The following is a 144,179-nucleotide window of genomic DNA, read 5'->3' on the forward strand; positions in this document are numbered from 1 at the left end:
GAAGCCCAAAGAAAGTAAGTGACATAACTAAGTGACAAAGATCAAGTCTCCAGTCATAAATTCTAGTCACTGCTTTTGGTCCATTATAAAACTTTTTGTCAGTCACTGTTTGAGGTTATGACTTGATCAAATTGCAGGGGCTTCCCTGGTAGCTCAGACAGCAAAGCGTCTGCCTGCAATGTGGGAGACCTGGAAAATTCCATGGATGGAGGAGCCTGGTAGGCTATAGTCCGTGGGATCACAAAGAGTTGGACATGACTGAGCAACTTCACTGTGTTCACTGGTTCACTGTGGTTTAGATCCTTTTCATAGGTAAGGGTGAATGAGGTTGAGACTCTGCCAACCTGTTGACTCAGCGCGAGTCCTTTTATTACTGGACTTTTCTATCCATTCCATCAGGCAGATAAAAGTCCTAGAAATGTCTTACTGGGAGGCCCCAGGAGTGGCTCTCTTCAGTCCCAGGTTAGGAAACCTAACTTCCTAACGCTTTCCTCCTGTCTTGCAATAAAATCTTATAGTTTCTACGACTGGGCAGTGTGGAATCTAGAAGGCTTCCTGCAATTTACAAAAAGCTGTGAGATAATGAAGGTGTCCCTAAGATTGCCTAAAACCTGTCACAAGGATCCACTGTATTTCTAGGTAGTGACCACCCAGCCTACTGTGACAATGTGAGATGCTATCCTAGCTGTTTGGAGTCTTGGAAGCAGAAAGATAGCCCAGTCCCCTATTTTGGACTACACTGATGCAATTTTGTCTGGAAGAATAGGATTTTTAAAGTGACCACCCAGTTAACTAATATAAGGAGAGACATCACACCTTCTCCTTTGAAGTTTCTGTAGCTCCCTTTAGTAAGGGAAGGCTCCTGCCATAGCCTGTGTCAGGGCCATGATTGAGGCTTCTTCAATTTAATGAATTCCATAGTTTTGCAGAAAGGCAAGCGATAGAACTGGTGCCTCGGCCTAATTTCTTAGCTCTGTAAATATGCCTTTAATTCATTAAATTGATGTTTGTGAAAGTGACTGGCTCATAACATGAACTCAGTACATGTCAGCTCCCCTTTTCCAACCCCTCAGAACTATATAGTGAGTGATTCATGTCCACAATGTTAGTGTTTCTCTAAAATCTTCTGACTCTTTGTTAGCAATGAAATGCCATTAATATTTGCTTTCCTGACCTTATTAAGGCAGAGAAATCTTCTGGAACTCTTTGTATTAAGGTTCCCCAGAAACTAATAGAAAAAAATACAAATATATATATGTATAGAAAGTGAAAGTGGCTCAATAGTGTCTGACTCTTTGAGACCCTATGGACTGTAGCCTGCCAGGCTCCTCTGTCCATGGAATTCTCCAGGCAAGAATACTGGAGTGGGTAGCTGTTCCCTTCTCCAGGGGATCTTCCCAATCTAGGGATCGGACTCAGGTCTCCCGCACTGCAGGCAGATTCTTTACCATTTGAGCCACCAGGGAAGTCCATATATATGTATGGAAAGATAAATATACATATATGTGTGTGTATGTATATATATATATAGAGAGAGAGATTTATTATAAGGAATTAGTGATCACGGAGGCTGACAAGTCTCCAGGAGATTTGCAGTCACTCTCCATAAGATCTGCAGTCAACAAGCTGGAGACCCAAGAAAGCCAGTTTAGTTCCAATCTGAGTCCAAAAGTCTAAAAGCAGCAGAACCAATAGTGTAGTTCCAGGCTAAAAGCCAGCAGAGTTTCAACTCACGAAGAGCCAGTTTGAGTCCTAGGGAAGGAGAAAAACCAATATACCAGCTCAAGGTGATCAAGCAAGAGGAAACTCCCTCTCCTTTGAGGGAGGGTAAGCCTTTTTATTCTATTCAGGTCCTCAAATGATTGGATGAGGTTCACCCACAGTAAGGAGGACACTCTGCTTTACTCAGTCTGCCTATGCACATGTTAATCTCATCCAGAAAAACCCTCACTGACAGTGGTCATGTATGGATGTGAGAGTTGGACTGTGAAGAAAGCTGATCGCCGAAGGATTGATGCTTTTGAACTGTGGTGCTGGAGAAGACTCTTGAGAGTCCCTTGGACTGCAAGGAGATCCAACCAGTCCATTCTGAAGGAGATCAATCCTGGGTGTTCATTGGAAGGACTGATGCTAAAGCTGAAACTCCAATACTCTGGCCACCTCATGCAAAGAGTTGACTCACTGGAAAAGAGTCTGATGCTGGGAGGGATTGGGGGCAGGAGGAGAAGGGGACAACAGAGGATGAGATGGCTGGATGGCATTGCCGACTCACTGGACATGAGTTTGAGTGAACTCCGGAAGTTGGTGATGGACAGGGAGGCCTGGCATGCTGTGATTCATGGGGTCCCTATGAGTTGGACACAACTGAGCGACTGAACTGAACTGAACTGACACATCCAGAATGTCTGGCCCTCTGTGGTCCAGTACAGTTGATACACGAAATGAACCATCACATTCATCTTCCAATGAGTGGTAGCAAACTGAACTTCAGGGGAAATCAGTATAGTTGTAACAAAAAAGACTTTCTAGTTAAAATAGGTGTGTTACTGAGGATGTGTAATGCATCCAATCCTCTGTGCCGTGAGGCGTTTCTGTGTGCTCAGGACATTTCATTCCAGTGCCATGTGCTCAGTCGCTCAGTTGTGTCTGACTCTTTGCGACCCCATGGACTGTAGCCCGCCAGGCTCCTCTGTCCATGGGGATTCTCCAGGGAAGAATACTGGAGTGGGTTGCCATGCCCTTCTCCCAGGGATCTTCCCAACCCAGGGATTGAACCCAGGTCTCCCACATTGCAGGTGGATTCTTTACCATCTGAGCCACCAGGGAATCCCACAATAATTTTGTGGTTATGTAAGGAGAAAGTGAAAGTCACTCAGTCGTGTCCAACCCTTTGCGACTCAACCCCATGGACTGTAGCCTGAGCCAGAGAAGCCTGGCAGCCTACAGTCCATGGGGTTGCAAGAGTTGGATGCAACTTAGCGACTAAACCACCGCAGCAGCAAATTTGCAGCTTAGCGGCTGGGGGGTGTCGACTACAGTGGTTCAGAGCATGCAACTATTAGGGCTCCTACTGCTGCCAACACAGAAGCGGAAATGGGGAACCTTGTAGAGTTTCAGAGTAGAAAAAAGTTATAAAAACAATGGCTGGAGAAGCCTTGTGTTAGCTAGAATTTGTGCTTGTGTTAGCTAGAATCCACTATCTTTATAATGAATCGCTAAAGAGATTGTATCTGTATAATGTTATATACCCAGTGAACTGTCATTTTGCTCATGATGCAGTCTGAAAACAGAAACAGAGAACATAACGAACTTGTCCGCAGGTCACGAAGCAAGTAAGTACCAGAGCTCCCTGCAGGGGTTTGAAAAGAGAGAGTCTGGCTCCATGTCTAGTTGCCAAACTAGAAGTCCTATCTAGAGAAGTGGGTCCTCTCTCTGCAACTCAAAACCACAGTCTCCCCCAGTGACCCCACAGGATTGCTGCCTTGTCCTGCCAAGGCCCAGGGGGATTACTGAGCAAAGGTTCTCCTTTTGTGTTTTCAAGCTGTGCCATAGGTAGAAGTTTATACGGGTGAAATGAAGACCAGCCCTTGTGGAGTCACAGCCTCTCCTTGGACCCTTCACCTAACTGAGCCTTTTATGCCCTGCCCGCTCCATCCACCATCAACTACAAGCCCCTTAAAGTTTTTTTATTGCCCATTCCACTCAAGACTTGAATTTCCCTTTGAAGTTTTTGTTAGTTTTATAACAAAAATCTTGGCACTTAATTTTAATTTCCATAGCAGTAGAGCTGCCCTCAGGAAATATTTCCCTCTCCTCCTTTGGTCCTCACCACAAAGAAAGAGGGCCTCCTCTTCTTCCTTGGTGAGGAAAGCTGTGGACTAGAGATGCAGTGGTGAGCAAAGCAAACAGGGCCCCTGCTCACAGAGTGTATAGTTTAGTGGGGAACACAAAGGTGACTCAGAGACTTACACGTAAATATAAAGCTTACTGTGACAAGTGCTATAAAGGAAAGGTGCAGAGTTCAGTGGCCAGAATGGGGAGTTGACCTACTCAGGAAGGTCCAGGAAGTCTTCCCTAAGGAGGTGACACAGGGTGGAGATCTGGAGAGAAAGGAGAGTGTGCCACAGGAAAAAGCTTCTCAGAGGCTGTAGACCCAGGCAGGAAGGAGTATGGGGATTTTGAGGAACCAAGAGAAGACCAGCGTGGCTGGAGAACAGTGGATGGAATGTGGCAGATAATGAGGGAAGAGAACGAAGCAGAGGCAAGACCATATCCAGCCCGCATGAAGCGGGGCTTATATACCTAGAGCAGTTCTTGCCACTCTAACTTTTCATCAGAATCACCTAGGGAGTGTTTTAGAAATACTGGTCAGAAGTTCCCACTCCAGAACAATTCAATCCAAACTTCTGGAAGTGAGACCCAGGCCCAAGTTTTGTTTGTTTGTGTGTTGGCTTGTTTTAAGGCCTCCAGATGATTTTATTGTGAAGTTCAGAATGAGAATCATTGCCCTGCAGCAAAGAGGAAACGATATAACATTTAAAAGATGTATATTGTGTGTGTTTGGGGGGAGATGGACGTCATCATCAGATTTACACTTCAAAAAGCATCCTTTAGCTAGAACCATGGAGTAAGAAAAGGTAGGAATTAAAGGTTTCAGAAAGACCAATTGAGTCACAAGTAAATGATGCAACAATTTTGGATTAGGGTAGCAGCAATGGAGGGCTCCCAGGTAGTGCTCAGTTCAGTTCAGTTCAGTTCAGTCGCTCAGTCGTGTCTGACTCTTTGTGACCCCATGAATCACAGCACACCAGGCCTCCCTGTCCATCACCAAAAGACTCTATTTACCCCACACTATTTTAATTATTTTTTTTCAAATGTAACTTAAAATCCTTTTAATCGGCTTTAATATTTTAATGACATTTATCTTACTTTGAGTTCTAGAATTATCAATGAAATATCAAGTCCATTTTCTTTGTTGTCGGTTACCTAATTTCACCCCCATTATTGAATTAAAAACTGAGATCTTTAGAAAGCACTCTGAGTAGGCTTTATATCTACCAATCCCTTCTCACTCTCTTCCTAAAGTAGAGCATTTCTAATCAAGATCTGGTTTTAAGATCAGATGCATCTTGTCAACAAATTCTGTGCAGTGTGGGGTGTAACTTTAACCATTCCTAACCTTTCTCCACAGAATACCAAGATGATAATTCTGATATTGAAATGACACTTGGACACCTAGTAAAACACTAGGCATAATTCATGCTAATCCTCATAATTAGCCAATTTGATGGTAAAGAATCCAGTGGAAATAAAAAGAAATGGTCAAGATGAGAGATTTCTCTTTGATTGAACAACTGGGACTGGTGGAATGATGGACTTGGTACAGGAGAAAAGAGAGATGATGATGACTGGGGTCTGCTTATACAGCAGACTAGATCATTGTCCTCTTTATTGAGAGGGACAAAAGCTAGCCCCAGACATGGTTAGAGTGCGTGTGGGTCTTCAGTGTGGCCTGTGGAGTATGCTTTCATTGCGTGCTACTTCTCTTTTCTCCAGGTGATCACTATGTCACTGACCAGTCCTAGCTGTTTATTATCCATTAAAACAAAAAATAGCTACAACAACAAAATTATTGAGCACTTACTAAGTTCAAGTCACTGGCCTTATTAATCTGCTTTCAATTTACTTGAAGAAGCTTACTTACGAGTGAATAAGCTTTCTTAGTAAATATATGTATTTCCTTAGCACAGTTCTATTTCATCTTCTCCTTAAAATTTCTTAATACTGTGTATTTATTAAGACATTGAATGCTGAGTGACAGAAGCCCCACTCCAATAAGCTTAAGTAGAAAAAACATTTGTTGTAATGATATAAAGGTATCTCATGGATAAAAATTTGAATCTGCAGGAAAAGCTGAAATCAGGAACTCAGGACACCATGGTAGCTCTCCTCAGTTCCTCCTTTCTGCATAGCTGCTTTGTTCTCTCTCCTCACAAACCAGCTTCCATGACGTTTCTTGTCAGCATCAAAGAAAACAGGGTACCTGACAGTTTGGGGGCTTTAATGTTAGTGATCATACTGACTGACTCAGCACAAAATCCAAAATCCTGAGAAAGGAACTCATTGGCTCAGCTGAGCCACATGTCCTCCTTTGGACCAATCAGCTGTGGCCAGGAAGTATGAGCTGAGGAAAAGGGGATGGTCCTCTCACACTGATTCATAAACCCCACTGCACTCTGGCTGAAATGGATGCTCCTATGATAACCCGTGGGGATTGCATCAGTACCAGGCTTGCAAATCCTGGAGAAGCAGTGCAAGTTTTCCAATCCATCCCAACCGAGTAAATTCACATATGTGAGCCATCAGCTCCATCTGAAAACAGTTTCAAAAAGGTTGATAATTTACAAAATATTTTATTTCTCTGGACTGGTGCTATCATGACATCTGAAGTTTCCAGAATTTCTAGAATGTCATAGTAGATAGTGATTACGCCAGTGTATTTGCATTTGAATGTATATGACTTGGACTGGGCTTCTCTGGTGGCTCAGATGATAAAGAATCTGCCCACAATGCAGGAGACCTGGGTTCAATCCCTGGGTCAGGAAGATCCCCTGGAGAGGGAATGGCTACCCATTCCAGTATTCTTGCCTGGAGAACTCCATAGACAGTATAGCTTGGCAGGCTAAAGTCCATGGGGTTGCAAAGAGTAGGACATGACTGAGCAATTAACACTTTTCATGATCTGGACTACAAGGCTTTGAATGGATTCAACAAAGCAATGCACTAACTGTGAAATTATGCTGATTTGAAATATCATTTGCATTTCTGTAGATGGAAAATTATATAACAATTTCTAGCTCTTTTGATTCTCATTAATATTTGATTAACACTGACTCCCCAAAGCCCTAAAAGAAGGAGCAGGGGTTGCAATTTCAATTGCATTTGGGAAAATATGTACTTTATTCCCTTGGAAATGAAGGAGAACATATTAAATGACAAGTCATGAAGAAGCTGGTTTTGACAGTGTTTTCTTTTGAAGCTCTAAGATAAAACAAGGACTTTGCAAATGACGGGTGATGAAAATGATCAGAAATAAAGATTTTTGGCTGAGCTTTCTTATGGATGGGCCTTGAAAAATATTAGGAAATGATCAGGTCAATATTTCCATTCTAACTTCTCAGGGTGGGGCCCTCTTTGCAGACCGTGCTCTTGTATTCATGACTTTTAGAATGTCCCTCAAGGCATTTACCATCCAGTTAGAACTAAACGAATGCATAGTTAATAACATTTATAAAACTTCTACTTCTGAGAGTCCAGTTATATTCGTTTTAGAGAGAAGTCAAGGGATGGGAATCCAGGCAGGCATGAGTGGCCCTGTCCTGCTGGCCTGACAAAACTGTGAAATAACTGCCTCCAGACACTTTCATCGGGCTTCCCTGGTGGCTCAGTTGGTAAAGAATCCACGTGCAATGAGGGAGACCTGGGTTCGATCCCTGGGTTGGGAAGATCCCCTGGAGAAGGGAAAGGCTAGTGACTCCAGTATTCTGGCCTGGAGAATTCCATGGACTATACTCATGGGGTCACACATTTATCAGCACAGACTGGGTTTTCTCCCTGTTGGCCTCTCTGAACTTACCTTTAACTTCCTTCTCCATCTTCTGGAGGGTCGCTCTGATTCGTTTCAGTCTTGCTCTCAACTCATCTTTAACTCTTTCCTGCTAAGGTGCTAACTGAAAATTGAGGTGTTGCCTCAAACACAGCAGGGCAGCGGATTGAGGGTTTAGATTCTGGATCTGTGTCTGCTGTTATCAGTGTCATCTGGGGGTCAGTTTTTCTCATGTCCCCAGACCTCAGTTTCCTCACCTTTAAGACAAATGAGAAAGAATTAGATGTTAAACTCCCTCCCAGGTATTGCATGTTAGTCCATGTAATAACAGCTTTCAGATGTGTTTGTATTCTAAAAGGTATGAGGAGGACAGTCCCTCTTCCTCCCCAGAATAATTCAGAGGAAGGGTCAGCAAACTCTTGCTGTAAAGAGCTAGTAACAATTTTAGGCTTTTTGAGGCATACAGTCCCTGCTGCAACTACAAACTCTGCCAGGTGAGCATAAAAGCTGCACAGGAAAGGGGTTATTTATGAAAATAGGTGGTAGGCTGGAGTTAACCTGCAAGATAGAGTTTATAAACCCCTGGTTTAGAAGATGCTGTATGATACCAAGTCGCTTGAGTTGAGTTCAAAACTCAGCTCCACCAGTTCCCTGATCTTTTTGTGCTGGTTTCTTTATCTGCAAAGTGGGAGAGATGGCATAGTGGAGAAATGAATTCTTATGTGTACAGCTTGCAGACCAGTGCTTGATTCATAAGGAGTGTCAGTTCAGTTCAGTTCAGTCACTCAGTCGTGTCCGACTCTCTGCGACCCCATGAATCACAGCACGCCAGGCCTCCCTGTCCATCACCAACTCCCGGAGTTCACTCAAACTCATGTCCACAGAGTCGGTGATGCCATCCAGCCATCTCATTCTCCGTCGACCCCTTCTCCTCCCGCCCCCAACCTTTCCCAGCATCAGAGTCTTTTCCAGTGAGTCAACTCGTCGCATGAGGTGGCCAAAGTATTGCAGTTTCAGCTTTAGCATGGTGAGTGGTTATTCTCTTCCCTCTTTTCAAATTCATGTCATGTTTCTGCACACTGTCTTTCTGTTGATGAGTTTAGTCCAACAACCTATTCTGCAGGGAGGTGTTACTAAGGCAAGTGCCACTGGCCTGCTAGGTGAAGAAAGACCTATCCCTGGATGGAAACCTGTCTCTTCTGAGCTTTCTACTGGTGGACAGTCACAGCTCTCTCCAAAGCTTCTTACTAGAGAAAAAGCATATAACTTGGCCTGCCTCAGATGAATGGCTCTTATGCCCTCTTGTAGGATATCGCCTGAATCTAAGACGAATGGTCTTGTACCTTCTGCCTGTTGTTAAGCCAAGAAGTTTCTGAACCCCTTGCTAAGAGAGGATGAATAAGGAAAAGCTTGACAAAGCCACCTCTGTCAAAGTACTGAGCCTTCCTTGGTGGTCCAGCAGTTTAGACTGTGCGTCCAATGCAGGGGCTGCAGGTTCGATCCCTGGTCCGGGAACTGAGATCCCATGTGCCATGAACTATGGCCAGTAAGAAAAGGTACTGAGTCTCATGATGTGTAGAATAATAGATTTCTGGTATTATACCAAGGATTGGTGAGGGAATGTCTCCTGCATGAGAGGAACGTCAGGACACAGTTTTAATGTGGTCCAACATGGCCTGCCTGGAGAAGGCAATGGCACCCCACTCCAGTACTCTTGCCTGGAAAATTCCACGGACGGAGGAGCCTGGTAGGCTGCAGTCCATGGGGTCGTGAAGTCGGATATGACTGAGCAATTTCACTTTCACTTTTCACTTTCATGCATTGGAGAAGGAAATGGCAACCCACTCCAGTGTTCTTGCCTGGAGAATCCCAGGGACGGCGGAGCCTGGTGGGCTGCCATCTATTGGGTCGCACAGAGTCGGACACGACTGAAGCGACTTAGCAGCAGCAGCAGCAGTAACATGGCCTGCAGAAGGGACATGGTGGTGTTGCTGGGTGTGGAGAGGGTATGTGCCAACATTTTTGGCCAGGTAAATGGTTTGGGAAATGGGTACATATTCTTTTTTCCTTTTGAATTGAATGACTGAAAAAATAGCAGGAATTGCCATCTCTCTGCACAGAATTGTGTGGTAGAGTCTTTTATAGCATTTCACATTTAAAGAAGCTTTGTCCTTAGATTGCATCATCAGCCTGCATGGTTCCTTCTATTTTTTCATGTGGCTCAGTGCCTGAATTATGCACAAGATTATTAATCTTTTACAAGGCCATTGTTGACAGACCTGTAGTCATGTATACGAGTCATAAATCTTGTCTTCCATAAGTCAACAGTGCCTGTTATATTTGGCAAGTGCTTACCAGGCACCAGCTAAACCAGAAGCATACCGGTGAGGCCATGGGCCAGACCAGTAAGGTCCACACCTGGATTTAGGAGATGTAGGTTCTTGTCATGATTCTGTCACTAATTGGCTATGTGACTTGGAGCATCACCTAACTCAGTATCATGAAGACAGTTATCTACCCTCTCTGAGACTCAGTCTCCTTCTCTGAAATATAAGAGAGTTAAACTATTAGGTTGGTACAAAAGTAATTGTGGTTTTGAATTGTTGAAGTTTGTCATTTAATATTGGAATACATTCTTAAACGTGGTTATGTTATACATCATTTTAATGTGCGTTTCTCGCTTTATGTTTTTTGGTAATGACTTATTACTTGCTGTGTATTTTATATTTATTTTATACTAGGGAAATGATGTTAGACAAAAAGCAAATTCAAGCGATTTTTTTATTGGGTTGTAAAGCAGCAGAGACAACTTACAACATCAACAATCCATTTGACCCAGGAACTTCTAATGAACATACAGTGCAGTGGTGGTTCAAGAAGATTTGCAAAGGAGACAAGAGCTTTGAAGATGAGGAGCATAGTGGCCAACCATTGGAAGTTGACAGTGATCAACTAAGAGCATCATCGAAGTTGATCATCTTACAGCTAAACGAGAAGTTGCCCAAGAATTCAGCATTGACTATTCTATGGTCATTTGGCATTTGGAGCAAACTGGAAAGGTGAAAAAGCTCAATGAGTGGGTGCCTTGTGAGCTGACTGGAAATCAAAAAAATCATCGTATTCAAGTGTTATCTTCTTATTGTATGAAACAAAACAAACCATTTCTCAGTCAGATTGTAATGTGCAATGAAAATTGGATTTTAAATGACAACCGGTGATGACCAGTTCAGTGGTTGGACCAAGAAGAAGCCCCCAAGCACTGCCCAAAGCTAAACTTGCACCAAAAAAGGTCATGGTCACTGTTCAGTGGTCTGCTGCCCATCTGATCCACCTGATCCACTACAGCTTTTTCAATCCTGGCAAAACCATTATATCTGAACAGTATGCTCAGCAAGTCGATGAGATGCACCGAAAACTGCAGCAGGCATTGGTCAAAAGAATGAGCCAAATTCTCCATGACAACGCCTGACCACACGTCACACAACAATCACTTCAAAAGTTGAACAAACTGGGCTACAGAGTTTTGCCTTATCTGCCATATTCGCCTGACTTCTTGTCAGCCCAACCACCACTTCTTCAAGCATCTTGACAACATTTTGCCAGGAAAGTTCTTCCACAACCAGCAGGATGCAGAAAATGCTTTCCAAGAGTTTGTCAAATCCTGAAGCACGGATTTTTACAATATAGGCATAAACAAGTTTACTTCATATTGGCAAAAATGTGTTGATTGTAATGGTTCCTATTTTGGTTAATAAAGATGTGTTTGACCTAGTTATAATGATTTAAAATTCACAGTCCAAAGCCACAATTACGTTTGCACCAACCTAATAGAACTGAATAGATGCAGCAGGTACTTGCCAACTCTGTGATTCAGGATTACCCAAGGCGGGAGATGAGGTGTTCCCAGAGGTGTGAAGTTCTCTGATCAGCCTAGATCCTGAGGGAACTTCCCTGGTGGTCCTGTGGTTTAAACTTTGCCTTCCGAGGCTGTGAGTTCAGTCTCTTGTCAGGGAGCTAAGGTCCCTCAAGCCTCATGGCTAAAAGACATAAAACAGAAGCAAAGTTTCTCCTGGATTTGTAGTGATGAAGATTAGCTGATAATTGCAATGGTTAGATTGAAAGTTGCCTACACAGATTGAGGATAAGGAGCTCATTAACCGAAAGGGAGGTGTCACTGAACAACAAGGCAGAACATGCTGCAGTCCCAGAGTTAAGAAGCCCCAGTGGAGATTTTATTCTGCTGCTCTCCACCTATGAGACCTGGGTCAAATCACAAGTCGTCTTCTTCATCTGTAAAACGGAAATCATGATGCATGCTCTGCCTACAATGTAAAGCAGATTCATCAACTGAAAGAATTCATGACCAAGTCCTCTTGAATCATTACAACCCAGTACAAAAGCCATCATAAGCATGGCTCCCTTTTTACAACAGAAAGCATAGATGTATTTTTCAAACATATCCATGGATAAAGAAGCTCATGCCCTCCCAAACCATCCTAAATGAGGAATCGTCATTCCTTCACAATGCATTTTGCTCATAACTGAAGAGAGGAAATCCTTGTTAACATTGTGATACAGTCACCCAACAAAAGATCTCAACTACTTTTAGAAAATCGGTACTGTCAGAATATAGCCTTACCTGATCTAAAGCGTTTTCTTTGCACACCCAGCTTGGCAAGACCTAGAGGAAAGGCAGTGGGGTAGGGACTAGACTGGAGAGGCTGATGGTAACGGGTTTCCTTTATTCTGTGAGGCTGTCTGAATCCTTGGGGCTCGGACTGACAGTTCTGGATCCCCTCCAGTGGAGGGAACAAAGGCTGGGGTTTCTTTTGAAAAATTCTTTCTGAGCACTGAGATTGTCCAACACAGTTTCCTTGATAAAGGGCTCATTATCTATCAGTGTGACTTTGCCCTTAATTTTTATGCTGGCAGTGCCAACATGAGCACATTGAAGCCAATCCTTTTACCCAGACAGCTGTAACAGCACCCTAACAATTTGTGCCAGTGCTCAAAGCTTGGGTGTAGAATATAATCAACTATGGGTGAAATTTCCAATTAGTTGAATCACCAAGAAATATAATTTATCAGCTTGCTTTTCATCGTATTTACACTTCTTGTCATTTTTCAAATGCAAGCCCATTTTAAATCTAAAAAACATAGAACATTTCAGAATTGCTTCCTTAGCTCAACCGACTCATGTTTATAGATCTGAAGAGGTTGCTTTTCTTGGAGAAAGGTGGCTCCAAACTTCGGAAAAGGGGACCCTCTGAAAGAGAAATCCATATTAACATTGAACATGTGAGAAACCAGTCAGAGAGGGAGAGTCTATTGATGGTGATGGAGAAAATCTTATATATCACCCAAGTCTAAACAAGGTGACTACATTTTAGTCTCTAAAACTGGAAGGACTGGAATGTGATCTTAGCTCAGAAAGCTGAAAGCTAACTAAGCATACTGTAAGCTTTGTAAATGATTTTTAATCAAAATGACAAAGCTTCAAGGAGCCTACACAAAAGGGAGTCAAAGAGTACAAGTGAAATAGTACCAAGGGAACCCTTGTGAGGTGGGGTATATAAACACTGCTCACTCATGGGGGAGGGTGCTCCCCATCAGACACTTTGGTAAGGCTTTCCACAGGCAGGATGAAACATCCCTCAAGCTTCCCCACCACCATGTTGTATGGATGTTTGCAAGGTTTAGCCACGGGGAGCCTGGTGGGCTTCCGTCTATGGGGTCACACAGAGTCGGACACGACTGAAGTGAATTAGCAGCAGCAGCAGCAGCGTGTATCAGAACTCCATTCCCCTTTTTATTGCCAAATGATATTCCATTGCACATCAGTATACTTTGTTTAGCCTTTCTTATGTTCATGAACACGTGTGTAGTTTTCAGCTTTTGGTTACTATGAACAGCACTGTTATCAACACCGCAAAAAGTTATCTATTTGAATCCTTTCTTCAGTTCAGTTCCGTTCAGTCGCTCAGTTGTGTCCGACTCTTTGCGACCCCATGAATCGCAGCACGCCAGGCCTCCCTGTCCATCACCAACTCCCGGAGTTCACTCAAACTCATGTCCACAGAGTCGGTGATGCCATCCAGCCATCTCATTCTCTGTCGTCCCCTTCTCTTCCGCCCCCAATCCCTCCCAGCATCAGACTCTTTTCCAGTGAGTCAACTCGTCGCATGAGGTGGCCAAAGTATTGCAGTTTCAGCTTTAGCATCAGTCCATCCAATGAACACCCAGGATTGATCTCCCTTAGAATGGACTGGTTGGATCTCCTTGCAGTCCAAGGGACTCTCAAGAGTCTTCTCCAGCACCACAGTTCAAAAGCATCAATTCTTCGGTGCTCAGCTTTCTTCACAGTCCAACTCTCACATCCATACATGACCACGGGAAAAACCATAGCCTTGACTAGGCAGACCTTGGTTGGCAAAGTAATGTCTCTGCTTTTTAATGTGCTATCTAGGTTGGTCATAACTTTCCTTCCAAGGAGTAAGCATCTTTTAATTTCATGGCTGCAATCAGCATCTGCAGTGATTTTGGAGCCCAAAAAAATAAAGTCTGACACTGTTTCCACTGTTTTCCCCATCTATTTCCCATGAAGTGATGGAACCAGATGCCATGATCTTTGTTTTCTGAATGTTGAGCTTCAAGCCAACCTTTTCACTCTCCTCTTTCACTTTCATCAAGAGGGTTTTTAGTTCCTCTTCACTTTCTGCCATAAGGGTGTTGTCATCTGCATATCTGAGGTTATTGATATTTCTCCCGGCAATCTTGATTCCAGCTTGTGCTTCTTCCAGGCCAGCGTTCCTCATGATGTACTCTGCATATAAGTTAAATAAGCAGGGTGACAATATACAACCTTGACGTACTCCTTTTCCTATTTGGAACCAGTCTGTTGTTCCATGTCCAGTTCTAACTGTTGCTTCCTGACCTGCATACTGGTTTTAATTTTCATTTCCCTAATAATAAAGACACTGAGCTTCTGTACACTTTATTCTTGGGTAAAGTGTTCAAATCTTTTGTCCATTTTTAAAACCATTTTGTTTACTTTTAAAAAAATATGACTGTGTTGTGAGAGTTCCTGACCTATTCCAAACACAAGTCCTATGTTGGATATATGTTTTGCAAATATTTTCTCCAAGACGCGGCTCTTTATTTTCATGAGTGGTTTTTGAGGAACAAATGTTTCTGATTTTGATGAAATCCAGTTTATTGATTTTCTTCTCTTGATAGTTCATGCTTTTTGAGTCCTAATATTTAAGAACTCTTTCCTAAGCCTATGTTCTCTTTTAGAAGTTGTATGGTTCAATTTTTAGGTGTAGATCTATGATCCATTTTCACTCAATACCCCATATTCAGTGGGGTATTAACATCAAGGTTCATTTTTCCTTGCATGTAGCTTTCCAGTTGCTCCAGGCCTGGTGATGTTTTAGCACCACTCACTGACTAGTAGCATTAATGGCCCTGGTTGTTCTGTCCGTAAATCTGGTTCTGACTTACTCAGACCTTCAGAGGTTCTGTCTGAACAACCTTTGCATTCTATTGCTTTAACAGTAACACACATTAAGAATTTCCAGTTGTTTCATTTAAACTTCCAGACCTTTCTCCCTTACTGAGTGTCCATAGTGTACCAGGAAATCTATTATTTGCTGGAGTCATACAAAAATACAAGTGGTTCCTGGCATTCAAGAAAATAGCTACAAAATTTTGTTTGTATGTTTCATATTTTGTCAACTCAAGTTAGATTATCGTATTAATTTTTTTAATGCAGCTTCTTATTACAGGGGATTTTGAGAGCAGATACAGAATAGAATTAACTGAAAACTACTACTAAGGTGGCTTATTTACTTCCATTGCATACTGGCTAACTTATTTAGTTTCCTTCCCAAAGTGTGAGGACTAAAGAGCTGAAAGAGACAAGAAATGCCCAGACCACAGATTATGACCAAAGAACTCTGAGTACAGGTGATGATGATCTGACATGTTCACTGAGGGTACAGTCAGGAAGTTGCCTCTCCTGATCCTTCAGTATAGTTATCAGCATGTACAAGTTCAGAAACAGCAGAATGAGAATTCTCAATCTGTTGGCCTTCTGAATTCTCCCTTTGCTAGGAAGTACTATTCTAGCCAATAATTTTTTTTATGCTCCTCCGGAGAAGGCAATGGCAAGCCACTCCAGTACTCTTGCCGGGAAAATCCCATGGATGGAGGAGCCTGGTGGGCTGCAGTCCATGGGGTCGCTAGGGGTCAGACACAACTGAGCGACTTCACTTTCACTTTTCACTTTCACACATTGGAGAAGGAAATGGCAACCCACTCCAGTGTTCTTGCCTGGAGAATCCCAGGGACGGGGCAGCCTGGTGGGCTTCTGTCTAGGGGGTCACACAGAGTCGGACACGACTGAAGTGACTTAGCAGCAGCAGCAGCAATATGCGTTTAACCTGTTTAGCTCACAAAGAGTGGAAAATTTTAAGCTAAATAATACGAAGACTGATTTTTCTCCCATTTTAGTTATCAGGGCAGGAGATGGGGAAAATAAAAATATTGGGCAAAATGTCAGAGTATCTTGCCCCAGTTGCTAGCACTGGTATCTCACCCATTACCAATTCTCAGCCACTGAATTCCTGCAAATGTTTGGTGTTGTAGAGAACAGAAGATTTGAAATATATGAGCCTTGAGATTAACAGTTTGACCTCAAGTTCATTATCTTCTTGGGAGTCCTTTCTTTTTTTATTCTTTTTTTAGGCCCACTTAATTTTATGTCATAGAGCATCATAAAACTATAAACTAGTGGTCATAACTCTTATGTGGCCTAAACCCAGGGTTCAAAAAATGTTGAATGAATTGCCAGTATTTAATAATTGGGAAATCGCCCATTAAAAAAAAAAAAAATCTGGATTTCCAACTTCTCTCTGAAAGGCCTGGCAAATCTGGGCTCACATTCCTGCGTGGCCACAGTCAGCTAAACTCTAGTACCAGCTGCTTCCTTTAAGACCAGCCATTTAGGCTCCAGTCTCTCCCCAGTTGGCTTTCCTATGGCACCTTTCCCACCTAGGTCCTTTAGGACAGTGGTTCTTAAACCTGGCTTCAAATACTGGAATCACATGAAGAACGTTAAAAGCTACTGATGACTCTGTTCCAGCCCCCAAAGATTTCGATATAATCTGTCTGTTGTGTAATCCAGGCACTGGGATTTTTATAAACTCCCCAGGCAATTCCAAAATTGAGGACCCGTCTAAAAGCATCTCAGAATTTAACTTGCATACAAAACATCTGGGGACCTCGTTAAAATGCAGATTGTGATTCAGCAGGTCTGGGATTCTGCATATCTAGCAAGCTCCTCAGAGAAGGCAATGGCAAGCCACTCCAGTACTCTTGCCTAGAAAATCCCATGGATGGAGGAGACTGGTAGGCTGCAGTCCGTGGGGTCGCTATGGGTCGGACACGACTGAGTGACTTCACTTTCACTTTTCACTTTCATGCATTGGAGAAGGAAATGGCAACCCACTCCAGTGTTCTTGCCTGGAGAATCCCAGGGACGGGGGAGCCTGGTGGGCTTCCGTCTATGGGGTCACACAGAGTCGGACATGACTGAAGTGACTTAGCAGCAGCAGCAGCAAGCTCCTACATAGTGCCCGTGCTGTGAACTATAAGATGAAAAGCTTGAAGGCATTTGTTCTTATTTAATTTTGATTTTGACCCTGAATGACAGACTTAGGTTTCAAGTCTAATGGAAGTTTATTCTGTTTTAATTGTTTATTTATTTATTTATGGCTCTTCTGGGTCTTTACTGCTGCATGTGAGCTTTCTCTAGTTCAGCGAGTGGGGGCTACTTTCTAGCTGTGGTGCCCATGCTTCTCGTTGCACTGGCTTCTCTTGTTGCAGCTCACTAGTTGTGAGGCATGGGCTTACATGTGCAATCTTCCTGCACCAGGGATTGAATCAGTAATCCCTGTATTGGCAGAAAGACTCTCAACCACTGAACCACCAGGGAAGTCCTAATGGAAGCTTATTCTAGCACTCCTGTTATTGAAGTAGCTAGAGTGATGGTGGCAAACGAGAATATCCTACTGGTCCTCTTTGAGGAGGGTACTTCTCAGCTTGCTGTGGCCTCTGAAAGCCTTTCAGTGTTGGGGGTCCTTGACCCCTGCAGGTCTGCCTTCTGGGCCACCTTCGCTGTCACCAATCATAATATTGTGTCACCACACGATAAATCCTCGCTCCCTTTGGAAAACTGTACCTCCTTTGACATTTTGAGCTCTTTATGGTGGCACTGCTGCCAGCCACCAATTCGGCTGTTACTGATTGAACGGTAATGTTTGCGCATTTATTTGAGCATTTTATTGCAGTGGTTTCAGTTTGTGTTTCCAGATGCCTTAGGCCTGGAGCAATGGTTCTCACACCCTAGCATGCCACTTGGAAGGCATATTAAAACAGATTCACAGGCTCTACCCCCAGTATGTCTATTTCACTGAAGAGGGAATTTGTATTTCCAACAAATTCCCAAGAAGCAATGCCATGGCAGGTCCAGAGACCTAGAGATGCTCCTGGTCTCACCACATGGCTTCTTATAACAGTTACATTTTGGGAGTCCAGATAAGATTAAAGGAAAAGGTTATTTTTAAAAAATCTGAGTACCGCTGTTCTGGTGACTTTCGTTTTTATTATTCAACTTAGTAGAAAAAGAATAAATATTTGAATATTAGTGAAATGGTGAAGAGATCAATTTAACAGAGATGAAACAAAGACTAAAATTATTCAATTTATGGTAAGAGAGCCATACTGTCCTTCCATGCAACACTCTACAGACTTATGCTATGTGTTCAAATATGATAGAAAAAAATATAGATACTGGAAATTAGTGGCTGAACTCTATCTAGAAAAGGAAGCTTGATCAAGGATTTCATGCTGTTTTTAGTTTAGGGAGACTAGAACCCCACTAGAGCAGTATATAAGTGTCTCTCCAGGAACTCATTATATAGGAAAAGAGACAGCTGGTAAGGTTTCTTCAGGCCCATGCCTAACGGAAATACAGCAAATGTCATAGCAGTTATATCTCAGTTTATTGGATTGGATAAGTTATTCTGTCACAGGGTGAGGCCCTTCCTTTCATTTATAAAGCTCAATGTATGAAGGCCTTCATTTCAAGAATGCATGGAAATGATGTAGCTTGGTAAACTTCATATTTACTTTTAGATGAAGTGGATTCTTATACAAGTAGGTAGCTGTCTGCTTTTGTATCTCCACGTCAAGAAATACGTTGGAATAACAAAATTGCCAGGCCTGAAAACCCTAAAGTAGAACTAGGCTGTCCATCAGAATGTGAGTCACCTTTAGGGATGATTGTATTTCCTAAGGACAGTCAATAAATTTCAGGATATTCCTCCTCTACTTCCATTGTCCATTAAAAAGAAAGAAAAGGAAAGGAAAAAAACCGAAAAAAAAATTTAAATACCTGAAAAAAAAAACCCTCCAAATTCAAAGTTTGACAAAATTAAGTTATTGGTTTAAAAAAAAAAAGTAACATTTCTTACAAGGAAACTGGGAACAGGGCTTTAGTCGGCTGGGCGGGTGCACGTCTGGAAACCGCAGAAAGAGGAATTTGGGAAGAGGTTTTAAAAGGCGGACTATTACATGTTTTCATGGGCCAAAGAGGAACAGAGCGGGTGGTGGCATCCCATCGTACCATCAGAGGAAGGTCTGTATCAACAGCAGATTTTTCTTGAGCAACTAAAATAATGAGGACTAGCTGGGAAAAAATGTGCATTAGAAAATTAATAAATTTAAGGAATTTACAATTCACGTGAGCTTCCTCCTACCGACCCCACGAGCAACTGCGGTCTGCCTGAGCGACCTACATTTGCTCCGTCATCTCAGGACTGGGAGGGATCAGTCAGCGTGCGCCCTCCACATAAAACTCTACCCTTCTGGCGGGCCCGCCTGGCTCCCGGGGGCGGCAGTGCCAGCCAGGCTCCTGGAGTTCGAGGCAGGCTGCGGGCGCCCGTCCCTCTGGTTCACCCTTTCACCCCTCCTTCACCTCCAGGCGCCACGCGGGGTGGCGCGGCTTTTCCGCCCACCCCCGCGGCCGCACCGGCCAAGCCGAGAACTGCAGGGCCTCCGGCTTTGGCAAGCCTGGACTCCGAGTCCTCCCCGCCCCAGCCCCTGCGCTGGGACGCTGGGGGCTCGAAAGAGGCTGGGGTGTGTTTCGAGGCACCGCGATTTGAGACGCAGCTTCTAAGTCTGAACTCGTCCTCGGTCTCTCCCAGCCCCGCTGCCTCCGGTCTCGAGGACGCCCGGCAGCCGGCTCAGCCCCAGGCGGGGAGCAACCTGGCTGGCCTGGCGGGCGAGAACCCAGAGCACTCGGCCGGGTCGCCCAGGGCATCCCCGCTGCCGGGGGCGGAAGGCGAGCCGGGCAGCAGGAAGGGTCGGCGGGACGCGAGCTCCGCCCAGCCGGCCGCCGGGCTCGCAGGCCGCGCGGTGAATGGCAGCGGCGGAGGGCGCGGTGCCAGCGGAGAGGGGCGGAGCCGCGGGCGCTGGTTGGCGGGGGCTCGGGGGCGGGGCGCGCGGGGCGGGCCGGGGGCGGGGCCGCCGCCGGGCGCCGAGCTGCGGGCGGATGGAGAGGAGTCGCGAGCAGCTGAAGCGGAGTTGGAGGAAGCGGCGGCCCCGGCTGGCGGCGGGTTGGAGACGGCGAGCTCGGGTCGGGAGCGGCGGGCGGGTCTGAGCTGGGTCAGGGGCTCATCGGAGCCGCGCGCGCCAGAGGCTGCCGGTGCAGCCTGGGCCCAGCAGAGGAAGGAAGCCGGCCGGCGGGGGAGGTAGGCGGCGGCAGCGGGTCCGGGTGTGTGCTCGGGAAGGGGAGGCGGTGCGTGCGCGCGCGGCCACAGCCGCTCTCTTCCTGTCACCAGCAGCCGCTTCTCCTTCTGCAGAACCGAGCCGGGGGGAGCGAGCCGGCCGCCGTCCTCGCTGCCGCTGGCATCTGCCGCCCTCCGGGTCCCCTTCGCGGCCAGCGTCCCCGCGTGCTCCCTCGCGGCTGCCGTTTCCCTGGTCCCCTTCCGAGCGGGTGTGCGCGCCGCCGGGAGCATTCGGCCCCGGAGTTGCAGGCGAACTCGGGCTTCCGCCACCTCTCCGTCACCGTACACTTTCCTGAGGGTTCCCCCAGTCGCCCGGCTGCAGTTTTCCGGAGCCCTTCCGTGGAGGCGAGCGCCCTGACCGCCGCCCTGGCGTTAGCGGGCCGGATCTCTGCTTTCCCCCGCGCTGTCCGGCGGCGCCCGGGTCGCTGCCCGGGCACTTGCCTGCGGCGGGTGGGGGTCCCGGGAGCTCGCCCGCGGCCCCCGCCCTTCGAAGCTTGCCTCCCTCCTCTTCCGGGGTGGGGGCAGTGTGCCTCGGGGCGGCCAGTCGCCGGGGCCCCAACTCGGCGTGTGCTGCCGGCCGGGCCTGTGGCAGGTTGTTGGAGGCAGATTTAATGGGGTCTTCGGACAGCCCGGAAATCTAGCTTTTTGTAACGTGGGGCGAGACCGGAGGGACCTGCCCCGCAGTATGGAGCCGGCTAGAGGGAGCGAGAGAGCGTGCAAGCCCGAGCTGAAAGATCGTGCGGAATTGTCTGGAATCCACAGCTCTCACGCTCACTTCCCAGAGGCAGAAACTGCCCGGCAGATCACAAGACAAAGAGAACAGGAAAGCTCAGGCCAACCGCTCCAGTGCAGAAATGTACTTTGGTAACCAGATTCGATCGTGTAATGAAAGGGTGTGAGCGGAATGGCTGTGCATGTTGAATAAAGAATGTGTGTGAACTGGATTTGGAGAAATTGTGCTTCTCTGGACGCAGTTAATTTCAGAAAACTCTCGCTTTTACCGTTCACCTCTGGTGTGGCTGCAGCACTGCTGGTATATAAGTGTGAGTTTACTGGGTTTGGGGGTTTTATGACTTCAGAAGCACTAGGTGTTTTTCCGGCCTTTTTTTTTTCCCTCTCCAGTTCTTTCCTCTTTGTCAGTCTGTGCGAAGTACGAATGGATAAAACAGTTCCGGGTTTTGAACGCAGCATTAGATTGTCATTTCAGTGTGGTGGGACTGAAGTTTTAGTTGTTAGGCGGGACATTCACAGTGTGAGTGACCCAGGCGTTATGTGAAGTGGGTTTTTTTGCATTTTTTTTTCATTAGCTTGTGTTGCGTTTTGGCAACTTTAAAGATGGTTAGGTGTTAGTTAGAAAAGGTCAGAATAGGTAGGTATCAGCTGGAAAAGGCCAGAGTAGGAAGACAGGTTTATCAGTCATCATCAGGAATTTTTGGTGATTTCTGCACAGAAGGCCACAAACATTGAAATCGTTGAAACACACAGATCATTGAAAAAGAGGGGGAAAAAAGCATTCCTAGCCATAATTTCTTGATAGAGTACACTGTCTTGAAATAAATAGTTTTTTAAAAGCAGTCGATGATAGTTTTCTTAGGAACAAGAGTTTCTTAAGCTTTGGGAAGCAAGTGTTTTGGTCATTCCAGAGAAAATACCCACAGTAATTTTTTTTTGAGGGATCCCTCTTCAATTTGGAAAGATATGTTTGGTTCAGGATCAGGTTTAAACTGGAAAGGCCTGTGGAGGAGGCTCTCTGCCTTGCAGAAATGCTGGGTTATGTCAACTACTGGCCTCTAGCTTTTATATGCCAGTTGCAACTAGAGAGTTGTACTTTTTTTCCATAGAAATATATACATTTTTGTGATTGGAAGAAAGTGTTGTATATCTGATACTGGCTTTCAAAGTGTGTTATGATGTAGCTTTTTAACTTTCATCTTGATTCGGGACCTGTTCTTGTCAGTTGCATAACAGATATTTGCATTGTACACATTACTATCTGCTGTTTTATCTGCTTTTGTAAAATGATGGTATCACTGTGTCTTTTCACCTCTGTGATGCTGAGAGCCAACATGAAAAAAGCATTTCATTTTCCATTGATTAATTGTATTGTTTTTCTTTATCTGTGTCTTTAAATTTGTTAAGAATGGTAAACCCCTAAAGTATTAAGTTGATTTGGGAAATAGAAGTGGTACAGTAAGTCATAGGTGATATGTATTTTGCTTATTTACAGTGGTGGTGGTAGCAAATTTATCTGCTGGAAATATTAAGTGCACCTAAGCTGGTTACAGAGGGTTTTGTATTTTCATACAAGCCTGCTCCACTTACTCAAATTTTGTGTTGCTAAAAGTTTTGCTCATATCTTTAAGTAAAATTTCATGAATGCCATGTAATTCTTAGGCTAGTATGTTGGTCAAAATCTTTCTTTCTTAGGTATTTTAAGGGAGTATTCTAAAAAGACATCTAATCTGAAAGATTGTCCACTTGCTCATTAAAACAGGAACAATTCTAGTTCAGCTCGCATTGTGTTTGCATTTTGTCATATGCAAAATCAGTTTTCGTGAAAAAGATTTCATGGTCAGGTAGAATATTGAAAGCTAAGATCATGTTTGCATTTGGTGTTTTGCTTTTAATCTTCCCACAACTGAGGCATACACAATGCAGAAGAAAAGGGGAAGTGCCTTTTTTTAGTATATTATACATTTAGACGGGCTCCCCACAGCTCTTCTGTATTTTGGAGGACATAGGAATTTGCCAATGAAGACAAGAGAATAGAGTGTCCTAATGAAGCCCTCAGAAGCCCTTACTTATCAATGGAAGGAAGGGGTCATCACCTTAGAAGGCAAGGCATAATATCAACTATATGACGGCTTTTAATAAAAAACTTAGCCTGTAATTCATTTTTGAAATATTCATCCTATTCCTTTTTCCACCTGCCCCTCTGCATCCCAGTCTCCTCCACCTACACCCTAATGTGATTACCTGCCATGATTCTACCAATGCTCTTATTGGAATTACTTGCTTAAGAAAGTGGCAATTAAAGGCCATTTCACATACATGATGCCAAAGCAGCTGAAAATAGACTGTAATTACTCCTAACCATGTCTGTTTGGGTGATGTTAGGGTTTTTGTGTATTTGAAAGGATAGAGTGAGTGTAATGTACCTTTTGCTTAAAAAAAAAAAAAATCCTAGTATAAAAACATCTTGGAGATTTTATCCTCCCAGCGTTGTTTTCCTTGAAGTGTATCTATCGATATGCGTTCCTCACCCCCACCCCCCGCACCTGTAGTCAAAATGGTGTTCATGTTAATGATCACCCCAGAGAGTATTGCAGTCATAGGAGTCTGGCAGAAGGGAGGAGAGAGTGAAGAAAGGGAGGTTCCTGGGCCAGGCTGGACCCCTCTCCGTCACTGGACTTCGGTGGTCCAGCGCTGGGCTCACTGTTAGGAGCTAGGGCTGCAACAGGAGCAGCTACTGCTTTCAGTCCCTGGAGAATTGTGTGAGTGGAATCACCTGTTTTCCTTTGAAGGCAGCTAGGAAGCAGCCACCACAGCTTCCTGGCGAGGAGTTTTGTCCCCTAACTCCACCCCCTGCCTCATACCACCCTCTCACACAACCCTGGCCCCTCCCAGGTCTCCTCAGCCCTGACCTCTATAGAGCCACCCTCTGCCCCAGGACTAGATGGACAAAGTCCACAAGCAACACTTATCTGTCTATCTGTTTACTCTGAAAAGGAGTTAAAGAAACAGAGTTTTATTTTGGCTAGCTTCAGGAATCTTTCTGTACAATTTGCAGAGTTTTAGAAGCAGTGCCAAAGAAAAATTCTTGGCAAATGTTTCCAGTTTTAAATAGGAATTGTATAAGTGGCAGTCAATGCTAATAATAATGATAGGATATACAATACTGCTGCTACAGCTGTGATTTACTAGCTGTCTGACCTGAGGCACATTATTTAACTTCTCTGTGCTGATTCTCCTATCTGTAAAATGTAGATGATAAACTGTACCCAGAATGCAAAGATTAAATGAGTTGATATATACAAAACTGGAAGGACAGTGTCTGGCCCCTAGTAAGCACTGTGTCGGTGTTAATTATATTAAGCTCTGATTATCAAGCCCAGAGCTCAGTCTCTGTATAAATAATTTTCTTCCATCTTCATAATAAACAGTGGCACAGAGAGGTTTCAGAGACTTAGTCAAGTTGGAAAATCTAGGCCCCAATGGGGACAAGCATCTTTGAGTGTGAAATCCAGTGCTTACACTCACCTGCTTGCTGAGAATTTTCCACAGTAACATCCTATTTTCGCAAGAGGAGAGAAGCTAGAGTGTCTTCTTCCGCCCTGCCATTCCAGGGCGGCCTCCTCTCAGGGCTTCCTTGCCCCGGGGTGATGCAGAGAACTGGAATGGTCCACCCCAGGGCCTTTTCTGGGTGATAGGATGTGTTTCTCAGGCTCTGGAAGCCGCAGCCTCCCTGTGATGACCACTGAGCCTGAGAAATGTGTTCAGCTGGGTCTGTGTTTCTGCGCCTCGGGCAGTGCTGGCGCCATCCCATCGCTTTGCTTTCTGGAGAGCCCGGTGTCCTGGTTGTTTGACCAGGGTTTGTCCTGTCCCCACACACCCTGCCCCCAGAGGGCCTGCGGGCAGGAGTCGTGGCTCAGATGCCCAGCTCCCCCAGAGCATGGCAGCCTGGCGCTTGTTCTGGTTGGTTTGAAAAATGAATGGAGATACTTGCGGACTCTGATCTGGGGCTTCATCCCAGCCCCTCATTTGATTTTAATTGAGGTGAAATTTGCACCCCATAAAATTTTACCCTGAGCCCAGCATTTTAGGTTGAAATTCATTATGTTTAATAGGAAAACTTGATTTTCATGATTTCCAGGACACCATATTTGAAAGGGGAAAAGATTTTTAGGTGAGGAATTGTGTTTTCTGTTTTTTAAAAAAGTGGTGTGAGTTAGTTAGGGAGCTTGCCCTACTCAGAGCTGCCACACTGAAGATGGAAGGATGAATTGTAGGGCTGGGGACCCAGGAATTGATCCGCAGCTTTGCAGCTGGATTGAAGATCTATCTTGTGCTGAGAACCAGGGCCAAACAGCTGATTTCATGGCAAGGTTGAATCACACGATCAGGATATATTCTTGGTTTATTTAAAGCGATTTGAAAATATTCTTTATTCCTGCCTCCCCACCAAGATTGCTAAATCTCTGTCCTTTGTAAATGGGAATGAGTAAGTCAAGAAAGTCAGAGAACTTTTCAAAGAGTTGTGTTTGGTTCTTTGCCCAAATGCCTGCGGGTTAGAGGGTTAAATTGAAAATTTACTTTCAAGCAGTTGTACATTAAGAAGTCATGGATTGCTTCTTGTGGGGCATCAGAAACAACTTTACTCTGAGGAACAGAATGAGAATTGGTCAGTATTTTAGCAGAGCGAGAAACTGCCTTCATTGCAGGCAGTCTGTAAAAGGTATGAAAGATAGAAGTAATTCCTGTGAAGGAACTTTTGAATTGTTTCTTATATGTTTCATGTAAGAGTATGTTTTATACTCTTAATTTCTATAAGAGTAAGTTAATTTGTTATTTGTTCCTAGGTTTTATTTATAGCTTTTGTTACAGTAACTCAGGTTATGCACTGGCTTAGAACCTATGTCATGAAACTGCCTCAGTTATTTGAAAACATTAAATTACGAATGGTGGATACTGTTGTTGTTTAGTCCCTAAGTTATGTCCGACTCTTTTTGTGACCCCATGGACTGTAGCCCATCAGGCTCCTCTGTCCATGGAATTTACCAGGCAAGAAGACTGGAGTCGGTTGCCCTTTCCTTCTCTAGGGGATCTTCCCGGCTCAGAGATTGAACCTGCATCTTCTGCATTGCAGGCGGATTCTTTCCCATCTGAATCGCAAGGGAAGCCCCATGGTGGATATTATCTGCATATAAAAGCCTAAACTATGGAAATAATTCCATTGGAACTGAGTGGGAATATTTCTATGGACAGGTCCATGTAGCCAAAGAGGTTAGAGATACAAGCTTGTGAATCCAGGGAACGTATAGTTTGGGCTCTACACTGACCACAGGCGAGTAATCTAGGCACTGCCAGTGTCCGAGGTTGCAGAGATGTCTGCTGTGCTGGGGCGAGCCTGAGGGTGAGAGAGAACTTGACAGTCCTCTAAACGTGATCTCCCCAGAGCCTGTGGATAATGATTTACATTCCCTCCCCCACCGCCCCGAGGGACTGAGTTGTCGTACACTGTGCAGTGAGAGGACTGGGGTAGCAGCAGGAGGCATTTAGGTGACAGAAGCTGAAGCTTGCAGAGCAGAAATGGACAGGATTCCAGGAGAGGGCAGCCTTCTAGAAGTTAGGTGCCCAATATTTGATTCACCCCTTTATGGACTTGTTTGGCAAGGATGTATCTCAGTGAAGTCTCTTTGGAAGGAAATCTGCATGGTCCAGGATGCTGAGTCTTGGACTTGAGGGCACTCCTGCTGAGTCATAAAGGCTTTTCTTTGTGCAGGTGTTTTTTTGTGAAAGAGCCACAGACTGGACTGCCAGTAAGGCCACTGTCACAGAGTAAAAAGCAGACCATCAAGATGAGTTTGAGAGGTCTGCGTATGCAGGCAAGGAATCCACATGGGTGACCTTACTGACGTATCTGGCCATCTGTGGGCATCCAGGGAAACTGACTTTGAGCAGCAGGTTTTAGAATGTTAAAAGTGAAGACTCTGGAGCCAGACTGCCTGGATCTGAATTCTAGTTTTACCTGTCACTTGCTGAGCATTGTCATGGCCAAGATACCACAGCCAAGACAAACTCTCTGGACCTCATTTCCTCTTGTGTAAAGTGAGAATGTTGGTGGTACCCACCTCATGGTTACTGACCCATGTTGATACACATACAGCTCCCAATAAATATTTGATGGTGATGGTTGAACGGGTTAATACATCTATAGCTCCCAGTATTAAGATGATGACCATGATGACAGTGACATCATTTAAATGGGCATGGCCATCAGGAGAAAATGTACTGTGTGCAGCAGGGAAGCCACATGCCTCCTCCCTCTAGCCAAGGCCTCTCTGTACCTCTCCATAGGATGTCCTTCACCCGCCCCCAGATGGCTAGGCAGCTCTCCCTCTTAATTGGCTCCTCTTAATTGCTCTCCACTCACTTAATTGCCACTGAATCATGGCTGACCTTGGGTTGTTTTGATTGGTCTTTCTGGCCTTGATGGTGGAGTCCCAGAAGGTAAGAGTAGTGTGTGTTACTTGCAGCCCTAGAGTCATAGAAGATCTGGGGATGTTTGTTGTTGTTGTTTTTTCCAGTTGAGGGCCCAGAATTCTGCAGAAGATTCTTTCACACAAAGTAAGGTGGTTCTTACAAATGGTGAGGAAGGGGGGCTTTGTAGAGACAAGTCTCTGACATCTAAGGCGAGGATTGTTATTGCTGCTCTAGAGTCTAGCAGTTGCTAGAGTCTTAGGGTTCCTCAGGGTTCTTTATCTCTTTGCAGGGATTTAGCTGCAGGCCAGTGTAAACATAGTTTTTAGGTTTATAAAACCTTGAGCAGACCTAGAGGCTTTTCGTACTACAGTGTCCCCTGGTGCAGGCCATGCATAGCTGCAGAGATAAGTCATGAGCAAGGCTTGGCGGTTTGCTGAGGCTTTTTAGAGGGGAGAGGAGGGATTGCAGGGGACAGGGAAGAAGGGAGAGAGGGATCATTATACTGCTCATTCTGTTAAGAATCTTACCAAACTGGCCTTCTGGGTTGTTGAAACAGGAAGCCATAGGCAGCAGCAGGCACAAAGATCTACCCAGCCTACTAGTTGAGGATTTCCCCCCCACCCCAAAAGACATAAATTGCCAGGAAAAGCTAACAAAAATTTCAAGGCAAATTTGGAGGAATTAAATTATTCTTAGGCATATTGCCTGGTTTCCAGGCATTTAGGGATATGTAAATTTCCGTGTTCTTTAGAGTTCTGTGTCTCATTTGTAACAGTACATTGGTACTAAAACTGGGATTTGCTAGTTCTACATTTTCATGTGAATTTATGCAGTGAATGTTTAATTTGATTCTGGATGGATCTGGCAAAAGGAGAGGCTGTCTTCAAACATAACATAGTTTATTTTTCTCATATGCTCTGCTAGCTGCTTTAATTTTTTTTCTCTGCCGACTGAAATGCAAAGTAGAATACTACCCCAAATTAATATTCTTGCTACACAAAGATCTCCAGTGTTTGTTTTTGCTTCTTTTAATATGTAACTCTCCTAAGAGCGTTATTGTATTACAGCTAAGAGGCTTTAGCCATGTAAAGTTGAATGCTTTACACTTCTGAATGCCAGCATAACAATTAATCTGTGATTAGATTTTGCTTCTTAAGATGCCTGCACCGCAGAGTGCGTATAATATTAAACTTCTAAAGGGTTCCACTCTTGAAAACTTACAAAAGCTCTCTTTGACATAGCACACCGACATTGTGAGGCTATTGTTTTTATTGCTTTATTGTTCAGCCAGCTTAACTGAAACCTTGAGTTTGCTTTTCCTCTTTATGACCAAGATAACGTGGAGAAATGAACGTGGAGCGCATAGTGTGTCCAAGTGCACGCTCTGTTGTTCTAGTGGCAATCCAAGCTGCTTACTGCCTATCTTAAGAGAGTCTCTTGACTCTCTATGCCCTCTGCCTCCACTAGTTAAAAAAAAAAAAAAGACACTTGCATTTCCTCCTCCACTGAACTGTCTTCATAGAGTGATCTGCAGCAGCTATCTGCTTTCTCTTTATTCCTTAACTCCTCAAAGGTGTGCTGCAGTCCGCAGGGTCGCAAAGAGTTGGACACAGTTTAGCAACTGAACAACAACAGATCCTCTATACCATTTGACTAGAGTGGCTTGCTCTGCTTTTCTGCCATGCGTCCACGATGGACGCAGCCTGGCGTGACCTAGCCCTGCCTATTTTACACTCCCAGAGGCCTCTGCAGGATTTAGTCTTAGAGATCACCCTTTTCTACCTGAACCCTCTTACCCCTTATTTCCAGGACATGACATTGTCTCCAGACCTTGACTTTCCCATTTCAGCAGCATTCAGTGAGCCTCAATGTTTCATCCTTGGATTTTTTTTTTAACTTTTAAAAAACAGAAAAACTTTTTATCTGAGTTCCTTCATTCCTTGAGTTTGCCCATGGCTTATTTGCAGCTGATTACCAAACTTCAGGTGTGTTCCCTGTCCTGAATCACAGACCAGGTTTTCAGCTACTCACACATGTGTTTGGATGCTCAGCATCACTTCTAGCCCACCAAGGCCTCCTAGCTTCCCTTTGCCTGATACTGGTATCTACAGTCTTCTCATGAACTCAAGAGTCAGGCACCCTTTTTGCCCTCTTTCTCTTTTTTTGAAAATAATATATCAGTTTTATTGCTTTTTAATATCATACTAATAACCTTTGGGAGAAAGGAGAAAGTGGGAAGGAGAGAGCATTTTTCCTTTTTATTTTGTACTTTTCTGTACAGTTTATACTTTCTACTTTGCTTTTTTTTTGCTTGGAAGGTACCAGCAAAATGACCTATGTTCTGGTATTATATGTTAAATTTTTGTGTCTTTATTTCTTTGTATTACCACATACTAATATGTTGCTAAGCAGACACACAGGTAAATATTTCTTGATTATCTGATGTCATGTAGAAATGAGTTCTAAAATAGTGGATGGAGTAGCTGATATCTAAGCTCCAGTAGTCGGATAGTGCCTTGAACCTTCACTCATCTCTCAAGGCTGGGAAGAGCCCTTCCTCTTGGCTTCTCTGAGGTCCTGTTCCTCCTCATGCTGTGGTCTGTCTTTCTCCGCCACTGAGATGCAGTATCCTAGTGTCCATCCATTTTTCAGCACTGCCATGCCCCCCACACAGCTCTTTGTCCCTGTCCAGTTCCCGCCTTTCCACGCCTTCTCCTGCCACTCTGGTTCATGCCCACTTGCCCAGATGGCTGCAGGACGCCTTGCCTGGCTGTCCTCTTCTGTCTCTATGACAGCCCCTCCCATGCATCAGGATTAGATTGAGAGTCATCGTGTGTAACCCTGGTCCTGTCCGTCCCCTTTCTCCAAGGCTTTTCCTGGCTCCCCATGGCAGACGGCATCACTCGTGAACTCACCACGGGCATGGGTGGTGTCATACAACCCCTGCTTATCTTTCTGACTCGGATCCGATGCCTCCTCTTTGGCTTCACACATACTGAACTGCCTATTCAGGCTCTTCCCAGAATATGACACGTGCCTCCTGAGGGCTTCACCTAAGTTCATGCCGCCTGTTCTTTCTGTCTTCAGATGCCTTCAGTGAGATGCGGGCTCTCCCCTGCTTGAACTCCCTAGCGTTCAGTCTTTGCTCTCTTAGGACATTTGCCTGTGTCATGTTTCCTTGTGTCACTTCCTGTCTCAGAAGTGTTGCCACGTGCCAGCACCCCTCTCAGCCCGCCGAGCCTTCTTAGAAAGCAGGGACCGCCTGCCCCTCTCATCTTTGTTGTGGATGCCGCGTGGAGCGCAAGCACGCTGGCCCGTGTCCGTCTGCCAGACTGGTTAAGTGCTTGTTGAGCGGCAGTCCAAGTCCAGAGTCACGCAGATGGCCCAAGCGTGCCGCTCATTCATAAGTCTTGTTTTCCCTCTGCTAGGTGCAGCTCGCATGTGGCGTGCCACAGTCAGCGACAGATGGGCAGTGTGACGGGAGTGTCAGAAAGGATCGGGCCTCGCCGGGGGAGTCAGCCTGGAGTCGGCGTGTTGACGAGTCACTGAAGAGGAAGCCGGTGGGGGGACCGCGGCCACAGAGGAGGAGGGCCTGGACTTCAGTCACACCCTTCATGGAGGACAGATAGACGGCCGGATGGCCAGGCACCTCTCCTCCTAAAGCTTTGGAGGTTGATGCTTTGTCCCCTGCTGGAGGTGTATCAGGAGCCTTCGCACACACTCTGAATTCACTCCCTGTGGAGACGTCGGGGTAGACTGCAGTGTGCAGCTAGCCTCAGCCATCGCATGGTCTCCGGCCTGCAGCCATGAGCGCCGAGGCGTACCAGTTCCGGGCCCTGTACGACTATAAAAAGGAGCGGGAGGAGGACATTGATTTGCACTTGGGGGACATATTGACTGTGAGCAAAGGGTCCTTGGTTGCTCTTGGGTTCAGTGATGGACAGGAAGCCAAGCCTGAAGAAATTGGCTGGTTAAATGGCTATAACGAGACGACAGGGGAGAGAGGAGACTTTCCAGGAACTTACGTAGAATATATTGGAAGGAAAAAGATCTCACCTCCCACACCAAAGCCCCGGCCACCTCGACCCCTTCCTGTTGCCCCAGGTCCTTCAAAAACTGAAGCAGACAGTGAGCAACAAGGTCAGTATTGCTGAGTGATTGCTTCATGACTTTCTCTTTTGTTTTTTAAAAGGAAAAGTCTCAGATTGGTTGGGCTGGGCTAAAGTGCTCTGGGCAGAAATTGTTTTAGCAGCTTTACTTGAATTTACATATGGTGCATATGTTATTACATGGCTAGAAATTTGTGTTCGTGGGGTAGAGAGTTGTTAGAACCTGTTTAGTGAATGTCTCTGAACACGATTATTAGAGTCACTGTGGAATCAAACACCTATTGCATTCTTATTCATGTAATTGGGGACTGTGGAATCAGACACCTATTGCATTCTTATTCATGTAATTGGTATTGCATATCCAAATAATCATTAGGGGAAAGTAGAGGGTAAGTTTAGTGTAAGCATATTTAATGGAGAATGCTCTTCATGGAAAATGGAGAGAGTAATAAAATGACCGCAGAACTCGACGGAGAAGAAACCAGTGTTTTTATAACCTGGTGTCTATCTCTTGGTTTCTTCTCCAGGAGTACTGGCTGAAGCTGAAACTCGATCCTGTAGTTAGTATAGACGCACAGGGAACCTCTTCCTGCCTGGGTCATGTTGTCTGTTCATGAGAAAAAAAGAAGCCACTGAATGTTTTTCTCAAATGGAAACCACCTTGATCCAAACCCACTCGTGGTTTTTTTTCCTTTATATGTATATAATTTTATTTATTTATTTTTGGCTGTACTGGGTCTTCGTTTTCCCTGCTGCTAAGTCGCTTCAGTCGTGTCTGAGTCTGTGCGACCTCATAGACGACAGCCCAGCAGGCTCCTCTGTCCCTGGGATTTTCCAGGCAAGAATACTGGAGTGGGTTGCCATTTCCTTCTCCAGTGCGTGCAGGCATGCTGAGTCGCTTCAGTCATGTCCGACTCTGTGCGACCCCATGGACAGCGGCCCATCAGGCTCCTCTGTCCACGGGACTCTCTAGGCAGGAGTACTGGAGTGGGTTGCCATTGCCTTCTCTCTCATTTTCCCTAGCTGTGGCCAAAGGGGGCTGCTCTCTAGTCGCAGTGCTCGACTTCCAGTTGTGGTGGCTTCTCATGTTGCAGAGCATGGGCTCTGGGGCACCTAGGCTTTAATAGCTGTGGTTCCCCAGCCTCTAGAGCGCAGGCTTAGTAGTTGAGGCTCATGGGCTTAGTTGCTCCGAGGCATGTGGGATCTTCCCAAATCAGGGATGGAACCCGTGTCTCCCGCATTGGCCGCTGGGTTCTTGACAACTGAGCCACCAGGGAAACCCCAAAACCTGCTCATTGTTGACTGGAGATGGTCCCCACTTCAGCTCTGAGCACAGCTGTTCCTCAAGGTTTTTCACAGGGACAAGCCTTTTGCTGCTTTGCTGTTAGCAGCCTTGTCACATCATTTCTTCACTAGTAAATCCCAGGCGTTATTCCCCCTGTATAATCTTTTGCCCACAGACAGAGAAAGGTATGGAAAGACGTGTTTCTAATGGGTGGACTCAACTGCAGTGGTTATTTGTCAAGTAAAACTGACTGTTTCTGGATAAGCTCCTGGTACCCTTGTGTCTTCTTTAACATTGACTTGTTCCAGCGCAAGTGAATGAAGTACCAAGAGTGAAGAAGCAGAACGCAAGGGTAAATAGAACTGGGAATATTCTATAAGAGTCAAGGAACTCACTGAAGATCCTTGAAGAGAAGAGCTTTTCCCTTCCATCCCAACCCAACAGGGATACTTGTTTTATAAACATTATACCATTTGTTCGAAGTAATGCCCAAATGATACATTTAACTTGACAGTTCAAAAGTTAGTTTTTCTTTCTAGATGACTCAAAAAAACTTGACACATATATATGTAATTTTGTCAACTATTGTGTTTCTTGCATAGTTTCACTTAGCTGGGAGGGGAGGTACGTGCATAATTGTTTCTTTTTTCCTACCAACTACATATTCTTCATTTGACTTTTGATATTTTAAGTTAGAGACACTTCCTTATATGGAGACTAATTCAAAAGGAAAAAAAACTATAATTTCTCTCAGCATACGAGAGATTCAGTCAGTTCAGTTCAGTCGCTCAGTCCTGTCTGACTCTTTGCAACCCCATGGACTGCAGCACATCAGGCTTCCCTGTCCATCACCAACTCCCAGAGCTTACTCAAACTCACATCCATCTAGTCAGTGATGCCGTCCAATCATCTCATCCTCTGTCGTCCCCTTCTCCTCCCACCCTCAATCTTTCCCAGTATCAGGGTCTTTTCCAATGAGTCAGGTCTTCACATCAGGTGGCCAGAGTGTTGGAGTTTCAGCTTCAGCATCAGTCCTTCCAAATGAATATTCAGGACTGATTTCCTTTAGGATGGACTGGTTGGATCTCCTTGCAGTTCAAGGGACTCTCAAAGTCTTCCCCAACACCACATTTCAGAAGCAGCAATTCTTTGGCGCTCAGGTTTCTTCACAGTCTAACTCTCACATCCATCCATGACCACTGGAAAAACCATAGCCTTGACTAGACGGACCTTTGTTGGCAGAGTAATATCTCTGCTTTTTAATATGTTGTCTAGGTTTAATATGTATGTCTAGGTCATAGTTTTTCTTCCAAGCATCTTTTAATTTCATGGCTGCAGTCAACCATCTGCAGTGATTTTGGAGCCCAAGAAAATAATGTCAGTCAGTCACTGTTTCCATTGTTTCCCCCATCTATTTGCCATGAAGTGATGGGATTGGATGCCATGATGTTAATTTTTTGAATGTTGAGTTTTAAGCCAGCTTTTTCACTTTCCTCTTTCACTTTCATCAAGAGGCTCTTTAGTTCCTCTTCACTTTCTGCCATAAGGGTGGTATCATCTGAATATCTGAGGTTATTGATATTTTTCCTGGCATATAAGTTAAAGAAACAGGGTGACAATATACAGCTTTTTTTTTTTTTGGTAACACTTATTTTCCTGTTTTTTTAATATAAATTTATTTATTTTAATTGGAGGCTAATTACAATATTGTATTGGTTTTGCCATACATTGACATGAATCCACCCCGAGTGTACATGTGTTCCCCTTCCTGAGCCCCCCTCCCACCTCAATCCCCATATCATCCCTCTGGGTCATCCCAGTGCACCAGCCCCAAGCGTCCTGTATCATGCCTCAAACCTAGACTGGCGGTCTGTTTCACATATGATAATATACACGTTTCAGTGCCCTTCTCCCAGATCATCCCACCCTCATCCTCTCCCACAGAGTCCAAAAGACTGTTCCATACATCTGTGTCTCTTTTGCTGTCTCGTATACAGGGTTATCATTACCATCTTTCTAAATTCCATATATATGCGTTAGTATACTGTATTGGTGTTTTTCTTTCTGGCTTACTTCACTCTGTATAATAGGCTCCAGTTTCATCCACCTCATTAGAACTGATTCAAATGTATTCTTTTTAATGGCTGAGTAATACTCCATTGTGTATATACCGCAGCTTTCTTATACATTCGTCTGCAGATGGACGTCTAGGTTGCTTCCTTGTCCCGGCTATTATAAACAGTGCTGCAATGAACATTTGCATACACGTGTCTCTTTCAGTTCTGGTTTCCTCGGTATGTATGCCCAGGAGTGGGATTGCTGGGTTGAATGGCAGTTCTATTTCCAGTTTTTTTAAGGAATCTCCACACTGTTCTCCATAGTGGCTGTACTAGTTTGCATTCCCACCAACAGTGTAAGAGGGTTCCCTTTTCTCCACACCCTCTCCAGCATTTATTGCTTGTAGACTTTGGATAGCAGCCATTCTGACTGGTGTGGAATGGTAGCTCATTGTGTTTTTGATTTGCATTTCTCTGATAATGAGTGATGTTGAGCATCTTTTCATGTGTTTGTTAGCCATCTTTATGTCTTCTTTGGAGAAATGTCTGTTTAGTTCTTTGGCCCATTTTTTGATTGGATTGTTTATTTTTCTGGAATTGATCTGCAGGAGTTGCTTGTATATTTTTGAGATTAATTCTTTATCAGTTGCTTCATTTGCTATTATTTTCTCCCATTCTGAAGGCTGTCTTCTCACCTTATAGTATCCTTTGTTGTGCAGAAGCTTTTAATTAGGTCCCATTTGTTTATTTTTGCTTTTATTTCCAATATTCTGGGAGGTGGGTCATAGAGGATCCTGCTGTGATTTATGTTGGAGAGTGTTTTACCTATGTTTTTCTCTAGGAGTTTTATAGTTTCTGGTCTTACATTTAGATCTTTAATCCATTTTGAGTTTATTTTTGTGTATGGTGTTAGGAAGTGTTCTAGTTTCATTCTTTTACAAGTGGTTGACCAGTTTTCACAGCACCACTTGTTTAAGAGATTGTCTTTTCTCCATTGTATATTCTTGTCTCCTTTGTCAAAGATAAGGTGTCCATAGGTGCATGGATTTATCTCTGGGCTTTCTGTTTTGTTCCATTGATCTATATTTCTGTCTTTGTGCAAGTACCATACTGTCTTCATGACTGTGGCTTTGTAGTAGAGCCTGAAGTCGGGCAGGTTGATTCCTCCAGTTCCATTCTTCTTTCTCAAGATTGCTTTGGCTATTCGAGGTTTTTTGTATTTCCATACAAATTGTGAGATTATTTGTTCCTAGCTCTGTGAATACCATTGGTAACTTGATACGGATTGCATTGAATCTATAGATTGCTTGGAGTATTACTCATTTTCACTATATTGATTCTTCCAATCCATGAACATGGTATAGTTCTCCATCTATTTGTGTCCTCTTTGATTTCTTTCACCAGTGTTTTATAGTTTTCTATATACAGGTCTTTTGTTTCTTTAGGTTAGATATATTCCTAAGTATTTTATTCTTTTCATTGCAATGGTGAATGGAATTGTTTCCTTAATTTCTCTATTTTCTCTTTATTAGTGTATAGGAATGCAAGGGATTTCTGTGTGTTGATTTTATATCCTGCAACTTTACTATATTCATTGATTAGCTCTAGTAATTTTCTGGTGGAGTCTTTAGGGTTTTCTATGTAGAGGATCATGTCATCTGCAAACAGTGAGAGTTTTACTTCTTCTTTTCCAATTTGGATTCCTTTTATGTCTTTTTCTGCTCTGATTGCTGTGGCCAAAACTTCCAAAACTATGTTGAATAGTAGTGGTGAGAGTGGGCACCCTTGTCTTGTTCTGATTTTAGGGGAAATTCTTTCAGTTTTTCACCATTGAGGATAATGTTTGCTGTGGGTTTGTCACATATAGCTTTTATTATGCTGAGGTGTGTTCCTTCTAGTCCTGCTTTCTGGAGGGTTTTTATCATAAATGGATGTTGAATTTTGTCAAAGACTTTCTCTACATCTATTGAGATAATCATATGATTTTTATTTTTCAGTTTGTTAATGTGGTGTATTACATTGATTGATTTGCGGATATTGAAGAATCCTTGCATCCCTGGGATAAAGCCCACTTGGTCATGATGTATGATCTTTTTAATGTGTTGTTGGATTCTGTTTGCTGGTATTTTGTTAAGGATCTTTGCATCTATGTTCATCAGTGATGTTGGCCTGTAGTTCTCTTTTTTTGTGGCATCTTTGTCAGGTTTTGGTATTAGGGTGATGGTGGCCTCATGGAATGAGTTAGGAAGTTTACCTTCCTCTGCAGTTTTCTGTAAGAGTTTGAGTAGAATAGGTGTTAGCTCTTCTCTAAATTTTTGGTAGAATTCAGCTGTGAAGCTGTCTGGTCCTGGGCTTTTGTTTGCTGGAAGATTTATGATTACAGTTTCAATTTCCGTGCTTGTGATGGGTCTGTTAAGATTTTCTGTTTCTTCCTGGTTCAGTTTTGGAAAGTTGTACTCATATCAGATAAAATAGACTTTAAAACAAAGGCTGTGAAAAGAGACAAAGAAGGACACTACATAATAATCAAAGGATCAATCCAAGAAGAAGATATAACAATTATAAATATATATGCACCCAACATAGGAGCACCACAGTATGTAAGACAAATGCTAACAACTATGAAAGGGGAAATTAACAATAACATAGTAATAGTGGGAGACTTTAATACCCAACTCACACCTGTGGCTAGATCAACTAAACAGAAAATTAACAAGGAAACACAAACTTTAAATGATACAATAGACCAGTTAGACCTAATTGATATCTATAGGACATTTCACCCCAAAACAATGAATTTCACCTTCTTCTTAAGAGCACAGGGAACCTTCTCCAGGATAGATCACATCCTGGGCCATAAATCTAGCCTTGGTAAATTCAAAGCAATTGAAATCATTCCAAGCATCTTTTCTGACCACAATGCAGTGAGATTACATCTCAATTACAGGAGGAAAACTATTACAAATTCCAGCATATGGAGGCTAAACAACACGCTGCTGAATAACCAACAAATCACAGAGGAAATCAAAAAAGAAATCAAAATATGCATAGAAACGAATGAAAATGAAAACACAACAACCCAAAACCTGTGGGACACTGTAAAAGCAGTACTAAGGGGAAGGTTCATAGCAATACAGGCATGCCTCAAGAAACAAGAAAGAAGTCAAATAAATAACCTAATTCTACACCTAAAGCAACTAGAAAAGGAAGAAATGAACAACCCCAGTGTTAGTAGAAGGAAAGAAATCTTAAAAATTAGGGCAGAAGAAACAAAAGAGACCATAGCAAAAATCAGCAAAGCCAAAAGCTGGTTCTTTGAGAAGATAAATAAAATTGACAAACCATTAGCCAGACTCCTCAAGAAACAAAGGGAGAAAAGTCAAATCAATAAAATTAGAAATGAAAATGGAGAGATCACAACAGACAACACAGAAATACAAAGGATCATAAGAACTGCTGTCAACAACTACATGCCAATAAAATGGACAACTTGGAAGAAATGGACAAATTCTTACACAATATACAGCTTTGACATACTCCTTTACCGATTTGGAACCAGTCTGTTGTTCCATGTCCAGTTCTAACTGTTGCTTCTTGACCTGCATACAGATTTCTCAGAAGGCAGGTAAGGTGGTCTGGTATTCCCATCTCTTTAAGAATTTTCCACAGTTTGTTGTGATCCACACAGTTAAAGGCTCTGGTGTAGTCAGTATAGCAGTAGATGGTTTTCTGGAACTCCTTGCTTTTTCTGTGATCCAGCGGTTGTTGGCAATTTGTGTTGGCTCAGATGGTAAAGAAACTGACTGCAGTGCTGAAGATCCAGTTTCGATCCCTGGGTCAGGAAGATCCCCTGGAGATGGGAATGGCTGCCCACTGGAGTATTCTTGCCTAGGGAATTCCATGGACGGAATTCTATGGGCTATAGTCCATGGGGGTCACAAAGAGTTGGACACAGCTGAGCGACTTTCACTTCATTTTCATTTGTCGCACTTTAGGACTTCCCTGGTTGCCCAGATGGTAAAGAATCTGCCTGCAATGCAGGAGATCCAGGTTCAGTCCCTGGGTTGGGAAGATCCTTTGGAGAAGAGAATGGCTACCCACTCCAGTATTCACGCCTGGAGAATTCCGTGGACAGAGGAGCCTGGTGGACTACAGTCCGTAGGGTCGCAGAGAGTCAAACACGCATGCACACAATATGAAAAACTACAAAATTATAAAAATATCTGAGTTGGAGTAGAAAAGATTATTTAAAGGGTGCCTTGCCAAGATTAGGGACAAAAATTTTGTAAAAATAACTGCTAAACAAAAATTGCATTTGATATCTGTTGTCAGGTGTAACTTCATTTAATTATAGTATAGGGAAAAGCCAGTTTTTCCTTAAAAATAATTTTCTCTTTGTAAGATATAAAATGTTTTATAATGTTTTCTTTCTCATGTACCATGGTAACAATTGAGATTTTTAACAGCTTTTTCTTTTTCTTTTTTAATGCATAGAAAATTAGAGTAAAATGAAAAATTTTAGCAGAGTTCAGTAAGAAAGAGACTCATAATGTACACTAAAGTAAAGAACAGGCCTGAATATAAATGAGAAATTAGGAACCATTGAAAGGTTGAAAAGGTAGTAAGGGGAGGTTGGGAAGGCAGTTGAGATGTTAAATATTAGATTTTCTGGAAATGTTAATCTTCTGAAGAGGATTCAGCAGCTCATGCTAGTTGCATGTCAGATTGATAGGGAAAACAGTTGTAAGGACAGGTTTGTTGGAACGTGTGGGACTCTTAATTTCGTTTTCCTGAGAGTGTGTTTATTTGAAAAGTGTTTGCAGGAACAAATTATGTGAAGGTGAGAAGGATGGTTCTTTTCTTAGTAATTGAATTCTTTGGCCTTTTTTCTGTTTTTACTCCTTCACCTGACTTAGCCTGTTTTTCAGGTTTGACGGTCTGTGTTTTATTGAGGAGTTAACCCCTGTGACATGCAGGTCTCTTTTGTGGAAGGAGTGTCCTGGGGATGGTGGGCACGGCACGCCCGCCCCGACAAGCTTGGAATAAAAGGAGGCTGCTGGGACGCGCCTTTAAGACCCCTCACTGCCTACCCTCTTTGTAAAAGGAAGTTAAACTCTGCCCACAAGTATAATCTGTATGAGAAGTTCCCCCTTAGATAACAGCATGCTTTCCCCAGTTTTCTCATATGTTCCTGGAAATAATGCTGTCACATTTCACTTTGGGGAGGAAAAGAGGGTCACAAACCTATTTGAAGATCTGGTGCCCAGTTGCTCTCGGGACAATGTACTATCCACCTATCTGGGTCGCGTGCAGTTTTCTTACAAAGCACTGGCCTATTGTTTGGATTGAGTGTGTGTACTGGATAATCTTGTGTTTCTTGGGGTTTAAATGATCTGAGCACCTATTCTGTGCTAGAAAGCAGGGATGAAAGATGCAGTCAGGACCTGAGAGAGATGGCATGCCCTCTGATGCGCTTTGCAGCCCCTCTCAAGCCCTTCCCACTTTGTGCCCTGCTTGGACACCCTCTTGGCTGACCTACTCTCTACTCTTTGCTTCAAGCTTTCTTCTCAAGGAGACTGGCTCTGCCCACCTCAGTCTCACGTAGCCGCCTGCCTCTCCACTTTGGCCAAGCATTTATCATCTAACTTACTGCAGAATTTACTTGCCGTGTCCTTTATTCTCTGCTCCCTCAGGCAGACTGTACGCCCCGTGAGGGCAGGGGACTCTCCATTATCCCAGCAGGGCTGTCGGCGCTCAGCAGGGGGACAGATGTTTGCTGGTGAAATGCATCATCTAACTGGTTCACAGCCCATTTCTGTTTTTAGACGTCATGGTTTATTATTCATTCACATCTGAGGAATCTTGCAGCCTTGGTGTTGACCAGTTGCCTGGTTGTCTTCAAAACTGTTATTTGTTTAATCCCATTTTCTAGGACGGGCGGTTCTGGCAGGAAAGTTCGTGGAGCTGAGAGTGGGCTCTGTCAGCCACTTAAGCAAAGTGAATGGAACTTGTGTCAAGATCAGCAAGTGTCCTCGGGCACAGATTTTATGCCCTCACTCCCCGTCTTTTATCTCCTCTTTGCATGGAAGCTAACATCGCAGCTACGAGCAGCACATTTCATTTCTGCAAACCCAGTCGAGCCCTGTTTTACCCTCTCTGGAGAGAACCTCTTCCCTGCCTGGTGCAGGCAATGGGTGTGCACAGTGGGTGGTGCGTGTGAGCTCTTGAAAAGCCATCCTTCCGCCCTCTCTGCATCAGGCTGCTTGCACGGGACATGGCATTCCCATACACGCAGCCCTCTTCAGCCGCGCTGCTGTATTTCCCCTGACACAAGGAAATGAGTTGATGGAAGTGGGGAGTTAGGAATAAGAGAATCAAGAGAATCAAAATGTGTTTCTTTCAGATAGCGTCCAGTGGGGCTATTTCTCGAGACAGTCTTCTGCAGTCCTTTAATTAAAGTCACACTAATGTGGAATATTTAGACTAGCGAGATTCTGTGACCACATCGGTTTATATAGGATGTTGAAATCCGCTAGCTTGAGTGATCGCTTAGGAATCTGAGTTCATCCCCACCTCCATCCCCCATCCACACACTCCTCCCCCAGCTCCTACTTTGGACTCTTGACAGTGGGTCCCAGCTGGTCCCACATGTAAAACATAAAGCACACATTTGGTGTGGCTTATTTTACACTTTGATCAGAATTCCTTCTAAATGGAAAAGGAGAAAAGCCTGCAGCTTGTGTTTGCTTTCACGGTCTCCCCAGGCACGTGATTTTTCCATTTTTCACACTCAGCATTTGTGTGTCCCTTCACGGTTGTCGTTCCCTGTCTGGGAAGCCAGCTGTAATAAATCACATAAATCAGCTACACTATACAGAGGTCACAGAGGACGGCGACCTGATCCCACGTTATATACCTCTGCTGAGCCCCATGGTGGAACGTATTGCTGTTAGCCACAGCAATGGTACCCGTGAAAATAGTTGCTTTGCCTTACGAGTTCCAGCCTTATGAATTCTGTTTTAGTTCAGAATCTGCTTTGTCACAACTCTCCTCACCTTTTCTCCTGCTTAAGTGAGACTTTGCTGTGACACGGGAGGACTGTGGTTAACCACCCCCAGTGACAAGGTGAGACCTTTCACTTTGGTGCTGACTCCCTGTTTTTCATCAGTCACTCTGCTTTGGGGAGCAAGCAGGCCTGGATATAAGATATTTGAAGATCAGGGCCTCGGTGTCCTGTCTTTAACTTCTGACCAACCAGAAAAAAATCAGAACAATAGAAAATTTTACCCAGATATTAATATAGAGGTGGTTTTTTTTTGGGGGGGGGCGGGTGGGAGCATGGAGATCTTAGTTCTCCGACCAGAGATTGAACCCTGGGCCCCAGCAGTGGGAACACCCAGTCCTAACCACTGGACTGCCAGGGAATTCCCGATATATATGTGTTTGCTGTTTGTGTTTTAGTAAGAATAGAAAAGTGCTGCTGAAAGATGTCAATGTAATTGATTAAAGAGCAGGCCTGGGGGGGAAGGTGATAATCATTTTTGATAAAATCAGGTGAGCCTAACCACTGCTCTCATGATAGAATATATCACTCAGTCATTTAGTTACATATTAGAACACAGTTCTCTCTCAGAAGCACCAACATTTCTATTCTTCTTAATGAATTCTCTAGTTTTAAAATGTTGTCCCTGTTAATTTTAAATTTATTTATTTAGTTTCCCCGGAGGAAGTAACCCTAATTAACAATTTCCATCTCCACAGTTATTTGAAAAGGAAATTGACAAGAAGAAAAAGGATTCTCACCTTTGCTGCTTTTTAGCAGGAAGGTTCCACCCTGAGCTGACCCAGCCGCGTTAGAAACTTACATGCCACCCAGAGGTGAGAAGGAGCCGGAAGCTCCCCTTTCCCGGGTGGGAATGAGCTGGACACTCTCCTCGTCTCCTAGAGAGTTTAGAACTCCTCCCTCCTTCTTCCAGACTGTTATTAGGAGAGAAGGTCTTGATACTCTTTCCTGGAGCTTTGGTGACAGCTAAGTTCAGGGTTACAGCTAAGACATTCGAGGAAAAGCTTTCCTACTAGGCTGCCATGGCCTGTGTCATTTGAATCTCAGCTGTAGTATGAAAATTATTATTATTTTTTACTTAAGTAAGTTACATTTCAGAGGCTTTTATTAAGGCTACCGGCTCTACAGGTTTCATTCTGTGTTCTTTTTTCCAAAATGGGTAGAGGGTCCAATGTGCAGCCTAGCAAAGCCCTCCCACTTCTGATTCAAATAGGAGCTGAATAAGTGGAGTGATCCTGTTTTGTTTACTAGCAACCTCGCTAATGTTAATGTTCTGATACAGTATTCTTTGTCATGAAAGTAGAATGCTGTATGTTAAAAGTGTTTCTATTTTAACTTTTTAGCTTAGTTGTCAATAGATACTTTGATAACTTTGATGCCAGTCTTCTCTGGTTTCTAAGTGAACTCATCTTTGTCTAAAACAGGCAAAACTCTGAATTCTGATTAATAAGCACTTTTTCAGTAATCAGAATTTGAGAAAATAGACATTCAAAATTCTGAAATTCAGCAACACATGACACCTTGTATGCTAAGTAGCTTCCCAAAAGGGGAGAATATGGTACCTCTGGCAAAAAAGAATACCAAGTATTAGATGCTATTTACATATCCATTTTTCTTAGTAAAACAAAACAGATGTTAGCAGTACAGCTGGCTGTTGCATATTTGTGTTTTTTTGTTGCTAACAAATTTTCATGAGGAAGAACATAAAATTGGTTTGAAGGCTAAAATGGGAGAAAATAAGTTGATATTTTAACTATAAATGAGAAGCATAATTACATAATGGATTATATCTTAATTTTTGAGATCTTGATTGAATTTATAGCATTCAGTATCAACAGTTTTCAGCTTTCAATGAAACTAATCTAAATAGAGAGGTCAGAGTGAACTAGAAATTGGCTTTATTTGAATTACGCGATACAGCTCCTTAAAATGTCAAGTTTAATGGAATATTAGACTACTTTATACAGTAAATGTGTTATTCCTAGTTACTAATTTATATAAAAGACTGTGATTTGCATCTGCTATGATAATTGCATGCAGTATGCATTTTTTAAATGTTTTGATAAGACATAAGTTTGCAGTTAAAAGCAAAACAGGCAAGCAGAAGATCTTTATGTTTAATTTTTATATGCAGAACTTTGTCCCACTGACTTTATGCCACCTGAAGTTTGGCTGTTGTTTTCCTGAATACCTTCCCTACTCTGTTTCTCGCTTGCGGGTGTTTGCGTTCGTCTATTTTGTCTGTTCTCGGTTGGCTGCTTGTATTATGCAGCACCTATAGATTCTCCTGTCCTGTCACAATCTGATGCATACTAGAGTTGGACTGTGAAGAGGGCTGAGCACGGAAGAATTGATGCTTTTGAACTGTGGTGCTGGAGAAGACTATGAGTCCCTTGGACTGCAAGGAGATCCACCCAGTCCATTCTGAAGGAGACCAGTCCTGGGTGTTCATTGGAAGGACTGATGCTGAGGCTGAAACTCCAATACTTTGGCCACCTCATGCGAAGAGTTGACTCACTGGAAAAGAGTCTGATGCTGGGAGGAATTGGGGGCAGGAGAACGGCACGACAGAGGATGAGACGGCTGGATGGCATTGCCGACTCGATGGACATGAGTTTGAGTGAACTCCAGGAGTTGGTGATGGACAGGGAGGCCTGGCGTGCTGTATTCATGGGGTCACAAAGAGTCGGACACGACTGAGCAACTGAACTGAACTGAAAGTTACCACTGTGAGTTCATTACACTCTATTGTAGGAGACTATTTGTAATTTGATGATCAAATCTGATACACAAGATGGTGAGGATGTAGGCATATGTGAAATAGAAATCCCTGTGATATATTATTTGAATCAGAAATTCCACTCAGCTTTGCCTTCTGTAAATTATGTAGCCTTTCTTATCTCAGTGGTCTTTACTTATAAAATAAGAAGTAGATGCTGGATCTTTTGAGTTCTGGCTATATTTTTTTTTAACCTCTTAGTGATACTTGACCAGTACAAGTTTCTCCATTCCTGTTTATAAGAATTGTTGGGCAACCAAAACCAGCAAATAAGTTCTCATTAGTAGTATTTCCCTAGTAATGCAACCCAGGACTTCCCTGGTCCTCCAGTGGTTAAGACTCCATCGCTTCCTGTGCATGGGGCACAGGTTCAGCCCTTGGTCAGGGAACTGGGATCCCACATGCTGAAGAGCACAGCCAAAAAATGTATGTGTGTGTTAGTTGCTCAGTTGTGGCTGACTCTTTACAACCCCATGCACTGTAGCCTGCCAGTTTCCTCTGTCCATGGAATTCTCCAGGCAAAAATACTGGAATGGTTTGCCATTCCCTTCTCTAGGGAATCTTCCTGAGCCAAGGATCAAATCTGGGTCTTTCCTGCATTGGAGGCAGATTCTTTACCATCTGAGCCACCAGGGAAGCCCTTGGCAAAAAGTAAAAATAATAATAATAGCAATAGTGTAACCCAGAAGCTAGAAGAGAAAATAAGGAAGGAACTCAGAGACAGTTGAGCAGATGTGCTCACATGACCTCACGCGAGATCTGATTGTAGGTCTGTACTTGGGATGATGTGGGATTGTTGCTAATGAAAGTGCCAAATTGATACCAAGTTTTTTCAGATCTATGTACTATATGATTTTAAGATCTATTTCACCACTGTGAGAATTTATGCTCTACCTTTATCGCTGGCATCAAAATTGGTTTGGGAGTCTTCCCATTTTACACATTGCAGCTAATCCCAGCGAGTTAAAAGACATTGATGGAATGCCTCCCTTGGACTGTGTCTGTGTGGCATAACTGAATTTGTTGACATGATATGTGCTCAGAGCTCCTAGGGATTTTTCTAGTGGGTTTTTTGTTAAATTTTCCAAGGCAGGAGGTGATGTTTATAACATTTGCCTATTCAAGTTTTAAAGATTTATTTAGACTTCTTCCAATTTATGAGATAGACATATTAAGACATCTACCCAAGAGAATAATACTCTAGTATAAGCATTAGGTGAGTGTGCATTGTAAAACTAGAGTGGTCAGTGTTATCTCCCGGACTTTACCCTAAGAAGGAAAACTGCACAGTGCCCTCAGACTCAGCACGTGGGACCACCGCCACCGCAAGAGAAAGGCAGCGTTGGGTCCCACTTGCTACAGTGTTTTGGAAAGTGCAGTTTTCAAAATGACCTGAGGTTGTTCATAGAATGCTGCTGCTAAGTCACTTCATTCGTGTCCGACTGTGTGTGACCCCATAGACGGCAGCCCACCAGGCTCCCCCGTCCCTGGAATTCTCCAGACAAGAACACTGGAGTGGGTTGCCATATCCTTCTCCAGTGTGTGAAAGTGGAAAGTGAAAGTGAAGTCGCTCAGTCGTGTCCGACCCTTGGCGACCCCACGGACCTCAGCCTACCAGGCTCCTCCGTCCATGGGATTTTCTAGGCAAGAGTACTGGAGTGGCTTGCCATTGCCTTCTCCGATCTATTGTAAATCTGCACTAAACACTAGTGGCTTTGTTTCTGTTCTTTTAAAAAGTTTTCTAATGTTTAAGAATGTTGCTTCTTTTGTCAGTAAATAACTCATTTGAAATTTCTTTCTATTCCTGTGTCTTAACTATGGAAATGTCATTGAATACTTGTATCATGGTTACTTTATAATTTCAGAGTATTTTACAGCATGGTTAACTTAGGTCTTGCCATGTTTCTCCCAGGAGCAAAAGTAAATTTTCCATTTTCAAAGGAGAGAGGTTCAAAGAAGTTAGAGCAAGATGTGATTTTGTTTGTAAATAATTGCTCAGTGATTATCTACAGGGTGCCAAGGAATGAGATGTAATGAATTTAGTTATCAAAGTATATATTAGAGTCATTGTCCCATGTTTCCCCATGTATTTATTTAAATACTGAAAATGGCTTTTTCAAAATACACCCTAAAAATTTGCTGACTTAACAGTTTACTAAGCATTCTGCTAGGCATTTTAAAGACATTTTTCCTTTGATCCTTATAGCCACCCTGCAAATACGGCATCATTATAACCATTTCCCAGATTAAGAAACTAAAGCTCAAATGATTGTGTAAATATTTGAAAGGGGGGCTCCCTAAAAGGAGCATTCAGAGGTTCAAGAACACTCCAGCAGACAGTTGGGTGGGTCTCGTGAAGCAGTCATTTGTGGAGTCACCAGTAACTGAAGAAATCAACTATTTTCTGCTTTTTGGTGGTCTGTAATTATGTGTATTTAATCTGTTAAGTTTAATTGGCTGTTACAATCATACAGTCACACAAATTATCTTATTTTACCTACAACTTATAGAGGTTTCTTATGTTGCTAAAAATATGAAAGAGTTAAGTCACAAAGAGACTGATAATGGATAAGGCCATGAACCTGAAACAAAGTTTGGGGTTACATGTGTGTATGTGCAGTTTTTCTCAGATACTTAAAAGCTATGTACTGTTGATAAGTGATTAGTGTTGAAGAAGTTAAATGTCTGCTTCAAATGTTTCCCTGAGCTCCACATTTTCTGACTTTTGATTCAAAATTGAGTCATTTTGGCTAAAATTGAGCATAGGCTGGTTATTATCTGCTTCTTAAAAGCCCAAAGCTGAGGATATACAGCATAAAAATTATGTGTTTTGGCATGTGGATAGCAGCTGCTTAAAATTCCTAATTATAAGAAATCTCAAATGAAATCACGTGAATATGAAGTCTCGTACCTGATTCTGTCAAAATTAGCAATAAATGCCATTTTTAGAGTTTGGCTAAATGACTAAATTCCTTTGAATGTCAAACTTTTATTTCTCAGGAACGTTAGTCACTGCCAAGTTTATAACATAAACATCGTGTTTTTGTTACCTGTATTCCTACGACAAGAGGGTAGATGAGGGCAAGTTAAAGGCTCAGGTGAATTTTATTTCTAGGTGTTTAATTTAAAAGAAAACTGTGACATTACACAGAAAGTCTCTCTAGGGATATGAATGCCAGTAAAAATTCTTGGATGCTTTTATTTTTGATTATTATTATTTTTTCAATTAAAAAGGAAACATTAAAATTTTTCTGATTTAAAAAGGTGTCTGGCTGGTAATCCTGACATACTTCTCACTAGAGTCTCTAAGAAGGTAGAGAAAAGCCCTTACATTCTAAACAGCTATAAAAACTAGAACTAGCTGGAGAAATGTCTACTGTAAACCAAATGGAACTGGGTTGAAAAATACAGGCAGAATAAATTTTGACACCTAAAAATAGGTAGGCAGAGTCATGTCCTTGCTGACTCTGCCTGTAATTCAGAAAGAGCCTCCTAGCAGCTGTCCCCAGAATGCGCTTCCCTTCCTCTTTCTGATCTCCTCCAACAATGCCTTTTTATTCAGTGGAAGATCATAACTCAGAAAATAACCAGGCAGAGCTGGGGGGGGGGCGGGTGGGTTGGGGCTGCATTACTGTTACATCCTGAGAATCTTACTCCATAAAAGTCAAGTGCTGGAGGTCGGGTAGATTTAGAGCTGTGTTTCCTGAGGGTTTGAGTATTGTTTGAGTCCACCATCATTTAGAACTTCAGAAAGCCTTGGCAGTAAAGGTCGGAGAAGGTTTGCCTTCAGCAAAACTATATTGCAATGAAAATCACATTGGAAAATGGCCTGGAAACTATTCAGCTCAACTTGCCCACCAGCTCTTGGTCTGAAGCCAGCAACCACGTGGATCAGCAGTAGCTCAGAGCAAACACCAGGGCTAGGCAGATATCTCCCTGTATAGTGACCAATAAACAGGAGGGGGAAAATAGCTGCAAAACATTGCTTTGTAAAGAAAGAAGAGATCATAGTGAAGATTTGAAGGAAGAGCAGACCGCCAAACAATGGCCCAAATGAAAGAGGAGTAGAAAGCAGTTAAATGATAATGAGCTAAAAAGAATTAGATAGGATGAAATGAGAGTGAAACCATTAAGAAAAAATTGTAAGGAAATTAAGAATAGCGCATTAAAATCCATAGGGGATGGCAATAAAGAATAGAATTAGCACTACTGAAAGTAAAATTAATGTCATGGAGGAGAAACTCAAAGCTCTTCCAGAGTCCAAAGAGGGCATAAAAACAAAGAAGATTGTAGATGCATTGTGGAAGGATACAACCTGGGGATTTTAAGTGTTGATAAATGAGAAAGAACTAAGTCATATCAAATGAAAAAAAAATAGCATAAGAATAAGCCTGTGTGCATTTTGTGCTGATTTGAAGGTGTTACTCACATTGTTCAGATAAGATCAATGAAAGTCCACCTCTAGATATGTTTTGACAATTTAAAAAAAAATTTTTTTAAAGAATACTATCAAACATCTTGCCAAAATATCTGCTTAACTATCACGAACCCAAGTTCGGGCTTCCTTCTCTTTTGTACCAGTAAAGTCAAGATGGTGGATGGAGTTTTGAGGAAGAAAAATGGTGATGCACGACCTCAGTATGTTGCTTCCTTATATATCATGTGGAAGGAATTGAGAGGCGTTCTCTGATAATCAAGAACTCAGGGAGATATGTTCAACTTCTCACGTCAGTAGGGTGAACTTCAAAATTGCCGTTTCATGAAGTTTTATAATTAGAAAAGCATAGATTGAAAAGGAATTCATTTTGATTATCTTAAAAAATAATTAACAGAAGAGTAAAACTGTAAGATATATTTTTTCCAAATACCTAGGCATATTTATTAAAAAAAAAAAAACAAGTAGGCAACAAAGGGCAAAACTATTATTGACATGGAGACATGACCTTATTTACTGTGTATGAAAATTTAAAGAAACACATATGTCAACATATATATACATGTATAAATATAAAGTTGAATTTGGACCTACCTGTATTTGTGTGTTCAACAAATACTTGTTTTGTGTCAGATGCTATTCTAACATTTTGCTACATTGACATGTTACTTTTCATTAGGTTTCATGACATTGGCCTTAATATTTTACCTGTTCTAAAGATAAATTATAAGCTTAGTTCATTCTTTCTTTGCTTATATCTGGCTGTACTGGGTCTTCGTTGCAGCATGCAGTCTTCCTCTAGTTGCTGTGAGTGGGGTCTTCTCGTTGCAGTGGCTTCTCTTATTGCAGAGCACAAGCTCTACGGTGTGCGGACCTCAGTAGTTGGAGCAATCGTTGGGGCTTGAGGGCTCCAGAGGGCGGGCTCAGTAGTTATCACTCACCAGCTTAGCTGCTGCGCAGCATATTGAATCTTCCTAGACCAGGGATTGAACGCGAGTCCCCTGCCTTGACAGGCAGATTAATGCTGAACCACCAGGGCAGTCCTGACCCAGCATTCTTGAGTGACGGTGTGATACAGTGGAAGGACCTTTGCGCAGTGTTGTTTGTGCTGTGTGACACTACTGTGTTTCTGGTGTGTCTCTCAGCCAGGAGGACAAATCATCTCCTGGTTTGCCAGTGACCTATGCTGTGGTCTGATATGGGGCGGCGGGGAGAGTTAACCAGGTTTCTCCATCCTCACGCAATAGACCCAAGAAAATCTAAAGAGAATGAAACAAATGCACGAGTTACTCTTGGGTCCAGCAAAGGAACCTCATCAGAACAGACTGTGAAGAGCTGGTAGTTTTAAGGGACAGTTCCTTCCCTTGGCAGTTGGAAGCTGTGGGGCTTATTAAATGGTTAAAATATTAACCTTTGCATCAGCCCTCACTTTGCTAGGATTTCTCAAAATGTTTTCTATATCTGTATACATAGATGTATTATATATACATAGATACATAAAACATAAACTTATAAAATGGTATGACTAATATATAATCATGTATGTTATATCAATGATTATATATTACATACATCGTTATATAAAGTTATATGATTTATGTGTTTAATAACATTTGTATAGACAACGCTTATGTAAACATCTGTCTGCTAGTGCAGTATATAAAGCAATATAGGAAAGTCATTGTTGGGTTGATTATGCAAATATAATTGATCTGCTGTTTCACTGAAACAGGCTTTAACTTGCTACTTTCCTGACCATCACTCTTTGCAGTTACATGCACAGTTATATTGTAACTGTCATTTGTGGTCTAATCTTCCCCTCAAGGGAAACTTGAGAAACCTGGTCAGCTTTAACATTTAGAGGAAGTTGAAACATACTGGATGCAGATGACACCACCCTTATGGCAGAAAGTGAAGAGGAACTCAAAGGCCTCTTGATGAAAGTGAAAGAGGAGAGTGAAAAGTTTGGCTTGAAGCTCAACATTCAGAAAACAAAGATCATGGCATCTGGTCCCATCACTTCATGGGAACTAGATGGGGAAACAGTGGAAACAGTGTGAGACTTTATTATTTTGGGCTCCAAAATCACTGCGGATGCTGATTGCAGCCATGAAATTAAAAGACGCTTACTCCTTGGAAGGAAAGTTATGACCAACCTAGATAGCATATTAAAAAGCAGAGACATTACTTTGCAAACAAAGGTCCGTCTAGTCAAGGCTATGGTTTTTCCCTGTGGTCATGTATGGATGTGAGAGTTGGACTGTGAAGAAAGCTGATCACCGAAGAATTGATGCTTTTGAACTGTGGTGCTGGAGAAGACTCTTTGAGCATCACTTGGACTGCAAGGAGATCCAACCAGTCCATTCTAAAGGAGATCAATCCTGGGTGTTCATTGGAAGGACTGATGCTAAAGCTGAAACTCCAATACTTTGGCCACCTCATGCAACGAGTTGACTCACTGGAAAAGAGTCTGATGCTAGGAAGGATTGGGAGGGGGGTGGGAGGAGACGGGGACGGCAGAGAATGAGATGGCTGGATGGCATCACCGACTCAATGGACATGAGTTTGAGTGAACTCCGGGAGTTGGTGATGGACAGGGAGGCCTGGCGTGCTGTGATTCATGGGGTCACAAAGAGTCGGACATGACTGAGCTGAACTGAACTGAAACATACTGGAACATAAAATGTACAGTTGTTTAGGTTAAAACTCCGTTTCTTGTCAGATCACATCTATCCAGCTCTTCTGTGATTAGAGTCATCTGACTTTGACCTGAATTAAGGAAGAGCCTCGCAAGACACACAAAATGTTTACTCTTGTTTTCTTTGCCAGCTTCCGGAGACTGTGCAGTAGGCTGAGACCTCTGCTTATCTGAAGACAGTGTGGCCACAGAAACCAGTTGTCACTGGTTAACTGTTTTCTTTCCCTGAGCTGCTTTTGGTGAATTTCAGCCTAGTAACTACATCCCTTTAATATTTTCAATAATTCATATTCTTTAAGAGTGAAGATATTTGTGGGATTTTATTTTTTTGAGGGGGAGTGGTTAGTTATAGTATAGCTATGAGGCTAGTACCTTTCATATACTCCAGAAGAGAAGGATAGGGTCAGTTTCACAATGATCTTTTTCCAAAATGCAAAACTACTGTCCTTCTCATCTCTTGGGCAACTCCTGCTTAGTCCATTTTCTAGAATAATTTAAAATGCAGCCAAGGCTTTTGCTTTAGAGTCTCTGGGTCCCTAAAGGACCATCTTTTGCATGTGTCAAATGTTGTGTTTAGTTTGCATTTTGAAATGTTCCAAATTTTATATGCTAGTAAATATAGTTAATAGTCTTCAGATTATGTTGTCTCACATTTGTGTATAATTTCCTAAGAAAGGGAAATGGAGAGGGTAGGGGTGAATAGAGTAATTAAACTTTCTTAAAATGAAGGGGGAAAGTCTCTTGTTTATACACGTTGAACAGACCACGACTGATTGATGTTAGTCTTTTCCCAGAAATCCATCTCACAGAGTTGATACTCAGTGTTTTAGACAGAGGTGGTATAGGCTTTGATAATTTTGTTACTTTATTCTAGACCTTTTATTTATGGTCATGTAGTTGAGTGATGAGGGCTGCCTTGTTGGCTCAGTGGTAACGAATCCGCCTGCCAATGCATGAACCCAAGTTTGATGCCTGGGTTGGGAAGGTCCCCTGGAGGGGAGGGCATGGCAACCCACTCCAGAATTCCATGGACAGAGAAGGCTGATGGAGTCGCAGAAGAGTTAGACATGACTTAGTGACTGAACAGCAAGTTGAATGATTACATGAATTTTTGATTTGCTGAAAAGGTTGTATATACAGTTTTTAAAATTTTAGTTTTCAGTTCATTGCATCTGAATGCTGCCTCTTGCCTTTCTTAAATATGTGTCAGATGAAATGTTTTACCTCTGAGGTGAAAAGTTCCAAGTTTATTCTTTATTGATATGTTTGCTAGCATGCGTGAGCATTTGCTCTGAGCTTTATCTCCATAATTTTATTTATTTAGTGCTATTTGTAGGTGGTGGCTTAAAAAAAAAACAACCTAGTAGATGGCATTAGATATCTGATGTGGTAGTTGGTAGACAGCTGAGACTTGGCATGCAGGCTCTGACCTGAGGATGTGTGCTTTCCAACCTGTGTCATCCTCAAAGGAAAATGGGGAAGGAAGGAACCTCTAGTAGAAGTAACTTCTCCAGAAATCATGTCATTAAAGCAGTCACCGGTTCTGAAAGCAAATACTAAAAGGCAGACATGTTAAAGACAGATACGAAAAATGCTTGATTGGCCGATGTTTTGTCTCTGTCAAGATCATGTGCTTGAACCATATGTCAAACCAGAGACTCTTTTGAGACAATTTGTATGAAAATGTCAACTTCTCTAACAGTTTTCTTGCAGTAAAAAGGGAAGAATATGAAATCTATAAGTTAAAACAGTGACCTCATTCTGTTCATGCAAAAGTGTTGTGCTCTCAGAACAGTATCAATGTTTAAACCTGGAGTTGAACTCCTTGGTAGCAGTGCCAGTCTAGAAGAGTATGTGTGTTTTAATGTCATTTAAATAAAAGGTTAGCTGTTACTCGGAAAAGAGAGCAGCTGTGAGAACAGTTGAAGCTAGAACACGGGTCAGGGGACTGACTAAATGTTCCCACGTGGCCTCTGGTTGGGTCTTCCTCAGGGAAAACAGCAGCCAAACTTCAGTTCAGGTCAGTCATGATGTCAGAAACCAAAGAGAAAGTCCTAGGTGCTAGGTGGTTTTGTTAAGTCATCAAGATGGATTTAATGTTTTTACTTGAAGCATCCCTGGTGGCTCAGAGGGTAAAGCGTCTGCCTACAATGCAGGAGACCTGGGTTCGATCCCTGGGTTGGGAAGATCCCCTGGAGAAGGAAATGGCAACCCACTCCAGTACTCTTGCCTGGAAAATCCCATGGACTGAGAAGCCTGGTAGGCTACAGTCCATGGGGTCACAAAGAGTCAGACACAACTGAGCGACTTCACTTCATACTTGAAGCATTACTTCCAGTGAACCACACAGCTTGGGGACTCAGAGAGTTCTTCCAAGGGTAGACAGGCCCTCAAATGCTTTTCCAGTGTCCATTACTGCAATATATTTTAACTCTAAGGCAGAAAACTCCTCCCCTCTTAGAAGTTAGGGTATCCTCTGTAGCTGGGATAGGGGAAGCTTCACTCCCATTAAATGGGAGGTATGCAGGCTTGACCAGTTAGCCCAGAGCTCAGTCATAGACAAGGATTTCTCAAATTCACAGGGCGTCTTTCTTAAGCTTGTCTTCTTTCAGACTTAACCCTCAGTTTCTGGGTAAGTTACTGTATATCTATAGGGAAAGCCCCTGGTTTGAGTTTAGTCAAGCTTGCCAGAGAATACTGGATCTAAGCGGGAATAAAATTTACTGACCCCTGTTCTCAGAGGTTAACATTTTCATTTATGTTTTACATGACTCATTTTAAATTACAGTGCTCTACAGATATAGAAAGAAGCCTTCCTCTTCCCACCCTCCCCCAGACACCACATAATGGAAAAAGCAAGAATTTTCTGCATAAGCAAGACTTTTTTCTTTTTTAAACAAAAAGCCAGTCTCTGATGGGACTTTTTTTCCTGCCAGAATTCCCACTGGTCCCCTGTTGCAATATTTACAAAAGGCCACGAAGAAAGAGGAAGGCCCATTTTTGAACACTTTGCCTCTGTGTTACGTGAAACTAACTTGGATTTCTGTTCTTGGTATCAGAAGAATTGTTCTTTTTTTCACTTCTCTGATAGGTTTATAAACCTACTAGGCCCTCTTAACTCTTAAGGTATCATTTTAAGAGAAGATTTGTTCCTCTACTCTAACTAGACACATAAAACTTTGAAGAGTTTTTATGTTCTATTTCCTGTGTTTGTTTTTTTTTTTTTTTTAAAGTGTCTTCTCTTGCAAACTCCAACTGGATGAGAGGATTTTCCTCAGAGAAAATTCAGCTCTGGGAAGAACCATCCATGGAGGTCGTAACCTAGAACGTTTTTGAAGGGAAGTTTCAGTGAATTAAAAGAGGGCAGGGTAAGGAAACAACATTCTGTCCTACCATAGCTGCAGCTAAATAAATCATTTCACTCTAGAGCCTGGGCAGTATCATAATTTGTAGCCAATTGTCCACAGAGGTCACTGATTACAGTTCATTATGGAGGGGAGAGGAGGCCTGGACCCCACTGAGAATTTATGTTAATAATTGTATCTTTCCCAGAGTGTTCTCTGGAGAGCATTCTCTTAACCACTGATCCTCAGTGACCTTTTATTCCTACATCAGTTCAGTTCAGTCGCTCAGTTCATGTCCGACTCTGTGCGACCCCATGGACTGCAGCAAGCCAGGCTTCCCTGTCCATCACCAACTCGCGGAGCTTGCTCAAACTCATGTCCATCGAGTCGGTGATGCCTTCCAACCATCTTATCCTCTGTTTCTACATAAAAACTTTTAAAAATGGAAATAATTTGACTTGATTTTTCTTTTTCTTTTTTTAGTTAGGTAAAAGATAAATGAATCTGCTCAAAGCACAATTAAAAGAAGTGTATTTGCTTGGGTACGGGACTGAGAGATGGAAAATTTCTGTTCTTTCACTCAATGGGACAGTGTAAGCAACTGTGGTAAACACATATATCCCATTGTGTAGCCTTTCTTCTACTTTAGAGACAGTCTGATATGGTGGCCAAAAAGAAGCTAAATCATGACAAGCTTCCAGCCCAGGGCTTTAGCATAAAGCAAGTGCTCAGTTCACTTTGGCGGCTCAGGAGGAAAAAGCAAGTTAGTTTTGGGATCCAGATTCTGAAGAGCCTACTGTTGAACAACAACATGGACCCGGTGACAGGAGACTGTTTAATTGAAGCTTCATAAAATGGTTCCTTAAGTTTCATGGACAATTAAGTAACTTCAGTTTCCTCTCTTTACTCTTGTTTACTTCCTGCTCTTCTAGAATCGAGCATTAGGTACCCTGGTCTCTTACAATGAGAAGATTAGACAGCTGTAGTTTAAATTAAAGCATTAATTTGGAGTGTTCTATAGCTGCATTAATTATATCTTTACTAAGATTGCATTCCTGTGGATTCGACAGATGCATATGAGCAGCAGTATGACTTATCTGGGGCAAACCCAGATTCTGTTAACCATTGAGCCTTGGTGATCTTTTATTTATACATAAAACCCTTTTAACAATGAAATAATTCACGTTGATTTTTTTTCTTCTTTTTTTAATACCAGTTAGGTAGCAAAACAAACTGGCATGGTGCATAGTTTTGAAGATTGTTGGCATGGATGTGGGACTGACGTATGTATGAATAAGTCTGTTCCTCAGTGAGAATTAGCAGGAACCATGTGTTGAAAGTTTCTCACCTAAACAGGTCATAATTACAGACTTTAGGATTTATTTCTTTTAATTAGAACATGCAGCTCACTTAGTGGTCCTTCTGAAAACTTTCCTTCTAATTGCACATTTTATATCGAATAGTAAGTTAAACTTCTCAGGTAGAAAGAAGAGTCTTTTGTTGTAACTGTAATTGTAGCTCGTGCTGAGAATATCAATGCTGCTTTTCCCTAAGTAGTTGACTAGTCAGCTTTTAAGTTTTCTTCCTTTGTTTTCTAAGACTAATCTTAAGACAGTGTATGTTTTTAGAAGAATGTACTTGTTTGGAATATCTCAGATCTACCATGACCATCAGTGGGACTAGAGGTGAGAAATTCTAGCTTTAACTGAACGTCATCTAGAATTATGTAACATTCCATTGCATGACACATTGCATATGTTTTACAGTTTCTAAGAAATTCAACATTGTGTGCAGTTTTATCAACCTCCCTGCATCCCTGGAGCACAAGGAATTATTTTTGTTATTGAGGGGACAAAACCGGGGTGAAGTGACTCACAGTTAATTGCCGGATTAAATCAGGCATCTAAGCCTCTCTGCTCTGGGTAGATTCTCAGACTCAGCTGCTATCTTCAAAAGGAAGAAATACATTGCAGCATTCGAAAAGAACATAGTGTGCAATATGTGATGGGTGTTGTTAACTATCACTTGTTTTCTAATCAAAATAGCCTCCAGGTTGGAGGAAAAGTTTGAACTTCTGTAGTAAATTAGCGTATCTCTTACTATGTTTCATCATTATTTATAGCATTGTGAATGAATATATTTAACAGTGGCAAGTTGTGGTACGTTGAGGAATTCTCTTTTTTTTTCTTCTTTTAAGATGGTTGAGTTTTACATAGGCTAAGTTTTGATCTCTGGGAGAGTGCGTTCGTTCCTGATGTTACAGGAGCAGCAAAGCAACCATCACACTTTTGTTCAGTGTCCTTTTGCATTGTTCTTGCTTTCATGGAGCCCTTTGCACCGGCTGAGCATCTCAGGGCTTCGAATAATGCCCTTTGCCAACCGTTAGTCCTAATTGCTGTGACTAATTTGCTGTGTGACCTGAAGACGGTAACATCCTTAACTTTGGTTTTTTCATCTGTAAAATATAATTAATGGCACTCTACAAGCCAGGGATTTCAGGGAGGCATCATAATTAGAGTATTAAAAACCAAGTATTTGGTGAAAGCCAGATATACTCATTGATGCCAGTCAAAACCATGAAAAACATATTTGCCACAGACAGCTACAAGCTATTTCATAGACTTAAGTGATATGTTTAGACCTGAAGGAAATGAATTGAAGTTGTTGAGCTACAGGAAATAAAGATCTGGGGCCGATTTAAACAGTTGAAAATTATTTGAAGAAGTGTTTTGTCTCCATAGTAATGAATTCTTTTTTAGCTTATTTTGAGCCTATCCAAAGAAGAAGTGAGATTCAGATACAGCAGAATTACATAAGTTAGACAGCAACGGTAGGGATACCAATTCTTTGTAAGATGCAAACTTGAGTATTCGCCTCAGTTTCAGTGAAAGGGTCAATGAATTTGCCAGTTGTGTACGGGTTGCAAAAGAAAATAAAAAAACCCCCACAAAAACACTGGGCTAGTGAAGATGTTTTCTAGCTAACCCCTGTGTTCTTTCTCTATTTGTATGGCTTCATTACCTGTACAATTTCATTGATAGACGTTCCAGAATCTTTATTATGCTATCTGGGTATATTGTGTGCTTTTTCTTTGCTGTACTTGGAGATAATACTGTCAAAACCTTGCTGGGTTTCCCTCCCCGCTCCCCGAAAAATATCTCCTGTTTTTGGTGTGTTTATTTTTGAGATTTCCAGGTTGTCTTTTTCTCTTCCAAGCCGAAATTACAGTAACTTAGTAAATTACAACTCTTTCATTTTTTTGTTTTTACCATTACCAATCATTTGTCAAATAGCTCATTTGTTTAAAAAACAAAAAATTTCTGAGCCTTGACAGGAGGGAGAAAACAATCTTACCCAACTGAATCTTTTGCCTGAATATTCTTGGCAATAAAGGTTGCCACCTATTGGTTAAAGAAAAGAACTAGAACTAAAAAAAGGTTTGCCAACCCCAAGTACTGAGTGTAACCAAAACAGAATTGTTTCGGTGTTGCTCTGGGTGGAGGCATTTGACAATGTGTGATCTGATGAGAATCTTTATTCTGTGCTTTGAACTTCGCACGGCCAGTATCATTAAAGTACAGCAGATATTTAAGGAGAGGACCCCTTAAATATCTGTTCTCAGGATCCCTTTTAAACATGTATTTTTGAGACTGTCAGAATTCCATTTTAATGGAATACTAAGTGGGTAAGTGCATTTTTAATTGGACACATGTTGGAAGCTTGATTTTGAAAACATTTTTCTAACTCTGCAGTTTGGGCTTCCCTTCAGACTTTGAAATCCAGCATTTCCTGTCCAACCAAAATGGGATGGGGTTGGTGACACTGGCTTTCCGTCCGCCTCGGTGCCAGAGTGTGTTTTCCCAGATCACAAACACTGCGTGAGCGCAGCCCTGGTGACGTCCTCTCTCCAGTGTCATCAGATGTCCTTTTAAGGTGCATTTGATGATTAAAAAAAGGTTCCTATTTTCTTGTTGAAAAGTCCCAAATGGTTGCATACTGGGAAAAATGTTCTTTCTAATTATTTTTTCCCAATATTATATATGTATTTATACATACATTTAAATTCAATTATTAGGAATCCTTCTACTTAATACGAAGCACCAGTATACCAGTTCTCTGTTAATACTATACCGTCTTAAGCCTGCCTCCCTCTGTTCCCTCAGCACATCTGCAGATAATGAAAGTCTTCACTGTGTTTTGTCAGTGACTGTGTGTTACATATAAATATGTGGGCATATATCCTAATAAATTTAGGATTAAGGCCATCACTGCTCCTGTGTTGTTTATTTTTTGTGTGTGTTTGCATTTAAACTGTTAAGCTTTTTCATCTTAGGTACTTCCCAAATAATTCGATGTCCTTCGTTGGCATCTTCTATTTGGTTAATAAATTTGACAAAGCCTGATTATCATCCTTCCTGGCTAGGGAACCAAGTACTCCTTAACAGCTACAGAAGAGGTGGTACAAGGGAAATGAGGAGAAGAGCCATATGTTATTTGACTTAATTTGTGCATAGCACACCTATATGTGTGTTAAAAATATACATAAACTGTTATGAAGCAACATATTGATGAATTTAAATGAGTAGGTACAATAAAAACAAAAATCAAGCAGAAGAGTGGTTGGAGTGAGGCCATAATAAATCAAGGAATGTTTTTCAGCAGATTTCTATGGATGTCAGGAGTAGGCTTATATACCTGCTGTATACTTTGAAAAGCTGAGATAGAGAAGAAAAGGTAGCTCTGTCAACATTGTCGAAGAATTTAAGATCTGAGCATTTTTATGTAGGAAAGTTGGAATGCATTGTTACAATCAGTCTGTGTAATTTCCTTCTGTAAAGGCCTGCCCATTTACCAGTAATGATACCTTCTTTCTCTTCTATTTTTGTCCCTTCCTTTAGGAAAAGGAATATATGCTTACTCATTATTTAAAATTTGGAGTCATTTTCCTGTTCCAGTTGGTGGGGTTCCTGCCATTACAGAAGAGTGGGATTAGGTGCATGTGAAACTTCAGCCTTCCTTAACGTGTACTCTCTCCATCTACCCAACCTTTTAGAATTCTGCTCTTCCAACTATCAAGTCCGTGTAGTGGTTATCTCACCTTGGTCTTTTTGTGCTTTGTTTCCATCAAAGCAGATGTACTGGGCTTTCTTAGTTGCTGAAACTATCTGCCTTGGGCACTAAGAGGTGCTGTCACAGAATCCAGCACTTAAACACACAGGATTGACCTGTTTAAATTCAGACTCATTTATAAAGAATACTGTATAGGGCAGTTGAACGTCTTAGCTAAGCAGTTTCTTTCCCCAAAGGACATGTTAGTCCAGCAGGCCATTCTAGGACTTCTACTATGCCAGTGGCTCCCATTACCGTGCTCCTACGTTAGTGGTTTAATCTCCCATAAAGCTGCATTTTAATAGGTGTTTATAGGCATCGCTTACCAAGCGTTTCAAGTACTCTTTGGATGGAAACTGCTGGGGAAAAATGTTAACACAGGTACTTTCTCAGTCAGGCCACCATTTGAACATTTTACACAGAAAGCAGTTGGTAGATGATTTCGTGAGTAAATGAATATAGTCGTTTACATTCAGATGGTATTTGTTTACCAGTTAATAATATTTATTATTCAGATGGGTAAATGCATACCCAGCTCAGGCCAGTGACCTTCAGTTGTTCCCATAGGGATGTGGAGGTGATTCCCTGGGCACCTCTGTTCACGTTTATTATGCACTTATTTTATGCCCCTTGCTGGGCTGGATGCTGAGGTCACCATAATGAATAAAGCATCTTCATTGCCTACAGGGAAGCTCCAAAAGTGCAGGCAAACAAAGAGCATGAGCAAAGTGCCACCCCCGCTGTGTGCACAGCGAACCTTGGAAATGGAAGGAGGTGCTTTCTTTTAGCCCTGCACCAAGCCCCTCTCCTGCATCACCACCCTTCTCCCTGATGTAGGTTGCTGGGGCTGCAGTGCCCTCTCCTCTGCTCGTCCCAGCAGGAGGAGGGAGCTGGTAGCCTTTCACAGGGTCTGGGGTGTCAGTGACAACCCTCAGCTGGATAGAACCCACATGTTGTTTCCTGGCATCGCTAGATCTCTTCTAACTCTTGCTTTCCACCCCTTGAAATTCCCCCTGCTCCGTCATTGCCTGTGCCTCTGACGTCATTGGCAAAGGGAGGGAGGTCTGGATTATTCCTGTTGGTCTTGAAATATTTACATAGAGAAATTCGTACAAGTGATTTCTGTGTTTATTTACTATATTACCCATGGTGCCATGAGATACACTAATTTGCAGTCATCACCCATGTAGTTACTGAAAATAGCAGTGGTCTAATCTGGGGAACCTAACCACCTTTTATAATGTTTCTAGGGAAAATGTGTTCCAAGTTTTGCACAACCAACTTACAAATGAGCTTGGGAAACACAGTTCATATGTAAGTCAGAGACTTCCTGTATTGACATTCGGCCACACTGGGAGAGTCTCATTTTGCTAGTGCTGGTGTGTCCCCAACCTTCTGCTCCCAAAAGTAATCTGAAAGCAGTGCTACTGGGGATTTCGAATTGACTCTGGGATTCTTGAAGTTAGGTATGCAATTTCGAAGTCTGCTTACCAGCACCACAGAGCTAAATGAAACCTAATTCACATCCAAAATGGTCCTTTCAGATCAGAAGTGTGTGTTTTTACCTTTTATCCATATACTGAAATTAACCTGGTGCTCCCAACAACTTTGTTGCCTTGGGATGCTCTGAGGCACTAGGGATGGGAGGGAAATGATTAATTTCCTGACGCAGTAATCACCTGTCCGTTATTAAAGATTTATCTTCAAAACCTCCCAGCATACAATGGGTTACCTTTGTAACCCATTTAAACTGCCTTAGGGTTTGTATTGTTTGTTTGGTTGAGGTTTTTTTTTTGGCCAGGAAGATTCTTGTAAAGTAGGTGATTCTTACTTAAAATTCCTGAATTCTAGATTTGATTTTAAAATAGCTATTTGGTAATGTGTAATGTATTCTTGATAAAGCCTTTCCAGGACATCTCTGGTGGCCCTCTGTACATGAGATGACCCAGAGTTTCTTGGTTCAGCAGATGCAAGGTGTAAACAGTGTTTCTGAGTTGGTTTTTCAGTGTACCCTATGTTTTTTTAAAAAAACTTTATAATGAATATATCTTTTTTGAGCCTTACTGGTCCTTGACGTTTTTACTTATTTGAACTAAGCAGGCTGATTGTTCCTGAGCCATTGACTAATACAGGAAGGGCATCAAAGTCAGTCTAGGTTAGAGCTGGGGTGAGTGGATCGGTGGGTTCCTGAAGCCCTGGATTCATCAGCCACTGATTTTGGATGGTAGACCCAGCTGCAGAAAGTAGGAGGCCTCCCTTATGGGCTCGAACAACTCCTGTTCTTTCTTGCAAAACTTCTAGCCGTTTCATTAGTCCATTTTTCCGATTGTGCAGGATTGAAAATCGAGTCTTTCTCTATCCAGAGGAAGACACAAAATTGACACCACTGGGAGACAGAGAGAGAGAGATTGGAGGGGACTCAGTGTCCTCCAAGGAGGGCCTCAGATCTGGAGGTCCGCAGGTCCCCCGCCCTGCTGGGGGGTGTTGGTGGAGCCTTGGCTCTGTGTGGAAGGAATGGCTGACCTGGGAGATGTTCCGGCTGAATCATGCATTTGGGCTTGGAAAGCCTTGCCTCAAGTTCACCGGCAAGAATGAGGCAGAATTCACAATGTGGTGTCTTAAGATCCTGATGTTTGCCAAGTGTTTGAGCAATCCTTGACATCTCCTGTGGAAGAGAAGAGCTGTGCCTTGTCCCACAGTAAGTCCAGCAGAGATGGAAAAGGTCAGTCCCTTGCATCTCTCTTGTGCTGTTTAGACTAAGACCTCGGCCTTGCTGGCCCACTCTTGACACACTGTCCCAAACCTGAGGACTAGCAGAATTACAGGCCCAATTTCAGGCTGACTTGAGGAGTTGGTGTCTGATGACAGGCAAGTACCTACATGTGTCTTTCATTATTCTGTTGCCTTAGGACATGCTGTTTAAGTTGGCAGATAGACTTATTGAAAGCAAAGCTTGTCACTGGTGAGATTACTGATTTCACCAAAAAAAAAAAAAAAGGCTCAAATGCCAAGGGAGAAGGAGGGGCGTGTGTAGCATTTAAAAGTGTGGTGAAGCCATCAAGTTAACAAGAAAAAGTAGAATAAAATGTGGTTTCAATTTGTTGTACTGGGCTTGGGATGATAATGTTTCACTAGTAAACTGTAGGGAGAGAGAGTTTTCTGAATTTCAGAGTCCTGGACGTTATTTAGGAGGTTTAAATTTGCTTCAGTTCCCAATTCTATACTACAGTAAATCAGTATTTTTGGCAGGACTTGTTGATCGTGAGAACAGAGATTGGCAATTCCTAGGCTGGAGGTCCTCAGCCTCTTTGTGGAGAGGAGCTACTTTTTATCTCCTGAAGCCTTGGACTGTGGGGCAGAGCATGTTGGGGATGTTGAACAACCCATCCTAAATCTTCACACTTCTCACCTACTTGACGCCCAGCTGCCATCCAGTGGCAGCTGCTGGACAGCACGGGAGCTTTAAAATCTGCCTCGTTTTGTACTCCCTTCCTGAGCGTCCACTTCTCTGCTGCTTCTGGTTTGGGGGTGTTTCCCCCTAGATAACACCTGGCCCAGTCTTTGATGGGAAGACTTACTGTATGTCTAGTTTCAGTCTTTCAGGGTGAATGTGCATTTCTTTACCTCGTCCCTTCTTCCTAGTGGTACCGATTATTATCCGTATTGATATTTTTCCTCCTCCAATTAGTGATAATGTGCATACTTTTCCCTTGAATGTTCTTGTTTCCTTGGCTAAAGAATTAGTGCCTGATGGTATTCCCCCTTGTTACAGTTTTAATTCAAAGTGAGTCTTCACTTAGATCTTCGTGTTTATGCTTCGAGCTGTGGTTTCCCAGTTCCCAAGTATGTTTCATGACACTTATCCTACATTTCAGACAAGGATTTGTGTGTCCCGTAGGATTCAAGCTGGATTTGGAGAAAGCGCCAACTAGCAAATGGAATTATTCTGTCTTGTGAAAGGTTCCAGCCCTTTTCAAACTCGACTCAGTGAGATAGAAAACAAATATTCTTGGGAAGAAACTGGGTTTGTTAGTGCTTGGCGAGAAACTTTCAGAAAGGAAAGAACATTTCCCGTGGCCTCAGGAGCACATTCAATGTGAAATACGACTGTTTTTAAAAGAGTTAAACTTAAATTTATCTTTGGGTCATTTATTTGACTTGAAAATAAATGGATCTAGTCCTTACTTTAAAAAGAAAAGATTCAGAATCCTATTTTAAATAGGATGATAGTTCAGTACATTAGGCAAGATGCTCCCAACATTAACTCTTCACTGAAAACAGCTGGGATTCCAGAGGTGTTTGCAGAAATCCTTACAAGCCGGGGGATGGGCGAAATGTGGCACAAGTTAGTTCCAGCTGCACACATTTGCCTTGTCTGAGCTCCTTGTGGTAAGTGAAGCACACGCTTCAGACTTACTGTGGTGGAGTCAGATTCTCTTAGCAGCGGACTGAGCAGGTGGAAAGTTTATTTAGTCAGAGGAATGACTGAGAACAGTGAGCTATAAATCCATCAGTAGCAATTCCAAGAAAGAGCTGTTAAACGTCTTCTCTTTATTTTCCCACAAATTCCCTTTTTGGGGGTTTGTTTTCATATTTTTATAACCTTTCCAGAATCTTGAGTGATTTTGAAACGCTTGCCATTTGGTCATAAATGTGACAAGTGAATAGGAACCTGCACACTTGGATGTGACTTAAAGCAGTTGACCCACCGGCACTGGGGATAACTTCTGGAGGTGGCTCTGTGAACACCCTTTCTCCTGGCACCAGCAGCAAACAGGAAGTGGACTGGGAGAGATTTGTTCTTGACAAAAGAATGATCTGTATCCTAACTCTACACTCACACGCTGTTTAGATGTTGCTGTGTTTGGCGTGGTCAGTTCCCTTCTCTTGTCCTCTCTTCTCTTTAATTAGGGTGGAAAATGGAAAGTTTACTGAACAGAAGTTTGAGTGGAATTTTAGATCGGAAAAGGACCATAGGGATCATCTAGTCCAAATTGAAAGGAAAAAAAAAGTCCAAAGAGGATGAATGATGTCGTGTTGGGATACTGGAATCTCTTCATAAAGCAGGAATCATCTTAAGGTGTCTTCATCAGAGACCTCTATCCAAAAGGGTAGCTTTACAAAGACTGAAGTCTTAAGTTTAAGAAAAAAAAATAGCTCTTTGTCAGGCATTCTAAGGACAGGATAATGGGTATGTTTCCTCAAACAGTAAAGAATCTGCAGTGCAGGAGACCCAGGTTCAATCTCTGGGTTGAGAAGATGCCCTGGAGAAGGGAATGGCAACCCACTACAATATTCTTGCCTGGAGAATTCCATGGACAGAGGAGTCTGGAGAGCTAAACACTATGGGGTCACAAAGAGTTGGACACGACTGGACAACTAACCCTTTCACTTCAACATTTCCTGAACACTGGTTTAATTAATATTGAAGTCATTCTTACCTTGGTGCTGGTAATTGAGTTAGTCACCATCTGTAACTTACTTTGTACAATTTTAATGTGATTTAAGGGAAGATACCCTTGGAAGTGCTTAGCTATGGTTCATACCCATAATCATATTTCTTTTCGCTCTTAAAACTTTATATAATACAGGGAAGTAGATTGCACAAGTACAGTCTTTTCTTTTTTCTTTTTTTTAAATGAAGCAGATGAAGCAGTATCTTAAATTAAATCAGGGTTTCCTAAGGATCTGGAATCTAATTCCTAAATTTTCCCCTGGGTAACCTCCAAATCCCTCTCTCGCCTTTGTCCCTAGTTGACACGAGTCAGGTCACGATTTACACGGTGAATGGAAACGATGCTGCTCTGAGGTGATACTTGCTAGGCAGGGAAAGATTTCTTCAAGGGAAATAAATCTAGACTGGAACGTGTGTTACTGGATGGCTCCAGAAGCATTTCATTAGAGCTTACCTTCTGAGATTTTTCAATAAGGGGAATGAAATTTAACAGTATATAATTTTCTAAAATTACTGAAAGAAAATGGTTTCAGCCCCTGATTTGCAAAGTACTCACATTATAGTACTCTTGAAATTTTTGTTGGATAAAGATTTTGCCATGCCACGGATGTGGAGGGAATGGCCCACTCATGCTGATAAAGGGAAGCTAGTGTTGGACAGGAACAAACAGTGAATTCAGGGTTTTCCGGAGTCTTTGGAGGTATTCATTCTTGACCAAGTTATATGCGAATAGCATCTTTATCCAAATCTGCTTCTGATTCAGCCTCACCATCTCCTTCAGCAATGGATTAAACAAATGTCACTTGTTAGCTACTTCTTCCTGACCCTAATGGACCAAGCATTAATTTGAAGCCATGTTCTGTGAAATAGTCCTTGGGGGAAATGGGTCAGTGACTTTATAATGATAGTGGGGGTTGGAGAACATGCTTAAGCTTGCTCATAATGATTGTATATATCTTCATTTTGATTCTCAGCTTCACTACTTTCATAGCATTCTTTTAGGATCCCAGCCTGACTTCATCCACACTGCACTGCTTCTTTTAACTCAGAAACTGAGGGCCACTGAGAAACATGCTGGCCGTCAGGGTGAAGCAACTCTTTAGCATTGGTGTCTGTGGTCTTCTATCCCTCTTGCAATGGAGAGATTATAATATATACATTCATCAGTGTTCTTAGGTTGGCTGGAATATTATTTATGCTTTGCAGAATTCCCAAGAATGGTGCTTGGAACTTTGGTCTGCAAGCCATTTCGCATTAAAATGCAGATAACATCTTTAAAAACCACGAAGTCATGGGCTTTGCAGCTTGGTAACCGAATACCTCTGTGGTGTGGTTTTACTCTTTTTTTCTGAAGTACTTGGTTGCAAGTAGCGGGACACTGAACTCATGGGGCATACACACTGAAACCTTTAAAAATAGTATCTATTTATTCCACACAGCACACCGTTCAAAACAACTTTGATGACCCCAACTGGATGTTTTTCTGGTCTTAAATGATAACATCCTGAACTTATTTATTAACTTGGTCTTTCTCCCCCTTGACCACTCCCCTCTGCTTTTTTTCTTTATCTAGTTTCTCTCTCGCAAAAACACACACATGAACTCATTTTGTAATCTTTTAAAGGGTCTAGAAATTGAAGGCATTCTTCCTGTCCTTCTTTCTTTTACTGTTGTGGTGTGAAGTAGGATTGTTGCTGAAGCCCTAACAACGAGGATGGTTGGGTATGTTCAGCAACCATCCCGTCTCAGCTTTGCACACCCACCAAGATCCTGAGCATTTTAATGATCTTAATTAGGCATGTTCTGATGATTCATTCATAGCAAAGTACTAAAGGACCGTATAAGTGGGTGTATGTTTTCAGAGAAGATTATGCTTGGAATTTCTGTAGAAGAATTTTGCTGCTGACCCTACTAAAATCAGCCCTGTCGCTCTGCTATGACACAGAAAGCTTTGCTAACTTCCATTTCAGTGTGATTATTTATCAGACCTTTCTTTCCTAAGAGACTGGTGTCTGAGTGGAGGCGGCGGGTGGAGGGGGTGGGTGATGCAAGAGACCGTGGAGCACTGAGTGGTCTCAGGGCTGTGGGAGGAGGGTTAGCAAGAGAGCGGGATGATGGAGGAAGAAACGTTTGCCAAGCAGGACCCAGGTTTAGGAGGAGAAGATGGAGATGCTCAGGACAAGCCCCCTGGTTTTCAGTTGTTTTAGGCCTTGCCCTGTTGAAGAAGACCAGTGCATCCTTGGCCAGGGGTGGCTCGCTGACTGGCTGGGTCGGGGTTACATCACTACTTGTCCTCCGCAGGGCGTGGCCACACCGGGGAGAGGCAGGCGTGCTTTATAGGGCCACCCTGGTCACTTCTGTGGTGGGTACCACAGGTACACGGGCCACTGCATGGTCTATGCTCTGAACTGGGAACCCCAGACAGGGGGCGTGCTGCAGGGCCCAGCCAGGCCCTGCTCACCTCCACATCCTGTCATTCCTCTCCTCGTCAGTATTTTGAATTACAGGAGCAAGTGTAGGGGCTCATAACTCAAAGAAATGTAGACAGACGGGGGAAGCTGCATCCTCGTCCGGAGAGGTCACAGAGTCCCTCCACACACAAGTTTCACCCGCTCTCATCTCCCAAGTAGCCTGCTGAAGTGCAGACTTTACCATGAGAGACCAACGCGTTAATACAGGCCTGGCCTTTATTAATTTTAAGTTGGTCCTAATGCCTTTGGCTTATTATCTGTGGAAGATCCTAAAAGGGAGTGATAGAGTTTGATAATCGGTAGTACAGGGAAAGGGGCTTTCACTACTCTGAAGTTATGATACTTTTACTTGCATCTTGCAGAGCAGTGTTCTCCATCTTTTGTTAGACAATTTTTGCAGAACACATTAATTGACATTTTCAAACACTTACTGTATATGGTTTTGCTTAGTTTTTGTTTCGTTTTTTTTTTTCTAACATCGTAACATCATTTTATTGTTCATCAGTAATCTCTGAGTTATTCATATACCATCTTCAAGTGCTGAGTAAGGAAAGATCTGTTACTTATGGTTGTTAAAATCTTGGTGATATGTTTGTTACATTAGGTATTTTAACATATTGTTAACAGAAATACACACAGTTGCTCAGTTATTTTCAAACAGCTAGTTCAGTTCTTAACCATTGTTCAGAGCACTTGAAAAGATCTTAAAAATAACCCACTCCTTATAGTTTTATGTCTAAGAAAACTGAGATCCAGAAAGAGTCAACTTAGAGGAGTCCAACATTCATTCATTAAAAGGCTTTTATGTATCAGGCGCTTCACAAAGTGCAGGGTCCAGTGATTATCATCCTTGCTCTAGTTCCCTGCCCTAGAGACCCCACCCGGTGGAAGAGAGGCAGAGGTGTCATTTGGACCCGGGTCAAACTAATTCTAAAGTGATTGCTCTTTCACTAAGTACCTAAGGTTTCTTAATTAAGCACCTCAGATGGATCGTAATCTGTCCAAAGTTTTATCTTCCAATGGTCCTTGTAGAACAAGAGTTCTTTAACATTTGGGGTGACAGGGACCCCTTTAGAAACGCATTTGGTCAGCTGATCATATCCTCTGTGTCCTTGTACAGTGAGTTTGGGACACATTCCAGGCGTGATCTCCCCACATCTATATTCTCTTTATGATCTTGAGCCCCTTTTTGGAAACACGAGTTTGCAGCTGAAAGGAACCTCCTGGCTCCTCAGTGTAGGTGGTGTGGACCTCAGACCATACTCTTCAGCCAGTTTTCCTGGGTGTTACCACCATAAACTAGCACATTATACCAGGGTTTCACCTGCAGAGTCAACCCTGAAACCATTCACACTGACACCCCAAAAGCCATGCTACCTTGAAGAACTCTGGTTCAGCTGCCTTTCAAGGAGCCAGCTCATGCAGACTTTTGCTTAGAAGTTCAGGCAGTTCGGAAATTCGAGCTGCCTTCAGACCTATAGACCTTATGCCAGCAAGAGCCCAGAGGGCTCAGAAGGACGCACTCACTGGAGATTTCTATTCTTTTCTCATGGCCTTTCCTGCATGAGGAATCTTGATTCGGTGCCTTTGAGCTCTTTCTCATGTTATCACATCATCTGAATTGGAGCTGCTTGCCTCTTTCAGCCTCTGCCACCCGTGAAACATTTCGCATTTGGAGAAAACAATAGCAGCTTGACTTTCTAAAGGAAACAGCTTCTCTTCTGGGATCAAACTGGAAACAGATATTTGAGCTGTGAAACTTTTTTTTTTAAGTGTCGGGAGCTGAATTGAAGCATCATGTTCCATGTACTAAGACAAAGTCAAGTTTTAGGGCTAGAAGCAGGTGGCGTGGACACCTGCTGCAGAAGAGACTGCCTCGGACAGTTCAGTCTGCCCCTTAAGTGTCTTCACCGTTGTAGACAGCCCCATGTTTTAGCCGAAGTTTGAAGCCCAGAAGGCAGTTACTATTGTAACCCATAGGGTTTAGTCTCCAAGGTTTTATAAGAATGCATACATTAAATTATACCTTCTGAAAAGAGTCAGTGTGTGAAGAAACTGAATATAAAGATGCTGGGTGACATGTTGGACCAGCTTATCAGAAGGAACGCTTTCTAAGGTACCTGCCTCTGCCCATCAGAGTAGGTAGACATTTCTACCTCCATCCTTTTGTTTTGACTTCTGTTTATTTATCCTGCAGCAAATATCAGACATGTTAACGAACCCTAATTTTATAAATGAAATTATCGCAGCTCACGCTGTCAAGATGTGAACCTAACCAGACCTCAGATTTTCTGACTTAATAGCTGGACTGGAACAGCCTTTCCCAGATAATGGAAGCTTCTGTCAGCTGCATTCAGCCACCTGTTTCTAACAGGAGGCACCCAGACACACAGAATGCAAATTCTAAGGGTAGCCAGTAGCAGATGGAGAGCCACCAGATGAAGCAATTTCACTAATCACAGGCATTTCTGAAGAACCAACTTACAGGTCTGGCCTCATGTCCTGACCCCAGGCCAGGCACTGTGATGGACACCAGGCATCTGCTGCCTCATACTCCAGAAGGTTCTTAGTGTATAATGAACGCTGCAGGTGCCCTAGCCTCCCAGTCAACCTGGACTCGATGCCTTCACAGTAGGGTTAAAGCTGGTTGTACTCATTATACACAGTAATGAGTAAAGAAGAGTAGAAAGCTTAGAACTCTTGTTTGATCTTTGGGGATCGAAGGAATATATTTCTTTTTTTGTCTGTTTTTTAGTTTTGATCCCACAGCTAACATCTTTTGCAGATTACCAAATTCACATGAAGACAAGCCAAAAGCTGTCCTTCTTTGGCTGTGGTTCCCGGTAAAGGGTCCACCAGCCACATGTTTCACAGTCACCCTGAGCCATGGAAATGTGGCTGTGAGTATGAAAAGAGAAATGAAAATTGTCAAATAGCTCATTAATAACTTTTATATCGATCATATGTTGAAATACTACTATTTTGGATATATAGTACTAAATAGAAGATTAAACTTTCACCTGTTTCTTTTTTGCTGGTAACGTGGCTAGTAGAAAATGTTAACCAACATGGCTTACATTTGGACCCCACCATTCAAGGTCCATGGAGTGGGAAATGGCAACCCACTCCAGTATTCTTGCCTGAAAAATTCCGTGGACAGAGGAGTTGTGTGGGCTACAGTCTCTGGGGTCACAGAGAGTCGGACATGACTGAGTTTCTATAAACTCAATGACTATTTTGCATATTCTGTTGGATTCCATTTCATGTATGCATATCTGTGTCTTTTTTTCCAAAATGAATCGTCACTTACTCCAAAGACAGGACTTTGCATACCATGATTTTCAGCAGTGGAGAGGATTGGTGGTCCCCATGCCTGGAGGGGGTTTCTTTCCTTTGTGAGTACAGAGAACCTATACTCAACATCCTATAGAATGTCTTAGAATTCAAAATACATGGTTAACAGGGACATGGGCCAGCAGAGGGTGCTATTCCTGAGCGCTCTGCTTTCCTGGTTTGTCCTTGGTAGAGCTCTAGACAGCTTTGTGTTTTTGTTTTTGATTTTCCTTTGTGGTTCTGACTCTTGGCTGTACCAGTTTCCAGAGTAGACAAGAAAAGGTGCAGTCTCTAAAGAAACCACATGCCCTGTGTCCTCAGGGGGAATGACAGTACAGAAGAACCCTTTGCAAGGGAACTGCTGGTTGGTTCTCCAAACCAGATAACCCCTCTCAATTAAGTACTGGCTCTGACTGGTACAGCCGTGTGAGCCTGGGCAAAGCACTTAACCTCTCTGAGCCTCAGTTGTCTTCTGTGTAAAATGAGAATACTGATAGAACATTCTTCATAATCAGATAATTTCAGTGAAATAACAGTGCAGTATCTGGCACATCATAAGTGTTATCCATTGTTATTATTACTATCGTGGTAATGAGAGGCTCAGCTACTAAGCAATCTTGAATGTTTTTTTCCTCATCTTGTGTGATTTGGGATTATTCCTACTGCCACATTTTTGAAAATGTATCGTTTTTCAAATGAGTGAATGGCAAGCCCCAAGTCCAAGGGGACTGGGTAAACTTAGAGACTTAGGATTTGGGGAACAGGGCAGTTTCCTCTGAGCATCTAAGTCTGTCCCTTTACCTGTTTTATCACTGACATTTGTATTCACTGACTGCACAGCATAGATCACAAGCTGATTTTGCATGGACTCCCATTTACTGGAGCCCAGTGTGCTTTGGTCAGAAATCTCAAGATGTTGAAAGGAACTGGGTTTACATGCAACTTAATTCAGAAACTCAGAAGAAGAGGGTGTGTGTGCGCGTGTGTGTGCGTGAGTGCGTGTGCTTTGTTACTCAGTCGTGTCCAACTCTTTCCAACCCAATGGTCTGTAGCCCGCCAGGCTCCTCTGTCTGTGGGATTTTTCTAGGCAAGAATACCGGAGTGGGTTGCCATTTCCTTCACCAGGGGATCTTCCAGACCCAGGGATTGAACCTGGGTCTCCTGCACTGTAGACACATTCGTTACCGGCTGAGCCACCGGGAAGACCCCAGAAGAGGGTGAACGGGAGAAAACTCCCTGGAGGAAACTCACAGGTGAAGTAGAGTGAGCAGGGCCCTTGGATTCAGACACGGGTTGTAGTATCTGCCCTGCCGAACACCAGTCAGTTGGTCCTGCTCTCGCCGTCCCACCTGTGTCTTTGCCACGCACACGGTGAGACAGATGGACTTCGCGAGGCTGTTACCATGACTAGGAAGTGGCCTAGATGACTAGAAGGGTCTAAGCCAGTGACTGCTCCTCCCCTCCCTTCCTCACTCGGCCTGACCCTCAGTCTTATTTTCACCATCTTTCCTCCCCAGCTCTGCACCCTTAAATCGTGGTATATAGCAGGGGTCCACAAGCTCTGGGATCTGATGCCTGATGATCTGAGGTGGAGCTGATGTGATAATAATAGAAATAAAATGCTCTTGAATCATCGCAAACACCCCCACCGCCCGTCCATGGAAAAACTGTCTTCCACAAAACCAGTCTCTGGTGCTGGAAAGGTTGGAGACTGCTGGGTAGAAACCAGTTAGTGTTACTTTCCCTGACTTGCAGCACCAGTGACTTTGGAGTATACTTAAGAACATGTGGTTAGTAGTCTTCCATTAGATCCACTTACAGAAATGGGAGAGAGATTTTAGTTCTTTTTGAATTTACTATTCATTCTGGAAAAGTGGAAGTTTATAACTCGCTTAAAAACACTTTCAAAAAAGTTTCCCCTCCTCTGTTAGAAATGATGGGTTAAAGTATAAGAATGAAATACAACGAAATGTTGCCATTTTCCTACTTACTTAATTTATCCCCACCCGGTTATTTGAAGTAAGTTTTTGCTCGGGGCCAACACCAGCCATTTCCCAGGTACCTGTGATTTTTGTCAGATTTACAACATGGTGGCTAACTGGAATATAGAGTTATTTTTACAGTAATTTATGACTAAATGCAATTTAGTATTTTATATTGGGCATATGATCTCCTTGATTTTTATCTTCAAATCATGGAATTTTAAGGACTAGTAGTTATTTTAGAATTTATCTAATCCTTACCACTTCATTGATAGAGAAGTGAAGACGCAGAGATATTAAATATCTCTTCCCAAAGTTCCCAATGTGTTGTTGACAGATATAGAACTCATGTCCTTACCTGTTCTCTTTTTTTTACCCCTACTATGACACAGTGGCTTCTCTGTTGTTTTTCATATGATAAAGTAACAATCTTACATAGCTATGGCATTTTAATAGTGTTTTGTTTTTAACAGAAGTCACAGAAAGTCTGGCAATGTATTTTAAGACCCTAATTTTTGGTTTCTTTAACAGATTACATTCAAGTAATACCCAGAAAGTCTTTTACAGGTTGAAATGAAAGCCTTTAGTCTTTAAAAGACTAGTGCAAAAAGTGACCAACAGGGGGAAACCTTCTACAGCCTTTTGGATTAATTCTCTTAGGTTTAGCCCCTTTTCAAAGCTCCTGTTGAAGTCAGCAAAAAACATCTGTTGACTTATTTATAGTCACGATTTCTAAGAAGCATATTCTATAGCAGATGAAAAAGTAGTTGACAGCTCATAATTCATAAAGTTACTGAGGCCTAATCTAATAGAACAAACTGTACAGAACTAGCTCCTGTGGTTCAGGCCCTATCACTTCCCTTTCAACTGAAGACAGAATGGTGTAACAGTGGAGCACAGGTTGTTCTGGTGGTTAAGAGAGAGGCAGCTGGGTCCTTTTTCATGAACAACGTCACAGGGGTTTCAGTTGTAGGAAACTAGCGTTTTTCTGACCAATCTCACTTTTCACTGGGACGCTTAAACACAGTGATATCTGCAAATTGTTGCCAGTGTATTTTCTGTTAAGAATCTAAGATGTTGATGAGAATGACTGATTGAATGCTTCTGTATCTGGGTTAAGCTTCACTTTTTACTTTTTACTTCACTCCTTTTCTTTGACCACGTATTGTATTATAATATTTGACAAAGCTACATTACCCTTGATGACTTTTAAGCAATTATAAAAATATACCTAAAAAATCTATATTTTTTAGCTCACTTCTGGTCATCTTTTTGGGAACATAGTCAAATTTCTTTCTAATTAATTTACTTTTTATTTTGCTTCTGTTCTATCTGTAGGACCTCCTGTATGTCACAGTTTATTTTTTTGTTTCTCGTTTTTCTGTTTTTTGTTTTTTTTTTCTTTTAGTCACAGTTTAGGGGAAAAGAAAATGGTAGATTGGTCTGGCACAATTAAGTCTCTGTAGCATAGTACTATTTATTATCCTGTGCTTTTTTGAGAATTTAATAATAGGATCCAACTGCTGCCAATACTGACCCATCTAAAATTGTTATCCTTAAAAAGAAAATTATATCCAGAACAAGTCCATGGACTTCTTTAGCTGAGGGGTGAATAGCCTTATGTTCATTTCACAAATGATTGTTGCACATTGTGAAAATGGAGAATTTATTAACCCAGCAGAATTACTCACACTTGTCTGAGGTAGTAAAAGTATCACTTTGTTTTTTAAAACTTCTTGTTTCCTCACACAATTGTTAATGGTTGTGTTTGCTTTTGTCTCATAGTTGCTATCCTTTACTGTATATATGAATTGCTTAGTTTTCTGTGACTTTTTTTAAAAACATTTAATCAAAAAGCATGATTAAGTTATCTCTTCCTTTCTTAGTTTTCTCTGTTAGCTGACAGGGTATTTCTATTCAGTTATTTTCAGGTCCCTTATCTTTCTCACCTTTTTCTTTCTAATCCTGTGGACACATCATCTTTTTCCTTTTCTCTGCCTGTTTGATCATGAGCATTTTAACTCCCTTCATATCCTTACTAAGCAGGCATATCACATTAATATTTCATTTTGGACTCTTTGAAATATAAGTTACCATGTAAATCTTTAATTTTTTTTTTTTTTTGGTAAATTATTTGCTGGGCCCTTTCCCTATCTGATGATTAACCAAAATAAGTCCATCTGTACCTTGCAGAAATTGATAAGTTAGTCAGCTATATTTAGCTAAATAAAACCCATTACATCCTTGGGTAAGAATGTGCTTAGTTTAGCCTTATGAGAAAACATTTAATAAATGCTGTCCTGAAAATATTTAGCCTGGCTGAGTAGACTGGCGAGGGTTCCGTCCTGATGAAGCTGAGGTGATGGTGAGAAGCTGACCCACTTTTAGTCCATGCTAGGTTGAGCAGTCGCACCCCTTGTCAGTAAAGGGTGTCGCTGTGGGTGTTGCCTGTTGCTCTACCATTGGCTTCCTGCAAGGATTTTCCACCCGCTTCTCGTGGCTCGTAACCTCCAGAAGGGCATGTGCAGCGTGTCTGCGGAAGGAGGAAATGAGGTTCATGGAGTGGTTTTATGGTCAGCGTGCTGAACTTGGCCTCAGTTTCCTCCTCTGTAAAATGGGGACAATCAATACCACACAAGGTTCTGTGCACTAAACGAGGTGAAGCACACCATGTGCTGAGCAGTTTCCAACACTGATTGTTCAGGACATGGAAACTACTGGTTGTAGTAGGAGTAACTTGTCAGGTCAGCTTTTCTAATGTTTCCTTACCTTCCTCCCTCCCACCCACCCTGCAGTTTAACAAGCTGAGTCCTGGGAATGTGGCAAGGTAGGGAAAGCTCTTGTGTGGGCATCAGACTGGGCTCTAGCCCGTGGCCTGAGCCTTGGGCACGTCGTGACCCACGTGATCTCTTCACACACGATGGCACACAGAGGCACAGAGCCACAGTAGGAAGATCACACCTTGGCCTCCATTCTGCTGGTGATGCTTAACCTTGGAAGAGAAAAAGAATGCTCATCTCTCTCTTTTGATATCTAATTGGGTATGATAGCAGATCTAATTAGAACTGAGAGCCAGACCCATCACCTGCCTGACACATATTTGGGCTGTGGGATTTGTTGTAAGATCAGCCTGTGAAGCCCAGGGCAATTTAAGCGACAAGTTGTCAGTGTGTGAAGGTTAATTGTTGGGAGTTTGTCTCCCACAGTGATCTGGATTTTCTCTGTCTGATTGGTGGGCCCAATCCTTGCTATTCAGAGTGGTCTGAGGACCAGCACCTGGGCATCACTTGGGAGCTTGCTGGAAATGCAGAATCCCAAACCTCACCCTGATCTACTGAATCAGGTTATTAATACACATTAACGTTCAGGAAGCACTGCCCCAAATGGCTGCCATGGGGAATATTCTATCTGACACAGACGATGTTTACTAAATAACTATAGAATTGGTATTTGGCATTGATTTCCCACCCCGCCCCGATTTATAGCTTCTTTTCTCTCTTTGGGTATAGTGTGTTGATGTGTTAGGTGGCTCAGTTTGTCATGACAAAATACTGTATCAAAGTGGCTTAAACAGCAACAGAGGCAGTAGTGTCTCAGTTCAGGTCATGTGGCCAAAAGTCTGAGATCAGGTGCAGTGTGGTTGGGTTCTGGATGGGCCCTTTCCTGGACTATGTACAGTAGCTTGCTTTGTGTACTCACCTATTGCAGGGCAGCGGCGGGGGGGCACTAGTGGTAAAAAAAAAAACCCCACCTGCCAATGCAGGAGACATAAGAGACGTGAGGGTTCAGAAAGATCCCCTGGAGAAGGAAATAGCCACCCACTCCAGTATTCTTGCCTGGAGAATCCCACAGACAGAGGAGCCTGGAGAGCTGTAGTCCATGGGGTCGCAAAGAGTTGGATATGACTGGGTGACTTTAGCACATATTGGGGCTCTGGTATCTCTTCTTACAAGGGCACTAATCCCATCGTGATGGCCCCCACCCTTATGATTTTATCTCAGTTTAATTACCTCCCAAAGATTGCATCTCCAAATATCACGTTGGGAGTAAGGCTTCAACATATTAATTTGGAGGGATTTCTGCAACTTATTTTGAGATTCATCCAAAAAAGTAAAATAGGCAGATGGAAAGATATGTAATTAAATACAGTAAAATGTTAATAATAAAATCTAGAATCAGGATATACATTTATGTCCACATTCACTGTACAGTTCTTTCTGGCATATAAAAGCCCTGCTGTCTTTAGTTACTGGAGTGAGTCTAGTGGTTCTTTTCTCTGATTTTCATCCAGGCTTTCTTAAAATGGCCTTGCTGGACAGCTTTGCCTCTTTGGCAGGAGCCCCCTCTGCATGCCCTCCTTGTTTGGGTAATGTCCTGCTTCTACACGGTTAGTTATAAGGTTCCAGCTTCCACTGAGATGCTTCATTCTGGCCTCCGGTTTCCCCAGTAGTATCTTACTGTTCAGTTTCTCATTTACCTTACCCTCTCCTGATAAGAGGATCCTTCGATTCTTATGAGGTTGGTGCCTCTCAAGTTTCATTGAAAGAGCCTGTGTTAAGCATTTCTAACTTTTTCTGCACTTGACTGTGAAATCTATTATCAGATGAAAGTGAGAGAGAAGGGTGTGTCTCCATGGCCGGCCCTGCCCCTGAGAGAGAGAGCGTGACTCACCTGGAGCCCCCACCTCCCTCGTGTTATTAACGGGACTCCCACTGTTTTCTTTTTAGGACCGTCAGGATCTGAAGTTCAGGGTATTTTCTAGTGAGGGGCAATGTACTGGCTTGTTTATTTGGTCAGTTCAGTTCAGTCGCTCAGTCATGTCCCACTCTTTGCAACCCCATGGACTGCAGCATGCCAGGCCTCCCTGTCCATCACCAACTCCCGGAGCTTGCTCAGACTCATGTCCATCGAGTCGGTGATGCCATCCAGCCATCTCATCCTCTGTCGTCCCCTTCTCCTCTTGCCTTCAGTCTTTGCCAGCATCAGGGTCTTCTCCAGTGAGTCAGTTCTTCGTGTCAGGTGGCCAAAGTATTGGAGCTTCAGCATCAGTCCTTCCAGTGAACATTCGGGACTGATTTCTTTTATGGATTGATTGACTGGTGGACTGGTTCAATCTCCTTACAGTCCAAGGGACTCTCAAGAGTCTTCTCCAACACCATAGTTCAAAAGCATCACTTCTTCAGCGCTCAGTTTTCTTTATAGTCCGACTGTATATTTCCCATACATGACAACTGGGAAAACCATAGCTTTGACTACACAGACCTTTGTTGTGTAGTAGTAATGTCTCTGCTTTTTAATATGCTATCTAGGTTGGTCATAGCTTATCTTCCAAGGAGCAAGCGTCTTTTAATTTCATGGCTGCAGTCACCGTCTGCAGTGACTTTGGAGTCCCCCGCAAAAAGTCTCACGGTTTCCATTGTTTCCCCATCTATTTGTCATGAAGTGATGGGACCAGATGCCATGATCTTAGTTTTCTGAATGTTGAGTTTTAAGCCAAGTTTTTCGCTCTCCTCTTTCACTTTTGTCAAGAGGCTCTTTAGTTCTTCTTTGCTTTTTGCCATAAGGGTGGTGACATCTGCATATCTGAGGTTATTGATATTTCTCCCAGCGCTTTTTGCATGATGTATTTTGCATATAAGTTAGATAAATAAGGTGGCAGTATACAGCCTTGACGTACTCCTTTTCCTATTTGGAACCAGTCTGTTGTTCCATATCCAGTTCTAACTGTTGCTTCTTGACCTGTATACAGATTTCTCAGAAAGTAGGTAAGGTGGTCTGGTATTCCCATCTCTTGAAGAATTTTCCACAGTTTGTGGTGATCCACACAGTCAAGGGCTTTGGCATAGTCAAAAAATCAGAAGTAGATGTTTTTCTGGAACTCTCTTGATTTTTTGATGATCCAGCGGATGTTGGCAATTTGATCTCTGGTTCTTCTGCCTTTTCTAAATCCAATTTGAACATCTGGAAGTTCACGGTTCATGTACTGTTGAAGCCTGGCTTGGAGAATTTTGAGCATTACTCTGCTAGTATGTGAGATGAGTGCAATCCAATCGCGTGGTAGCTTGAACATCCTTTATTTGATGGGGAGTGCAAAAACTGGAATTACTAGAGTCATTTTACTTGAAGTAAAATACACCAGAAAGTATCAATACTATAGCTGCCCACTTGGGGAGCATCCACTGTGTGTCACGTGAATCCCTTGCTGCAGTTACCCTTAAACTAGGGAGCCTTGGTGGGAAATTCAGGGAAACTTATCACAGGTTTCTGTCTTTGAAAAGAAGAAATAAGATTCTGGTGGAGAGAAACAGGTCCAAGCTGAACTCAGGGACATTATTCAGAAGGTTTGTGATTAAATGACTTCATTTCTCTCAATCTCCTCACTTTTAAATTGAGGGTGATAGGGAACTGCTATGAAAAATAAGTGAAAGCCTGTCTGTAAAATGCTTAGTGTGGAGGTGTGATTCCTGACTGAGGTTCAGTAATAGTCATTCACTCAATAAATGGTCAAGCGCCCGTTGGGTTTGAGTCCCACGGTTCTTCCTCTCTTTCCATCCCTTTTGGGGCCTCTCTGCACACTTTGTATGAAATCTTTCTAAGCCAACCAATCAAAGGATCCCAACTTTCGTTATAAACCATTAGGCTCCCAGATCCTAGGGACTCAACTACAAGTTATTTTCGTGTGGGGAGGGGGAAGTCTTTTTCTCTTCCCTGTTTATCTCTTGCCCAGCATCTTAATTTGCTATATGCTATAAATGGTAATCTTAAATCAGACTCCAATTTAGGTGATAAGAATCACAATTAATTAGGCTAGCCTGTCAAAGATTAAGTGTAATCTTGCATTTCAGTTCTCAATGCTGAGACTTCAGCCAAGGCCATCAGAAATGAAACTAATGTCTGCTTATGTTTAATAAAGTCTTTGCCTGCTGTTTGTTTCCTGGACTAGTCTCTTGTCTAGAAATAAATTAGATGGGCAGAGGATCTCAGATCCCTTTTTTCAACTGTGGAGCAGAAGAGATAAATGGGAGAAGATAAAACTTAAAGGTATTAAAGACTAATTAGTTTAGGGGATCTGGAAAGATTTGCAAACTTCTTGTTTAAATCTGTTGACAGCTCTTTAATTCCCTCCAGCTAGTTATGCCTAAAAATAGTACAGGTATGGCTGAAGATTTCCTTTGACATTTACTTTCTACTCCCAGTTTCAGTTGCTCATATTTTTTTTCTTCTTCTACTCCGAAAGAAAAATCCCAGTTTTCACCAAGTTCAGTATCATTCCAACCACATCTTTCCTTTACATTCAGAAAACTGAAACATAACTCAAACAGATAGTCCTTAACAGAGAAAAAGTGCACCGTAGTGAAAATCACGTGATAATTTGGATATGATTTCTGAAAAGATATTGAGTGTTTTTTTATATACAGAAAGGCAAAACGCAGATATCTACTCTAACTAAATGTTTCCTGTTTGCCACCTTTAAAAAACCTGTTGAGAATTCTGTTTTAATAATTTCTGGTGTTAAAACTTACCATGACTTTTGGGTATTTTAAAAATCTATGAATAATAATTAAAAAGATTAAATGGATAATTCAAAATTAATAATAGCTACCCATTAGCTTGTGCTTGCTACATTCTAGGCACTGTACTTACTCATGTTTGTTTATATATTATTCATTTAATCCTTGTTACACTTAAAATTATTCCCATTTTACAGGTGAAGAAACTGGGGTTCAAGTTAATTAACGTACCCAAGATTATACTCAGTAAGTGGCAAAACCAAGATTAAAACCCAGGTCTCTTTGGCTTTAAAGTTGTGCTTTCAGTAATTTCTCTACTGCTGATTAAACAGTTCCAAAGTTAAGGAACTCGTGATTATTTTTATGGGGTTTGTTTGTTTTATTTAGCTTTTTTCTGCATTGTCTTAGCCAGCATTTGTTATGGCTTTGCCCGTAGAACTTGAGAAGTTTAAACGTTCAGAGTACTAACAATTATAAGCATGTGCTTATAAGGTTTATTTAAGAAAAGTATTATTGGGATTTGTTAAATTTTAGCCTACCAGAATGTCCATTTTTCATTTGAAAGAATGAGAGAGATTGTTCCAGGTGGAAAAAAGTTTCGATTGAGCAACAGTTAATAGGTAAGCATCTTGATTTAGTATTGATCCACACTTTGCATATACTTTCTTTTCTGTTTATTTGTACTACATTTTAAAAGGTAAGTGGCAGCTTTTTATGTACTTCCAAGCTGCTTCCATCAGTAATGAAATACTTGGCTTGGGCCATTTCTGGAGTCCCAGAATTTCAGCTTAAATTTTCCAGTCGTCCCTGCCAGGCCCTAATTCTGAAATATCTTTTTTTATGGAGAAGGCCTCCAAAAGGTGCAGCTGTGAGCTGGTTTCATCTTGCACTTTGTAGCGGCGTTGGCACCGTTGAACGCAAGGAATGCCACTGTCTCCCACACACCACTGGCGCCCAAGGACTGTTCAGGCCTGTCCATGTTAGTGATTTGGGAAGGGCCTACGTCGGGAGGGAAGGCTCTCTTCTGTTCCATGCAATTGGTTGTCACCAGGGCAAAGGGGGAAAATAGAACTAGTGGAAAATGCAGCATCTGATGAGTCTGAGCAAGCCCTGGGAGTTGGTGATGGACAGGGAAGTCTGGTGTGCTGAAGTCTGTGGGGTTGCAAGGAGTCAGACACGACTGAACTGACTGATGTGTCCTCAAGAATTCTTTTCTACAGCCTGGGACACCTAGTTCATTAGTTTGCTTGTTCAGTTGCTCAGTAGCATCTGACTCTGCGATCCCATGGACTGCAGCATGCCAGGCTTCCCTGTCCTTCACCATCTCCTGGAGTTTGCTCAAATTCATGTCCATTGAGTCGGCGATGCCATCCAATCCTCTAATCCTTTACCTGCCCTCAATCTTTCCCAGCATCAAGGTCTTTTCCAATGAGTGGGCTCTTAAACAGTATGAATAGTTCATTGGTGTTCCTGTAAAAGGCTGATTCCTCTTTTTGTATGTGTGAAACAAGACACATCTTGGCTTCATCACTTTTAGAGCCTTCTGCTGTTCTTTCTTGTCTTCTTTCTCTTTAAGTAATACTGATTTCTTTTGATGAAAAGTGATTCAGCTAAGTGAAAAACTGGTGTTGGCTTATAGTGGAGGAATCTAAAATTCAATCAGCTTTAAGAGTAGACTTGGCTATCCACACTTTTACAGTGATTACAGCAGGATTCAAAACCCAAAAAACATTCCTCATTCAGGTATGGAAATCTGTCCATAAGGTGAACTCAAATGAGAATTTATATGTAAACTTGATGAGGATTACACTCTGCTACTTTGTGTTTGTTTTAATGGTCACCATATATGACCTCTATATTGTGTGTGTGTGTATATGAGTTCCATTATGTTTTAGTTTATTGACCTGTATGATGTGCTTTATCAAGGACTTTTCAAAGAACAACTTGACAAATTTGGTACTTCTTAGCAGTTGTCATTTCCTGCTGAAATTCTTTAAAATGGGATCTAACAGAAGTGTAAATATGGACCTTGAGTATTTAATAAAATATTTAATAAAATTAAAGGAATAGTTGATTTTAGGATTGCTGAAATAATTAATACTTTGCTTTAAAATGCTTTTTAGACTTTCACTGTTAATTGATCCTATTACTCAAAGTAGAAAATGTGAACTTCGAAAGTTTCTTGGGTAAAGCTTTCACATCCCCTGCATTTAAATATTTTAAAGGGAAATGGACTGAATCATAGATATTGTACTACAGAATAGGAAATCCTTGCATTGTTATTTTAAAAAACCTTGTGTCTTTGCAAAATTTACTTTTTAAAACTCCCATTGCAAAACTTTAATCAGTTGTAATGATTTATCAGTTCAGTTAAGTTCAGTCGCTCAGTCGACTCTTTGCGACCCCATGAATCACAGCACGCCAGGCCTCCCTGTCCATCACCAACTCCCGGAGTTCACTCAGACTCATGTCCACAGAGTCGGTGATGCCATCCAGCCATCTCATTCTCTGTCGTCCCCTTCTCCTCCCGCCCACAACCTTTCCTAGCATCAGAGTCTTTTCCAGTGAGTCAACTCGTCTCATGAGGTGGCCAAAGTATTGCAGTTTCAGCTTTAGCATCAGTCCTTCCAATGAACACCCAGGATCGATCTCCTTTAGAATGGACTGGTTGGATCTCCTTGCAGTCCAAGGGACTCTCAAGAGTCTTCTCCAACACCACAGTTCAAAAGCATCAATTCTTCAGCGATCAGCTTTCTTCACAGTCCAACTCTCACATCCATACATGACCACGGGATAAACCATAGCCTTGACTAGACGGACCTTTGTTTATACGTTTGAATAATAAGCTTTTTTCAATGTTATAAAAAGATACCATGATAAATTCACTCGATGAGTTACAAAGGAGTGCCTGTACTTCCTACTGCATACATCTAGTATTTTTCTTTTTAAAATATTCTGGGGTGTACTTTGAGAAAGGTGTTGTTACAGATACCTGATAGCCATCACAGTGCTTTTTAGAAACTTCCCGTTGCACTTGTATGAGTGAAACAAATGATACTTTGCATCTCAGGATATGGAAAGTGAACTACCATGTTTTGCCAAAGAAACATTGAAAGGACTTAGGAAAGATTTTTTTTTTCCCCTCCTTCAAACTGAAGTGAAGAAATAAGAGTGGTAGAAGCAATTTTATATGTAGTATTTGCCAGCCCAGTAATATAACAACTGTTGGGTGCACATTTCAGTCACAGTTAGGTGAAATCTTTAATTATCACTTAATTTAACTTTCATATTTGCTTGCAGAAATGATTGTGTTGATAAGATTCTGGGAGAAGATAAACTTTTATTAAGCAATTCCATCTGTGGTTGCCAACTTTTTAACTTTTTTTTTTTAATTAAAAAAAAAATTCCTGTGTAATTTATGAGGGAAGAGAAAGAGGAACTAGACATGTTTGTTGGATGAATGTTGTATGGATATGTGGGTTCGTGTATTTACTGTTTAATCTTTAGCTTTTTGCACTTTGGTGTATGCTGAGATCTGTAAGTTTTGAGAAGGTTAAAAGATGCTACAGTGAGTCCTAATTAATAATATTTCTCTACATCTGATCTTTACCTTTGTCTTTTTCTCCTGTTACATGTGCTGATAGGAAATTTCATTTTGCTCAGTGCAGAAGGCATCTGTAGGGGAGGATATTTTTGTGAGTTGATAATCTAAGGCACAAGGAAGTAGTATATAGTTTATCAGAGGAAATGAGATCTTTTATCAGTTCAGTTCAGTCTCTTAGTCATGTCCGACTCTTTGCGACCCCATGAATCACAGCACGCCAGGCCTCCCTGTCCATCACCAACTCCCGGAGTTCACTCAAACTCATGTCCATCGAATCGGTGATGCCATCCAGCCATCTCATTCTCTGTCGTCCCTGTCTCCTCCTACCCCCAATCCCTCCCAGCATCAGACTCTTTTCCAGTGAGTCAACCGTCGCATGAGGTGGCCAAAGTATTGGAGTTTCAGCTTTAGCATAATAGTATTTTTTTATTTACAGTGCTTTTAATTAAAAATATTCCGTTCCGTTCCGTTCCATCGCTCAGTCGTGTCCGACTCTTTGCGACCCCGTGGACTGTAGCCTACCAGGCTTCTCCGTCCATGGGATTCTCCAGGCAAGAATACTGGAGTGGGTTACCGTTTCCTTCTCCAGGGGATCTTCCCGACCCAGGGACCGAACCCGGGTCTCCCGCATTGGAGGCAGACGCTTTAACCTCTGAGCCACCAGGGAAGCCCAATTAAAAATATTACTTTAGTTAAAAAGAAAATTTCAAGATATTTGTATTTTTTTTACTAAAGAATAGTTGATTTACAGTATCATGTTAATTTCAGGTGTACAGCATATCAAGCAATTCAGTTTCATATATACATATATATATAGTCTTCAGATTTTCTTCTGTATAGGTTATTGCAAAATACTGAGTAGAGTTCCCTGTGCTATACAGCAGGTCCTTGATTATCGATTTTATATATAGTAGTGTGTATATGTTAATCCCAATCTCCTAATGTATCCCTCCCCCCACCCCAAGATACTTCTATTTTAAGGACTTTTCAGGTATACTCATATTTTTAACAGATTTGGGCAGTGTCATTGCTGGATTTTTTTTTAGGCAGTGGCTAGGGGGTCACTTGCATGGATTTGCTTCTCATAATAGCATGTCCTAAAACTTATTACTAACCTGAAACAAATGACTAGCTTCCTTCTTGGATATTCTGATTCTGGGAGTTTGTAGTTGTACCAGCAGTCTGTGTGCATAACGAGTTCTCCAGGTGATCCGTAGGCTCAGGTTGGTGGCGGAAACAGATGAGATGAAGTTCTCACTCAGCTTTCTGCACTGTGTCCGGCAAGTCAGTAGCGTGCCTGTCCTGCTTTTATGAAGTGCAAAGTATGCTCAAGTGCTGTTGCGGTGGGACAAAGTGGCCCAGGAAGCTCAGTGATGAACCGTGTGTGCCCTGTGTTCAGACGTTGTTGAGTCCCGTGTACCGATGCTGGGTGCTCAGGGCTGGCTTTATGGTGGGGTCTTAGTAGTACGAAGCCAACTCAGGAATCTTTCATGTGCTTTTGACGAAACTTGCCTTTGTTCTGGCTATGGGACTGTACTCTTCAGGACTGTGGTCAGTAGTGGTTTACAGCTACTTCATTTTAAATCCATAGATATTAAAAATTCTCTTCCTCTGTTGCAGGAGGTACATTCCAAGTGCTCAGAGTGCTTGCTGGGTAGCACCGCTAATAGAGCATTTCTGTCATCACAGCAAGTCCTTCTGGAGAGTGCTGCTGTGGGATTTTCTTCCGTAATGTAGCTCTTCTCCTGTATCCTCGGGAGTTGGTATGGCTAACAGTTAGGTGGCAAGATCATGTTACTGTCTCAGGGAATAGAAGGGTCTTACGCTACAGGCTCTAGGTTTCCAAAATCACATAAACAATACTTAAGTTTCTGAGGTCAAAGTTTAACATAATCTTACTTGATTGCTGTCTTGTGAATCTGTTGTTTTCCTGTGCTCACTATTAGAAAGGTGGGCTGCATTAGAAATTTGCTTAACATGATATATGGCTTAAAGAGTCACACCACTGAAATCTCATTGAAACAAAATTGTCAATATTTAGTCTTAGATTATATAAACTATGTATGTGAGAGTACATATACAGCCATGAACCTTAAGTGTCTAAAAGTGATTTATGGGTGGCTGATAAATACACTGCACAGAGAGGTATTTTCATAAAGAATGTCATTTACCTATATTTTGCATTTTGAGAAATTTGAGGTGCGTATATTTAGCTCCCTCTTCTGGTATCTTATGAGAAAGGTATTTATATATTTTTTTGGAGTACAAAATGCAGTTATCAAATGTTGAAGGACATTATGTGTGTCACCCAATTAGATTTTTTTTCTTTTGTTATCATTTGGTAAAACATGTAAATAGAAGCATGGAAAGAACACTTTGTGACAGTATCACATGTGTTAAGATATTAACTGACCAAAACATGTATAAGCCAATAAAGGCATTTCAATAGCAGGTCCATGGGGACTGGAGTGTTCATTGGCCAGTGATCATTTGTACCTGCTTTGTATTTGATAGTACACCCACCTTGGCATTTGTGGAGCTTGGGGCAAAACACAAAGGAGGCCCAAGCAACTTGCATCTGAATATTTGAAAGTTAAAATCTCATTAACAGACAGTTTGATAAAAGCGGTTCCATCCTCCTACGTTGACAGTTATATCTTCATGATGACCGGGAAGCTGGATTTGAATTTAGATTTCTTGGGTTCCAAGTTCGGCCTGAAAGCGTGGTGACATGTGGAGAGCTGGTCTACTCCTGGCTTGGCCCAGTGCCGCCGGAACCTTGCACGGCCAGACTCCATTCCATCCTGAGCCCACTCCCCTCTGCCCCAGCCCATGCCTCGGGCCAGTGGGACATGCTGGAGGCAGGGGATCTGGGCTTCTGGGGAGCCTTCTGATCATGTCCTAGGAAGGGAGCAGCAGGTGTGTCCTCCAGGCAGCTCACCCCGTGGGAAGAAGCAGCGCTGGAGGGTGGTGGCCTGAGAGGAGCCTTCTAAACACAGGGCCCTGCTCAGGTGCTTTCGTCCTGGCCTGAGTTTGCTGCTGTCCTGATTGGAGTCCGTGACCTCGTGTCAGGATCGTTTTTCACTGCTGTTGACTGCATTGGATTAGACTCGATCAAACTTAACCGCAGGATTGTTTTTGTTTGCAGCTTCCACTCTCCCGGACCTTGCAGAGCAGTTTGCACCCCCTGACGTCGCTCCACCGCTTCTTATCAAGCTCGTGGAAGCCATTGAAAAGAAAGGTAATCCAGCTGGTCAGGGAAATCAGCTCACATGTTATGGCCTGATCTCGTGGGTGTCATCATTTATATCTGTTGCGTGGACGTTCATTGAATCCACGTCCTGCCACCTGTGCTGGATACATAAGCTGTTTGTGGCCATGACCTGGGGAGATAGTCTTGCTCTGACTTCTCACTCCATACTGACGTGTAGTTACTATATGGAAACTTTTAAATTCTCCCTATCTTAATAAATGGAATTAACTTGTTCCTCAGTGGCCAGATGATTTTGCCAAAATTATTGATATGCCAAATAAGATGAATAGTGGGAGTTGACTTCCAAGAATGCTCGGTACACATCTCAAATAGACACTGGATGAAAACTGGAATGTCTCTCTGGCTGCGGGCTTGCAGGTTCCCCAGAGAGCTGTGTTTTGCATACTCGATCTGTTTTGTGTCCTAGGTCTGGAATGTTCAACTCTATACAGAACACAGAGCTCTAGCAACCCAGCTGAGTTACGACAGCTTCTTGATTGTGGTGAGTGTCAGAGAGCTGGAAATACACAGCGGGAAAGACGGTTCTTACCTTTGTGTTTCAGGTAAAGCACAAAACACTTGAGCTTAAGTGTGCAACGTTCTCGGTTTGGAGGGAGCTCAGAAATCATGCACACTTCCCTCTGTGCTCTTCCTGTAAGAGGGCAGGCCTTTGATGTTTGTCTCCTGAGCAGGGGTGTCTGTACCTGTCTGCCTGCAGGTACATTGGCTGGCATCACAGCCATGAGCCTCTTGGGCCTACAGAAATTGCACAGGAGAGAAACATCTTGGGATTTCTCTGATTCTGCTCATCTGTCATCTTACTCCGACCTTGCCATTGGCTACATCTAATTCATCTGGACTAGTTGAAAAAGTACTTATAAAAACCTGTCATTTAACAAAGGTCTCTTCTGACCTTTTCCCTTCTTTTCTGTCTTCATTCCTTTCTTACCTTTTCATGCCATATTTTTAATCAAGTAAAATGAAAGTGAAAGTCACTCAGTCATGTCTGACTCTTTGCAAACCTGTGGACTATATAGTCCATGGAATTCTCCAGGCCAGAATAGTGGATAGCCTTTCCCTTCTCCAGGGCATCTTCCCAACACAGGGATTGAACCCAGGTCTCCCACATTGCAGGTGGATTCTTTACCAGCTAAGCCACATAACCACACTGTAAAGAATCTGCCAGGTTTGATCCTTGGGTTGAGAGGATCCCCTGGAGAAGGAAATGGCAACCCACTCCAGTATTCTTACCTGGAGAATTCCATAGACAGTATAGTATAGTCCATGGGGTTGCAAAGAGTTGGACACAACTGAGTGACTAACATGCAACATCATGATATTGTTATATTTAGTAGTGTGCTGGTAAACCAAGTCTTGGAGAAGCGGGGGAAGCCCTGGTTTGTAGTGCAGTGTAAATATTCCTACGTGATTAATTTCTCATTACCAGTGTGTTACTACTTGGGAAGAATTGTGAGCCAACTCAAGTCAACTCTTAGCACACCATTGGTTAAATGGCATCCATTAATTGAATTTAACCAAATGGTACCTTAACTATTAGTTCCTTCTCTCTTTGCCATACAGAATACAACTATAAAAATATAAATTTACTTGCCATCATTCCAGCAAGTCATCTTCTACATCAGCTTCTGGAATCTCTTAGACCCTTTGTTCCCTCCCAGTTCTTTTCTTTTTACTGATAATTTTTTTGCCTTGCACTGTTTTAACTGAATTTTGGTGCTTGAACCAAAAGAAGTAAGATCTAGTTTTAGAGGAAGCATTTTCAGATACATAGTTATGCAAAGAATACCCACGTGATATTTAATAAATGAAAAAGTTTGAAGTGTGAGGCAGCTTCAAAACGAGGCAGCTTATGAAAATTTCTAGAAAAGATGTTTCTGGGAAAAAAAGGAGATTAGATCTTCATCAGTTGATAGTTTGACTTGAAACACACCACCCAAATGTTTGAAGCTTGAAAAAAAAATTTTTAACTTTCATTTTTCCTTTGTACATGGAAATCAGTCTTACACACAACACAGGGTACATCCTCCTACACATCCAGAGTAGGTCATTAGAAGTTGACTGGCAGAAAAAGCGAGGTGAAAAGCCGTGGTTTTTTTTTTTTTTTTCTAACAGCTTTACCAGGGTGTTAAGGAAACACTGAATTTTGTCCTAGCCAATTGAACTAGAGATATATGTTTTGGTCAGAAAATTGGTCAAATTGAGCATGTTAAAAGTCACAGGAAATGTTTAGACTTCAGAGACTGACGAAATGGGGGTTATTTGAAAAAGAGTAGTTATGTTTTCAAATGTGACCAGAAACAAAATGATCCAGTTGAGCTTTTAATAAAACTCTTCACACCACCTGTAAGATGGAATAAATAACCCAAATTCAAGTCAACAAGATATTTTGATAGACAGCTTTCTTCTCCATTTGAGATCAAAACACACATAGAAAACTGGTTCTTCTTGGGTTCTGTGCTATAAAAGTGAATTTTGTGGCAAAACAAAAAGAGTAAACATGATCTCAGTTTAGGAGTGAGGATCCTTCAGGACTATTTCCAGCTTAAGGATTTGTCTTATTTAAAAAAACCGTAATGTCCAAAGATTAAAAACTTATATCTGGAGGAAGCTCAGAGATAAGCCACTTTCAAAAACAAAAAGCATGGCTTTTAGCTAACCCCATGAATTACCAACGTCAGAAAAGGGTGGCTGTGGGTGGCGGACAGCAGCTACTTTTTCTCGCCTGCTAAGTTACTCTATTTCACCCACACAGCAGTCTTGTGTACAAAAGTTACTGCTGCTTATGAAGCTATGACTTGCATGCAGATCGTTCTCACCCTAAAAGTCCTTATTCTTTTTCCCCCCACTGTATTGCCCTAAAATACATTGTCTTTTTAAAAATTTTAATGGTGTGAATTATTCTCCTTCTCCCACTATTTTGGTTTCTCTTAACCTGATTCAGGTTTTTTCTTTAAAAGTTCTCATCACAAGAAAAAATGTCTATGTGTGACTCTCTGTGGATATCAGCCAGACTTACTGTGGTGATGCTTTAACAATGGTATATACAAATAAGAAATCATTATGTGGTAATCATATGTCAAGATGCCTCAATGTTAAAATTCAAACTTTTTCAGCCTCAGTGCGTGGACATTTTAGGATGGATAATTCTTTGTTGTCACGGAGCTGTTCTTAGCATTGTAGGATTTCAGCAGCACTCCTGGCCTCTGCCCACTAGATGCCAGTGAGATTGTACCCTGCTTGTGACAGTCAGAACTGTCTGCAGGTGTACTAACTGATGTCTCCTGAAGTCAGGAGTAGGGCAGCAAAATTGAGGACCCCAATAGACAACCCTTGACTCAGCTAGAGATCAGTCAGGGAGGGGACTCCATTCCAGTGGGAGAAGGGCTGAAATGTGGGAGAGGTTACTGGTTACCTGTCAGGCGCAGACTCAGTGAAAAGCAGGGTGGAAGAGAGTGTAAATGCCCCCAGCCCAGACCTGAAGACTCAGCCAACTTCCACAGTCCTCACATGACAGCTGTGTCCATCTCTTAGAAAAGCACGTTCAGTTCAGTTCAGTCGCTCAGTCGTGTCCGACTCTCTGCGACCTCATGAATCACAGCACGCCAGGCCTCCCTACCCAAACTCATGTCCATCGAGTCGGTGATGCCATCCAGCCATCTCATTCTCTGTCGTCCCTGTCTCTTCCCGCCCCAATCTCTCCCAGCATCAGAGTCTTTTCCAGTGAGTCAACTCGTCACATGAGGTGGCCAAAGTATTGGAGTTTCAGCTTTAGCATCAGTCCTTCCAATGAACACCCAGGATTGATTCCCTCTAGAATGGACTGGTTGGATCTCCTTGCAGTCCAAGGGACTCTCAACAGTCTTCTCCAGCACCACAGTTCAAAAGCATCATTAGGATAGCTTTAATACGGGAAAGGAGACTTCTAGAACAGAAGTCAGAAAATCCGAGGAGCTTTAGAAGTTATCTGTAAATAAATAGAACGTACTACATCAGTTCTGGTGGAATTTGACATAAGGTGAGCTTACCTAAAGACTCAAAGTAAGGTTATTTCATGCAAAAGCTATAAAGTCTCTTTGGAATAATACCTCATGTGTTGGAGAAGGGCTTCGGTGAGTTAACATCACTCTCAGGAAAGTCCTGAGCCCACAAAGTAGCTCAGCCCACAAACATTTTAACAAGCACATTCTGTGCTGAGCCCTGAGGGATCTGAGAAGAGCAGGTGACAGCCACAGTCTGTGCCCTCGAGGGACGTCAGCCTGGGAGTGCGCATCAGTCTCCGAGAGAGACCCACAATTACCATAGTGGGAAGTGTCCCAATAGAGGGATGGCTTATCAGCACTGCTCCTGCACAGAGAAGGCAGCAGATAGCCTGCCTGAGGGAAGGACGTGGGGAATATTTAGCATCTTAAAGTTTATACCTCATTGTGAAAATAGCTTATTACCCTTTTTAGGATGAGCAGATTAAGAAATATGAATTTTCTGGGCAAAGTGATAGTAAATGGAGTATACAGGTGATTTGGTGGGCGGTGGGGATGGGGGGTTCCTTGGTGGTTCAGAGGTTAAAGCGTCTGCCTCCAATGCGGGAGACCCTGGTTCGATCCCTGGGTCGGGAAGATCCCCTGGAGAAGGAAACGGTAACCCACTCCAGTATTCTTGCCTGGAGAATCCCATGGACGGAGAAGCCTGGTAGGCTACAGTCCACGGGGTCGCAAAGATTCGGACACGACTGAGCAACGGAACGGAACGGAACAGGGATGGGGGGGTGGCCAGTAGCTATGGAGTGCTCCAGCAGGGATGCACACACAATTTTGACAGTCACACTAGTAGTAGTTGTATTACTTTCCACATGGATACTTTATGCAGAGACCTAGTCTTGCCCTTCCCCACACTTACTAAAGATATGCTAGGTACCTGGTTTGTTCTTTGTGGGACATTTAAGTGGTTTAACCCCTTGCTTCTCCACCTTTTCATTATTTTCCTATCCATATTTGCTACCAGATGGATATCTCTGAACTTTATGATATTATATGATTATCTTTCATACGATCCACCTAGCTGGTGAGGCAGGTTTGGCTTATGATGACAGTGTGTTCAAGGAACTCTGGTAGCTTCCAGCTCAACCTCAGTGCTTTATAGTACCACACCTGGTTCATGGGCATCCAGGATGCTGCTTTTCCTTCTCAAGCTGAACATCTCCGAGTGAACTTTGCTTCTCTCTCATCCTCTCCTAGGCCAGCACCAGTCACATGAGTCTCCTAGTTAGGTCACTTCTCCTAGTTAGTTTCTAACTGTCTTGGAATCCAGATTACCAAAAGTGGTATCAGCACTTGCAGCAGTGTTCCTTTCTGACTTATCTGAACGCCCGGTTAATAAAGCTGTTTCCCAAATATCGTGTATTAATGAATATATATGGAATCCAGAAAAATGGTCCTGATGAATCTATTTGCAGGGCAGGAATAGAGACGCAGATGTAGAGAACTGACGTGTGGACCCATGGCAGCGGGGGAAGGAGCAGGGAGACAAGCAGAGAGTGGCGCTGACACGCACACTGCCGTGTATAAAGTAGCGGGTGGGAAGCTGCTGAATGGCACGGGGAGCTCAGTGGGGTGCTCTGTGTTGACCTGGAGAGTAGGATGGCGGTGGGAGGAAGGCGCTAAGTGTATCAAAGTGAAAGTCGCTCAGTCGTTTTCTGACTGCAACCACATGGACTATACAGTCCATGGAATTCTCCAGGCCAGAATACTGGAGTGGGTAGCCTATCCCTTCTCCAGGGGATCTTCCCGACCCAGAAATCAAACCAGGGTCTTCTGCAGATTCTTCACCAAATGAGCTATCATCACATGTACTTAATAGCTGATTCACGTTGCTGTAAGCAGAAACTAACACAGCATTGTAAAGCAGTTACCCTCTTAAAAAAAAATTTTTTTTTTAATGGAAAAAAAGCTGTTTAAAGATGTAGCATTTTGCTCCTCGGCTTCCCTGTTCTCCACTGAGTATACGAGTCCCCAGATCACTGCTCTTGGGTCGTCTTTCCCACCACTAGTGTGCATCCTTCAGCAGTGACTGTGGTCCTTCCAGCCCCCAGCAGCCCTTCTTCCCACTGGGCCGAATGCCTCATTACACCCCAGGTACTCACAGAGCACCTGTGATTCACATCACCCCAGGGTTGGATTGCCTGACCTCTTTCCAACTGAAGGATTTACTGGACAGATTGCACATCTTATGTTTCTTTCAAGATAGTTCGGTGCCCACAAGTTAAATTAGTAATACCTTAATCAGAATACTCTGTCAAGTACTAGGGAGAAACATTCTAAGGATGTTCACATTACTTTTATGGCTATTCTTGAGATTGCTAAACGCTTGCTGTTAAATCAATCAGTCTGTACTCTCTTGGGTTAAATTGATACTGATATTGAACAACTCAAATTTTAGGAAATCTGGGGATGGGATTACATTTCATGTTTCCTCATTTTGATTTTAGGGAGGTTTTACTATGTGATTCAGCATCCTTAGACAGAACTCTTCTGCACCAGGGCAGAACTCCCGTCTCCAGAATGTATTTGCAAATGAAGTGTGGGCTGCAGTAGTTTGCTGTGGCTACCATAACAAAATTCCATAGACTGGGTGGTTTAAAAAACCGAAGTCTGTTTTCTCACTGTTCTGGAGCCTCGAAGTCCCAGTTCGGCAGGCTTGGCTGCTTCTTGGCTTACAGGCGGCCGCTTCCTTGCTGCATCCTCACGTGGCGTGTCCTCTGTGCCTGCACTTTTGATGCGTCTCTGTCTAAATTCTCTCCTTTTATAATACCAGTCTAGTTGACTAGGGCTCACTCTAATGGCCCCTTTTATTTTAAACACCTCTTCAAAGGCGCTGTCTCCAAATACATTTGTATTTGGAGGTGCTTGGAGTTGGGGCTTCTACATAGGAGTTGTGGGAGACACAATTCAGCCCACAGCAGAGGCACTGTTTTCTGTTGCCACAAAGTCTGGGAATGTGTTCTGGCACCATGGGCAGGGGCAGGGGCCTTCATGCTGAATGCTTACAGTGTGGGCGACAGACCTGCACAAGGAAAAATGCTCTATTCGAAATGCCACGAGCAGCCCCTGAGAGAAACACTGCTAATAAACGCTCAAGCATCTTCTGTTTGTCCTCATCCTGCTTCCTTTCACGTGTCTCATTGACGTTGAACACTTAGAAAATCGCCCCAACAATGCATAACAGGTCTGATTTTTTTTTTTTTTTTGGCACATTTCTATCAATAGATGCCGCCTCCTTGGACTTGGAGATGTTCGATGTGCACGTTTTAGCTGACGCCTTCAAACGCTATCTCCTGGACTTACCGAACCCTGTCATTCCGGTAGCCGTTTCCAGTGAACTGATTTCTCTAGCCCCAGGTATGTTGTCTCTTCTGAGAGCCTTCTTGAACATGTGTTGAGGTGTGGATGGACTTGTAAACTCAAGTGCTGCATATAAAGACAGCTGGCTTAGAAAAATGTTAGTAGAACTCTGTCCCCCCACCCCATCCCATCAGCACAAACTCCCTCCCTACCAGGGTATCCAGTAGAAGACCCACGTTCTCATTTGCTTAGGAAGGCCATCCCCATGTTGAATGGCTGATCGTGAACCTTTTGTCGGTATTTTAAGGCTCACTACGTCAGAGAATGCCTCAGAGTGCCAAGCATCATCACTGGGCTCAGGGAACTGGACTAGGACTGAGGGACTGGGGTGTTCCCGTCACCTTCCTCCATTAGAGCATGAGTTCAGGGAAGGAGACTCTCTGTTTCAGCAGCTAATGCTCAGTTAAAGTGCTCTGGGGACAGGAAATTGTGGTTTGTAACCTTCAAAGTTAAAACCTGTGATACTTATCTGCTGCTCCTCCGAGTTAGCCAATCACACTCGAAGCTGGCCCACAGAAGGCAGCACACCCAGAACCTCCTGGGTTCTGCACACAGAGAGTTTCTTGCGTTTCCATTTGACATGAGATTTCGACTTTCTCATAATGCCTTTTCTAATGAGGAGAGCAAACGTACTCTCTGCTGATTCTGGTGCCTTCCTTTTAAACAACTCCTCTGTAGCTAGAACAGAAATCTAGGTGTTTAGTCACTGATAGGTACCAACAGTCTCTTAGTCTTTTTCTTGCTTTGTTTGTTTTCACTCACAGAAGTGCAGAGTTCCGAAGAATACATCCAACTGTTGAAGAAGCTCATTAGGTCGCCCAGCATACCTCATCAGTACTGGCTCACGCTACAGTATTTGCTAAAACATTTCTTCAAGCTCTCTCAAACGTCCAGCAAAAATCTTTTGAATGCAAGAGTACTTTCTGAACTCTTCAGCCCTCTGCTTTTCAGATTCCCAGCAGCAAGGTAAGTGATAGAAGAGAAACCTGAATCTGGGGATGATGAGGGTAGTGCTAAGGTGATGGGTCATTAGGCTTCTCAAGATACTAGTTCACAAATGCATTTGCATACTTCCATCAGACACAGTCAGCTGAAAGTGCAGAAATGAAAATGAGTTTGTTGTTTAGAGAACAAGGTTTCTAACAGACCCCCCCCTCTTTTTTTTCTGTAGTTCTGAGAATACTGAACACCTCATAAAAATTATAGAAATCTTAATCTCCACCGAATGGAATGAACGCCAGCCTGCACCAGGTAATGCCTTCTGAACTTTTAAAATTCCCTCATTGTTCATTTTTTAGAGCATGAAAAATGGTGGCTTTCAACCTTCTTTTAAGTAGCATAAGTTTCTTGTGAAATTGAGATCCATAATAACATGTTACTTTATGATTTAAAGAAAAAATATCTGGGTGCTGCATATATAATCAGTATTATCTGGCTTTTGAAATCTGTGGATTTTACATGATCTTGGTTTTAGGTGAGGGTTGTTGGGAGCGCTCCCCTGACCCCTTCAACTTGATGCTTCTGGTTGCTGCATAAATTATGGCGTTCATTTTACTTGTTGATATTTCTGTTTTTCTTTCTAATACTTATAAAGTAGGGAGTTTATAATTACTATATAATTTAAAGTATTTTGGAATGTGTTTTTTGGAAACAGGTAGTCTAAGAAATGTCTTGTCAAAATATTTTTAGTAATGCAAGCAGTATGAAACTAGGGGTCCACTGCAACAAGTCAGAGCAAGCCGTGCACTTCTGTGGAAGCAGTTGGGCATTCAGTTAGCCTTTGACAAAGTGGGACATGCACATGGAGCTAGCAGTGGAGTTTATCTAAACCGATGTATTTTTCTTCTACTGTGGAAAGTCTCAACAACCTTGTTTTGCTGTATACTGGTTAAAAGTGAACTAGTCATTTAGAAATTATGATGAGGGCTCTAGAAGTGAAGTGAGAGGTTTCAGGACCAGTAATATCGCTTGTAGTCTTGAGCTTATGTCTTGAATTTAATTAAAACATCATGAATTTATTGCTTATTACAAGTAACTCAGGCAGATTACCAAACTCATCTCTGCATGAGCAAGCAATGGGAACCCAGTTATCAGTCATACATTGGTACATTGTGTCGTGCTTGTGTGTGCGCGTGTGTGCACATGTGCACACAGACTTTTTTTTAAGGATGTTACATAGCCAGGCTTAGTTGTATCTGAACAGAGAGGGGAAGGCCTCAACTTAAAACCCACCTCAAGGATGGGATGGGTAACCAGTCATGACGCAGGTATTGGGCAGGACTTCTATGGACAGACCCAAAATATGGGATCCACAGGTGAAAGCTGTAGCAGAAACAGTCCATAAGGCAAGCCTGGTTCATTCCAAATGTTCCAGATCCCAGCAAGGAGGATATATAACAGGGATATCCTGGATTGTAGGTCCACTGCATCGGAGAATGTTAACAGGTATGGCCCAGGTGTGTAGTCCTGGGGGTTGGCCAAAAAGTTTCATCCGTGTGACTGCTCAGATCACGCGATCATGGTTAGGGAGCTCTGTGTTGGTGTTCAGGGACTGCCTTTGGGCTCAGTAGGAAATGGTGCAGTGACAGGTTAGAAGTACTCTGTGGGGCGGGGATGGGCACTGGGGCTGTTTATAGACCACCCCCTCTAGACTGATCACAAGGCTGGAGAGGAGGAGGGCCGGCAAGAACAGGACAGGACCCTGGGTCAGAGCATCGAGCTGCCCTCTTCCCTTCCTGCTGATTCACGTGGAGGTCCATCTCAGAGACAGGGAGAGCTGCGCCCAGCTGGCAAGGAAAGGGGGAGGTTCCTAGTCCTCTCGGCGCCCCACCCCTTTCCAGAGAAGAGGGAAAACGTGGAAGTGAAAAGCCAGACCGGGCTTGATGGAGACCCACAAGCGATTCCATTCCATGAGAGTTTTCAAGCATTGGTACTGCATGGGATATGCTAGAATCAGTGGTGGAGTTCGATGCTTCTGCTTCTGATGTAAACTGGATAAACGTCTTTCTCAGTTTCAGCCTGATTCCACCCAAGAAAAGCTTGCTCTGCAGCTGTTTTTCATCACGCACGCTCAAGACTGCTTGCTATGTCATGGACCCTACCTACATCTTTCTGCTAAGAATTTAGTGTGCCAATTTCAGGGGTGGATTTGTTCCATCAGCTCTGTTGAAAATGATCAATAAAGCCTTGAACATTTACTCAACCATCCCAGAACTCATGCAGCCTCCCCCCCCCCCCATATTGCATCCAGTTAATTTTTAAACCCGAGTTGGAGGCATTTCCCCATTTGTGTGGATTCTGGAAATCATATGGAACCTTCGGAATTAACTTGTTGCTTCAGTGCCTCTCACTGGCGAAAACAGACCACCCACCCCAGGACAACATCTCCTCATCCACACCTTTGTATTCAGGAATGGCTCCAGTGTAGATGATTGGCGGGACACCCCGGGTTAGGGAACTGACTTCTTTGGCCTGGTGGGAACCTGATGTTTTCCTGGAGTCTCTCATCATTACCCTGACACATGCTCGTCCCATGGGGCTGGGAAGAACAGCACTGGCGCACCTCCAGGGAACAGTCATAAATCATTCATTTGCAGTAACTTTATTATCATGAATAAAAATGAATGCCTGAATGATATTTGGCGGGTGGAGGACAAGCTAGACTATTATGGGGCAAACAGATACCTTTTCTAGTTGTTACCAGTTAGAACTGGAAATGAAAGGCAGAACTAATGATGTGTGAGGCGCCGTGTGAATTCAAATAAGACCCATCAGCACATAGCATCTCATTAAGTTCTAGGTGGGAGGGCGTGTACTGGAAGCATAAAAAGAATTCGAGAGATGTGATTGGTGACTTTTTAGGGTAATTGAATAGACAGAAAAAAACTCATAGGAAAAAACACGGAACTTAAAACGGGCTTTGAAGAATAGGTACAACTTGAAAGGGGGAAGAAGAAATGAGCATTTCATTGAAAGAGTTTCAAAGATTTATTCCAAATAAATTGTAAAGGATAAAAATAATGGCTCGATATTTTTACCAGGTTTGAAAAAGCAGTAAATACTTTAAGTGACAGCATCATCCAAAAGCATTGCTTCAGAGTTGAAAGTATTGTCCAGCTCTTCGCTTGTACCTGAAGGCCATAGAGTTTGATGGTTTCACCTGGGGCTCTGCCCCAACCAGTGTGAGCCAGGGCTGGGTCTGCAGGGGGAACCTGGCTCAGGACACCAGCCTATGGCTCTGTCTGCCGCCTAGACTTTGGGAATTTTCACTGGCAACAGGGCTGCTGTTAATGTCCAGTCAAAAAGTCCTCTGAAGTTTCCAGCAAGTAATACATTAAAAATAGGTGATGTTTGTGCCCATGGATCACATATAGGGGACAACCCCAATGCAGCTGTTACAGCGTTTGAGATCAGGCTCCAGGTTGCTCGGTTGTGCTTCATACTTCATGCAGTGGAGAGAAGAGGATGAATCAGATAGATCCGGGTGTTTGAATTCCAATTCTTGCTGGCTTCATTGCCAAGACCTTCATTCAGCCTTTCCAAACTGTTTTCCAGTCTGTGAAATGGGAATGAGGCCTCTCTCCTGGGATGGTTATGAGAATTAAATGAGGTGAGGAGGACTGAAGCTCGTGACGATATAGTATGTCTTTCGTGCCCTCATGTCAGCTCTAGCGTTTGAGACCCTGCCAGAGCTGGCCTCGTCCTCGGCTCCATCTCCTCAGGCCGCCTTCCTGGTCAGCGCTGTCCAAACCCTAGCAGGCAGTGCTCCCCACTGAAAAGCTGGAGGGGACTTAACACAGAGCTGGGCAGTCGCTGCCCCGTGGGCGCACTGCCTGGAGGTCTGATGCCCTCGGCTCTGTGTGCCGCCGGGTGAGTGGAGGCGCCTGGATCTCAGGGCCAGCCCTCCTCCCCACCTGGCCCTGTGCCCTTTGCTCACTGCGCACGATGGATCGCCGTACCCAGCCGCCGCTGACAGTGCCATCCTCTTCTTTGGCACCGAGGAAGCTTCTCCCCTGCGGGACGTGCAGGGTTTTGACCCATCCAGTACATTTATGTCCTTAAGCCCCTCGCCCTCTTATATTTAGCTTTTCAGTAGTGTTCTGTTCATTTCATCTGCTCGGCTACATTTCTCAAGGACAAAGCCTTCTTTTCGGCTCTTCCTAGCGTAGAACTGGGCATAGCATAATAATCCTCCAAATAAAATTTTTAAATATTCTTTGATGAAGTTCCCTACTGTCAAAGAACTCTTACACACCAACCCATTTAATGCAGCCAGCACACCTGTGAAGTAAGGCTTCTCTCCTTTAGGGAGGGAAACTAAGGTTTGGAAGACTAAGCACCCAGTATGTTCTTAGAACTTGGTTGACATTTTGCTGTTCTCTTTGTTACCAAAAGTCAAAAATGGTTAAAGCGGAGCAGCAGGTTTTCTTGAATCACTTTGTCTTATGTTTTCCCTACTTGATCCTTAGGTCGCTAAAGCAGATTTCTATAGGGCAACTAAGGTAAAACAGGGGCTATTTAACACAGGGTGCCTTTGAATGAAACCCATTATAAGTGTATTTACATATTTCCGTTTTCACGGATATATTCAGAAATATTAATGTAGCATAATTGAAGTCTAATATTGCACCCTCAAGCCCAGAGGAAAATAAATGACTTTTTTTCTCCCCCTTGCCCTTCTACACCTGTCAGAGTTAATTTTTAACTACTGGTGCATTGCAAAACATTTATCCTGAAGAGCCTGATTCATAAATCTTGTTTTAAATGCTCCGAGCTTGGTTTGCAACCAAGACTAAAGCAAGCACTAAGCCAGAGGCAAATGACTTTCAAAGAGTTTTACTTTTCTCTGATTTATTTTTTATTGGGTTTAAAATGTGGTCTGACATTAGAGGCTTGTTTCGAAGGTAAGAAATGAAACCTTGAAAAAACTGTGTGTGTTTAATAGATGGGTAGGAGTAAACAGGCCAGGCGTGCTAGGTTTTGACAAAAAATAGGAAGTTTATTTGTGCTCTGAACAGCAGGAGCATGTCTTGGGGGTTATGGTTCACTTTTACTTTTGTTTTCACAGTGCAGCCTTCTTTGTCTCAAGGGACAGCTGAGAGGGAAATAGTGAAGGGGCTCTTTTTTTTTTCCTGCTAAGCAATGGGCACACCTTTTCCGATAGTCTATAGAATGTATAACTTTGGTGCATCTGTAAACCTGAGTTTATGTATAAACTCAAATGGACATTTTTCTTAGTGTGGGGTCATTGAGAGCCTCATTGAGAGCCCCGCATGTGGACTGGAGAATTGGCATCACCCTGGGAGTAGAGGCCCTTCTACTCTAAGTTGTCTTAAGTTAAAATTAAGAAAAGAGGCATTAGTTTAACCCTTAACAGAAGATTTGGGTTCATTTATTTTTTTTCTCACTGCCTTTTTTTTTTTCCAAATGGGCTTTTGTTCATAAATTGTGGCCCACAAAACCATTTAAGAAGCTGTGCAGGTTGAAAGCTGCCTGTGGAGCACTGGCTCCTCAATGGTGATTGGCACGTATGAGATTCAGCGTTGTCTGGAACTTTCACACCATATTAACAATTAAGAAACCTTTTCCTGACTATCTCACACCTGCTGAGAAGTGCCACATGGCCTATTTTGCCTCTGAAATGAGTTTTACAAAACTTTGAGGAAGGGGAAAGTTGTAAGACTTAGTGTTTTGAAGAATCTAGAAGGTAAAGTTAGTTTTCAATTGAGTAAGTTTTCTATTGTGGAAAGCCAGATTTCTGAAATCTCTGGGTTTCAGAAATTAAAAGTTTTCTTACAAGAGTTTAGCAGGCATGTGTAAATATTTCCAAGGTTGTTATGACATCTGTGCATTTATTAGTTTTTTTCTTAGTAAATCATATAGATTAAATGACAGTTGGGCAGTTATTTTTTGTGTGTGAACTTTTGAACACAGTGGGAGATGAGTGAAATACATGGCAAGTTTTCTCTGGAGCCAAAGTTACTGATTCTGTTCTACCAGCAGAGGGCTCCCTTTTTAAACTAATAAAAAGCATGGGTTTGGCAGATTACTAAATGACTAAAATTGAATGGGAAGAGATTTTCTCATACTTCGAGTAATTAATAGAACTTCTATGGTAGATGATTGTGCATACTGTGAGAAATTTGAAGCAAAGTTTTCAAATCTTTTTTAAGATTTTCTATAAAGTAGTGTGCTATTTCCCCGTGGCTAATTTTCTTCTGACACGGGAAACAGACTGTTGGACTAGAGAACGTTTTAATCTTAAAAGGTTTTGATGTGACACATCCTGTGAATCCAGACAGGTATGCGTGAGTGACTGATGTTTCCAAGTAGAAAGACTTTTTTTTTTTTTTTTTAGGTAAGATTATGCAACTCAGGATGCAAGGGTATTCTCTGAACTAACCCTATGTCTGTAATCAGCCGGCAGGAGCTAGGAAATTCACTTATAGACTGACTGATTTTTCCCCCCACTGGTAAAGTAGTTGCTTCATATTCTATCAATTGCACCAAAGCAGAGCTTGTAAAATCACTCTCGTTGTGAGTTTGGCAGCATTTCCCAGATATTGCAATAATTCTGAAGCTTGTTCCTCCCTTTTGGACTCTGGGTCAGCACTTAGATCCTCCTTTATCATTGCATGTGACCTTTGACATTGCATGTCACCTTCTCATATAGAGTCTAAGGGTATCACAGAATGCATGTTTCTTTGAAGATAATTAGAAGGCAGCTTTTTAAAAAAAATTAAAAATAGGAAACAAAAAAAAGTTTTGTTCTAGGTGTGAAGTTTTTTGCATGTGGCTTAAAAGAAATTAACTTCAGTTTCACTTGTTAATTTTTACTTTCTCTGGCAGAGGGAAGTAAAGAGCAAGCCAGTGGGTGGAGAAAAAGGGAGTTTAGGACCAAAAAGAAGTTTCAGACTAGTGCTATAATCTTATGCAAACCTCTTCACTCTGGGTCTGAAGAGTGTGTGTGTGTTGTCCAAGGGAATTGCTTGAAGTGATCTCTGAATTTTGTTCAGGTTTTCAAGCGAGTCTTCTGGTTTTCAGGCTTGTGTGTGTGTGTGTGTAGTAGGAGGGAATTGCTTGAAGTGATCTCTAAATTTTGTTTTCGTCTTCTAGCAAGTGTTCTGGTTTACAAACGTGTGTGTGTTATAGTAGGGAATTCCTTGAAGTGATCTCTGAATTTTGCTCTGGTTTTCAAAGTACTGATTCTGTGATTTTACATTGGGTTCTTGAGATAACAGTAAAGCCATCTGTGCTGATGTGAGTGAAAATTTTGTTTGGCCAAATTTTAGTTGTTGTTTTTTTTTTTTTTTTAATAGAAGCCAAGGGTCCTAAGTTTGGTTCCTTGCAACTTTTATCAAGTAAAGAGAAAGGAATCCTCTATCATGGGGTGCCATCTCCTTGCCCTCCTACTCTTTGCTCCCTATAGAGTATGCATGAACGTAATGCATTTTTATGGCCATTTTAACTGGAGTTGAAATTGACTCCATACAAATAGCTGCAGAGTACAGTTCGGATCTGAGTGTATTTTTAATACTACGGCACTTACGGTAGCCATGCAGAGTCACCCTTCCCTAGGCGCCTCCTCCTGTGGACCAGTTTGTAACCCTGTTCCCTGCAGGGCGGCTCCCCTGGGGGCTCCCCCGTGACACCTGCAGGGCTGTCTGTGCTGGTGCGTGGGAGGAGGTGGACGCGAGCGAGGCACGGTGTTCTGGGCCCTTCTGAGAGAGGTTCAGGCCTTTACAAGCAAGGCTTTGATTCTATTTTTTGCTGAACTAGCTCAGCCACTTCCTGTGTTTGGCAGCGCCTAGTGCCTCGCTGCACTGTGGCCACTTGAGCCCCACGAGCCTGCGAGCCGTGCTGCCGCCGCAGCCGATGGAGAACCTATTTTCGGCCCCCTGACAATGGCCTTCTCACTTCCTCGGCGAGGAGGAGGAGGAGGAGGAGGACCCGGGCTGGCACTGGCCACTTGTTAGCCGATGATGACAACTTGGACTTGGGCTCCCCTCCCCCACCCGAAATCCCTAGCTCAGCAAATATTTGAACCTGCCCAAGTTAATCATGAAGCCGCGATCTTTATCTGAGAGGGACGTGCGAGCGCCCCGGCTGCTTCTCTCGCCGGCGCGGCCCCGGCCCCGGCCCCGGGCGGCCCGCTTGTGCTCGGGCTGCGGGCGCTGAGCGGCGCTGCCGCGGGATCCTGCGCCGCCTGGCTGGAGGAGGAATCGGTTTGGGGATTTTTTTTTTCCACTGTCGGATACAAGCATTTCCAAGGGAAACCGTTGAAATGCATAACCTGCAAAGTAAGTTGCCTTTCATTTGTGCACTGTTCTGCCCCTTGGCTTTTGCAGTTTTGGGGGGACTCTTCTGGAGGGCTCATTTCTACAGTTTGTGTGTGTGTGTCCCAGGGAGAGAGGGAGAGAGAGTCAGCACTGCATGAGGAGGGCAGATGAGAGATCAGGGGAACCACTCTCCCATTTCCTTGGGCACAGTGTGAAGGAAAGATGGGGCTCCGGTTGGAAATGGGGAGGGAAGGTAATTACCAAGTGCTGGTCTGGAAGTTGGGGTCTGGCCAGGCCTGGGAGGGAGGTGGAGAGTCACCTGTCTCCCTGCCCTCCCCCTGGGTCTGTTTGCCACCTGGGCTCCAGCGGCAGGACCGGTTTGCACCAAGTGCGTCCAAAGGCATGGGGTGGGGGAAGCCCGTGGGGCTGCCGTAGCTGCTGGGAGGACTTGGGTCAACATTTTTATTAAACTCAAAAATTTTTTTTTTCTGATTCTTTTCTGAGGGCTTATTCCACCCCCCCCCCACCATGACTTTTACCATTTTTACAATTTGTCTTTGCATTTCGGGTTACTTAAGCTTTAGGCAAAGAGAGCATGTGAGTGAGAGGGTGGGAGGGTTTAGGATGCATCTGCCTTCCTCCTTAGTGGGAAAATGAAATAAGCTGGAAGAGGGACACGTGAGCAGTGCTCAGAGACTGCCTTGCCTTTGCTATTTCTATATATTTTATGATTCCAAATTTGACAGAACTTCTAAGAATAAATTTCAAGGGCTTCTGTGTTCTTTAAATTGTCACAGAAATATGTGACAGGCACACGTACGCAGATCACACAGCCCACTGTAGTTTTTTTAAATTAGCTGCATTTACATGGGTGAGGGAAACCTTTTCTTCCTTCCTCCCTGCTCATTATAGAAGAACTAGCATTTAGATTTATAGGGGAGTTGGTTTCTTTACATTAAATACTGCAAAGAAGAAATAATAATATTTCTTCCCAAAGTGAGGCATTTGAGATGGAAGGGGGAAAAAAGTACCCCCCCCCACCAAGTGATTACATCACCCACCCCCTCAAGCAGTATTTAGCACAGTAAATCTGAAGATGGGCTCATCAGTGAGAAATACTTTGCAAAGATAACTCTGCCTGTACTCTGCATTCTGATATATGGCCTTTTTGGGGGGGGGTTGCATTCCATATTTATCTATAAAGTCTCGTTTCAGCCGCAGTGTTTAATAGAGATTTTTGCCTCTACATTTTCTTTTAATTGTGTTTTCTAACGTAGTACATTTGTGACAGTGTATAAGTTCTGAGTGCAGTGAATTATGGAGGGCTGAAATGAAATATCCAGGGAGTTCTTGATCCTTCTTGCTCTTAATATATATCGGAGGCATTTTAGGACTGTAAAACATATCTTAAGTATACCATTTGGATGCCTTTGTAAGATTTTTAAACCAAGAAATGATCAGGCTATCTATAAACCCAGATGCACTAGGGGGAGGTGAGGGGAAAGCTACGTGCTGCTGCATATCAGCTTTTGTCAGCCTGCCAACAGTGGAGCATACCATGCTGCAAGGAGCAATAAAAAAGGAATTAGAAAACTCACGGCTCGAGAAGAACAGTCAGATTAAACACCTTTTTGAAACGAAGAGCGTTTACACATTGCAGCTCTGTCAGATGTAGGATCTTCGTGAGGTCGGGGCTATGTTAAGGCTGGTAGGGAAGAGAAATGATGAAGCAGGAGTGGTCTGGTGACATTTTTGTGACTTGATTGGCTGGGGTGTGTGATGTCATAGGTTACAGTGCAGCCCCTTATAGGTTTTAAAATGAATTCCAAGACACCATTACAAAGAAAGCCGGACTCTTTTCTTACAACTGAGCTCAGCCAAGGAAACTCTCGCACAAATGTACAACACTGTTTGGAATATGGAAGACCTGGATTTAGAATATGCTAAGACAGATATAAATTGTGGCACAGACTTGATGTTTTATATAGAAATGGATCCACCAGGTAATACTGCAGTATTCTTTAGAGAACTGGTTAATGTTGTGGCATTTTTTTTGACAACTGCTAATAACAGCTCCTCTTTGGCTGTCTTTTATTAATTTGTTCTAATTTAATGAGTTTGCTCACAGTGTGAAAATGAAACAAATGGTTTGACTGCCTGTGGAAGCAAGCAGGTCAGGCTGTGTTGGGTAAATGCTTATTCTTAGTTGAATGGATATAAATTGGATTCCAGTTTTTCACCTGTGTCTTTCGTTACTCGAGCTTGTTTGCTGTTGGTTATATTGTTGTATATCGTTCCTTTAATTAAGAGGCTGCATCCTTGGTGCTTCTTTTCCGACAGTGGTTGAGAACAGTGTGGTACTTTGCAGTGATAACACTCGGTACTTTAGAAAGCATGTCAAATGTAGCAGTGATTGCAACTCAGTTCTTGGTGCCCTGAAACTATTCTGAATCTAATGTTGAGACTTTGTCTGCTCTGTCTTCTTTTAAGATACTGCAGTGAGAGAAGTTGGCTTTCCATTATTGAGTCTCAGGCATTATGAGATTATACCTGCTAGACTCCTGAAATAATTTTTGCTTAAAATGTAACAGTGGTGCTTTAAAACTTATGACTTAGAATTTAGCAAGATATCCTAGACCTCTTTGACTTTCTCAATTATTTCAGCCTTCCTCCCAATTAAATTCAGAAACTCTGCAGTCTTTATTTGTCACCAATTGGTATATGAATACTGATTTGACATTGAGGAAGAGGGGATATGGTTTTTAATCAGTCTTGGCATAATATAGAGCATAGTTATCCAATAGAATATTAACAGGAATACTAAAGAGATTGAGGTCACAGAGGAGTCTCTTCAAGTGGCATTTGGCAGAACAGTGCCTGAAATACTAAGATTAGAGAAACCCAATTCCTCCTCCTAAAACATATTGCTGTGTAGATGAGCTTTTTTATTACCGCAACGGCATTTTTGGAGGACAGAAAGGAAATTTGTCTTTTATAATTAAATAAGAGGAGGAAATTAAAACCAAGCCATGTGATTCCTCCTGCTGCTACTCTGTTCGTGGTTTCTTACTTTAGACAGATTTGACCAGATATGAAACTTTAACACAACTCAAACCTAAAAGTAGAAGATGTTGTGACTCTGGATTTACTTTGAAATTCATTTACATGGCCAGCCCATTTTATTTGCTAGTCTCAACTCTTTTTTTAAAATTTTAATCTGTAGTCAAAAATGTCTGATTTAAAAAAAAAAAGTTTCATGGACTTGTACATTACTGCTGTGTTTCATTGCTAATCTTTTCTACATGAAAATGTTATTTATCTCAGGGAATGTGGGTAGAATTTTAAATGTTTATTTGCAGTTGGGATTGCAAAAACTTTTTCTTTCTCCTCCATCTACAGCACTGCCTCCCAAACCACCAAAACCCACTACTACTGTAGCCAACAACGGTATGAATAACAATATGTCTCTACAAGATGCTGAATGGTACTGGGGAGATATCTCGAGGTAAGGCTATAGAGACTCTGAGTTTTTCAGCAGAGCTGGGGAGTTTAGATGAAGAGAAAGAAAAGCAAAAGCACCAGCTTGCTAAATTCCATTTTTAGGATATCATCCAACATAAGCATGAAGCATAGTTGGTTCCCTTCCAGAGACGACCATAGAAGTCACTGAGCTCTGGGGAGCTGTGGGTGCTGGATGCCGCAGGAAATTAAATACCCGAGAAGTTTCATTATTGACAGAGATGTCAGGGAGGCAGTAGGGTGAAGTGGCACTGCCTCAAGGCAGAGTATAAAGTCACTCTCTCTATTAGACAAAAACTCTCAGAATTAACGTTAAACGTAATGAAGTGGCATTTTTAGTCTAAGCTGTTTTTTTTTTTGAGGGGAGTGAAGAGGAAACCTTTTGGGGATCATGGTTTTCTATACTGATTTGTTCAGAGTGACTAGGGTGTTAATTTTGAAAATGCCTTTAAAAAATATAACTCGAGAACCATCAAATCTTCGAGGTGAGCATTGTCTCATGTTCTTTTCACTTCAGGGAAGAAGTGAATGAAAAACTTCGAGATACAGCTGACGGGACCTTTTTGGTACGAGATGCATCTACTAAAATGCATGGGGATTACACTCTTACACTAAGGTGAGTTAGGGTACATGGCCAAAATTGACATGTTCGAGGTGATAGTAGAACATACTGGGTTTTTTGCGGGTTTTTTTTTTTTTTAAAGAGAATTCTAATGCCATTATTTTTATATTGCATTTGCAGGAAAGGAGGAAATAACAAATTAATCAAAATATTTCACCGAGATGGGAAATATGGCTTCTCTGACCCATTAACCTTCAACTCTGTGGTTGAACTAATAAACCACTACCGGAATGAATCTCTAGCTCAGTATAATCCCAAACTGGATGTGAAATTACTTTATCCAGTATCCAAATACCAACAGGTAATCACATACCCATGTTATTATATTTGTAAAAGATTCTTTTAATGCTTAGAAAATATTTTGAGTCAGATGAATTCCATGTCATTAAACTCAAAAAACTTTCAAATTGTAATTTTGTGATCACAAGTTTGTAAAATACTTTAACAAAATATCTGATGTGGAAAAATCCTCCAACAATGGTCATTTAAAAGTACCTTATCAACTGAATTTATTTTTCTCTTTTTCTTCCAATCTCTATAATCCTTCCAGGATCAAGTTGTCAAAGAAGATAATATTGAAGCTGTAGGGAAAAAATTACATGAATATAACACTCAATTTCAAGAAAAAAGTCGGGAATATGATAGATTATATGAAGACTATACCCGAACTTCCCAGGTGAGTTTTCTGTGACAATCACATTAAAAGTGTAGAGTTCTTAATTCTTACAATCAAGTGCATGTTATATTCAGCTTCAAAACAAGACTGTAAAATGTTTTTCTGGTAATAGAGTGAGGAGAGAGATTTTATTTGTGAATCATTGTTGATTATTCTAGTACGTACTTACTATATCTCTAAACCTTTTAAATGAAGCCTGTGAGTATCAGAATAATAAATTAAGTTGATTTGACATAATTGCTGGGTGCAGAATTCTCTTTAGAGTAAAAGCTAATAATAACTGAAAGTTCTACAGACTTGTCTAATCTCTGAAATGGGGATTTAACCATGATAGGTAGGTCCTGCTGCAATGAAAGGTTGAGGCTGCCTTGTTTTCCTAGAGGCTTAATCTCCTCTAGGCCATCGCATATCTGGGACCGCCAGAGGGAGCAGAAGGATGCCAGAAACTGCTGATAAAAGTGGAATGGTTTTTAAAGATGAAAACTGTAGCAAAGTGTCAAGCAGTCATCTTCCATAGACTGGGAAAATTCTCCAAAGGAAATGTGTGCTTCTCTAATACTGTTTTAAGGAGTTTTATGAATTAGAGTCCTACCCTGCTAACAGAGGACTCACATGCCAGATAGTAGTGCCAATCAATTGTCTCTAGTAGTGTCTTGCCATAAGAAATTGTCTGTTTTGTGAAAAGAATGACCTTATCTTATTAAAATTGGTGTTGCAGGAAATCCAAATGAAAAGAACAGCTATTGAAGCATTTAATGAAACCATAAAAATATTTGAAGAACAGTGCCAAACCCAGGAGCGGTACAGCAAAGAATACATAGAAAAGTTTAAACGTGAAGGCAATGAGACAGAAATCCAAAGGTTGGTGACCTGAGAGGGTTTCACTGCCCTTGTGCTTTAGATCACCACAATTCTCTTATACTGTCTAAAGGTGACCTCTATTTCTGTGACATGACAGGGATAGAAAGCAACCTAAGGCAAACTGCTGGGGATCAATATTGAAACCTTGGGAGAACTTTCATGATTCTCCAGGTAATTACAGATGCATCTCTCTTGCCTACAGGATTATGCATAATTATGAAAAGTTAAAGTCTCGAATCAGTGAAATTGTCGACAGCAGAAGGAGATTGGAAGAGGACTTGAAGAAGCAGGCGGCTGAGTATCGTGAGATTGACAAACGCATGAACAGCATTAAACCAGACCTCATTCAGCTAAGAAAGACAAGAGACCAATACTTGATGTACGTACTGGAAGTGGAATCCTGCCAGTGCATGATAGGTAATTGCGAAAATAAAGGATAGGTTCTTAATCCATTTTCTTTTTAAAACTCTTTTCCAGGTGGTTGACTCAGAAAGGTGTTCGGCAGAAGAAATTGAACGAGTGGCTGGGCAATGAAAACACTGAAGAGTAAGTGGCTAGTACAGATGGGAGGGGGCAGGGGTGTTTTTTTCTTTTGAGGAAAATGCACCACTTGCTTTGCCTGCAGAGCAAGTGAGGAATGGACTATCTTGTAGGAGAAAATACATCAGTCACATTTCCCAGAATTTTAAAAAAGGAAAGTTTAGCAAAGGAGAATGTAGATTTATCCACACCACCTCCCCACGCCCACCATAGACTGGGGAATAAGTGACGCTGTGTCCATAATGAAGCCCCAGGACCATCTGGAAAATCCCAACATATTTTGGGAACAGTCAGAGGGGAGTTGGGAGGGAGACAACTGTTGTTTAGTATATTTTTAAAGGTTATGTATACCTTTTGTTTCAATTATTTAAAAGCTGGCATTCCTCCTAGTCAGTCAGTTTCCTGATCTAAACTGGACAGACAGGATTGTTGAATACCGTCCTCTCTGCCCAGGTAGCTGAGCATAGTTGCCGCCTTGAAAACAGGAAGAGTCTCACTTAGTCCTGCTCACTTTGTTCAGGGGGTTGAAGGCTAAACTCTATGAGGAAGCTCAGGCCCGAGGAGCTGGTTGAGTCAGCCCCGTGACCGCCAGCCTGAGTCGCTCAGAGGAGCGGCAGGAACTAGGTTGAGGCGATAGGCGGGCTCCTTCTCAGAGGGGCAGGTGAGTGGCCGCCATGTGCACTTCACTCAGAAACCTCCTCTTCTACCTTTTCAGCCAATATTCGCTGGTAGAAGATGATGAGGATTTGCCCCACCATGACGAGAAGACTTGGAATGTTGGAAGCAGCAACCGAAACAAAGCTGAAAACCTGTTGCGAGGGAAGCGAGACGGCACTTTTCTTGTCCGGGAAAGCAGTAAACAGGGCTGCTACGCCTGCTCTGTGGTGTACGTATCTCCAGCCAGCCAGCCAGCCTTGGGGGCAAGGATTTGAAAAAGTTCTAATTTTCAAGTATTTCAATAGTGTAGAAGAGGAAATAAAACCTAATATTTGAACATCTAAGCAGGAGTATCTGTTCAGAGGGCTAGTAGAAAGCAGTTTTCAGGTGGAAAACTGGGGCTCTGGGTGGCAGTTCGGCAGCTGTCTCATCAAGAGAAGCCTTTTGTTTTTCATCTTTAAAATGGAAACAGCCATACTTGCTGTTTTGGGGCTTCTGTATAGTTAAAATCTGAGGAGATTCACGTGGAAGCACCACGAACAGGTAAAGTCCCCATCAGGGACAGGTTAAAACAGCGAGAGAAAGGGCTCTGCTCACCAACCCTGCCATCAGTACACCCAAAGAGAAGACATTTCCCTCCGAGGGCCGGTTTTCCTTTGTTTATTAGCATCATAGTCTGGGAGTATCGTGAAGGGCGAGAGGTTGGATCACTAACATCATTTCAGAGAAGCGAGTGGCCTGCTGAAGGAAAAGGCTCTCAGGTATTTTCTAGCCTGTCATCTCCCGCCATGTAAGCAGAGGACTGCTGCCACAGGAAGGAAAGGAAAAGACCTTGAATGAGGGCAAGGCAATGGGAGAATTTAGAGCAAATGGAGAGTCTGTGGGCATTTCCAGACCCATCTCAAAATGACCATCCAGTGGCTCAGTGAAGCTGGTTACCTCCCCAAATCACTGAGCCACTAAGGAACACGGGGGCAGCGCCACCGTCCAGAGCTCAGGCGGCGTCGGGTGTACCTTGTCATGATGCTCTTCCCTGAGCTCACGCAGGCCCCTCTGCTCTCCCCCCATGCAGGGTGGACGGCGAGGTCAAGCACTGCGTCATCAACAAGACGGCCACGGGCTACGGCTTCGCCGAGCCCTACAACCTGTACGGCTCCCTGAAGGAGCTGGTGCTGCATTACCAGCACACGTCCCTCGTGCAGCACAACGACTCCCTCAACGTCACGCTGGCCTACCCGGTGTACGCGCAGCAGAGGCGGTGAAGGGCCGCCCTCCAGCCTGCTCCTCACCTTCGACTCCCCAAGGCCTCTGGCAAGCACAGGGCTCCCCTGCAGCCTGACCTGGGGACTGAGCTGCGGACACCCAGCCGCCTGTCTTCAGATGGGACCCCACGGCAGGAAGGGAAGATGCATCGCAGGGCCCCGCGCCGGACGCCGCCGTTCCTCGTCTGGAGTGCTTCGTCAGCCTTCCTCGCTTCCCTCTGTTTCGGTTTTGGGTTTTTTTTTTTTTCGGTTTAATTTAAAGCCACAACTACACACAAAGAGAAAAAGAAATGCAAAAATCTCTGTGTGCAGGGACAAAGAGGCCTTTAACCATGGTGCTTGTTCGTGCTTTCAGAAGCTTTACCAGCTCAAGAGTTGGGACCTTGGAGACCGGAGCGGGGACGGGCTGATGAGCCCTAGCCTGGGGTCGCTCGGTCCAGCCTGGGTGTTGCCATGCGCGGTGGCCCCAGACACACTGCACTGTGGATTATTTCATTTTCTAACGAAATGAACCGATATGTAGCAGAAAGGCACTTCCGCTCGCAGGGAACATTTGAGGGAACGTCTGCTCCATGCGTTCAGAGGAAATTCTGTTGTAGCAGAGTGCCAGAAAGTGTTTTGTTGAAATTGTCAAACCAAGAAGACCCACCAACAGAAAAATGGAGCTTCGAAAACAGGACTTCAAAATGACATTTAGTATATAAAATATGTACATACTATTGGATGACTAACTATCAAATAGATGGATTTGTATCAATACCAAATAGCTTCTGTTTTGTTGTGCTGAAGGCTAAAATTCACAGTGCTATGCAATTCTTAATTTTCATTGTTGTTATGTTTTAAATGTACCTTCAGAATAAGCTTTCCCCACCCCAGTTTTTGTTGCTTGAAAATACTGTCCCTGATTTTTTTTTGTTAATATTCATTTTGTTACTCATTTCCTTTTTTTTTTTTTTAAGAAATGTACAGGATGCCAGTTTAAAAGAAAATGGCTTCAGAATTAAAACTATGAAATATTTTACAGTCTTTCTTGTACAGAGTACTTGGCTGTTAGCCCAAGGTTAAAAAGTTCATAACAGATTTTTTTGGACTAAATGTTTTGTTGGGCAGTGCCTGATAAGCTTCAAAGCTGCTTTATTCAATAAAAAAAAAAAAAGATATATGAATATGACAAAGTATCGCTGAGTTCAACAATGTTGTTTCAAGACTTAAGATACGGTACCTGGCAATGTTTGTTTCGTAAAGAATTGTGAACTTCTTGAATCTAGGGAGGGAGATGTAGCGAAGGGTTGTACAAGTGGGGTGGGGGCGGGTTGGCGAGATGGCATGCACTTTCTCTTTCTTGTGATTACGGAGACGTGGATCACTGCAAAGTGAAGTCTCTTCCCACCTTGATCTGCTACTTACTATGCCCTCATGACAGTTACAAACCTACTGGAACACTAGTTCTTAGGAAGGCAGGCAGGGTCCTAGAGCAGTGTTCATCCTTGCTGGAAACACTGATTTCAAAGTATCATTGCTGCATTTAGAAACCCTGTCTCTCTTTAACATTAGACGACCCATTAACAACCAGCCAACATCCCTTTTAAGAAAAAGCATGACCTGAAAAAGATATTTTTATCTGGACATCTGCTATTTTCCTAGCTTTCCATTCAACTTAGATCAGAAAGCCTCACATGGTCATCATCGTTCCTGCCCCGATTGTGGGGAGCTTGTTGAAGTCATGGCCATTGTAGGAATCAGTAATAGTCCTCATTCACCCAGATAATTGTATGTGTTATACTTCATTGTGGGGAAGAGGGAGGAATTGTTAGCGTATTCTCTCCAACTTAAGGCAAGAGCAAGAGGTCTCTATCCCCAACTTCTGTATGTAAAAGCCTTTCAGTTTAGTGGGAACTGTACTTTCACTGGAAGGAATAAAGGGGAGATTAAAATGGAATCTTACAACTTCAGTTCTTCTTGCTCAATATTAGATTCTCCACAGCTTTGTTTCTCTTTCCTTCCAACTACTGGGGTAAGGGGTTTTGTTTTGTTTTTCATGTTGTTCCTTTGAAAGGATCAGTCCAGCAGCTGACTTAACTATAGAATGTATTTTTTTTTCCTTTTTACATGAAGCTACTCATATCAAGAGCAACAGTCAGTCTTACAGCCAGACTGTCAGTCCTCAAACTTGACTGTCCTGACCTGACCGTCTCCCTTCCATCTCCAGACAACTGATGATTCCCCTTTACAGCTATCCTTCCATGTCATACAGAAGCCCAACCATTAGTTAACAGTAGTTTATCAACTAGGTTTATTACTTTTTTGATAGCACATCCATGTATATTATTAAGTAACTTTCATTTAATTTCTAAAATATCTGAGATGGAGTAGTTCGTGGAAAAGCTACCATTCTGTTCACATATTTTGCTTCAACACTTTGCAAGATAGCATGGTATTAGGCACTTGCCTCATTTCTACATCTCATGAGCATAAATGCAGTAGATTTTTCTTTGAACAGCAAAGGCAGAATTCATGATTTCCTGTCACAGTGAGTCACACCTTACCTAGGATGCTATGCCTCTGCCCGATGCCTTATTGATTGTATATAGCATGCCATCACATCTGCCTTTGTAGATGTTTGACCAGCAGGGTTCTTATGAGTCCAACCATTCATCTTACAACACTGAGTGGCTTACGAGTATAAGTGGATCCAGCAGAGGCATTCCTGATACATGTTTACATCCATGTGTTGATTTTCCCCACCCAGTGTAGCATCCTGAAGGTAAAAGCCAGAAGCTAAGCTGCAGAGAGGCTGTGATGGTTTGCAGAAGTGGGAGCACTGCGCCCTGACGTTACACACGAGGGAAAAATCACAACCATGTGGAAAAGGCAAAAAAACCTTGTTTTTGCAACATCTGACAACTTCACGGCCCTTGATATATGTATATATGTATATGTGCATGGACTGTTTCCAGTACACCTTTCAGCCAAAACAGATCCACAGTTGCTGAGTTCAAGTACATAACGAGACAATGTCTAGTACAATTCTTGTATATGCGTATGGGGTTTTTTTCTTTGAAGTTGTTTTGCTTTGTCTTAACAAAGGTGAAAATTGTTTGCAAGTGGAGTGAGAAGTTCATAATTCTTTGGCTTTTTTCTGTCGTTTAAAAGTTACTCCTTTTGGGTAGCTGGTCTACGTGACTCACTGAACTTGGGAATCCTTGTGTTCAGTGTGTCAAGTCAAATGTGTTTATGTGAGCTGTCACTGTGGGGAACCAATTGCTTTGTCATATAGCTGGTTATGAACTAGTAACGTGTTTGGGAAGTCCTACTGATGTTCCTTTTTGGGAGAAAAATTCTGCTGGTTCTAACAACTGTGCTTCTGCTATGCATGGTATCCAAGTCAGTTGGAAAGCAGACCCTGAAATTTGAGTTTAGGGTCATTTAAGAAAGGGGCAGTTTAGCACAATGCCTCACATGAGACAAAGTTCTGAAATGCCAAATTCTTATTTTTTAGAAATCTAGGTAAACAAATTACTAGTATAAATGACTAGGATGAACAGAATTGGGTTCATTGGAAACACTAACCAACTTAACATTGAGCTTGTCACCATGAGAGAGCATTAGCTGCCCAGGATGCTGCTATTTAAAAAAAAAAAAAAAAAAAGGCAAAACAAAAATAGCTCATTTATATGTGTGTATTTTTTAAAGCTACGATCTGTTCGATGTTTTTACAAATCTGTTTCTATGACATTGTTAAAATAAAGTTGGTCTTTTGACGAGAGGGAGGTTGTCATGGTCAGCTGTAATTTTGCCTTTACAAGGCACCTGGGGTGGGGGGCGGGGGGACTGTGCCTCCTTGACATTTGTTCAAGCTATAGGTTCAATGGAGCTATGTCTTGTTGTTTTAAGTTGCTTTAATGCATTGTATTAGGTCTTCAAACAGAATAAAGGTTGTTTTGAAACTGAAGTCATAGTTTGAAATTTCAACAATCACCAAAGAAGTTTTAAACTCTCTTCCTCTTTCCATTAATAATGTTGCATCTCCTTCTGTAGTCTCCCACCCATCCCTGTCACGGTCATTATATTATCTCGTCTTTGTCCAGTGAGAAAAACAGGAGTGGTCACGTGAATGACGGGTCGGTGCCATTTACATCATTTCACCATATTCTTAATGGTGGAAAGAAATAGCTCTAGGTAATATCGTTTCAAGGCACTGCTCTTGCTCTAAGAAAACGTAATCACTGTCTGTCCCTCCCATTCACCGTCTGTCTCCAAAGCTTCAGAATTGTTCTGTAAAAACTGGTTGGTGAAAGTAACCTCTTTGTCCCTCTGTTCTGCGGGCTGCATGTCTGGACCAGCCATAGCATGGGGCACTGCAGCACACAAAGGTGACATGGACCTCTGGACAGGAAACAGATTCACTCTGGATTCTGCTTTCACGTTATAGCCTCCAGTCAATATATGTAAACCATTCTTAATCTGAAATAACTTTCCCACTTGTTTTGATTGCTGACTGAATTTATAATGAGGTCACTTTAAATGCACCTGGCACTTAACACCTAAGCACAGTGAGGGTCCCAGACATGAAGGCATGGTCTGGTGATGGCGATGAGACAGGCACACAGTAATTACAATCACGGCAACAATGACGAGCATACCAAGTATGGCAGTAACTCGGGTTCATTTCCTGCTCTTTCCCTGCTCTATTACAAAGAACTGTATACTCAGACGCTCTTGACCTCTGGCTTCTAGGTAGTGAATCTCCCAGCTCCTGCCAGAAAGACTTGGGGATCTGAGCAGCCTTCCTGTGCTCCTCTCTTCCTCTCTGTTCTCTGGCAAGTTGTCTTCCCATTTTTACTCTAAACCGAGGTGTAGTTGCAGCTTTCTGTTGCTGCTCAACCTCTGGTTTCTCTCAGAACTCCCAGTTTGGTTTCAGAGCCAAACCTAGTCTGGTTTCTGTCACCTAAGTAGCCAACCCTCTTTATTCAGGCCTTTCTTCAAGGCTAGATTCATTTCTCTTTTCCTGACTGCTCTTTGATAGGCCAAGTGATCATTATCCATTTAAACTATGTGTTATCTGATTGAATAATTCTTTCACAACTATGAGTTAGAAGACAATATCTCAGGTGGGGAAACTGAAGTATTGAATCTAGGTGACTTATCCAAGGTCATGCAGCCCTATGACCGCAGAGTACTTAGGCAGTCTGACTCAAGCTAGAGCTCTTCACTACTAAGTGCTGGAAAAGGCACTAGGGAGTTCAGAGAAAAGTTCACTGGTTGGTCTTCCTGCTGGGGGATCTAACGATACAGCTCTCACATGGTGGAGAGTGTACAAGTGGCACATAATGAATGGCAGGAAATGGCATGGGTTTGCTTTAGACCAGTGGTTCCTGCCGTGTGGTCCCCAGACCAACAGCATTAGCATCAGGACCACTTGGAAACCTGTTACAAGTGCCTCTTCAAGGTCCCCACCCCTGACCTACTAACTCAGAGTGAGGCCCAGAAGTCTGTTTCAGGAAGTTCTCTGGGTGATTTTAACGTATGCTAAAATTTGAGAATCACTACTTAAGATCACCAGATAGTTGAAATAGTGCTTATATTTTAATTAAGTCACTACCATTAATGAGTGATATGTAGGTTTACTTTATCATTTGTGTTCATAGCATAGACTCTATATAGGGAAGAGAATAGATCCATTTACAGCTTAGGAGGTCTTACCTAGGTCAGCTCTTTCTTTAACCCAGCTGTGGGAATTTGACCAACTCCATTTATCTGTCTAGACCTCCAATTCTACACCTGTGAGGTAGGGTTATGAGAAAGTCCAGAAAGTCTTCGGGACTCCTAGAGCACGTGTTGTGTACTGAATGAAACAACTCAGTTGCCCAGTTCTCCACTTACAATTTGGCCAGGATTATAACCCACAACATGACTGTGGCTATAGACCACTAAGATTGTAGTATGGTCGTTTATCTGTAGCAATGGAGAAGAAGCATTAGCAAAACTAGAATCCTCTTGATCTTGTTCATGTCTTAAAGCTACACTTCAGATGAGTCAAAATGGGAAGCCAAGTTCATGATAATATGATGAAGAATACAGTTAGAGGTGGCACTTTGTCCGTCTATCTAAACCACAAGACCCTGAGTCAGAGAATTTGGCCTACCAAATCTTCTGGGACATGGTTGGAGTTAGGTAAGTATAGTAAGACTTGATACTGTGTCAACTCAAAAAAATACTGCCCCCCTGGACTTGCCCCTTAAAAACAAATAAGTATTTGTCTAAAAATAAGGATCCTGTAAAGACTTAAATGTACAAGACCTGAAACCATGAAACTCCTAAAAGAAAACAGGGAAAAAGCTCCTTGGTATGGGTCTTGGCTATGATTTTGGACTGGACACAAAGAACAAACAACAAAATCAAAAATAAACAAGACAGACTACATCAAACTAAACAGCTTTTGCACAGCAAAAGAAAAAATCTACACAATGAAAATACAATGAACAGAAAGGGGAAAATATTTGCAAACCACACATTTTATAAGAGGTAAATATCCAAAATATAGAAAAAATTCATATAACTCAATAGCAGAAAGCCCCACGAATAATCCAAATGAGCAAGAGACTTGAGTAGACATTGTTTAAGGTATTCAAAAGGCCAAAAAGCACATGGAAAAAATATTCAAATCACTAGTCATTAGGAAATGCAAATGAAAACCACAAGTTGTCCCCAGAATGACTATTATTGATAAGTGATGTCACCCAAACGGTGACATAAGTGACTCCTGATTTGACTTCCCCTCACACAAGGAACAATCAACAACTATTCATGGACAAGATGCAACTGAGAATCCTAGAACAAGGGAATGAGGGAAGCATGCCCCTGTTTCAGTAGTTGTCCCAATCAGCAGCTTTGCTCATCTGTAGAACCAAATCAATGGCCCAGTCTGGTTAAGGATACCGGTCTATCTGATTCAAGTCCCCAGTGGAAGAGTTTTGCCAGGCCTGGAGCCTGGTCTGCTCACACCCAGGCAGAAAAGCTGAGTCACAGGCCTACCTGCTGCAGAACATGGCTCCCATCCCCATCTGACAGAAAGGGCTGGTGAAAACATCTGGAAGCTGTGAAACCCAGCAACACTCAAGCTGAGAGGCAGGTGAACAGAGCTGATCACCCTCAGAGTGAAGCTAGTGGACCTGTTCAGCCAAGAAACTTGGGGCCCAGGTCTCTGTGAGTCAAGACCACAAACAGAGCTTTCGTGGTTTTGGAGCTACTTTTCTCAATGTGCCCAGGCAGGGAAACAAATTCATAGCCCTGCTCATTGCTGAAGACAGCCTTCAGCCTGTCTGACCAGGGAATCTAACCAGAGCACACAGGAAGCTGCATAGCCCATCCAATAATCTTGCTTACATGAGAACTTCAACAGAAAGCATACCCATGCTTTCTCTGTCTCCAGAGCAAAATTGGTGACCAAAATATTCAGTGTACAGTGTTGACTGATTCAGGTCCCCATACAATGAGTTGTGCAGGCCATAAGTCCTATCCTGCTGTCCTGCCAGGGAAGGGAAGCTAATTCATAGTCCCACTTACTCCTGAGTACATTACTCAGTCCCTGCCATCTAGTAAACATGACCAGAGAATCCATGTAACTGTGGAGCCCATCCTAAAGCATCATGTGGGCAAGTAACCAAGCTAGCAGTCTTATCCAGCTGTTCTTAGCCAGTGGCACATGACCCCACTCCTGACCTCAAAACTTAAACTGCTGCCTGACCTCAAAATAGACTCTAATAGCAGACTCTGCCTGCCCAAGGTCATTACCAGGATACCTGTCCATAAACCCAATCTGAACTAATTGGTGAAGAATTATTTCTACCAAAATGTACATACAATGTCTGGAAGAGGAGGCTACATACTCAAATGCACAGATATCAATGTAAGAAATCAAGGTTCACAAAAAATTAGGTAAATATCATACCACCAAAGGAAACTAAGAAAGCCTTAATAGCTAACCCTAAAGAAATGGAACTCTGAATAGTCAAAAATTTCAGAATAATTCTCCTAAAGAAGTTTAGTGAACTATAAGAAAACAAACTAAATGAAATTAGGAAAACCACATGACCAAAATATGAACTTCAACAAAGAAACAAACCACTAAAAAAGACATCCTCAGTTCAGTTCAGTTCAGTCGCTCAGTCATGTCCGACTCTTTGCAACTCCCTGAATCACAGCACGCCAGGCCTCCTTGTCCATCACCAACTCCCAGAGTTCACTCAAACTCATGTCCATTGAGTCAGTGATGCCATCCAGCCATCTCATTCTCTGTCGTCCCCATCTCCTCCCGCCCCCAATCCCTCCCAGCATCAGAGTCTTTTCCAGTGAATCAACTCGTCGCATGAGGTGGCCAAAGTATTGGAGTTTCAGCTTTAGCATCAGTCCTTCCAATGAACACCCAGGATTGATCTCCTTTACAATGGACTGGTTGGATCTCCTTGCAGTCCAAGGGACTCTCAAGAGTCTTCTCCAACACCACAGTTCAAAAGCATCAATTCTTCGGCAATCAGCTTTCTTCACAGTCCAACTCTCACATCCATACATGACCACGGGAAAAACCATAGCCTTGACTAGACGGACCTTGGTTGGCAAAGTAATGTCTCTGCTTTTTAATATGCTATGTAGGTTGGTCATAACTTTCCTTCCAAGGAGCAAGCATCTTTTAATTTCCTGGCTACAATCAGCATCTGCAGTGATTTTGGAGCCCAAAAAAATAGTCTGACACTGTTTCCACTGTTTCCTAGAGCTGAAAAAACTGAGGATTCAATAGAGAGCTTCAAAAATGACTCAATCCCATAGAAGAATCAGTGACTTGGAAGACAATATATTTGAAATTAACTAATCAGAAGAGCAACAAGACAAAAGAAAAGAAAAAGAGTGAAAAATGCCTACATGACTTATGGGACACAATAAAAAGTAAAAATATTCATATTATGGGAATTCCAGAAGAAGAAGAGAAAGGGACAAAGTCTAACTAAAACAGTAATGACTGAGAAGTTCCAAAACAGAAATAGATGTTCAGATCCAAAAGGCCCAGAAGACCTCAAATAGGTTGAACCAGCACAGCGCTGCACAGAGACACAATATAATTATCAAAAGACAAAGAGCAGCAAGAGAAAAGAAAAGAATTACATATAAGGGAATCCCTATAAGACAATCAACCATGTTCTCAACAGAAACTTTTCAGGCTGGGAGAAAATGGGATGACATAGTCCACACGAGAATGAAAGTGAATGTTGCTCAGTCGTGTCCGACTCTTTGTGACCCCATGGCCTATACAGTCCATGGAATTCTCCAGGCCAGAACACTGGAGTGGGTAGCCGTTCCCTTCTCCAGGGGATCTTCCCAACCCAGGGATTGAACCCAGGTCTCCCACATTGCAGGCAGATTCTTTACCAGCTGAGCCACCAGGGAAACATAAAAACATAAAACGGAAAGATAAAAACAGTTGACCAAGAATTCTACACCTGGTGAAGCCATCCTTTAGAAAAAAAGGACTAATACAGACTCCCAAACAAACAAAAGCTGAGGGAGTTCATTACCACCAGAACTGCCTTCCAAGATATGCTAAAGGGAGCTCTTTGAGTGGATTAAAAAATGCTAATTAACAGGAAAAAAACAAGATTGGGAGAGAAAATGGCCAAGTAGAAGGACATGAGTTCACCTACTCTCACATAAACACCAAAATCACAAATAACTGTTGAACAATCATTGATTAAAAAAACACTGGAACTTATCAAAAGAGATATCCTACATCCAAAGACAAAGGCGACTACAATGAGATGGTACAAGAGGCACAGTCATTGATAAAACCAAATCCCATACTCACCAAGTGGGCACCCTCAAACTGGGAAATAGTTATATCACAGAGGTTCTCTGATAGGAGTCAAAATTCTGAGCCCCACATCAGGCTCCCCAGCTTGGGAGCCTGGTAGTGCGAGGAGGAGCCCTCAGAGCATGTGGCCTTGAAGGTTAGCAGGGTTTGATCATAAGAATTCCACCAGACTGGGGGAAACAGAAACTCTACTCTTAGAGGGCAAACACAAGATCTCATGCATACCAAGACTAGGGGAAAAATCAGTAACCTCATAGGAGTCTGGGTCATACCTACCTGCTGGTATTGGAAGGCCTTCTGTGGACGCTGGTGGCATTGGTGGCTCACTATGGGAAGAAAGACATCAGTGCTCTAGTTCTGGGGAGTACTCATTAGCAGGAGCCCTCTCAAGGCCACCATTTTCTCACCAAGACATTGCCCCACCCAAAAGCTTGCAGGCTCCACTGCTGGGATGCTTTAGGCTAACAGGGAAGAAATATAGCACCACCCACCAGCAGGCAGGCTGGCTAAATTCTCCATGCATCCACAGCTGTCTGCTAAACACACCCCTTGACATAGCCCTGCCCACCAAAGAAACAACACCCAGCTCCATCCACGAGTGGGCAGGAACCAGCCCCAAAACCTCTTAGACCAGCCTCATCCATCAGGGGGCAGAGAACAGAAGAAAGAAGAATTACTACACTGCAGCTTGCAGAATGAAAACCACAATCATACAAAGTTAGACAAAATGAGATGGCACAAGATTATGTTCCAGGCAAAGGAAAAAGATATAACCTTAGAAGAACAATTAAGTGAAATGGAGATAGGCAATCTACCCCAAAAAAGAATTCAGAATAATGATAGTAAAGATAATCCAAGATCTCAGGGGAAAAATGGAGGCACAGACCAAGAAGATATAAGAAATGTTTGACAAAGAAAAGATCTAAAGAACAGAGATACCAACACAATAATTGAAGTGAAAAATAACACTAGAAGGAATCAATAGCAGAGTAAGTGAGGAAGAAGAACAGGTAAGTGAGCTGGAAGACAGAGTGGTGGAAATCCACTGCTTTGGAACAGAACAAAGGAAAAAGAATGAAAAGAAGTGAGGACAGTATAAGAGACTTCTGGGACAATATAAAATGCACCAACATTTGCATTATAGGGATCCCCACAAGGAAAAGGCAAAGGGAAAGGACCAGAGAAAATATCTGAAGTGATAACAGCTGAAAACATCCCTAACATGGTAAAGGAAACAGTCACCCAACTCCAGGAAGCACAGGTCCCAGGCAGGATAAACCTGAGGAGGAACATGCCTAGACACATAGTAATCAAACTGATAAAAATTAAAGAGAAAACATTAAAAGCAACAAGGAAAAAGCAACCAGTAACAAACATGGGAATTTCCATAAGGTTATCAGCTGATTTTTCAGCAGAAATTCTGCAGGCCAGAAGGTAGTGACACAATATATTTAAAGTGATGAAGGGAAGAACCTACAACCAAGAACATTCTACTCACCAAGGCTCTCATTCAGATTCAATGGAGAAATCAAAAGCTTTACAGATAAGCAAAAGTTAAGAGAATTCAGCACTACCAAAAGAGCTTTGCAACAAATGTTAAAGATCTTCTCTAGGAAAAGAAAAAGCCACAACTAGAAACAAGAAAATAATGAATAGAAAAGCTCACCTGTAAAGGCAAACATACAATGAAGGTAGAAAACCATCCACACAAAAATATGACATCAAAACCAGCAGTTGTGGGATTTCCCTGGCAGTCCAGTGGTTAAGACTTCATGCTCCCAATTCATGGGGCACAGGTTCAACCCCAAGTCAGGGACTAAGATCTTGTATGCCACACAGCATGGCTAATAAATAAATACATAAAAATAAATTTAAAAATAAATATAAAGTAGATAAAACATAATTTAAAATAAATAAAAGTCTCAAAAAAACAACAATTGTGAAAAGAGGAGAGTAACCAATTCAGGATATTGGAAATGCATTTGAAATTAAAAGATCAGCAACTTAAAATAACCTTGTGTATCTGTATCTATCTATTTGACTCCTATATCAAAACCTCACGGTAACCAAAAATCTATGGTACAAACACAGACACACACACACACAAAAGAAATCCAAACACAACAATACAGTTAGTCACCAAATCACAAGAGAAAAGAAGAAAAGAGAAAGGGAAGAAAAAGATCTATAAAAACAAACCCAAAACAATCAACAAAATGGCAATTAGAACACATGTATTGATAATTATCTTAAACATAAATACTCTAACGAAAAGATGTAGACTGGCTGAATGCACACAAAAACACGACCCATGTCCATGTTTTCTGCCAGAGACCCACTTCAGATCTAGGGACACATACAGACTAAAAGTAGGGGACACAAAAAGGTATTCCATGAAATGGAAGTCAAAAGCAAGGTCTAATAGTAATATTCATATCAGACAAAATAGACTGTTACAAAAGACAACACTACATTATGATCAGGGGATCAATCTAAAAAGAAGATATAACAAGTGTAGATATATATATGCACCCAATATAGGAGCACCTCAATATATAAAGCAAATACTAACAGCCATAAAAAGATTAATCAACAGTTACAAAATAATAATGGGTGAACTTTCACACTCCACTTTAATCATTGCACAAATAATCCAAAGAGAAAATCAATAAGGAAACAGAGGCCTCAAATTATATATTACACCAGATAGGCTTAATTGATATTTATAGAGCATTCCATCCAAAAGCTGCAGAATACACCTTCTTCTCAAATGCACATGGAATATTCTCCAGGTTCGATTACATGCTGGGCCACAAAGTGAGCCTTGGTAAATTTAAGAAAATTGAAATCATATCAAGTATGTTTTCTGACTGGTGCTATGAGCTTAGAAATCAAGAAAAAATTGTAAAAAAAAAAAAAAAAAAGCACAAACATAGGGAGGCTAAACAATATGCTACTAAACAACCAATGAATCACTGAGGAAATCAAAGACAAAAATCAAGAAATAACTAGAAATGAAAAGTAAGGCACGATGGTTGCAGCAACAGCAGTTCTAAGAAGGAAGTTTATAGCAGTACAAGCTTACCTCAGGAAACAAGAAAAGTCTCAAACAACCTAAACTTACTCCTAAAGCAACAAAAGAAAGAACAAGCAAAAACCAAAGTTAGTAGAAATAAACCATAAAGATTAGAGCAGAAAAGAAATGAAATAGAGATGAAGAAAATAATAGGAAAGATCAATGAAGCTAAAAGTTAGTTCTTTGAAAAAATAAAATGGATAAACTTTCAGCCAGACTCATCAAGAAAAAAAAAGTAGAAGGCTGAGATCAATAAAATTAGAAATGAAAAAGGAAAAGATACTACTGACTCTGCAAAAATACAAAAGATTATAAGAGACTACTACAAGAAACTCTGTGACAAGACAATAGACAACCTGGAAGAAATGGACACATTTTTAGATGAGGACAATCTCCCAAGAAGAAATAAAAAATACTAACAGATCTATCACAAGTACTGAAATTGAAACTGTGATTTAAAAGCTTCTAATAAAATCCTAGAACCAGACAATTTCATGGGTGAGTTCCACCAAATATCTAGAGAAGAGTGAGCATCTATCCTTCTGAAACAACTGCAGAAAACCTGCAGAGGAAGGAACACTCATCAACTCATTCTATGAGGCCACCATCAACCTGATACCTAAACCAGACAAAGATATTACAAAAAAATGAAAATCACAGGCCAATATGTCTGATGAACACAGACACAAATATCCTCAACAAAATACTAGCAAACAAAATCCAACAGCATGGATTCAATACAATCCTTATCATATTGCCAATGGCATTTTTCACAGAACTATAACAAAAAAGAAGGAAATGGCAACACTCCAGTATTCTTGCCTGGAGAAGTTCATGGACCGAGGAGCCTGTCAGGCTACTGTCCATGGGACTGCAAAGAGTCAGACATTACTGAGCAACTAACACTTCAGTTCAGTTCAGTTCAGTTCAGTCGCTCAGTCGTGTCCGACTCTTTGCAACCCCATGAATCACAGCACACCAGGCCTCCCTGTAAAAAATTTTTTTTTGTATGGAGACACAAAAGATTCAAAATAGCCAAAGCAATCCTAAGAATGAAAAATAGAGCTGGAGGAATCAAATTCCCTGACTTCAGACTACAATACAAAGCTACAATCATTAAGTCATTATGGTACTGGAAAACACACACACACACAAACCCAGCAATATAGATCAATAGAACAGAATGGAAAGCCCAGAAATAAACCCATGTATCTATGGTCAAATTAATCTAAAACGTAGGAGGCAACAATATACAGTGGAGAAAAGAGAGTCTGTTCAGTAAGTGGTGCTATGAAAACTGGACAGCTACATGTAAATGAAACTAGAACATTCTCTAACACCATACATAAAAATAAGCTCAAAGCAGATCAAAGACCTAAATGTAGGTAGAACAATCTCTGACATAAATCGCAGCAATATTTTTTTGGATCTACTCTCTAGAATAATGGAAATAAAAACAAAAATAAACAAATGGGTCCTAATTAAACTTAAAATCTTTGGCACAGCAAAGGATACCACAAACAAAATCAAAAGATAACCCACAGAATGGAAGAAAATATTTGCAAACAATGTGACAGACAAGGGGTTAATCTCCAAAATTCACAAGCAGCCCATATAGCTCAAGATGAAAAAGACAAACAACCCATTCAAAACTGGGCAGACCTAAATACACATTTCTCCAAGGAGGACATACTGATGGCCAAGAAGAACAGGAAAAGATATCCAACATCGCTAATTACTAGAGAAAAGCAAGTCAAAACGTGGAGGTACAACCTCACACCAATGAGAATGGCCATCATCAAAAAGGTCACAAACAATAAATTCTGGAAAGGATGTGAAGAAAATGAAACCCTCCTACACTGTTGGTGGGAATGTAAGCTGGTATAGCCACTATGAAGAACAGCTGCCTTAAACAACTAAAAATAGAGCTACCATATGATCTAGTAATCCACTCCTGGGCATGTATCTGGAGAAAAACATAATAAAGGACACATGCATCCAGTGTTCACTGCAGCATTGTTTACAATAGCCAAGACAGAAACAACCTAAATGTCCATTGATAAACGAATGGCTAATGAAGATGTGGTACACATCTACAACAGAATATTACTCAACCATAAAAATAATGAAATCATGCCATTTATAGCAACATGAATGAACCTAGAGATTATCATACTACGTAAATCAGACAAAGACAAATATATGATATCTCTTACATGTGGAATCTAAAAAAAAAGATACAAATGAACTTATATACAAAACAGAAACAGACTCACAGACATAGAAAACTAACTTATGGTTACCAAAAGGGAAAGGGTTGAGAGATATATTACAAGTATGGGATTAATATATACACACTACTATACATAAAATAGGGCTTCCCTGGTGGCTCAGACATTAAGGTTTACTCTCTAAGTAACATCTAGCCTTATAACATTGTAAATCAACTATACTTCCATAAAAAAGAAACTAATTAAAAAACACATTGAAATATCACATTGAACTTAATACAGCCATCCTCAAATAGAAAACAGAATAAATGCTAGCAAGGATGTGCACTGTTGGTGAGATTATACACTAGTGCATTATATACTAGTGAGGATGTCGGCTCCTCAAAAAATTAAAACAGAATTACCATATGATCCAGGGATTCCACTTCTGGGAAAATATCCAAACTAAATAACAACATGAACTTGAAAAGATATCTCCACTCCCATGTCACAGCAGTTACTTAAAATAACCGAGACACAGAAACCATTTCAGTGTTCACTGATGGATGGATGGATAAAGAAGCTGTGAAACATATTCATATATATATGCACACATGTATACATATATATGATGGAATATTATTGAACCATTTTAAAAATTACAACAAAATCCTGGCATTTGTGATAACATAGGTGGCCCTTAAGGGCATTAGACTAAGTGAAGTAAGTCAGACTGAGAGAGACAAATCCTGTGCGATTTCATTTATTCGTGGACTCTATTAATAAAAATAAAACAAACTGGACTGCGCACTGAGCCCGAGCGGGAGAGCAGCTGCGAGGGCGCTGGCGGGGAGACGCGGGTCGTGGCTGGTCGTCACGCACCCCAGCTTGCAGCGCGCAGAATTTACTTTCTACTTGCGTTGGGCGGGGGTACCCAGGACGGAGTTATCCGAGCGGGAGAGAGTCTGCTCCGGGTGAGCCCGAGCCGCCCCAGAAATGCGATGGCCGAGGAGCGGGCACTGAGGACCGGACCGAGATTAAGTTTCAAACCAAGGTACTGGATTCTCCTAGATAAAAAGTGTCTTTAACAGTGAAAATGGCGTAATCTGCATTAACGTCCCACAACTTGAAGACATGAGAGTTAAGGAACACACACGGACTTGTGGCACGAGGAAATGTGTGCACAGAGAAAGGAAATCTGTAATTCTTTAAAAACCTTGAAAGACATTCTGCTCAGTTGTCAAGTTTGAAAATCTCCAAGTTAAAGAGACTTTGTCACTGGGGTCCCGTCATAGCCCTTGGTGTTATAGCAATATGTTCTACCATGGCCATGATTGACTCTGTGTTGTGGTACTGGCCCTTACATACCACTGGAGGAAGCGTGAATTTCATCATGTTGATAAACTGGACTGTCATGATTCTTTATAATTACTTCAATGCCATGTTTGTTGGTCCTGGCTTCGTCCCTCTGGGGTGGAAACCGGAAAATTCTCAGGATAGCGTGTACCTCCAGTATTGTAAAGTCTGCCAAGCATACAAGGCACCACGGTCACATCATTGCAGAAAGTGTAACAGATGTGTGATGAAGATGGACCATCACTGCCCTTGGATCAACAACTGCTGCGGCTATCAGAATCATGCTTCCTTCACGCTGTTCCTCCTTTTAGCACCACTGGGTTGTATTCACGCTGCCTTTATTTTTGTTATGACAATGTATACGCAGCTTTTAATCGGCTCTCCTTTGGGTGGAACACGGTCAAGATTGACGTGAGTGCAGCCCGGAGAGACCCTCTTCCGATTATTCCTTTCGGATTAGCTGCATTTGCTGCCACTTTGTTTGCCTTGGGATTAGCTTTAGGAACAACCATAGCTGTTGGGATGTTGTTCTTTATCCAGATGAAAATAATTCTCAGAAACAAAAATCTATTGAATCATGGATTGAAGAGAAGGCTAAAGATCGAATTCAGTATTATCAACTAGATGAAGTCTTTGTTTTTCCTTATGATATGGGAAGTAGATGGAAGAACTTCAAACAGGTATTCACATGGTCAGGGGTCCCTGAAGGAGATGGACTGGATTGGCCAATAAGAGAAGACTGTCACCAGTACAGCTTAACAATAGAACAGTTGAAACAAAAAGCAGATAAAAGAGTCAGAAGTGTCCGGTATAAAGTGATAGAAGATTATAGTGGTACCTGCTGTCCTTTGAATAGAGGAATCAAAACATTCTTCACGAGCCCCTGCACTGAAGAGCCTCGGATAAGGCTACAGAAAGGGGAATTCATCTTAGCCACAAGAGGGTTACGATACTGGTTGTATGGAGACAAAATTCTTGATGATTCCATTTTAGAAGGTGTTTCAAGAATAAGAGGATGGTTCCCTAGAAACTGTGTAGAAAAGTGCCCCTGTGACGCTGAAACAGATCAAGCCCCAGAGGGCGAGAAGAAAAATAGATAGCCACTTTTGAAGTAAAATTCCTGTCAGTCCTCTCCATTACTTGAAAACCGTACATATTACTAAAGAATTATGCAATGAGCCTACTCTGGTTAAGGTGTTCTTTTCCTCAAAGGTGCCCTAGTGCCATGATCTAAATATTTTTATTACCACTTTGAAATGGAGAAGCCATTCTGCACATGCCTTTGAATTCCTGCACCTCTCTGCCACCTCTCCCCTTTCCCAAAAGGAAAAATACTTCACCCAAGTGAGTCAATTGCATTTTCTCTAGGATTTTGTGTGCGCTGCACACTGTGGACCTGACTTGCAGATGGAGTTCCCCCTCTACCAGGAGCATCTGCATGCAATGCTTTTATCCTCTGTCCACCTCGGCTGAATTTCTGATATTCTAGATACTATAGAACTTAATTTGTCAGATTCAATGTAAGCTCAGATTTTATTACCAGTCTTTTAATAATGATGATTTTGTCAAATCAAATAAAGATCAATGGCTGTTCTGTATTAAAAAAAAAAAAAACTTACAGAAGAAGATCAGATATGTGGCAACCAGAAGTGAAGGGTAGGGGGAGGCAGAATTGGAGGAAGGTGGTCAAAAGGTACAAACTTCCAGTTATAAGATGAATAAGACAATCAATGTACATGATAATTATTGTTAACATTGCTCCATGGTATGTATGAAAGTTAAGAGAGTAAATTCTAAGAGTTCTCATTACAAGGAAAATAATTTTTGTTTTGCATTTTCTTTTTATTTTATCTAAATGTGATGATGGATACTAATTACATTTATTACAGTAATCATTTCCCATTATATGTAAGTCAGGCCATTATCAGTTCAGTTCAGTCACTCAGTTGTGTCCGACTCTTTGCGAATGGCCACTATCAAAAAGATAAGAAATAACAAAAGCTGGAAAGGATGTGGAGAAAAGGGTACATTGTTAGTGGGAATGTAAACTGGTGTAGCCACTATAGAAAGCAGTATGGAAGTTCCTCAAAAAATTAAAAATAGAACTACCATATGGTCCAGCAATCTTGCCTCTAGGAATACATCCAAAGGAAACAAAAACACTATGTCAAAGAGATACTTGCACCTTAACATTTATAGTACACACACACACACACACACACATGCACGTGCGCACACACGCGCACGTGCGCACACACACACACACGAATATTACTCGGCCAGAAAAAGAAGAAAATCCTGCCATTTGTCAAAACATGGATGACCTTGAGGGCATGATGCTAAGTGAAATAAGTCAGAGACAAACGCTGTATGATCTTCTGTATATGTGGAATCTAACTAAACAAAAAACAGAACAAGAAGCAAAACTCATAGACAAAGAGATCATATTTGTGGTTATAAGAAAGAGGGGTGGGAATTACATGAAGGTGGTCAAAAGGTACAAGCTTCTAGTTGTAAGATAAAAAATGATTAAGAATGTAGTGAGCAAAATGATGTAGCTAACACTGTGTGGTGTATCTAAATGCTGTTAACACAGCAAATCCTAAGAGATGTCATCACAAAAACGATTTTCTTTTTATTTTGGTACTTATATGAGATGACAGATGTTAACTTAATATATGTGTCAAATTATTATTCTGTATGCATTAAACTTATACACTGCTCTATGTCAATTATATCTCAATAAAACTATAAAAAATAACAGAATCCTGTTGTGACATCTTAAGTTTACACAGATACATAATTGATTATTAACCACTCAAACTTCAGATAATCTTCTCAAAAGATAGCAGCTTTTTTTGTTTTGTTTTGTTTTACCTCCAGCTTGGTACTGATGTCATAAATCAGGTCAGCAGAAAACTGCTGAAATACTTTTAGGAGCAAAAAATGAAGAGCAGGAGGATAAACAAGTAACCATCAACATGCATACCTGCATTTACTTTCCAGAAGGAAATTCAGAAATTCCCTGCTCTGTGCAGCACTCAATCACAGCTGTCTGAAGCATGACCTCAGGTTTAACTTTCTCTTAAATAAAACTTTCTAAAGCTGTACCTGGTTTGATATGTGTAAAGGTTTGGTCTGTAAGACAAGATTAGGACAGTCAACCTCCAATTGCCACCACTCATCACATTAAAAGTAAAGTTACAGGATAGCTCCATTCATCACCAAGACTGTGCATGAGAATTATGGTTTCGACTGGGAAATATACCATACCTTCTATGACTAACCTACTGGAATCAATTTATTTACAGAGCTCTCATTTCAGAGCTCAATGATTTATAGTCCAAACCCTCACAAACCAAAAAATATGGATAACTTCACCACAGTGAAGAAAATGTGCTGGTCACTTTATTTCATATTTACTTATCTTGAGAGACCCTGTGACTCATGGTTTGGTACTTCAAACAGTTTTTGTTGACAGAGGTGATGATCTTTTTCACAGAGACTAACAAGTTTGAGAAGTCTGATAACGGCCTATTGATTCATTCAACAAATCCTCATTAAGCACCTATTCAGTTCAGTTCAGTTCAGTTGCTCAGTCGTGTCCGACTCTTTGCAACCCCATGAATCACAGCACGCCAGGCCTCCCTGTCCATCACCAACTCCCGGAGTTCACTCAAACTCATGTCCACAGAGTCGGTGATGCCATCCAGCCATCTCATCCTGTCGTCCCCGTCTCCTCCTGCCCCCAATCCTTCCCAGCATCAGAGTCTTTTCCAATGAGTCAACTCTTCGCATGAGGTGGCCAAAGTACTGGAGTTTCAGCTTCAGCATCAGTCCTTCCAATGAACACCCAGGATTGATCTCCTTTACAATGGACTGGTTGGATCTCCTTGCAGTCCAAGGGACTCTCAAGAGTCTTCTCCAGCACCACAGTTCAAAAGCATCAATTCTTTGGCGATCAGCCTTCTTCACAGTCCAACTCTCACATCTATATATGACCACGGGAAAAACCATAGCCTTGACTAGACGGACCTTGGTTGGCAAAGTAATGTCTCTGCTTTTTAATATACTATCCAGGTTGGTCATAACTTTCCTTCCAAGGAGTAAGCGTCTTTTAATTTCATGGCTGCAATCAGCATCTGCAGTGATTTTGGAGCCCAAAAAAATAAAGTTTGACACTGTCTCCACTGTTTTCCCATCTATTTCCCATATTACCCATCCCTCTGGCTTCCCAGGTGGCGCCAGTGGTTAAGAACTTGCCTGGCAATGCAGGAGATGGAAGAGACATGGGTTCAATCCTGGATCAGGAAGATCCCCTGGAAGAGGGCAAGACAACTCACTCCAGTATTCTTGCCTGGAGAATCCCATGGACAGAGGAGCCTGATGGGCTACAGTTCACAGGGTTGCACAGGGTCAGACATGACTGAAGCGACTTAGCACACACACACTGGCAGTCCAACGATAAAGAAGGCAGGCAGCTGCCTACAAAGACCTGGGTCTGCTGGGGAAGACATACTCTTAAACAACCACTGTCTATCATGATAAGTGACACGGTAGAGAGGAATGAACAGTAAGCCTGAAGAGGCCACAGGGAGCAGTTAAGCAAAGCCTCAGAGAGGAGACACTTTAATATGATACCTAGTTTAGGAAAAACCACTTCTCGTCCAGGCTGCTCCTTGTTTTAGCTTGGACTACCATCACAAAAATACCCATAGCTTATAAACAAGAAAGAACAGAAATGCGTTATCTCACCATTCTGGAGGCTGGGAAATTGGAGAGGGAGGAGCTGAGGAGGTAGGCCTTACTCTAAGCCTTCCTCTTTTGGCCTATAGTCTGCAGTTCTCTGCTCACGTGCCCTGTGTGCGTGCTAGCACATGTGTGCACGAGGACAGGGGAAGGCACTTAGGTGTCTATAAGAACTGGCATTAATCCCGTCATGAGGGCCCCACCCTCCTTTATTTTATCTGACCTGAAGTGTGGCTTCTTTGATGGTTCAGACCATAAAGAATCTGCCAGCAATGCAGGAGACCTGGGTTCAATCCCTGGTTCTGGAAAATCCCCTGGAGAAGAAAATGGCAACACACTCCAGTATTCTTGCCTGGAGAATCCCACGGACAGAGGAACCTGGTGGTCCATGGGGTTGCAAAGAGTCAGACAGGACTGAGTGACTAACACTTTCACTTTCAACCTTAATTACCTCCCAAAGGCCTCATCTCCAAATACCATCACAACTGGTGACAAACCTCAGAATATGAATTTGGAGGAAAAGAAAGAACACTTAGCTGATAACTCTCCTCCCCAGCCTTTATGAGAGCTAGTATTGTCAAGGCTAAGCTGTTGCACCTCTTTAATATAATCACTTTTCAAATATAGTTTATTTTTCCTTTTCTTTGTAAAAGTACTGTCATAGGCATTACTTCCATTACAAGTTCTCTAGAATTGAACATCTGCATCTGTGGTTTCTATTCTGCAGGTGTTTCCAACAACTGACATCACACCCTCCGCTCCAGGCAAGCTGCTGTCCTCCCCATGCATGGACAAATGCTATGGCGTCATTTGGCTCTGCTTTGCATGCTCTGCATGCAATTGCATGCAGTCACACCTATTTCTTTTACTCTGGATTAGGAATTCTCAGCACAGGCTGCACATTAGAATCACCTGGGTAGCAATTTAATAAAAACCTGACCCAATGAGTTGATGTCTCAGGGGTGAGGATTAAATAAGATAATATACAGAATGCACCTGGAACATGGCTGCACCAAATAACTAGAAGCCAGGAATTATGGTCATTGGAAAGACTTTCCCAGACAATAAGATTAGGTTCTCAAGAAACCATAACTTTAGATTTTCTGAGTTCTTAGCATAGGACCAAACATTTGGTAGGCCATTCCAAATGTATTTACTTAACTTCTAAAATATTTATTTATACTTTTACTAACTTCCAGAAAATATTTCATTGCTTTACTTTTATTGGATTGTTGGTACACAGCATTGGATTACTCATAATTCAACAAACTAAAGTCACTGATCTATACATGGTTGGCTGTTCTATTTAGGTATTTATTCTGATAAAAATATAGTATAGCATTAATTACAAGTACTATGAATGAAGAAAAAAAAGGACCAGTGTAAAATAGATACAAAACAGGTAGTGAAGGAAGAGGGAAAGGGAGAAGTTATTGAAAATAAAATTATACCCACGGAAACTTTCAATAATTGAAGGGAAATGGAGCTTCCTATTAGTCAGGCAAAAATAAAAGGCCACACAATGGTTTCATAGTCCTAACACTCCAATAGAAGGAACTTGCTAGCTCATTGTGAGATAAACATTTCCCTTGCCCTGATTCTTGAGAGGAATCTGTCAGAGTGGACTTTGCAAATGATTAGCGCCTCTTACACAATGTTCTTGAAGTTAAAAAATTGTTTCATAGATATTCCCTGTATAGGACTTTCTTATTTGCCCTGTGTCAGAAGCTAGGTATTGTTCTAGAAAGGTTCTACAGCTTGGCTCTAAAATCATATTGCAATGTGTTCATTTCCTAACTGCACTTGCTTTAGCATACCTGATAAAAGTAGATCTTTCCTCTAGATCTTCAGAGGAAAGGTAACAAAATTGCAGACCACAACTTATATGCTAGACTGTTCCAGGCTGAAAGCTCAGTGGTAAATCTCTCTTGACACTTAATGTTCATTTTGGCATGTGGATAATAAAAGTTAGTGCAAAATAAAAGCTAATGCACCTTTTCAAGAAGTCCATATGACATCTTCAGCAGTGCCAGATGGCAAAGGTGTGGGGAACCAGATGCTACCGTCTCTTACCTATCTGCACATCAGCTTGATCTGGTCTAGAGCCCAACTTCATGTGGCACTACATCCTGTTCATCGTTCTCCCACAGGACTTCCTACTTCAGTTCATTTTTACTGTTCATTTTCTTTTTAACTTCTTCTCTCACAGATCAATTTCAATGATACATTTCAGCTACAATAACACCCATGAATCTTTGGGAGTCCAAGTTTTTTGGCCTTTTCCTTAGGGAAGGACTTATCATCAATAGGAAGAACTTAACTTTTGATAAACTTCTACAAAAATTTGTGAGTCCAGGCTAGGATGAAAGGAAGTTCTGATCAGTCCATGATCAAAGGCTTTGAAAGGATGGGCATCTCTGGGAAGTAAATGGCTATAAATCTTCAGCAGAACCCCACAGCACTTCCCAGATTTCAGAGAAAACTGATGCTAGAGGTGACGGTGAGTCAACAGAGGCAGGGTAGAAAATGATCAACCATCAGCTCTTCCTCACATCACTGAAAGGGGAATTGGGAAGTGATACACAGGAGCACACTGATGCTACTTAGTATTGCCACCGTATGGGTACAGAGATAAAAAATATCCTCAAGAGCACAGATAATAAAATGTTCTAAAGCAACTGGGAAATGATGAGTTTTGAATGTACATTTGATTGTAAGTTTACATGATTTAACTTTTAATGATACTTATAACTTATTTTTCAGTTTGTATCACTTACTTTTAAATGAGAGCTGTATATAACAACCAAATTGCAAAATACTGGAAAACATAGCCGGCTGAGTTTTGTGTCAGCTCCAGCACACCCCTATAGCAATAGAAAAGGACTAATCTTAAATTTAAGGGCACTTCAGATGATGCGCTGGGTTATCTACATACACCAATGGCTAGTGGACCTCACATTCTGCTTCTGCTTAGAAGGATGGTTGCTAAGAAAAGCAGAAGGATCCCCATATCAGATTCCTAGCAATATCAGTTAGGAGGAAGATCAAACTGTGTCCTGGCTAATTCAGTACTATTACAATAACATGGAAAACAAATAGGAGCAGTGACTGGTTTTATTTAGGAGTTCTGCCTTGTTTCACCACAAAAACAATGGTCCTCTAATCTAGAAAAATGTTTAGAAATTCTTAGATGATTGAAAGTTTTATAATTTTTTTAAATTAAAAACTTTAAAGTATTAAAAGACATTTATGTAACTCTCTCTATCCACCACAATCTCAGGCAGAATTCATGTGTGTTCTCAGTGATAAACTGCCCTGCTGCAGAAAATTTACAGCCAATCTCTGGGCCCTTGAAAAGTTTTAGTAATTAAAACAAAGGGGACATTTCTGGAGGGTTAGAACAAACATTTTCCATATAAAACAAATTGACTATAGGAAAAAAAGCCAAAAAAATTAAAATATTTTCTCAGTGAAAGTTGATAAAACCTTGTATTATGTGAAAAGAAAATAATTTGAGATCAGGTCTAGTGGCTATCAGGCTTTCCAGGTGGTACTAGAGGCAAAGAATCCACCTGTCAATGCAGGAGATGTAAGAGACACAGGTTTGTCCTTTGGGTAGGGAAGATCCCCTGGAGGAGGGCACGGCAACCCACCCCGTTATTCTTGCCCGGAGAATCCCATGTACAGGGGAGCCTGGCAGACTATAGTCCATAGCGTCGCAAAGAGTCAGACACAATTGAAGCAACTTAGCATGCATGCATGCACACACACTAGCTGCTATCAGATGAAAAACACTATTCAGTTCAGTTCAGTCGCTTAGTCGTGTCCGACTCTTTGCAACCCCATGAACCACAACACGCCAGGCCTCCCTGTCCATCACCAACTCCCGGAATTCACTCAAACTCATGTCCATCGAGTCGGTGATGCCATCCAGCCATCTCATTCTCTGTCATCCCCGTCTCCTCCTACCCCCAATCCCTCCTAGCATCAGACTCTTTTCCAGTGAGTCAACTCGTCGCATGAGGTGGCCAAAGTTTTGGAGTTCCAGCTTTAGCATCAGTCCTTCCAATGAACACCCAGGATTGATCTCCTTTACAATGGACTGGTTGGATCTCCTTGCAGTCCAAGGGACTCTCAAGAGTCTTCTCCAGCACCACAGTTCAAAAGCGTCAATTCTTTGGCGATCAACTTTCTTCACAGTCCAACTCTCACATCCATACATGACCATGGAAAAAACCATAGCCTTGACTAGACGGACCTTGGTTGCCAAAGTAATGTCTCTGCTTTTTAATATGCTATCTAGGCTGGTCATAACTTTCCTTCCAAGGAGTAAGCGTCTTTTAATTTCATGGCTGCAATCAGCATCCGCAGTGATTTTGGAGCCCAAAAAAATAAAGTCTGACACTGTTTCCACTGTTTCCCCATCTATTTCCCATGAAGTGATGGGACCAGATGCCATGATCTTCGTTTTCTGAATGTTGAGCTTCAAGCCAACTTTTTCACTCTCCTCTTTCACTTTCATCAAGAGGCTTTTTAGTTCCTCTTCACTTTCTGCCATAAAGGTGGTGTCATCTGCATATCTGAGGTTATTGATATTTCTCCTGGCAATCTTGATTCCAGCTTGTGCTTCTTCCAGGCCAGCGTTCCTCATGATGTACTCTGCATATAAGTTAAATAAGCAGGGTGACCATATACAACCTTGACCTACTCCTTTTCCTATTTGGAACCAGTCTGTTGTTCCATGTCCAGTTCTAACTGTTGCTTCCTGACCTGCATACAGGTTTCTCAAGAGGCAGGTCAGGTGGTCTGGTATTCCCATCTCTTGAAGAATTTTCCACAGTTTATGGTGATCCACACAGTCAAAGGCTTTGGCATAGTCAGTGAAGCAGAAATAGATGTTTTTCTGGAACTCTCTTGCTTTCTCCATGATCCAGCGGATGTTGGCAATTTGATCTCTGGTGCCTCTGCCTTTTCTAAAACCTGCTTGAACATCTGGAAGTTCACGATTCACATATTGCTGAAGCCTAGCTTGGAGAATTTTGAGCATGACCCTATTAGCAAAGTGTAAAATGGAAGGTTGTCAGTAAAAAAACACATCAGATCCTACAGAAACTTATACTAATGAATTAGAATAATACTTCAAGGTATCTCTCAGAACACAGAGAAAGAAGAAATGAACATGCTAAGTGGAAAGAGAGAAGACCTAGTGAATCAACAACGTGGGTTTGAACTGCGTGGGTTCACTTATAAGTGGATTTTCTTCCAATAGTAAATACTACACAGACCACAGTTGGTTGAATTCAAGGATGTGGAATCATGGATACTGGAAAAATCACCTATACAGAGGGTTGACTATAAGTTATACGGGGTTTTTCCCACCGCATGAAGGGTTGGCACCTCTAAACACCATCTTGCTCAAGGGTCAACAGTTCTCGGAGTTTCAGGAGAGCAAGGCAGGCAGAGGAGCAATAATGAAGGAACTGCTGGAAAAAAACTTCCTTGGGTTGAATAAGGATTGAGCCCACATAAAGAACCCCCTAAGGCACAGAAAATAATTAAAAATCTTGAATGGCAGGTAATTGTTTTTAAGACTCAAGAGAAAAAAAAAATTTACAAATAGCCAAACAAAAACATAGACTATGCTAATAAAATATCTTTTAAAATAAAGTTGATGATGACTTTTCTTCAAGCCACTTAATGACAGAGAACAGTGGAAGAATATCCACAGTGTTTGAGGAAAAAGTATTGTGACATAACAACTATATGACCATCAAATGACTGATCATGTTTGAAGGCAAGAGAAATTTAAGACAATGCCCAAGAGTGCCCAATGTTTACCTTTGCTGTAAGAAAAAAAAAATTACTAAAAAACAAAAATCCTCTAGCCAAATGAAAGGAAAATCAATATAAAAAACACTATATGGAAAACTGTCTTTAAAGAATAGTGAAACGGTGACAGTAGTAAAAACATCTATTATTGATATTATTGCTAATGCGTAATATATGAAAAATAATGAAAATGACAAAAATATTATTGATTGCGGTATTATTGAAATATAAAGGCAAATTAAGATGAAAGGGAAGACTATAGATCAAAAAATTGAAATTGTTTCAATAATCCTGAAATGGATAACTGAACATGTGTATATTTATATATGAGGAAGGATATATAGAAAAAGAAATGCAAGAAGGCAAATGGTTGTCTGAGGAAGCCTTACAAATAGCTGAGAAAAGAAGAGAAGTGAAAGGCAAAGAAGAAAAGGAAAGATATAACCAATTGAATGCAGATTTCCAAAGAAGATCAAGGAGAAATAAGAAAGCCTTTTTGAGTGAACAATGCAAAGAAAGAGAAGAAAACAACAGAAGGAGAAAGACTAGTGATCTCTTCAAGAGAATCAGAGATACCATGGGAACAGTTCATGCAAAGGTGGGCATAATAAAGGACAGAAATGGTAAGGACATAACAGAAGAAGAAGCGATTAAGAAGAGGTGGCAAGAATACACAGAACAAATGTACGAAAAATGTCTTAATGCCCTAGATAACCACAATGGTGTGGTTACTCACCTAGAGCCAGACATCCTGGAGTCAGAAGTCAAGTGGGCCTTAGGAAGCATCACTACAAACAAAGCTAGTGGAGGTGATGGAATTCAAGTTGAGCTATTTCAAATCCTAAAAGATGATGCCGTTAAAGTGCCGCATTCAATATGCCAGCAAGTTTCGGAAACTCAGCAGTGGCCACAGGACTGGAAAAGGTCAGTTTTCATTGCAATCCAAAGAAGGGCAATGTCAAAGAATGTTCAAACTACCACACAATTGCACCCATTTCACATGCTAACAAGGTCATGCTCAAAATCTTTCAAGCTAGGTTTCAACAGTATGTGAACCAAAAAATTCCAGATATGCAAATTGGATTTCGAAAAGGCAAAGGAACCACAGATCAAATTGCCAACATCGGTGGATCATAGAAAAAGCAAGAGAATTCCATCTACTACTTCTTCACTCACTATGTGGATCACAACAAACTGTGGACAATTCTTGAAAGATGGGAATACCAGATCCCTTTACTTGTCTCCTGAGAAACCTGTATGTAGGTGAACAAGAACTAGTAGAACTGGACATGGAACAACAGACTGGTTCAAATTTGGGAAAGAAGTACACCAAGGCTGTATATTGTCACCCTGATAACTTATATTCAGAGTTCAGTTCAGTCACTTAGTCGTGTCCAGCTCTTTGCAACCCCATGGACTGTAACATGCCAGGCCTCCCTGTCCATCACCAACTCCCGGAGTTTACTCAAACTCATGTCCATTGCATCAGTGATGCCATCCAGCCATCCCCTTCCCCTCTCACCTTCAATCTTTCCGAGCATCAGGGTCTTTTCCAATGAGTCAGCTCTTTGCATCAAGTAGCCAAAGTATTGGAGTTTCTGCTTTAGCATCAGTCCTTCCAATGAATATTCAGGACTGATTTCCTTTAGGAGGGACTGGTTGAATCTCCTTGCAGTCCAAGGGACTCACAAGAGTCTTCCAACACCACAGGTCAAAAGCATCAATTCTTCAGTGCTCAGCTTTCTTTATAGTCCAATTCTCATATCCATACATGACTACTGGAAAAACCATAGCCTTGACTAGATGGACCTTTGTTGGCAAAGTAATGTCTCTGCTTTTTAATATGCTGTCTAGGTTGGTCATAACTTTCCTTCCAAGGAGTAAGCATCTTTTAATTTCATTGCTATAATCACCATCTGCAGTGATTTTTGGAGCCCAGAAAAATAAAGTCAGCCACTGTTTCCACTATTTCCCCATCTATTCCCCATGAACTGTTGGGACCAGATGCCATGATCTTAGTTTTATGAATGTTGAGCTTCAAGCCAACTTTTTCACTCTCCTCTTTCACTTTCATCAAGAGGCTCTAGTTCTTCTTCACTTTCTGCCATAAGGGTGGTGTCATCTGCATATCTGAGGTTATTGATATTTCTCCTGGTTATCTTGATTACAGCTTGTGCTTCATCCAGCCCAGCATTTCTCATGATGTACTCTGCATACAAGTTAAATAAACAGGGTGACAATATTTACAGCCTTGACATACTCTTTTTCCTATTTGGAACCAGTCTGTTGTTCCATGTCCAGTTCTAACTGTTGCTTCCTGACCTGCATACAGATTTCTCAGGAGGCAGGTCAGGTGGTCTGGTATTCCCATCTCTTGAAGAATTTTCCACAGTTTATTGTGATCCACACAGTCAAAGGCTTTGGCCTAGTCAATAAAGCAGAAATAGATGTTCTTCTGGAACTCTCTTGCTTTTTCTATGATCCAGCGGATGTTGGCAACTTGATCTCTGGTTCCTTAGAGTACATCATGTGAAATGCCAGGCTGGATGAATCACAAGCTGGAATCAAGATTTCTGGGGGAAATATCAACAATCTCAGATATGCAGATGATACCACCCTAATGGAAGAAAGGGAAGAGGAACTAAAGAGCCACTTGATGAAGGTAAAAGAGGAGAGTTAAAAAGTTGGCTTAAAACTCAACATTCAAAAGTAAGATCATGGCATCTAGTCCCATCTCTTCATGGCAAATAGATGGGGAAACAATGGAAACAGTGGCTGACTTTATTTTTGGGGCCTCCAAAATCACTTCAGATGGTGACTGCAGGCATGAAATTGAAAGACGCATATTCCCTGGAAGAAAAGCTATGACCATCCTATAAAGAGGTTTCCCTGATAGCTCAGACGGTAAAGCATCTGCCTACAATGCAGGAGACCCGGCTTCAATCCCTGGGTCAGGAAGATCCCCTGGAGAAGGAAATGGCAACCTACTCCAGTATTCTTGCCTGGAAAATCCCATGGAGGCTACAGTCCATGGGGTCGCAAAGAGTCGGACCCAACTGAGCGACTTCACTACTTTCACTACTAACCTATAAAGTGTTATTAAAAAGCAGAGATATTACTTTGCTGACAAAGGTCCATATAGTCAAAGCTATGGTTTTTCCATTAGTCATGTATAGATGTGAGAGTTGGACCATAGAGAAGGCTGAGCACTGAAGAATTGATGCCTTTAAAATGTGGTGCTGGAGAAGACTCTCGAGAGTCCCTAGGCTTGCAAGGAGATCAAACCAGGCAATCCTAAAGGAAATCAACCCTGAATATTCACTTGTAGGACTGATACTGAAGCTCCAATACTTTGGCCACCTGATGTGAAGAGCCAACTCATCAGAAAAGACCTTGATGCTGAGAAAGATATAGGCAGGAAGAGAAGGGGATGACAGAGGATGAGATGGTTGGATGGCATCACTGACTGGATGGACATGAGTTTGAGCTAAGTCCAGCAGATGGTGAAGGACAGGGAAGTCTGGCATGCTGCAGTCCATGGGGTCACAAAGAATCAGACATGTCTAAACAACTGATCAATAACAAAACAACAAGGATACTTATTGATGCATTCCTTTTAATAACAGATATTGTAATTCATCTAAATGGAAAATAATTTGTTGAATAAAATTATAGTATAGATCAGAAGGAAACCACAAGCAATTAAAAAGTTATATAATATGGTATCACTCATATGTGGTATCTGTCCAAACTCATAGAAATGGAAAGTAGATTTGAAGCTGCCAGGGATTAGGGGATGGGGGAAGTGGGTGAAGGTGGTCAAAGGTACAAGGCCTCAGTTTTAAGATGAATAAATTCTGGGCATGTAACATACAGTATGGTGATTACAGTTTCCGATAGCAGATTTTATACTAAGAGAGCAGATCTTACACATTCTTACCACAAGGAGGAAAAAAATAGGTAAGTATATGAGGTAATGGGTGTTACTAACCTTACTGTGGTAATGGTTTCACTATACATACATCCAACTATCACACTGTACACCTTAAATTCACACAATGTTATGTGTCAATTATACCTCAATAAAGCTGGGAAAAAAATCTTTAAAACTGAAGTTTA

The 144,179-nt window shown here is 42.1% G+C and overlaps 1 protein-coding gene and 1 pseudogene across 3 annotated transcripts; both read left to right on the forward strand.

The window, feature by feature from the left end:
- The first annotated feature begins 20,481 nt into the window (after positions 1-20,481).
- PIK3R1 (phosphoinositide-3-kinase regulatory subunit 1) lies at positions 20,482-113,238 on the forward strand. 3 transcript variants are annotated; one of them, XM_055421934.2, is made up of 16 exons: positions 20,482-21,321; positions 31,089-31,800; positions 88,044-88,136; positions 88,576-88,650; positions 95,429-95,560; positions 96,328-96,529; positions 96,735-96,814; positions 108,241-108,346; positions 108,878-108,976; positions 109,103-109,283; positions 109,533-109,658; positions 110,377-110,519; positions 110,722-110,898; positions 110,997-111,065; positions 111,775-111,945; positions 112,789-113,238. In XM_055421934.2, exons 2-16 carry the CDS (start codon positions 31,467-31,469, stop codon positions 112,976-112,978), a joined length of 2,178 nt encoding a protein of 725 aa, XP_055277909.2. In that variant the 5' UTR covers positions 20,482-21,321; positions 31,089-31,466; the 3' UTR covers positions 112,979-113,238. The 3 variants fall into 3 exon arrangements, with proteins under 3 accessions (XP_055277909.2, XP_088683865.1, XP_088683863.1); XM_088827739.1 differs by lacking the exons at positions 20,482-21,321; positions 31,089-31,800; positions 88,044-88,136; ... (2 more) ...; positions 96,328-96,529; positions 96,735-96,814 and adding an exon at positions 104,289-104,862; XM_088827737.1 differs by lacking the exons at positions 20,482-21,321; positions 31,089-31,800; positions 88,044-88,136; ... (2 more) ...; positions 96,328-96,529; positions 96,735-96,814 and adding an exon at positions 106,656-106,844.
- Positions 113,239-129,415: 16,177 nt separating this feature from the next.
- LOC129553208 (palmitoyltransferase ZDHHC6-like) lies at positions 129,416-130,830 on the forward strand (annotated as a pseudogene).
- The last annotated feature ends 13,349 nt before the right edge of the window (positions 130,831-144,179 follow it).

Source organism: Moschus berezovskii, chromosome 18, assembly GCF_049115385.1.
Source record: "Moschus berezovskii isolate FMDL1 chromosome 18, NW_MosBer_1.0, whole genome shotgun sequence".
NCBI lineage: Eukaryota > Metazoa > Chordata > Mammalia > Artiodactyla > Moschidae > Moschus > Moschus berezovskii.

Excerpts from the sequence above, each read along its gene's own strand:
- PIK3R1 (XM_055421934.2), top strand. The coding sequence starts at position 31,467 with ATGAGCGCCGAGGCGTACCAGTTCCGGGCCCTGTACGACTATAAAAAG. Across the intron at positions 95,561-96,327 it reads ACTGATTTCTCTAGCCCCAG|AAGTGCAGAGTTCCGAAGAA; the intron begins GTATGTTGTCTC and ends TTTCACTCACAG. Across the intron at positions 109,284-109,532 it reads CAGTATCCAAATACCAACAG|GATCAAGTTGTCAAAGAAGA; the intron begins GTAATCACATAC and ends TAATCCTTCCAG.